Source organism: Diadema antillarum, unplaced genomic scaffold, assembly GCF_040938485.1.
Source record: "Diadema antillarum isolate AM-2024a unplaced genomic scaffold, OU_Dant_1.0 seq00000675_RagTag, whole genome shotgun sequence".
NCBI lineage: Eukaryota > Metazoa > Echinodermata > Echinoidea > Diadematoida > Diadematidae > Diadema > Diadema antillarum.
Window position 1 is genome coordinate 652,361 of NW_027271581.1, and position 114,382 is coordinate 766,742.

Sequence of the window (114,382 nt, forward strand, 5' to 3'; positions counted from 1 at the left end):
TATAGCTTTGGGATATACAGGTACATTTCGTTTTTTATTCGATTTTGGTAGTTAAATATATTTGCTATGAAAGAATGTCAAATGAAAAAAAAGAAACACCATCGGCATCATAATGCTCCGCAACGAGCCACACTGGTATGATTGCGAGCATGCTTCCCCTTCATTTCATTTCATTTCTTTTTTTTTTCCCCAATCATTATTATTACCCTTCATATTGATTAGGTAATTCCAATTTTGGGGTGAATAGTTGGCGGCCAATTGCGCAATGTGATAATGTGTTGAGATGGAATGATGATACAGTGTTAATAGCATGACTTTGTATTGGAAACACTCACACAAATTCACGTGGGATTTGACTGATGAGAAAAAAAAAACACACTAAACGTCCTTGCGTGTTTAGGAAGGTGATATGAATTAAATGTATATGGAAAGATATTAACATAACCATAGACATAGGGACACTGGATATTAAGTTGAGCACGTTCACAAACACGTGCATTTGTAATGATAAAACATTAGTTTACCATAAATGACCGCTTAGCGGAGATATGATCCCCCCCCCCAAAAAAAAAAAACAAAAAAAAAAAAAAAACAAATCAAAATAAAAAACAATACATAGTGACATATTAATTGCAATAAATCCAAAACAGAGAAGCAGAAAACTCAAAACATTGATCGATGTGCACGACAGCAAATGTCAAGATTAAAGTGATCAGCACATAATTTGAATTTGGACGCTTGACACAAAACTTATTAACGTTTTTATATAGCTTTGGGATATACAGGTACATTTCGTTTTTTATTCGATTTTGGTAGTTAAATATATTTGCTATGAAAGAATGTCAAATGAAAAAAAGAAACACCATCGGCATCATAATGCTCCGCAACGAGCCACACTGGTATGATTGCGAGCATGCTTCCCCTTCATTTCATTTCATTTCTTTTTTTTTTCCCCAATCATTATTATTACCCTTCATATTGATTAGGTAATTCCAATTTTGGGGTGAATAGTTCGCGGCCAATTGCGCAATGTGATAATGTGTTGAGATGGAATGATGATACAGTGTTAATAGCATGACTTTGTATTGGAAACACTCACACAAATTCACGTGGGATTTGACTGATGAGAAAAAAAAAACACACTAAACGTCCTTGCGTGTTTTGGAAGGTGATATGAATTAAATGTATATGGAAAGATATCAACATAATCATAGACATAGGGACACTGGATATTAAGTTGAGCACGTTCACAAACACGTGCATTTGTAATGATAAAACATTAGTTTACCATAAATGACCGCTTAGCGGAGATATGATCCCCCCCCAAAAAAAAAAAAAAAAAACAAAACAAAAAAAAAATCAAAATAAAAAACAATACATAGTGACATATTAATTGCAATAAATCCAAAACAGAGAAGCAGAAAACTCAAAACATTGATCGATGTGCACGACAGCAAATGTCAAGATTAAAGTGATCAGCACATAATTTGAGTTTGGACGCTTGACACAAAACTTATTAACGTTTTTATATAGCTTTGGGATATACAGGTACATTTCGTTTTTTATTCGATTTTGGTAGTTAAATATATTTGCTATGAAAGAATGTCAAATGAAAAAAAGAAACACCATCGGCATCATAATGCTCCGCAACGAGCCACACTGGTATGATTGCGAACATGCTTCCCCTTCATTTCATTTCATTTCATTTCATTTTTTTTTCAATCATTATCATTACCTTCATATTGATTAGGTAATTCCAATTTTGGGGTGAATAGTTCGCGGCCAATTGCGCAATGTGATAATGTGTTGAGATGGAATGATGATACAGTGTTAATAGCATGACTTTGTATTGGAAACACTCACACAAATTCACGTGGGATTTGACTGATGAGGAAAAAAAACACACTAAACGTCCTTGCGTGTTTAGGAAGGTGATATGAATTAAATGTATATGGAAAGATATTAACATAACCATAGACATAGGGACACTGGATATTAAGTTGAGCACGTTCACAAACACGTGCATTCGTAATGATAAAACATTAGTTTACCATAAATGACCGCTTAGCGGAGATATGCCCCCCCCCCCAAAAAAAAAAAAAACAAACAAACAAACAAACCCAAAAAAAACAACAATACATAGTGACATATTAATTGCAATAAATCCAAAACAGAGAAGCAGAAAACTCAAAACATTGATTGATGTGCACGACAGCAAATGTCAAGATTAAAGTCATCATCAAATAATTTGAATTTGGACACTTGACACGAAACTTATTAACGCTTTTAAGTTGCTTTTTGGTATACATTTCTTTTTTATTCGATTTTGGTAGTTAAATATGTTTGCTGTGAAAGAATGTCCACGTGGGAAATGGTTCCATTCTGTGAATTAAGTGTAGGCAGAAATACGAAATCTTTCGAAAATATTTAACATTTTATATAAGAAGTTTGATAAGGTGGGATCTATTGATATCACCGCTCAGTGCTAAAAGATGGAAATTTAACTGAAAATAAAACATATTTAGGAGTATACCAGGCATTGACGGTAAAGAAATCATGCCTTTGTGCTACAAAGTCATATCCTTTGACCAACCTTGTTTTACTGACCGGCTGACTTTTTTTTTTTTTTACGATTTCGCACATCTCCGAATTTGGATCTGATCATATGCACTCTGTGTACAGAAAATATGAGACGACCACATTCAAATGGTATTAAACCCTTTTCAACTTGATTAGTCAGAGCGTGACCAGAGTAATCCACAGTATTTCGACGCTGCGATTATCCACATAGTATCCACACGGCGACCAGAATTGGGAGTTTGTGAACGCAATTTAAAAATCATAACGCAGCTTATTTCCATGCTGTTGTCAAAGAACACTCCCCCTCCCCCCCCCCCCCACTTTTCATCAATGATTATCGGGGGGGGGGGGGGGGTTGGGGGTTGCGCGATGTACAATTGCCATAATGATGATTATGTCTCATCCAGGCTTTCGTTTGTCAAATTACGTAAAAAAGTGCGGATTATTTTCAGAGCCTGTGAACACAATATTTTCATTGAATCGTCCACATTTCTCTCATGCTGATAATAATATTGGGGGACGCATTGGTGAAAGGGGTAACATAGATTAAAGAAATTAGTCGAGAGGCTAGCACACACACACACACACACGATTCGAGCGAGCTCTGTGAGGAAAAAAAGAAGAAGAAATGAAGAGGTTTAATTCTGACAACGGTTGCACTCGGAATTGACCAACAAGAGTCGGTGCATTGGAGGATTGACCAATCTGGCGTAAACTTTCATGCAAAAGGCCCAACTGGTCACTACGACTACACGATCAAAAAACTAGAACGTGAGCTATTGATTCTTTGTCACTGATCGATGGACAAGATTCTTTTCATGATATTATATATTCCATATGAATGGATCTGAGTTTGGGAGAGAGGGCTCTTGTCGCTTTCGATGGGCAGATATATTTGAAAAAAAAAAAAAAATCCCTCATGAAAGGTGAGTCGAGGAACAAGGAAGGGTGAGTTAAAGGGATGGTGCAGTTTCGGTTGAGATGGGCCTGCAGGTTTCCAACTTATTTTTGATTTTGATGATGATGATGATAGTTTGAGATAATGAGAAACCTCGTATGACATGTGAAAGAACAATTATTAATTCAAAGTTTATTTGATGAAAATTGGTTTGGAAATGGCCGAGATATCCAAAACAAAGCGATCCCAATTAAAGGTGGGACTCTCCTTCTATTAGGAGCGCTTTGTTTTACTGTGTTTTTTGGATATCTCAGTCATTTCAAAACGATTTCAATCAAATCCCCCTAGAATATTGTATGCTCTTTAACATTTCTTGACGTGGTCTCTAAGTATTTCGCAAAAAGTTATAAAAAGCTGAATCCTCACCTCAACCAATAATAAACCATCCCTTTTAAAATAATAGGAGAACATCCAAAGCTACAGTGGGGGAGGGGAAAAGAGAGGAGGGGGAGGAGAATACAGAGAGAGCTGGCCAGCAACAAGTTCGTGTGTGATGAACGTGATAAATATTCATACGTTCTCGATGGATGCAATCGTCCATCGCAGGTGATAATCAATGGAATCGTAATCGAGCCTGAAGAGCTGTCGTCTGTAAGAAAACCGCGCGAATCGTGCCGGGGATAAAGGCCCGGGGGATTACACAGCGATGGGTACCGCATTTTACGTGGCTGCACAGAATTGCCCATTATTCTTCATTATTTTCCCGGTTGTCAAGTTTAGTGGAGTGAATGTTTTGGTCTTCTATGTAGAAGCCAGACTCTTTTCGCCTCGTTAAATTTTCATTCGCCTCTCATACGCTGCGCAATTTCATGTGCCAGCTCCGTGGTCGATGTGCATTTGACTGTGAGGTTATGGGAGCTGAATAAACCAATAGTCAGGTCCTCTCTAGGCCATAAGTTATTCTTAGGAGAGCATCTAGTTATTAGTCTGAGCTCTTAAAATCGACATTAAACAAGAAAACAAAATAATTGCAGAGAATCTGCCAATGTGTGAAGCGATGTGGATCGGAACAGGCACCAAAATTTTCTTCGCTTGACCTACCACCGCTCTCTTGACAAGTCTGCCCGTATAAATTACATTTTCTCTTATATTGTCCTAGTCTTGTGGATGTAACAGAGAAGTCGACATTTTACCCGCTGACAAAGACCTTACACGCTTAATTCCCAATGAGGGGCACGAAAATGCCTGACCACGTTTAAGCATTGACCGTGAACTTGTTTAGCTGGCGCTAGAAAGCGACTTGGCGAAAACACGGCTGAAATTTCTTCTACATGTATATCAGAATGGTAAATAGTCACTTCTCCATAACCTATGTAAGCCTTAATCGCTCCAAATTTGTGAATTTTTATGCGATGCTGGACAACTTCTGTTGAAAAATTTGCCCCTGGTATTGATTGATTAAAAAAGACATCCATAAAACAGATAAGACAAACAAAAGGCATGACAAGCCATAACACATTTTGTTCATAACATCGTGAGAATTACAACAACATTCATGAAGTGTTGATGGGCGTAGATATACACGCGAGGCCTCATGCTTAAGTCTGACTCCAAATAAAGCATACAATCACTTACATCAATGTCATCATTAAACCTCTCTACACCCTCCTTGTACGTGTACAGTTCCTACCTGTTTCAAGGGCTCTCTTCAGATCAGCATGTCATTAAAGTATAAATGTACATTATGATGTCATTACTTACAGAGATGTCATCACTTACAGAGAAGTTTGAATGAAGAATGAACCATTAGAATTTTGTCTAAACGAAATTCATTGTTATTGTACAAAAACAAGCTTTGGGTTTCGCTATGGATTTTGGCAATAAACCTAAACTAGTTAATGATAATGCAATATTATGGCTCCCGCTGCAAGCTCAGAAAGTATTTTTAACAGCAGAAGAGATCTCTATACGAGAGGTAAGACCGCATTAGAAAAGGACACGAAATACACTCAGCATAAAAGAAAAGAAAAGAAAGTAAACACTTTTTCGAGGTCATATTTGACATAGAAGATTGTGATGAAAATCAATGTATTATGTACCATATTAAAGGTAATTTAATTGGCTATTAAGCTCATAGGTTGATTGAAAAGAAGACTTTACGCATGAGTGAGCACATTCGTTTTTGTCCTTCAAAGCACAAAATTAAAAATGGCAAAAATTGACATGTTCTCTTTAATTGGCAAATGTCCTTCAAAACAACATTGACAACAAAAGACCAGTTTAACACAATGAGAGACATGAGTGAAATAGCAAAAACAAGTTTTCATTCTCTTTATCTCTTTATTACCTCTAGGAAAAAAGCAAAATGGGAAATTAAAGGGGAAAATAAGAATTTTCTGTCAAGTCAAACTTCAAAGGACATAGGGAATAATAAGCAGACTGATGATAAAATGAGTAGAATTTCTTTATTCATTTCTTTTAATCTAGTGGTTGAAGAATTCATGAGACAAACTCAAGAACCAAACTTTATTTACAATTTCCTAATTTGAAAAAAAGCTCAAATTTTTACCATTTTTATAATTATTACATCTTTTTTATTTCATTTGAATTTAGATTTGACATAAGATTCTTTATTTTCATCCTGTATTTTTAGCCTTCATTGATCATTTGGGCTTAAAGATATCATAGAGATCAAAGATTTATTTTTGCAACCTAATTCATGTTCCCTTTTGTGTGAAATTTGCTGTTTCTTCTTATTGTTCTATAGGGAGAGCACATACGCATGAATGACAACTTGTTCAGTTTTGCAATTTTTACTTTTGTGCCTTGGAAGAGGAAAAACAATGATGTTCACTCATGCGTATAGTTCCTCTTTTTGTTGACCTACCAAGTTGATAGCCAATTAAATTACCTTTAATAATATGGCATATAATACATATACCTTTCAGCCAAATATTCTGTGAGAAATACAAACTTGAAAAAGCGTTTACTTTCTCTTTTTTTTTTGCTGAGTGTATATTTGTTTCCGTCATTTAATTTTAGTGGAATTCGTTCCAAAATAAATGGCTCACACATTTAGATTCATATGATCTACAGGAGTCTTTGTCTTCCCTTTCTTGGAAACAGACGATCAAGCAAATGATTAGTATCATGCATGACCATTCTCAAGGACTTAGCTACTAGGCGAGAAACTGCATGGCCGTACAGTCATGACAATGTATAGAAAGTGACGTCGTTTTGTATACGACTCAGCCTCAGAGTTTAACACTCCTTTTTTTTTCTACCTCTCGCTCTTTCTTTCTCTGTGAATATAGCTGTAGTAACTCTCACATGAACTTTGCATGATACTCCTAATTCATTGGAAATACCCTGAAGCAGAACGTTATTTATTCTTGTATAAGTACCATAAGTGTGTTACAGAATGTTCAGATATTTAGACAAGCTGTATTTTCTTCTATCCCTACCCATCTTCCATTGTCAATTATCTTTTTCTTTTTTTTTTGGCTCCTGTGAATTATTGGTGCGTTTAGGCGTTTAACTTTGCTAAAAGCATTACTCAGAATTGTACAGCTCTTTAGTCTGCCCTCCACTGTCGTTTGCTAGTTGGAGAGCGTTAATATTTTAGTGTCGTGAACGGTCCTCATCTCCTTACCATTAATTGGAAAGTAAACCTTTCCTCTGTCGCCCCAGCCCCCCCCCCCTCGCTCCTCCCATCCAATCTATAAGAATCACAAAAATATTAAACGTCAGGTGCAGCAACTCAAGGCCATTATTTCACTAATATTGCATCCTTTGCAGTATCATAGCATCAAACGTTACAAATTAATTCGTATACAGGGTCAAAGTTCGCCAGCTCGCGCAGCTTCGTTGCTGAACACTCTTGATGTCCATGCACTCCGTGAATAGATCTGTTCGAGTTGAACCGGGGGCGGGAGTTGAAGACTGTGGTTCGCCCTCAACGTCCGGAAATTTTCGTCACGAAACTGTCTAAACCTTAATTAAAGGGAGGCACATTTTCATCCATCCGAAAAAAAAAAAAATGACAGTGTTGTCCATATGTTTCGTATAAATAGTGGCGCTAACTTAATACTGTTCAGTCTCGATATCTTTGCAACTGTTGCTACTTCCCTACTTTATTACTTTATGTAGGGATAGATTGATATGCAAATCAAAATTAGCATTTGCTAAAATGTTCACGTCTCTTGAGAACGCATTAATGTACAAAACTCAAAAAGAAAATAAAACAGTCGATTGGTTGTTTGCCCCGTCAGCTGATATCAGCCAACACCTATCCATGCTGTTTGAGCCTTAGTTTTGACAAGAGAATTCGATTCAAAGCATTCTATACGGTCGCTTCTTTTTACTTCAAGATGGAATCATTTTTACCACGAAATGCAGTCATCATCACAATCAAATCAGACTGATAAAGGATGACTCAGCTTAATTTCCCTGACTAGACCTCTTTACACTGGAAGTCAAAACTTTGATGAATAGTTCACCAGTTCGTAACTTCGGCATTGTTTCTTAGTGTGTCCAAATAAAAGTGTTTGCTGAATGTTTCCCAAAGTGAAAATTCTGTGAATGATTGCATTCCATGACACACATCCCCGACAGTATACATAGTATAGTTGTTTTGTACCTATACACTTACGACACTTCGGAACCGGTTTTTCACAATGGTGATGCTAAGTCCTAGATTTCTCAAACGTGACAACATAGTTCAAAGAGCGATGATTTGGCTCATAAAGGGCGGTGACTTGGCTCAGTCGGTAGCGCGTCTGCCACCAGATCTAAAGGACCCAGGTTCGATTCCCGAGTATATTTTATCAATGTTCCATCTAATAAGAGGCAATACACGCTGTTCATCGGATAGGACATCGCCAGTAAATGGAGGTCCCGCTTGTGAGAGAGTCACATCTCATGTACGTAAAAGATTCCGCTTCATTCATCGAAAAAAGCAGGATGTATAACCCGGTGAAATGGACTCGCCTCACATCAAACTGGATTTCATGGAAGTGCAGCTGAATATTGGCTATCCAGCCATCTTTTCAGGTGGAAAAATGAAACAAAGAAACAAACAGAACAAATTTTTCCAAGCCATGATAAGCATGGAAGATCTTTCATCCTCTTACACCTCACCACCAAATAAGCTTCGAGAGCAAAAGGCGACACTTTCTTGGCATTGCGCCTCCACAATGTTAGATATAATCTACGCTTTACTGACGGGGATTCTACGTCACTCTATTGTTTATTTTGACGATTACATTCGTGGCTGAAGACAGAAATTGGTTGAATAATGTTCCATGCTTATACTTGCTATTTTTTTTTGTTCTTTATGTCCTTGGTTCGGCGTTCCTCTTTAGCCGACGGAGTGATTACCACTCATGTAATTAGCTTTTAGTAATCACGGAAAGACGTCCAAAGATTCTCGTCACGTCCCTAAGGGGGGGGGGGGTGGGGGCGGACGAGAAAGAAATCAACTGATTTTCTGGCTAAGGCAACGGCGTAGCCAGGATTTCATCTTAGGGGGGGCGGTTAGTCTGCGAGGGAGCGAAGCGACCGAGCCCGAGCGAGCGGAGCGAGCGAGGGGGGGGGGGGGAGGGTGTGGGAGGGGGGTGTCCCCCCCCCCACGGTAAGAACTTTTTGCATTTTGATGTTGTAAATGGTGCAATTTGATGCATGTTTTTGCGCGTTATATCGACGTGAAACAGTCCCACTTGTTTAAGGTAGCAGTTTATTTTGATGTAGATTATCATTGAACAATTTGCCTATAGAATGCTATCAGTTAAATACACTTCTTGTATTAACTCTTTTCACTGAATATCATGAACGCGACTGAACCCGAGAGAGCGGAGCGAGTGAAGGGGGAGGGGAGGGTGTGGGAGGGGGGTGTCCCCCCTCCCACGGTGAGAACCTTTTGCATTTTGATGTTGCAAATGGTGCAATTTGATGCATGTTTTTGCGTGTTTTAACGAGTTGAAACAGTCCCACTTGTTTAAGGTTGCAGTATATTTTGATGTAGATTATCATTGAATAATTTGCCTATAATATGGTATAATTTAAATACACTTCTTGTATTATTTCTTTTCACTGAATATCATGAACGCGACTGAAGCCGAGCGAGCGGAGCGAGCGAGGGGGGAGGGGAAGGTGTGGGAGGGGGTGTCCCCCTCCCACGGTGAGAACTTTTTGCATTTTGATGTTGCAAATGGTGCAATTAGATGCATGTTTTTGCGCGTTTTATCGACGTGAAACAGTCCCACTTGTTTAAGGTAGCATTATATTTTAGTGTAGATTATTATTGAACAATTTGCCTATAAAATGGTATACGTTAAATACACTTCTTGTATTAATTCTTTTCACTGAATATCATGAACGCGACTGAACCCGAGCGAGCGGAGCGAGTGAAGGGGGAGGGGAGGGTGTGGGAGGGGGGTGTCCCCCCTCCCACGGTGAGAACCTTTTGCATTTTGATGTTGCAAATGGTGCAATTTGATGCATGTTTTTGCGTGTTTTAACGAGTTGAAACAGTCCCACTTGTTTAAGGTTGCAGTATATTTTGATGTAGATTATCATTGAACAATTTGCCTATAATATGGTATAATTTAAATACACTTCTTGTATTACTTCCTTTCACTGAATATCATGAACGCGACTGAACCCGAGCGAGCGTAGCGAGCGAGGGGGGAGGGGAGGGTGTGGGAGGGGGTGTCCCCCTCCCACGGTAAGAACTTTTTGCATTTTGATGTTGCAAATGGTGCAATTAGATGCATGTTTTTGCGCGTTTTATCGACGTGAAACAGTCCCACTTGTTTAAGGTAGCATTATATTTTAGTGTAGATTATTATTGAACAATTTGCCTATAAAATGGTATACGTTAAATACACTTCTTGTATTAATTCTTTTCACTGAATATCATGAACGCGACTGAACCCGAGCGAGTGGAGCGAGTGAAGGGGGAGGGGAGGGTGTGGGAGGGGTGTACCCCCTCCCACGGTGAGAACTTTTTGCATTTTGATGTTGCAAATGGTGCAATTTGATGCATGTTTTTGCGTGTTTTAACGTGATGAAACAGTCCCACTTGTTGAAAGTTGCAGTATAATTTAGTGTATATTATTATTGAACAATTTGCCTATAAAATGGTATCATTTAGATAATCTTCTTGTATTAATATTCTTACACTGAATATCATGAATACCGTCTGTTCAGCAGTCAAACAGAAAAAGCATGCACACGAGGGTGTAGATAGGGGCATATCCCCTCCCACACGAAGGTGATTTTGCGTTTTCAGACCTGAAATTCAGCGATCTGTTGCAAATTTTTGGTGCAATACTTTTTCATCGAAGTGATAAAATCACGGAATTTAGCTCTTATTCCGAATGTGCACCATCTGTGTGTATGTATAAAGTCTAGTGAGGTATATAGAGGAAGGGGGATTCCTCCTCCCGCTCGCGGAGCTTTTGCGTTTTTAGAATTGAAATAAAGCGATCAGGGTATAGCCACAGTCTATACTTCTATGCATGGTGGAAGGGGGGGGGGGGGGGCGGGGGAGCAGGGAGAAGGCGTGGGCGAGTGTTAAAACTGATTGGGGGAGGGGGCTGAGGGAGGAAAGGGTCGATTAAAAGGGGAAATTCCCCTTATACATGACAGGAACCTTGAGTTTTCGGAATGTAAGTGATAAGTCTTGTGCACTCAGAATTATTCATAATTTTTTGTAAATCTAAAAAGTGTACTAAGCTAGGGAAAGGGGCAAAGAGGGGAGGGTTTGGGAGGGGGTATCCCCCTCCCAAGCACGAGAGATTTTGCATATTTTGAATTGAAATTCAACGATCTGGTGCACACTTTGAGTGAAATATTCAAAAAATATCTTATTTGATGAAAGGTTGCAAAGGAGACCCGCTTCATGTGCATGCATATACAGTATACACGCATTTTTTGTTTTTTCCGCCTCCCAAATCCCCGGTCCAAATCTTAGGGGGGGCGATCGCCCCCATCGCCCCCCCCCCTGGCTACGCCAGTGGGCTAAGGGTGGAGGGAAGAGGGGGATTGTGTCCTTCGTCTAATGAACCATGCGTTGTGATTGTGTGCAGATTACTACGTAGCTGCTTTTTCATCTCCTATAGATGATGAAGCCTGATTTAGTGGTGCCCGAAAATAAACCCTATATAGCAATTATCACTGCTGTTGCTTTTTACGCAAGGTTCAATGAAAGCCAACTGATTAGGAAAGATTATGTCTGTTATAATTGTGATGGTCATAATGATTTTCGCAGCAGTATATAGATTCTTTTTTCCCCAGTAAAAATATGTTTTCTCTTTTTACAACTTGAAATGAGGAATGTTTTTTTTTTTTAAACATAGAAGAGATATGTGTCTGTGTAAGTGTAGTATGGGGCATTACTTTGTCTCACGTTTTAAAGAAACGATTAGCAACAGCAGGTATCTTAAATGTAGATGCAGCCTACATTCACGTTGTCGTTTATGACCTGAGATATATTAACATTGTGCCATACTGGAATGTAAAGGCCGTGTCACACCTTTCCGGGCAAGCTACTCGGGCTTGTTGCGTGGAGGGATTTTCCAGCACGCAGGAGAATTTCCCCGGGCGGGCAAGAATGTCTGCGAGTTTCGCACTTGTTTCTTACCTACTAGACGCGTGCTACTTATCTTCTACTTGCGTGTACTCCGTGTGACCTGCCTGAGAGCTTTGAAAGCGATTCGTTTTCTATTACCAGCGACTTACAGGTATTGAGAAGTACCTGCGTTAGAGTTGCCTGCGAGGTGCTGCCGATAAGGATCTCCTACTGGTGTTCTGCGTGTATCTCTGCGAGCGAACCCCCACGACTCACTCGGAACAAGTTTTTAGCATGCTCAAGGCCTTGTCATACCGTATCTTGGGAAGTTTTGCGGCTTGACTTGCGGGGAAACAAATTTGCTTTACCCGGAGCTCTCCGCAGTTAGTCCGCACCTGACAGTTATCCTATATAGCGTGTATCTAGCCTGTAGTTGCCCGGAGGTGCGCACGCAAGTCCGATTTAACCGCAGCCAAGTTTTGAGCATGATCAAAACTTTTTTCCGGGTGAGTCGCGGGGATGCCCGTAGAGGTCCACGCAGAACGCCAGTAGGAGGCCCTTAGCGGCAGCACCTCGCAGGCAACTTCCACGCAGGTACTTCGCAGTCCCCGTATATGCAGCCAAGATAATCATTCTGTGGGACTTCTGCCATTCCTTTAGAGGAATTCCTTCACTGAGTTGTCACCACCCACGCGACTGGTACAAAGGCCACATAGTATACCCGTAAGTAGAATTTTTAAAAGTAGAACGCGTCCAGCAAGTAAGACACATGCTCTGACTCGCTCAAATCCTTGTCCACCCTCAGAAATTGTCCGGTATGCAGCCACTGGAAAATCCCCACACACAACAAGCCCGCGTAGCATGCCCGGAAAGGTGTGACAGGGCCTCAACAGGGTTGCGGGTAAAAAGATTTCGTGCGCACCTCTGGACGACTCGGGTGAGATACGTGCTAGGTACTGTCATGTGCGGGTCATCTGCGGGGACCTCCGGGTAGTAAAATTGTTCTTCACAAGTCGCACGCAAGGCTTGCCCGAAAAGATGTGACACGGCCTGAAACGAGCATAGTGTAGTTCAAGTTTCTCTTTGTATATATGATTTCATGTATATATAGACACGCGTAACTACTAGCCAGACAGTATGTATAGACACAGTGACTGCTATGTGACACAAATCTCAAACAAAGGTCAGCGATATGACTTTTTTTTTTCATAGGAGTAACACTGGCAGTCGACTTCGTAATCAGTGAATCATTGTCTTGAAGAAAGCTTGAAGTGCTTTTTGAGTTCTATCAATCTTCGCGAAGCAACCGTTTGTCCCCCTCCGCGGCCTGTATTCGTGGCGTCTTGCACTGGATACTTTAACCGCTTGACGTCTCGCATCTACCGCTGTTGAGAGTTCTCTCTCTCTCTCTCTTTCTTTTTTTTTTTAATTTAGTATAGTTGTCATAGAGAACAGTCGTATGCAAAAATAACGCACAAGTGAAAGCCCCTTGTACATTCGCGTCAGCACCGGAAGTGGCCTCACTATCTTTTTTTTTTTGGTGTAGCGCCACCAAAGTTGATGCTTTTACAGCTATTTCCAACTTGTCGAATTCATCCAAGATTTGCTGACACCTGTCCAACCGCCCCTCCCCCTCCCATTATGCATTTCACTTTCCAGACCCTTTGGTATAGCCACTTATATTCTCGGCATTGTTGAGCGGCGAAGCGGCGAAAAGGCAAATTGATATTTGGTTATTAGTAGAAATTCTTCTTATACCAAAAATCGTACTACCTCCTGTCCGACGTTCCTATAAATAGCGTCTGGAGGTCTAGCTATCTGATGTATGTTCCAACTGTGTATTGAATTGACCTGCTTTGGTTAAATCTTAAAACACCTTCACGACTAACCCCGTCCGTCAATCAAGGCCAATTTTCTCAGGATTTCGCTAACTTGGTGGCCAGTTTCATTGCCGTTTTCTTATTTCTGTGTACAGTTAGTGTTCAGAAGGAAAATCAAAGGGCAATTCAATTCTTTATTCATCATTTTATAAAAAGGTTTGCAGAGTCTTGAAAATGTAAAAAAAAAAGCACCAAGGTTGGGAAATCGATGTGAAGCGATGACGTGTGACTTTTGGTGATGACGGGTCGCTTTATCACACCCCGAGTGTGTCTACAGCATTCACTGATTGTCCTAGTGTGACGAGGTAAAACGAGGCTCCTTGATAAAGAAATATGAGAGAGAAAGTGAGGAAAATGTAAATACAACCAGCGGTTGATGTTGACTGTTGCTATGGCAACGATTCGGTCAACGGGCGAAAACTTTATTACACATTTATCTCGAATGATATCGCGGCAGTGAAAATTACGTCTGATTGTGTAACCGTGAATGTGCCATCAGGTGTATTAATGCGCTCTTTCATATTATGATGTAGTGTAGTCAATCAAATTTGTGAATTTAGCAGGAGACGAAACGGTATATTCTTTCTCCCATCTTTTTGCCCTTTTTATATTTACACGGTTACCTGCTTTAGTGACTATGCATCAATCCACCGCGATGATGAAAATAGTGGACGGCTAGAAGTGTGATACGACGAGAAAACATTGGACAAAAACAAATGCATGCGCAAACAAAAGTTTGATTTAGCTAAGTAGCTGGAAAGTCTCCTGCCAAATACTTATGTTGACTGTCGCTCAGACGTTCTAATAAATCATGGACATGGTTTGGCGTTATGAAATCCTATGAGACCTAAATGGCGAGAGCATGGAAGAAGGGAGTTGGTAAAGAGGGGGGGGGGGGGGGGAGGGGCGGAGAACTGGATGTATTTGCGAAACACAAAGGCAAACACATTATCCATTTCCCCGTCAATATATCATCCCTGTCCGCTAACCAGCGCAAGGAGAATAATTTATTATGACTAATCTCACTTCATATTCCGCAAATGGTTGCACGAGTCTGCAGCACAGATTTATTGCCTTGAATCGCTCGTGCATACACACACACATGCACACACAAACGCACACGCGCACACATTCCCCCCGCCACACACACACACACAAACTTACATACTAGCAATAATTATTCACTTTACATTTACACTTCATCTTGCACTATACACACCTCATAACACTCGACTGAACATCGATGACAATTTTTCAACCAAACATGGTGGTACACACAGCCTCACATCCATGTAGTGCTTTATGATAATTATTTCAAACAACCATGGCTTTTACCAGAAATTGACCTCAACGGGGAGCGGATCTCACGATTTCTATGACAGAATTCTTATGACTCAAAACGGCCTTCCTCTTTGACTAAAACAGTTCCAACTTAGCATCACTTTCTCTCTCGCTGTATCGCTTTATTGTTTATTTCATTGTATCAATGCGATGTGAGGTTACCACTACGTGTACCTCCTCTGTTTGAATATAATTATTATACTTCTGACGTGTATTTGATGAAATGACTACTAGATGTCTTATCGTTGAGACTATTCCCTCTCTCTCCCCACCCCACCCCCTCCTTTTCTCACTTAATGATGTGGGAACATATTTCATTAGCTCATCACGTCACGTACATCGAAGAGTTGAGTTGTCTGTAGGGGCACAATCCCTTTGTGAGTATACATGGTATAGGAAATCTTCCATCATCCCGCTGTGTATAGCACAACGCTCACGTTATTCCCCCACCTTGTCGTATCCATCACCGGTAATAGTACCACGAGACAATACATTCGCTTTCATTAGACGTGTAATAACTCGTTTACACCGTTGCCATGGGAACAGCGTCCGTAACGCCGCATTGTCATAGTCTTCCCGAGCAGACGTATAATATGAAAGCTCTCACGCGGTTTACTTCCACATAGCCTTTGATGTTGAGTCTTGTTTTTCCTTTCCCGTTTTTGTTTTTCTTCTTTGTAAAAGGGCAATGCAATCGTCTGCATTGACATCAGCACGTTGATGATCCATAGAAATCTTCTCAAAGTCCAAAACTGAGTGTTTTGTCTCACAGTTTTGTTTCTGAAAAGTCCAGAAACAATGATTTTATTCGTTTGTTTGTGTCAATGCGTTTGTGTGTGTTACAACACTGACATGATTTATAACCGCGACAACTATAAATTCAGTCGACCCTTCTTGGGGTCCCAATGCGGAAGAAAAGGAGGATAAAATGTTAGTTCTTGAAATATATTGTAATAATACATTGGATAATTATGGCATTCCTGTCACGTAGTTCTGTATCTTATTCTCTGCCTCTGCACGTTTATTGTGTGTAAGTTCCTAAAAAAGCATGACTATGTTATATGACACTCGATTATTATTGCAATGCGTGACGGGGAGCAGAAGCTTGCGTTTTGTAAAGGACTTCTCTATCTACTACTCCTCCTCCTCCTCCTCCTCCTCCTCCTTCTTCTTCCTTCATCCCCTTCTTCTTCTTTAAGCCTTCTTCTTCTCTTCCTATCCCTTCCTTTTCTTCTTCTTCTTCTTCTTCTTCTTCTTCTTCATCTTCACCTTCTTCTTCTTCTTCTGCTTATTCTTTATCTTCCTCTTTTTCTATCGTATCATTCGAAAAGTCATGGAAGGATTTTGTTGAAAGTTTCCGCGTACGTCATTTGAGGAAAAAGAAACATCTCCTTCTGTCACCATGGATATCATCCGAAGAGTTTTGAATAGATTTTGATGAAAGTTTCTGCGTATCTAGGTCCGTTGTGGGAAAAGGAACAGGTTGTTGTTGTTGTTGTTGTTGTTGTTGTTGTTGTTGTTGTTGTTGTTGGTGTTGTTGTTGCTGCTGCTGTTGTCGTCGTCGTAATCCTTCCCACTATTTGTTTGTTGTTCATTTCCATCTGTGAAGATGGCTGGATTGCCCATATTCAGCTACGTTAAGCTGGTCTTCCACGGGGTCCAGTTGGGTGTGAGGTGGGACCACTTCACCGGGTTAGACACCCTGCTCTTTGCGATGAATGAATGAAGCGGAATCTTTTACGTGCATGAGTTGTTACTCTCTCATACACGGGACCTCCATTTTATGTCCTATCCAAGGGACAGAGTGTTTTGCCTTTTGCTAGAGGGGACGATATGCTTACACACAACATTGCTCAGTCCAGACTCGGGTTCGAGCCCGGGCCACGTGATCGTGAGACAGATGCGCTACAGACTGAGCCAACTCACCGCCCTGTTGTATCAATGGCTCAGAGAGATTCTGTGTCCTTGGTGGAGGTTTGTCCTCGTTGAGTGCTTTGAGCTGACACTGCCGTTTTTCAATCGGAGGCTTCATTTTCAAGGTACAGATGATGAGATCATTCTATGGTTTAACTCGAAAATAGAATACATCCGAAAGCATGCATGGTTACCTGCAGCGAGCGGATCAAACAAGAGAGCTTGTACGTGTCTTTCCACGTTATAGTCAATCGGACCTTGCAGGCAGTTTGAAATTTTAATTTCAATTTCAATTTATTTTCATATTTCTCAATGAAAAATCCATCAAATGCAACAAAATAATATCCGGCAAGGATGCACAATAGATTATTGTAAACATATAGAACATCGTGGTCAGTCTATGAAAGTTTGAATCTGAGTACAAAAATGCTAAAGAAATATGATGGAACCTACGTAAGCTTGTTACGTGTAGGTTCCAACAATGAACTGAGTGTGTAAAGATCGAGATAAGGAGATCGAAATAAGATCATTGACACTGGAGGAACATTGTAATAAAGGGAAAGCTAATGGACTCTTCCAGTGTTCGAATCCTTAAAGGGGATTAGGATGCACCCTTTGACAAGTTGTTGTACCCACCCTGTCCATCTTAGCCCTGGAGGAAATCTTGACCTTGATACCTTTTGACCTTCTTTGACCTTTTTGAGCTTGTTTGATACCTTGTTGCGAGGATAACAGTGCATATAGTATTATCAAAGAAGTTATCCTTTGTAAAGACCTATGTCATTTCGTTTCAATTAATGTATAATACCATAATTATCGTTATAATTGTTATTGTTGTTATCATTGTCAATATATTTATCATTGTTTTTTATCATTATCATTTACATTATTAGTTATTTTTGCATTATTATTATCATTATTTTAAATACTATTATTATTATCATTATCATCATCATCATCATCATAATTTTTGTTAACATTATCCTCATCATTATCATAGTCATTACTGTTTGCAATTTCCGTTGTGAGTTAAGAGTTTTATTACCCGCTTTCTGGAAGACGCCATTGATACGTTACTTTAAATAGTTGTAAGTGATCAGACTGGGTTCAAAGAGACAGAATCCGTCATATCAATGAATAGATGTTGCCACAGTTTTTTTTTTTCCGAGGGAGGATTGAAGAATTAACGAGGGTCTTGAGAATTGATCAGCTTCGACATGTCTCCTTCCAGAAGATTTCTTCTTTGCGTTCCCTTTGTCTTTCCACCACTGATCGACTCACGACTCGAAATGCTCCCCGCGTCTTATCCAGCAGGTATTAAAATTCATGTCCGTCAATCGAAAGCAGCGACTTCTCGCTGTAGAAGCTGTTTGCCTTAATTAGAACGTCGTTGTGGCTCGTTTTCGGCGTAATTTTGCGCAATTTATGGCGTGCCACCGGAAATTGATGTCATCTGCCCAACTCAGCAGCAGCGCGTGTATCATGCTGGTGAGTCGATTCTGATGTGACATGCGATGTGTAAGATGGTGATGCGGTCCTTCTCGCGCTATGTTATCTTCGCTGCTCTTTCCCCTCTTTCCCTCCTCGTCTGCTAGCTATTTCGTGGTCTGATTCAGGCCTTATACATTTTCCTGTTTCTTTATATTATTGCTATTTTGTTGGTGTTTCCTGGTATGGGGGGGGGGGGGATCATGATGGGGAAATGTAATGTGGTAGTCTTTTGTTATGAGACCATGTACACTAGACTACCTTGAATCATAAATAATCTACCACTTGCTGAGATATTTTTATATTCGCCAGGTGTTATGCTTTTGAAAGGCGAATGATCTGTAAGCGGATTTCAGCAACTAAATGTTATTATTGTTATTTTGTTGTTGTTTCCTGGTATATGGGAGGGGGTGGGGGAGGAGGAGGAGGAGGAGGAGATGTTTGGGGATGTAACGTGGTGGTCTTTTGTCACGAGACGTGTACAATGAATTACGTTGAGTCATGCCTTATGATCTACGACTTGCTGGGTATTGAGATTCGCAGGTACACGTATTACGCTTTTGAAAGGAGCATAAATCTATAAGCGGATTTCAACTACTGATTGACTTGTACGTACCATGCTCCATTGTGGCTGTCAGCATACGATCATGATATTCTAGTGTTGAGCAGAGTATGGAAATCCATTATTGCCATTATACTGTGGCTAGGTATATACTTGTATGCATAAAATGTATAACTATTATTTATGTGATGTATGTGATACATAATTTTGTGAAATGGTACAACTGCACGCTTCCGTCCTTGCAAAAGATTTATGTGTGTGTGTGTGTGTGTGTGTGTGTGTGTGTGTGTGTGTGTGTGTGTGTGCGTTTGTGCATGTGTGTTTTACCCACGATATCCATCTCGACCCGGGTGTCTGTATGGTGTCAGTTATGCAGTGCCTTGTTATTAGTAATAGCAAGACCCTCTGGTAAAACAGTGACAACACTTGAACTGTAATAGCTACCCTGGATAGATGAGGCTGTATATACGATGCTGCATGCCCTTAAAGTATAACTTTGAGGGATTATCGGCATCGGCAAAGTGTCCGCTATTTATTACCAAGAAGAAAGAGAGGCAAAGACATTATATTGCTGCAGGCATAATTGCACAATGATTCGCGATGTTCACATCTATTTCATTTTATATTTCATTTATTTTCATCATAATGTATTCGTGAGAGCCCTATGCATGCGCCGGAGATTATTGTTAGTTTTGCGTGGTTTATTATGTGTGCATATAGCAACAGCACTAACGGAATGGATCTTCTTGCATAATAAGCATTTTTTATGTTCTTACACGCGCTGAAACTGTGTATATGGATCTCCCATGCCCGGGGACTTTTTAAAAACCAATCTTATCAAGAAGCGATGAATATTCATAGCATTGTCATTAGTCGGTGGGCGAGGGGGAAAAATGGAATTCTTCAATAAGTGATGAGTTTGAATGCACCAAATCGTATAAAATGCATTGAAAACATCACCGTATAGAGATATATATATCATAAATGCACTCACGGTAATACTGATTTATATCATTTATCTATAATTCAGTTTATTATATCATCATATACCTAGTTTTGACCTAGCGTCGAACTCATGGACTGTATGACTCGTGGGATGTATGACTCATGGACCCCTTTTCAATGTCGAACTCATGGGCTGTATGACTCGTGGAAGTTGGTCTCTTGGGGTTACCCTTAATTTTTAGATCTGTCAGTAATAACCATATAAAGCACTAAGATACTAGTACTCCTAAAACACAAACAAACACATGAATAAAAACGTACAAACCAAAAACTTCATGTATGATCTTTGTTTCCAGGCATTTTGTCCACATCATTTTTTTTTTTTTTTTTTTTTGCCACGGATTGCTATTGCGGGTTAAATGACATGGCGTGCCACTTCTCTAACTTTACGAGACACTATATATCAGTAAACTAAGCATTCTCATATCAAAACATGGCTGTGATTACTCTTACCTGGAAACCCCCCCCCCCCTCCTCCCGCCTTCTTCATCTGCGGACCTCCTTTCAAAGACAGTTTTCTTGCTCTTATTATAAATTTCCTTTTTTTTTAACAGTGAATAAAATTGGATGAAATCGACTCTTCCCCCTTTTCCCAACCCTTCTACTTCTCCTCGTATAGTTATTATCCTTATCATCATATATTATTATAAGTATTGTCATTACCATAACACTATCTACCACTATTATTGTCAATATCACTATTATTATCATTATCATAATCTTGTTCTTCAGTAGTAATAGTAGTAGTAGTATCATCATCATCATCATCATGATAATGATTATTACTTGGTTTTGCTATCAACTTTCTCTCTATGTAGTCTTCCAAAATGATAAGTGTTGACTGATGAATATTGAATTTAGATTTGGAGCATAATGTGTGCTGAGATCTGAACTTAGGAGAGGAGGGACATGCGATGGAGATGAGAAGAGATTTTAGTGTTTTTTGTTTTTTGTTTTTGCTGAAAAATGTGTGTGTGTGCGTGCGTGTGTGTGTGTGTATACCTGGCATTCATATATCCTAGATGGAAACGCTTGTAACATTTTACAAGGAGCTCACGCAGTGTTTGTACAGCGACTGCCTGCTAGCTTACGAGGTGGATAGACCTAAAAGCTTCCAGCGTCATGGTGATGAATATTTCTGTTAACCCTTTTACTAATTCTTCGTCGTCGTGTTTGGTTATATTTGCCCACTTTTTTTTTTGTTTGTTTTTATTTCATCATGTGGGAGATCAGACACGTCAACTGTCACTTGTGTCTGTGTAATCGGCCATTCCTTTCATCCTGCTTCAGCCCTTCGGGACTAGTAGCACATCGGTTCTCGCGACATATTGCAACATTTTTAGTGTCAGCAGTTTAATATCTACGCAAGACAGTTAGGCCATTCTCTTTCATATTTTGTTTTTTAAGTTTTTGTAGAGCGAAATTTTTTTCTCGATATTGTTTTTGTCACTTCGAATTTGGAATTCTTAGAAGGGCGAAAATAATTTTCATATGTACATTTGCGCACATAATCGTTGTGTATGTACGTTTGTATGTATCCGCTGCTTGTTGTTTGTATGATTATACTGCTTCGTACATCCATACCATCTGAATGATACAGGATGATGTATTTCTCATTTTCGATATTCTGATATCGTTTTTTTTTCTTTCTTTTTTTTTTTTTGGGGGGGGGGGAGGGGAATAGGGAGGATGGTGAAAGGAAGGGAGAAATATGATGACAGATCTCTACTTATCCCCACAACCTATGGACTCTTCCATCAGTGTAGCCTCTGTTGTTATTGTTGTTGTCGTATTTCTTCTGCTAGGAAAGAGAGGAGTTGCTAATGCAATCAGTGGGGACGAGATTATCCGAGATTGGCCGGTAATGAAAGCTTCTCCGGGGAGCGCGCGTAACACGATCTCGCACTCGGCAGCAAATTGGCAACGTATGTGTGTGTTGATGCCACCAATGTCGACGAATCAGAGTGGGATTTTACTCATGTGTAACTAGAAACTGCTAGCTCTTTCGCTGTGCACGATAGACACGGAGCATGCAGACGACATAGCTTCGTGAGAACATACAGGTTCGTTGCTGTCGTCGCTGTCAAGATAGTCTTGTGGTCTGTTTCAATCACATTCTGGAGAAGCGGTGAACGAACGATAACAATCAGTGTTACATGTCTCCAAAGACTGAAAGAAGAGAAGACTAATTCTACTTCTCTCTCAAGAAGAAATATTCATCTTCCTGTCTCTCCAAATCAGACTACACCTAGCGAAAAAATAAAAAAATACCTCGTGACAATTTATGCTCATCATGAATATGACACGATATTCGGGAAGTTCAGCCCCACTCTATCTCTGTCTGTCTGTCTGTCTGTCTGTCTGTCTGTCTCTCCCCACCTCATTCAGATCATTTCCATATTTAAAAATTTTGAGGTGAATGCTGTATTTCATTTCACGCTGATAACGGTTTCGTGTGTGCTTTCATTTATTCTATTTCCAGCCAAATTCGAAATAGGGATCAACAAAATGACAACTCTGTCTACGCGTTTATGAAATAATTATATACCATTCGTGCTACTCCGTCGGATGAGGGTCTATCTGTGCAAGGGAATAATTTCAGCAGTGCAAAATTTGCAGCATAGTGGTAGTCTGACCTATGAGATCTGTTTGTTTCTTTTTTTTTTCCTGGAGGTCAATCAATTCAATTCATTTATCTTCATTCCTTTTTTTCCAGCAAAATATAACACAAAATAAATCAGGAATTAAAACATAGGCATACATTCAACTTTACAGGATAGATAATGGTTAACAAATGGAATTATACATGCATACCGGCAAAACACAAAGTTGTGTTTAGAAAAAAAAAGGAATTGAGAGGTCCACTTAAAAGCATAACCACTCAATGAGGTCGATGCCTTCTCTTTCATTCTTCTTCCGTCTTTCCGTTTCCAATTATAGAGTCACATGGGGAGTAGGTAGATGCTTGTGTGGCTAATACTTTCGTTCTCTTTCCAGGTGCATAAAGTGGTAGGCTTATACCAGATGGAATAAAATGAGAAGGCTACACTTGCGGTTTGTAGTTGCATGTGCATATCAAGCTAGCATACAAATAATGCTTTGAGAGTTTCTGGTTAAAACTGTGGGCGGAGGAGACCCCAGAATAGTACTTTTCACTGAGGGGTGCAGCCCCGAAGTGAATTGTACTTTTGGAGGCACAGAGACCTATACTGATATAGTTTTAACCAGAAACTGGAAATTAAGCAGCAGAGTATATTTGTTTTGTATTTTGGATCAGAAATTTAAACAAAAGGAGGGAAAAATGCGAGGCGAAATGTCATGTGATGGATGCGTGTTGTGGAGGGATCATACACTGTACGAAGCAGCGCACGATGTCAAAATTGCTTAAGTGATGTTTGAGTACCTGAATGTAAAAACGACCCAAGTCCAAATTTGGTTATCGTCTTTGGAGACCCTTTATGAAGCTGTGTAAAAATAGATACCAATCAGTCAAATGAATGTTTTACATTGAAATTTATATAAATATACATTCCACTCACTGACAAAACACTGAAAATATCAGGAAATTATTGAATGATTTCTGTTTTTTCTAAATTTTCTGTAATGGACTTAGGTCGTTTTCATATTCAGGTAATCGATTGTTTTGTTAGAAACTGTTATATTTCACAGAGTGACGGTACCATGAGTACGAAGCAATGCGTGATGTCAGAACTGTTTTGTGACATCATTTTGCAAATAGTAAATACTGTTTGCAAAATGTCGTCTTAAAAGTTACGTTATTTTTGCAAATACTATCCGCCATGGAGTATCGAACATGCCAACATTCTAACCTATCTTAAAATACCTACAATCACGTGAAGCTCGTTCAACCAATCACTAGAGGATACATTTTTGATCCGAAATATAATGTAATATATTGAGATGAAAGCGTTTGCACAGTTTAAGGTTCAGTTTGTGTTATTTATCCACTTGTACAAAATAATGACATCATTACGACATTGACAAAAATGTTCAAGTAAAAATAAAGACAAGGGTAGGCCTACTTTAAAGAAAAAAAATATAATTACGTGCATAACATACGTACATATACCGTGTATTTAAAAAAACAGTATTGGCATTACAGCTCAAAATTGCCGCTTGTGTCTAACGACTCAGAAATAAAAGGGTAGGGTTGTGTAATGAAAATCAGAAGAGATCAATGTCAGTCTAGTCACATCTTCCAAGCATTTCCTTTACAGAGAAAGGAAATCTGCTTGGAGTTATATGTTCCATCAATCCTATAGGATTTCACCAATTTAAACCTTGAAACAAAAGGCAGGATACATGGGAGAACATTAGTTAGAATTGACAAACGTGAATCGTGGTGAAGGCAGAGAATGGCCGAACAACTGAAAATGGTGCGGAGAGATCTTAAAAATAAAGACGGACTTGCAAGACAAAGAGACGAACAGACAGACGGGACGAAAAGACTGGCAGCTATATTTGGATATGTAGAAAGTGTGAGAGGTAAATAGATAGATAGATAGATAGATAGATATGAAGAAAGTGTGATAGGTAAAATAAGTAGATAGATAGATAGATAGATAGATAGATAGATAGACAGATAGATAGAAAGATATGAAGAAAGTGTGATATGTAAAGTAAGTAGATAGATATATGGATATGAAGAAAGGATGATAGGTAAAATAAGTAGATAGATAGATAAATATAGATAGATATGAAGAAAGTGTGGTGTGTAAAAAAGTAGATAGATAGATAGATAGATAGATAGATAGATAGATGGCTATGAAGATAGGGTGATAAGTAAAATAAGTAGATAGATATATGAAGAAAGTATGATATCTAAAATTTATAAGTAGATAGATAGATAGATAAATAGATAGATATGAAGAAAGTGTTATAGGTAAAATAAGTAGATAGATAGATAGATAGACAGATAGATTGATTGATTGATAGATAGACAGATAGATAGATATGTAGATAGACAGATAGATAAAGAGATAGAGAGATTGAGAAAAAGATGATGGAGGGTGACTTTCATTAATTGGAAACATGCAACAAAGAGAGAAATAGAAACATAGAAATAAATTGGGTATGAAGTGAATAAAGAACAAACAAATGAAAAGGGGTAGTATTTTCCAACGACAACAGCAACAACAAAAACACAATCAGGAAAAAGAGACAGACGAATTGATGGATCAAAGTACAAATACTTTACATGCCTATGCAGTCAACCTGGACACAGCGTATGTATTACGTTTTGTATTTTGTATTTTGTCGTATTCTGTTGCTTATACTTATTTATGTAATCTGTACTTGTGATTTTACTTAATGCCATTGAATTTTCATATGGACCCCTTTGAATTATCATTTTTCTACTGACGGGGCTTCCCACCCTTTTAATGGAAATATAAATTAATAGGTAAGTAGTGAGAATAGATACATAAATAGTGAAATTAGTAGTGAAATGAAGAAAGAGGGGGGGGGAGAGAGAGAGAGAGAGAACAGGAAAGAAATATTGGAGAGGAAGCATGCAAGACCAGTGGCAGGGGCAATATTGTTTTATAGATCACCCCCTTTTCAATCGCCCACAACATTCTCGATCTTCCCTCAATCGCAGCTTCGCTTACTCCTCAACAACTCGTCAATCATTCATGTCCCCTTGGCGATGCATTCTTTTTCATTGCCTTCGTCGATCGGCTTTCAGCTCTTTCTCTCTCTCTCTCTCTCTCCCTCTCATCTTTCGCCTGCTGACACCAGTATTTGCCAATGCATCATTTAATTCTATTTCCCATTTGTGTTCGAGTCATATACCCGCCAGCCCAACCCACACTCGCCACTGCTTCCTTCATCATACAGGGTAAGGAAGAGGAGGGGGTTAAGGAAAAATCTGAGACCGCAAAAAAAAAAAAGGATGCTCGATCAATTCTTCTCAGTATACACCACATGCTTTTTTTTTTTCTATTTCGTGCATTTCGCGCTTGAATCCTGCAGTCTGCTTGGAGCTCAAAGCAAGCCCGTTTGATGAAGTCTTTCAAAAGCCAAAGATTCAAAATGTTATCGTGTGCCATAGGGCAGCCAGCGGTAATGACACGGTTAACTGCTGTTGCGTTATCATTTATCGAGGCTGCATAGTCAAGATTGATGAGGATAAGAAATTGCTTTGGCATTTTCCTCGTGTATTCATTTCGTTTTCATTTCATTTTATTTCATTTCGGACAAAAATGTAGAGTTCATTTATGATATTTGCCTTTATCAAATTTTAGAGTACAATATGACTCTTGCATGTCCAAGCGAAATCAATGCAGCTCATTCTTTTCTTAGATCTATTATAACAAAACATAGTTTAAGGAAATGCATATAGGCAAACTGTAATTGAATCGTATTAAGGACTTTTCCTCTTGAAGAGGAAAAGAAGCTCAGGACTAGTTCATTTATCTGTGAACATGTGATTGCAATCAGCTCTAATGTCTCTTCCTCGATGTTTGTTTTTGTTGAAGGAAATGTCAATCGACAGCCCTCATCAATTCTTTCTATCTCTTTCATTTGCCTCATTCAAACCTGATTTTCAGGGGGACAATGACATTATAATCATATTCACATTAATTCTCATTTTCGCCTGCTATTGGATGTGAAATAATAACCCGTCCGGACTACATCGCGAAGTTAATATTTGGTGAGAATATGGAACTAGTAGAGAGAAAACACCAATGACGAAATGAGGGATATAGAGTAGTAACTTAAAAATCTGGAGTATTTCGGTCATTTGCTTTGCTTTGCCCTCCTTTTTCACTGTCAATCTCTGAATTCATTTGTATCATATGCAAGAATTCGCTTGGCTGACATCGAATTCTATGAGGAAATGGAGTTTGATGAAACTGGCCGTTGCAATCAACAGATAGCTCTGACCTTTCAGGTACGGCAAATGTTGATTCGCATGTCGGCACGTAACTGACACAATTCAATCGTAACGGAGAAGCGACGATCATGATGGAAAGAGGAAGATGAACGATCGCAGCGCGTGAATGATCGCCCGCACAATTACCGATTATCAGCCGATTTCCCGTGGCCATGGCAACGCGCCTTCCTATTTCTTACTGGAGTAGGCGCGCGGAGGCCGTATGCTGTGTGCTAACATCAAAATGGCTAAAAACACGCCGAGCTGCTATTATTTTCTCTCCTATTAGCTTCCATCCCTCACATTCACTTATTCAAACCAATTTCTCATTCTGTAGTTGTTGTTGTTTTTATTTACCTATCTTAACGGGTTTTCATAAAAGTACAAATCAACTATTCACAAGTCCACAACTATTTTCATAGTGATGTGAGCTGTTTCAGTGATTGATAACAAGAGGAGAATGACAATGAAAAGGCGAATGGCCGTTCCTGAGACCCGGGAAGCATTTTTTTCATGAAGCAGTTTTGTCGGATATTTTTCTGACAAACTGTTACAAGCTGCTGAAATCCTTGCATCTTATTGGCTGAGAGCAAATTTGTCCGACAACTTTGTCAGACAAAATGCTTCATGAAATGCCCCCCCCCCCCCCCCCTCCCCGGAGATATTTCTACATGCAGGAAACAGGCGAAACAGGCAAGCGCCTCACGTAGGAGATTCGTGTAAGTACATCTGTGGTGGCATCAGTATATTACAACCTGTTGAATCCCGATCATAATACTGTGTATGCTACTGTGAGGATTAAGCAGGTTGTTCTCTGGTTACGATCAATATCATGCGCTGTCTAGCACGATTCTTGTTTTAATTTGCCATCCAGAGAATTCTCGTTTTCATTTAATACTGTCTAGCATAATATATATATATATATATATATATTTTTTTTTGCTGCAGACGAAACTTGCACTGGATTTTCACCCTCCCACGCCCTTACCGAACCACTGAAAGTTTACAATATAAAGTCATATTTTTTTCCTCACGTAATCTCTACCTTCATGACATTCAAAAGTCAAACATGTTCCATTCTTGTCTGGAATTAGATTTCATTAGATTTCATTTTTCAGGACGGAAGTCTAATGTGCCTCTGCTTGCATCTTTACAGGGAACATACCTTTGAGGCAACTATGCTTTCAACACAAACAAACAAGTGATATAACTCGGCGTGATCTTGAATTTTTAATCTCTCATGAAACTCGCCTATCCAAGGAGTTCGGTTTGCAGCTAATTTCATTGCCTTGTCCATCTTTTTCTCGATTTCCCCTCCCTCTCCCTCTTCCACTATCCTCTCTCCTTCGCTGTCTCTGTTTGTGTGTGTGCCTCTGTCTCCCAAATCAGGTTTGATCGATGATATTAATCCCTTTTAGTCAATATCCTCGTACGTCTTGCACCCCTGTTTTCCCACCAGTGAAAGATGGGGGCCAATCGATGCCCGTCCGCCGGTATCAAAAAGGGGGTTGATAATGAGCCCGCTAAGTACCCCTCATTCTTCGCCCCACCACCTGCAATAATGGGCGTGTAATGGGCCTCTTTTAAAGTGGGTGCATCCCTTGGCCCCCTCATTCCACCAGGGACCACTCCTTGGCATTGTCACCTCGTTGCCCCTAGCAACCCCTTGACAAGCCCGAATGGTTTCCTTTCAAAGTCACTGCGGTTTGAGAACAAGAGCTGACGGCTCTTCTGATATCTATTAAAATGCGAAGTAACCGAGGAGGAATTGAATCTTGAACAGTTATTAATAGGACTTTAACCTATACAGTCTGCTCGTCAAGCTGATGACTAACCATTAATTTGGGTAAATTGATTATGACGGGCACATTCCGTCAATGTTGACACTTCCTTCTCTTCGGCAGACATCGCTGGAGCGCCATAACAACGCTCTTGGCTCCTCGAAACCGCCGACGAGTTGTTGCATTATGATCTCAGTCCTCTGTTGCCATTTGTGTAGTCCTGTGTCGGCGCGGTGGGCGGAACAAAAAGTAACGATGAGTACATACCTCCTTTATTGTTGTGTGTGTACCTTTTGCTCCACTTGAGATGGGGTGTATTGTCCTCGTATTGTTTACTCGGAGATTGATGCCATTCGTCTGGTCAACGTTGATCCCCCCTGGCCAAACTGTGACCACTCAGAATGGGAGAGGGCAAGAGAAAGTGAGGTGTTTTCGAGTGTTCTCCTCTCCATGAAAAAGCCTATGGGTTATTGTACACATGTGTGTATTCGCCACGTCCTTGCGTATGGGTGCGTATGTGTGTGTGGAAAAGGTTAGTCGGTCGCACCTCGCTCGGAATACGCTGATCGGAGAAAAACCACCTTATCAAAATGTTCCACGAGTGACATCGGATGTGAGAGAACCCATTTTACTCGTTAGTCTTATAACTGCTAACCAAGTCTTGACAGGCAACAAAATCAAATCAGAGCTAACGTGTCTAGACTTCATTCAGATGGATACGCCTTTCGCAAGATCCGATTGGTAAGTCTTCTGTACCAACTTGAGGAAGCCGCTGTGAAAATCTCTCTCTTTCTGTCTGTTCTATGTCCTTCGAGTGAAGGGCACATTGCATGAATGGTGATGAAGGGTTGTGTCTGGCGTGGAAAAAGGTCATCATGGAACAACAATCACATTGTGCACAATGTGTGATGCTGTGACAGCATATCTCGAATCCGTTACAACAATCTAATTCGTGTTCTCATAAATGCATTCACTACATATTACAATGACTTCATGCTCACAACTCTTTGACAGCTTTGTTGTTTTTTGTTGTTGTTCTTTTGGCGCTGCCGTAGAAGCAGCAATTATTGCAGGTAATAGCACGTAGAGAGCATACTAGGCACAAGGACCCGTATGTCCTTGATGAATCAATTAATTGCCGGATAATAGCGGCTATTCCTTTGATCAAGAATTTAATCTGGTTTCGTCACCCGCCTCTCAGTTAAGGTAGTCGGTGTGAGAATGTAGGTGACGTATAAAAATAGTTGCTCTGCGAGAAAAAAAAAATTGCATTATTGTTGATTTGTTACGAGTGAAAGCCGTACTTCAGGAGAGCTTTATGGGCGGTATCAAAGAAATCTCCCATCTTAGTGCAGATGTAGATCTAAGCCTTGCGGTCATCAAGTATACCCACAACGTTTATATTCATGGTCATTAAGTCAGTAGGTCCTTCCCACCTTTTGAGAGCAGGCGACTGACGTAAGTATTTAACTAGAATGGAGATGAATGCTAGAAAGGTGATTGTTTCTTCCCGTACTATTCTCTACCTTGAAGGGACGGGGGTTTGGGGAAGGGGCAGTTGCACCCCCAAAAGAACATGTCAAACCCCTCTTTTCCTTTACAGCCAGAAATGGGATTTTCAACTGATTTTATCGGTGAATGAAGAACGAAGGAATTAAAACTTTGCTTATTTTCTCTTATGTTTAGTCACTAATCAAAATATTATTTCTGGTTATCCATCCAAGCTCAACAACAGGTGACAGATACCATGACTTAGACATTTTCATTTTCGCTGCATGTTTGATATTCTTACTAGATTACTGATCAATGATTACTTATGTGATTTCTTACCTTTTTGATTAAAAAAAATTGTACAAATATTTCAACAAAAGTGTGCACGTGATCGTTGAATTCCAATTCTAAAAATGCAACAGCTTCATCGTATCACCCTCACCCCGCTCGGTTCCTTTCCATAAATTTGACGATAACATTCTTACTTTTGTTTTACTTTGCTCTTTGCCCAAAGTCAACTTAAGATATGAAACTGAAATCTTCATTAATATTTCCGCGGATTCAGAGGGGAAAAATAATGGAGATAATTATGATGGCATTGAAAAGAATTGTCCACCGTTAAGTTAAATTTTGCAGGTTACAACACAGCAGACTACGTTACTATAGATGAAACTCAACATTCATCGCAGGATAGTCACAGGTTACCAATATGACGGGTAAAACAGTCCATAGTAGTTATCTTAGGGATTAAACTGTGACATTATAAATAAAGTCCATTGTTTTAAAAGCATTTCCGGGGTTAGGGGATAGTCAATATTATCACCCGGGCGTATGTCAATCCAGTGAGAGTTGTCTTAAAAAAATAAAAATAATAATAATAAATTATTGTCAATGTGTGCTTGTGTATGTGTGTGTGTGTGTGTGTGTGTGTTATATGTGTGTATGTATCTGTGTGTGAGTACATATGTGTGTGCGTCTGTCTCTCTGTCTGTCATTCTGTTTACTTCTCGCTTTGCCAAAATGGTTCTGTAATTAGTCGCGAAGGCGGGAACCTGCCGGCACGTTGGCACACAATTATTGTTTGCCTGTCACTTCTTCATACTGATGGATTATAGGAGCTGCGGAAACGGGCACTCCGACTGAATGAGAAAATCACGGTTTCGGCAATGCCACCCTGTTGGAGATAATAACAAAACCATTTTGGTATAGTCCATTAAGTAAATTGAATCTGCTAGTAAGAGTGAATCTCCAATAGACAACTGAGGGCGGGCACATGCCATACTAGTACTTGCCAGTATAATTATGTCAACGTTTGTTCAATCATTCACTACCGTGCAAGGCCGGGGAGCCATTTTATACACAGAGTCATATGTTACATTTTCATTGAGTTTTGAGTAGTATGGCAGAAAAGTTATATCTATCTATCTATCTATCTATCTATCTATCTATCTATCTATCTATCTATCAATCTATCTGTCTATCTATCTGTCTATCTATCTATCTATCTATATGTCTATCTATTTATCTATCTATCTGTCTGTCTATCTATCTATCTATCTGTCTGTCTATCTATCTGTCTATCTATCTGTCTATCTATCTATCTATCTATCTATCTATATAAATATCTATCTGTCTATCTATCTATCTATCTATCTATATAAATATCTATCTGTCTATCTGTCTATCTCTCTGTCTATCTGTCTGTCTATCCAACTATCTATCTATCTATCCCCTCCTCTTCCTCCTCCCATCCTCCCTACATTTTCACCATTGTCGATGAATCAATTTATCCCTTTTTTTCCTCCTCCAGACACTAGCTCGTTCGTTGCCTTTCCTTTACATGTATCTCTCTCTCCTTTATTCTCCCTTTTCTTTTTCCTCCATCCACCCCTTACAGTTTACACATTCTTCTCGTTTTTGCTTTCCTTCTCGTTTTTGTCGTTTCTGTTCATATTTTTTCATATCTCTCCTTTTCTTGATATCTTATATACTTTCTTTTTTGAAATCATGCCTCATTATAATATAATTCACGTTTTCTCTTCCTGCGCAATTTATTATTAATCAACACGCTCGATTGTCAAATACTATGAACACGTGTATTTTTCCCGGAAATTGTGTGATAAACGAGAATGAATTTGACCTTCATTTCTTTGGATTATGGGGAAAATATATTGATTATCAAAATATTTGTCCGTTTGTTCATAAAAACTGCTGCTTGTTTCCTTACGGTTTTTTTCCCATACCGTATGTATTCAATTTATCAAGTATATTTTTGTATATATATTTCCCCATGGATTGGTAGATTGCTGCTTTCTCAATTATGTTAATCTACGTCCTAAAGCCAGTAAATGTGAGTCATTTCTCGGCATATTTTTCTTTTCATTTTTAAGAGAGAGAGGGAGAGAGTGTGTGTGTGTATAGCGAAATATTATTTCGAAAGTTGTTATGTCATGATTTGTTTTGTTTTGTTTTTGTTTTTGTTTTGTTTTGTTTGTTTGTTTTTAGCAGTGACGCGTTCCATAAATTATGATGAATCTTTTTGAATGCAATCAGCAGTATATCCCGTGCATTGCTTGGGCAATAAAGTTTTTGACCACACTTATTTAAGCAGATTTAAGCCATGTGAGGAGCAGAATTATAAGGAGCAGAATTAAAAAAAAAATTAAATGTCCATGCATATTGTTTTGTGTTTATTATATACGTATATTATATTTCACGTAATAGAAACATTTTCTCATGGTGTATACGCCTCCCTCCGGTGTGTGTGTGTGTGTATGTGTGTGTGTGTGTGTGTGTGTGTGTGTGTGTGTGTGTGGGTGTGTGTTTTGGTTATCATTATTTCCTCAATTATTGGTCTATACGTAGACATCCATACTCCACCAGTGTATTTCCCTTTGCCTGACTATCATTCATTCATTTGTGTGTATTTTGTTGTTGGGGGAAGGGGGAGGGGCGGAGCCTATGACTGAAAAGGCTTGCTTACAATATTGTGTAGTTCCCTTCATATTCTTTTACTTTGTAAGACTATAGTCACCAAAATTACAGTGAACAGACCATTATATTTATTTCATTTTAAGACAGGCGTACATTTAGGTGAAAGTTTCACCTAGTTTGCACTTTGCATTTTTTTGTATTGTATTGTTACAGTTTTGTATGATAATGTTCTTAAGAAATGTCAAAAAATAAATTTGAATTGAATGTGTACATACATATTTATGTATGTATACATATCTAATTATATACACTCGTGTATATATAAATAATATATATATATATATATATATATATATATATATATATACATACATACATATACAGGGAGATTAATGACATGAGAAAAGATATTGATATAATTAAATCGGAACAAAAGGATGTCATTGACAGGGAGTGCGGAATACAGGTCGTTCACACTTCGATTAGACGATTAGACAGAAAGATGGCGAAAAGTCAAGAAAAACAGAAACTAAATGACATTAAAATACAAGTCACGCTGACATATTAATAAGCGCCAAGCCTGCCGAAGTGAATCGGTGTATCATTATGCCAGTAATGCATTTAATGTATTTGTGGCGCCGTGCGTGTTGAATGGCGTGTAGAATCTCGTGGCGCTCGTCTTCTGATGATAGCACGTCCGTATTTCGCTTCTGTGTGCGTGCGTGTATTTAAACTATGCGTGTATCACTGTAATGTGTGTGTGTGTGTGGGTGTATATCCGTGTGTGTCTGTGGGTCTGTGTGCCGCGTCTGTGTGCATTTCCCGTTTACGCCATTTGCTTGTATTGGATACAGTACTACTTTGGCTGTCGTCACGGCGCGAGCCCGGGGGCTACGGCACGGGTACTCTGTGGATCAGATGCGTGGAAACCACTGGCAGACGACCGATCACTTTTCCCCTTCTCCCTCCAAACTGAGCAGCTGAAATATGCCCCTGCTTCGTTCCTCGTCGTGTTCTGTGCCTAATCCACACGTCCTGTGACTAAATCGAGGGCGAATATTCCCAACGGTGCGGAACGAGTCTTGGCCTTAAAAAGGGAGCCTGTCACTGTCGATTCAAGGATACATTTTTTGTTTCCCTCGGAGACCTTTCGTGTCGCATCATGACTCCAAAAGGATGCCGGTGGGTCTAGGTGAGTCCGCCTCCCGTGTCGGCTGGCGTTCTGCGTTGATGGGGGTCACCTTTCTACGTTTCCTCTCTAAAATGTGATTGTACGTTCATTTGTGTCCTCGCTATTGCCCTCAATACACATACGCCATTCCTACAGATGCGTGTACCTGGTTGTTACTATTCTTCTTCATCGGTATTTACTTATTTTATTCTTCAGGATCGCTGTCATAGAAGTTAACTCGTCTGTGCCTCTGTTGGAGCCAAGACAAGCAGGTCAGCTGAGGCCTTTTTTTCTCTCTCTCTCTATCTCGGATGTAATTGAATTAATCCATCTTGTACGGGCGCCGGCTAGAAGCCTGCCACAGACTGTACGAAGTATAGAACCTGTGCTTGCTGCCTCCGATACTGAGAGGTCGGTAAACAAACCTGTAGCAATGGATACAATGCTCTTGCCGTGAAAATCTAATTTAATGAAGACGCAATGATGCGCGTGGCTAGTTTCAGGCGATCGCCGTCATTCAAGATTCGGGTGACAACATCCAAAGGCAGTCAATCCAATAGAGAAAAAAAAACACCACTTGTAGTAACTGGGACTGAACTACTGATTTCTGCCTTGCAAACCATCTTTGAAACCTTTTCCTTCCTATAGGTGCGACATTCAATTATGAAGGCAACTGAAACATGGCGACATTCAGGGAAAAAACAACAACAGTTTTGCACATATAGGTATTATATAGATTGTCTTGAAAATTGAGGTTTTTATATTGCATAAAATAATGTTGTGTAGTTACTTATGGATAGATTCTGATAGTTGGTCAAGACAAGTGGTATAATATGTTGGGGTAGAGTGCAAACCAGAAAAGTAGCTACAGTTATGAGAAGCTCTGCTAGCTCGATGGTGATCGCCATATAGAACCATCTATCATCACATGATCATGGCAAGTAATATTGAATAATAAAGAAACGACAATCAAACCTTAAATTGAAATTGTATCAATGGATTTGACGAAGCAGATAAAAACAGATGATATAGCATGGATCAATTTGTCACGCAACACAAAATGATGTAGTAGGCCTTATGCTTGACAAAATGTGTGTACACATACACACGCGAAAAAAAAAGTCAGGCAGACATAATTGTGGATTGTGATGTCTTCTTTCTCACTGTTTCAGAAAAAAACCGCACAATGATAAAATGAAAAGGTTTTTATTTAAAATGCCACCGATGGGCTGCGGCAGCGGCTGCATAATATGCGTGATATCATCTTTCCCATCTTACAGCGTGATCAACATGCACGTTGCACATTAATTCACCAGTGCGGAATGGGTTCAACACCTGCTGTTGTACACTTTAACCGAGCCGCTAAACATGCTGTCAAAATACCGTCATTTGTAGATTTGCTTTTTTTTATTTATTTATCTTTTGTCACAAAATAAGTGGAAAAATAAAGAAAGAGAGCGAGAGAACATAATCACCGATCATGCCGATAATATAATAAATATTGATATGGAGGACTCATAGAACGGAGAAAGAATTTCTAAACTGCTAGTCTTCTTCTTTCTTCTTCGTTTTTTTTTTTTTTTTGCTTTCATGCCCTTATTCCAACTTTCACGTCCAAGAATGATACCTCAGTATGTTGTTGTTGTTTTTTGTTGAAATTATCGTTTGTCTTGGAAATGTTAACTTAAGCATGTCAACCGTTCTAGACGAAGCAGAGTGTACAAAATGCGTCTGAAATAATCATACTCATGGCGCATATTTTTGAGAAAGACTGGATGGAAATCCCCCAAATTATCTTATTTCTCACGATACATTGTGTTTTTCTTCCATCCTCAGCCCCGTGACGGTTGCCTTTATTTGGCAAATTTATTGTATATTCAGTCCCTTAGGTTTTAGCCTGCTCCTCACAAAATTAGTTTCCCGTGGTATATTAGCCCCTCAGTATTTCCAAATTATCATATTATGGCGTTTGGAAGCCTTTATTTCAACTTTATGCGTATTCGCTTTTTAAATGGTAACATATCCGCCAAATTTCGAAAGGACTTTTTTATTTTTTGAAGTGGCTATGTCTTGTGCGGCCTCCGCCATGAAATGTCACCGGAGGCATGGTATTTTGGGGTCGTCCGTCAGTCCGTTCGTTCATCCGTAATCGATTTTTCTGACAGCTTAACATAACGATTATTTTAGCTGTCTAAACGCAATTTGGCATACGTATAATGAGTAGAAGAGGTCAAAGGTTAGGTTCAAATTCTTAAAATGTCACTATTTCCCCGTATCTCTGCAGTGTCTGAAGGTATTTAATACCAGATAAGAATTCTCAAAAAAAAATGGGTCGTGAGGTCATGAAGTTCTCATATCCGACCATTTCAGTAACATCCTTTGTGGATTGGCTGAGAAGCTCTGGTCACCGACTGTTACTATGGTGATTACTATTGTCACTAACAACTTGTCAGGGCTGACAACTTTTATTAAACGGTGCCCTGGTGAACACTGTTGTTATTTTCAATGACCATGCCACAGAAGGTAGCAGGAGGCACAAGTCAGCTTCATCTCTCCATGCTTGTCCTCAGCTGTCTTCATCCTTGTGAAGCTTGGACGTATTTTTATTTCCCACTTTTTTTTTCCTGTTGGAATTTCACCCTTGCAGCCTCCTCACGGCATGCACGTGTAGCCACACACACTTATTCCAGATAAATAAATGATAGGTTGTTCGGTTAAATTGCCCGGTGGGTAGAAGCAGCAGGTTGCTGAGCTTTCCTTGCGCCCATATCTCGGATCAGACCGCATTATTTTAATGAAAGCGTGTTAAACGTTATTGCAACTTCCGTGCATATAGTGATCAAGCACTTATAAATCCAATTAAATCCATGTCCTTGTTCGTAACCAAAGCAGAACTATCGTGACACCGTTTGTTATGAAGTGATGACGTATCGTGTCGTCCGTGATGTGATGATGATCTGTTGAACAGATACCTGCTGGCTGTTCAACCCGGCCATTACTGCCACTGCGCACTTGTCTTAACACAAATTTCACATTAATGCTTTGGTGGGGGGGGGGGGGGGGGCAGTCTTTTGGAGCGACAAGAGCAAATATTAATTTGTTGCCTAGAAACACTTAACATCATCCTGTACTTGGTATGACAGCAAGCTTTGTTGTCTGCAAAATTCGTATAACCGCCCACATAGTCAAAGTATAATGACGTCTGACTACCTGTGGCTATATCATAGTTCAACGGTCATTATGGCGTGTTTTTTTCGAACGATTCGGTAAAGCGCTGCGTTACTGTTTTGTTGAGTTCAAATTCGAATCTCAGGAATGTAATCGCGCATCATTAGTGAATCACGTGTTATCATTAGACATGAGACTATACCAGGATTCAATCGTGTATTAGGATGCAGTTATGAAGAAGCACAAATGTGTATAAGCTATTTGATATACAGGAACTTGTACGCAGTATTGCCAGTGATTGTCATGATCCAGTTGCCACCTGGAGACCAGTGTGTCTCAGCCACAATATATACAACGATACACCATGTCTCAATCCCTTTTTACCAAAATGCATATCCATCTATAATCATTATCTGTTTCTACACACAAACAAACACGTATTTATACGTAGGTTTACAATATAGAGAAAGAATTCATATACTAACATTATAGCTAAAGATAAGCGAGGATGATTATATGCTTATAATATATGCATATATATATATATATATATATATACATATATATACATACATACATATGTATTTATGCATATAAAGGAAGAATGAATGTGTATATACTTACATGTAAACTCTTCAATATTTACATTTATAGAAAAAGATAAACTAGGACAAAAGAGAAAGCAACGTCACACAGATGTGAATGAGTGCATATTAATCCCAGGTTCTTATGTTTGAAATAATGGACCCTTAAGCGTTGGCTTTGCTCCCCCTGTGTCATATCAGATATGCAGCTTTGACTGCGGCTACTACTGGTAGATTATTTTTGAGATGTTCCCTGGTAGTAGTGAACATTATTTTGCGCTTGTTTCAGTAGCTGGGGGCCCTCCACCGTATTGATCTCATGTGACAGGCCTCCTCATGCTGTAGGCCTCAACAGTGGGCGGCGCGGCCGCGGAACGAGAAACCAAGCTGACCAACTCCCGCTCTTTCCCACTGATTCCCGATCGTCTACGGTTATCCTTGAAGGCGAGAGAGGAAAAAAGCTCGTGGATGAAATTTGTCCGAGTACAATATATGATAATGTTGATTTTGTCAGAATATGCAAAATTTTCTATCATTAATTTCACGAACAACTTCTAGGATTTAAAGGTACAGTTTACCTTTGGGAGAAGTGATTTCAAAAATTTTCGAGTTGTCACATTTGATGCATATGTGTAGGTCAGTTGTATCACAAAACATCCTATCATATAAAAATTTTGCAATAAGACCTAAAATATAGGGGTATTATTACTGTATTTTTCAATAAACCATAACTGTAGACGGTTTAGTCTAGAAACAATGTTATTATAGCTATTGTTCACATTTTGTATATTTAAGAATACTTAACATTGATCATCTTGATTAAAATGTTTACAATGGTTGTTTATATGCCTACCTCACATCTTAGAACTATTTTGAAGCACTAAAGCTGGGTTTTTGTTTCATCTGCAAATGGTGAAGTATGCCTTTGATTGATCGCTTTAAATAGTAATCCGACTGTGACACTACACACATTATGTGAAGTTACTCGCAGATAATGTCATAAACACAATCATGCCAAAATGTATGACACATTATATCACCATATCATTATTGGACGGGGAAGCTAATCTAGATAACATAATTATGCACATATATACATGTAAATGTGTATCACGTTCGTTTTAAATCTTACCTGCGTGTTTGGGTTTGTCTTTTGTGAGTGTGTGTAAATACGAGTCCGAATGTATTGCATGCTATCGTGGGTATAGGTTCACACATCTTATTACCAGCAACAACGCCGCCAACCAGAATGCAAACAGCAGAAGTAACGTATAGCTGCGATAAAAGAGTATCTTATCCGCGTTCAGCTACTTTCTCCATGCACCCTCCTATTGCAAAGCGAACAATTTGAGCATTATCAGCAACCAGCGTGTGATGTTATTCTTGTGAGAATAAATAAATACCTAATTTAACAAAGTAAGAATAACAAACTGTCAAATAACAGGGTGCTCGGTAGCACCTTTACACTTTTCTTTCTATTACGATGCTCTTAGACCGCCACTGTAAAAACGATAAGGGACTAGAACAAAATGCAGAGAATTGTTATGTGGTAAAATTTTGAATTCCCTTATCGCTATATGTATTTGGCGTGTACCTGCTTCAATTTTGTCAAGAACTTGATTATACGTATTCTTCATTTTCTGATTAAAGTAGAATATTGCAGCATCGGCGCAACACATCTGCACGCTAGTTAATGAGGCTTTAGTCGTGCATGTGATTTGGTATTGTACTCCGGATGTCCTGCAGTACTGTATCTATGGTAATGGTGGAAAACCGTGTACGTTATGAACACTCGTGTGTTCTGTGACGAATATCATTTACTCGATAGTAAAGGTTTTATGTGTGTGTGTGTGTGTGTGTGTGTGTGTGTGTGTGTGTGTGTGTCTTTCTGTCTGTATGTGTGATTGGAACCGCGACATAACTATCATCCGTCTGCGTGTGTTCAGTATTGTCCACACAAGGAGGTATCACACATTGTGATTACGGACTGCGCTATTATAACCGATAATACTGATAATTAGTTACATGTTTCACATGTGCATGTTTGGCTAAAAAAGAGCGAGAGAAATATCTAACATGGATGGATAAGATGATCTTTGAAGGACAAGTATGGTTAAGTATATGAATCTTTGTGAATAAGAAATGAATCTGTGTAATGCGCGTTATACTGTCTACCTACATATGTGTATTTTCCCTCTTCATTCCATTCCCCCACCCCTCTCCCCATCTCTCTTGCCCCTTTGATAAAAATATAGCAGTATTTTTCTTGATTTTTACAATATGTAATTCCATATATCATTATTCTTGCAGACGATGCAGAAAGCAACGTTCAACGTGGCGTTCTTAAACGAAATTCTGTAGCAACGAACGGCTAAGAGTTGGCATCGATCGGTCCTATCCATTATCGTCACTCGGCTTGGGCATACACACTCGAGGTACCTACATCAACCCGAGTCGAAGCCAACCGTCAAAACAACAACACTGCGTGAGGATAATATCTTGCGTTTGATGTTTTTTGCTCGCAAAGGAGTGAACCGTAATATGATAGCACTTTTCTCGCTGGGGAACGCATCAGGAATTAATATTTTCTTCCCGGGCTCCCAATATCTTTCCTCCTTTTATAACACGAGGGAGTTTTCCTTGCCGTGATGTCTGAGATAAGACGCCAGCTAGCTGATAGCTCCTCCAGACCCGGGGGAAAAGAAAAACTCGGATAAAATTGAGCCGAAGTGGCGTAATTGGATCTGCAGAAGAAATGACTTTGGGGTTTTGAAACGAGAAGCCGTATATTTTAACGAAAACGTCTCATCACAATGCCGTCCACGTGTTCTTGACGGCCGCTAGGCCAGTGGATTTCTTTTTTTCTCCATTGAGACACAGCTTCAACGACTTCTTTGTCGACGTCGCTGTCAACAAGGCTTTGCGATCACAATGGGTATCTTAGGGTCGCGCTCGAGAAGCGCGTCGACGCAGCCGATGGTCCGAAGTGTGTCGCCGGACATCGAGCTCAGCACCGTCATGGACACGGAACTCGTCGACAAGGCTTATGGCAAGCGCGATAAGAACAAAGGACGGCCGCGGTCACGCCGGTACAATCCGCTGCACCGGCGCTTTGAGTCCCACGACATGGAAAAGTCGTATCAGAAGTTCTTCGTGCGACGTCGCATCGAAACGCTGCCGGTGATGATCGGTTTCGCGTTCCTCTTTGACGCGGTCGTACTCATCTTGTACTACCTGGACGAGAATAACCCTAACCGCGTCAAGGCAATCTCCATCATGGCGATCTGCGCCATTACGAACATTGTTCTCTTCGCCTTAGCTCGTTACCGCCTCGTCACCGACTCGGCCCTTTCTCGGGTCATGCCTTACGTCATTTGGAGCCTGGTGTGCGTCCAGACCTTCGCGGACCTAGGCTTGTACTTCCAGCCCCTTATACCGAGTGACGGTGTCGGTTGGCAAGTGTTCTTCATCTTCGCCTCGTTCACCATGCTGCCCGTACCCTTGGTAGCGATGATATTGCTCAGTGCCATTGCCATCACGATCCACTGCACCGTGGTAGGAGTCCTCTCTACGGTAAACAGGGAACACATGGCCGAACAGGTGGGTTAAAGAAGTTCTCATTCTTTCTGATTTATCTTCTCCAGTAAAGTGAATATACCTTGCATAATGTCATGCAGTTTGCCTTTTACGATGTGTAACATAACACTGAACATTCCCCGGGAATTATATATTCTTCAAGAGCTCATATTTTCCCGAAGTTCGCAGCGCTGAGGGAAAATATTGTCTCGAGGAGAATACGTAACACCCAAGAGAGTGTCAAGTATTATTTTTAATTGACATGATTATAATGCATTATTTGTTTTATTATTTCTAGAGAAGTACACATCTTTTCATTTTATGGCCCGGTTGGCGGCTAGTCAATTTCTGGACTTATGTTACCTGATGTGATATCACTGCGCGTAATATATCAATTCTGATCTTCTCTGCATTAATCACGTGGTTGTATTTTGACAAATCAACGACCAATACTTAAGTAAACCAAATATAAGGAATGTATGATGCTGTTGATCTTTTTTAAATCTCTGTCGTCTGCATCTCAAGATTATTCCCTCGCGTTGTTATCAGTTTTCTCGTTCTCTTCCTTTTCTGTGTCCTCTTCTCTTTCTTCCCCAACTTCTGCTTACATATATATTTTTTCGCATTCGTCAATATCATATTCGTCTTCCCTGTTGACTTTAGGAGTCTACCTATCACAACAGACCCCTCCTACCGGGGGGCAGCCTTACGTTTCGATCAGTCTTCCTCAGTCCAAACACTCCAATGTTGACTAACGGAAAAAGGACGTCAAAATCAGAAAAGTCCTGTTTTCGAATCATGTCCTGATGCGTGCATTCATCGTCCACAAGTGCTGACATAATGTTTCCCTTGACCTGGCTCCTTAATATGGCTGGGGTAATGATAATGATAGGGCCCTTACTTTAGGAGAAAGCGTGCTGCTACACTGAAAAGAAAAGGTGTGTAGGCCTAATATACTTTCCCCACTGGGTTTGTTATTTCAAAAATTATAACTATTACTGTTAAAATCAATATAAAGATTCCTCTTCTTCTTCTTTTTCTTCTTCTTCTTCTTATCCTTCTATGTTACCATTATTGTCATCATTAGTAGTAAATTGTATATAGCAGTAGTACTATAGTAGTAGTAGTAGTAGTAGTAGTAGTAATAATAATGATGATAAAAATAAAAATAGTTTCAATAATAGAAATGGCAGTGGTAGTGGTATAATCTTTATTTATATTATTGTCAGCATTGATTACATTACTTATCGTTATCATCGTCACCATCTACTTGTAATTATATGCATATGTGATATCATTAGGTCATTGCCATACAATATTACTATCATCGCTGACATATTTGGACGATAATGCCTCCTTTTGAGAACCTTTAGAGCAATTCCACGATAAAGTGGACATGACAGATGGGTCAAGCTATATCCACAAAGATTATCAATTGTACTTGTTGCCAGCATCATGCAATTTTAACCCTTTCTGTGCCAAAAATCTAGAACTGTGTTTACAATGCAGTGGGGTTTGATATGCCAATCAACACTCAAAGCACATGGTGGGTTAAAATGGAAGCAGTCCACTTACCGTGTGCCACCTACAGATTCATAACCAGAGCAAACATTTCTGAAGGTTTTGAACTTTTAATTACGGTAAAGGCAACAGTTTCAGTTGAGTTAACACCCTTTGTTGATATTTTTATCATAATTGACAATTTTTTTTAATCACATGGTTTGACTCTTCTTTTGTAGACTCAAATGCGTTCTAACATGATAAACAGTCTGAAGTCTTGCTGCAGCTTTCCTGTGGGTATCCTAAAGAATTACCTAGGGCATACTGAAGCTAGATCGATGTGTCCACCAAAAGTTAATCTCACTGGAATAGTATACTTTCCTGTGCATGGTACTATGCGCAATCTTACAATTTCACCATTAAAAGAGCCACACTCATTAGGATTAATGTGTATGAATGAGAATTTGCATTGTAATCATTTTTAGGTACATGTTCATTTTCCAGTACATCTTTGAAAACGAATAATAATTATGGTACATTTTGTACCACACAGATTGCTTGAATAATTCTTTTTATTGCTACTGAAATTGCTAAGTGGGTTCACCTGGCTTTGTGACCAAAGGAATTAAATCAAAGTTTCACATTTGTATGTCATCTTTAAATATACAAATTGGACTTTTAAAGAGTAGTTGTAAACCCTAAAAGTTCACTCAGAAATATTTAACAAGCTTTCAATGATGACAGAGTGAATTATGTCTCAAAACATAAAGTATATTTTACTGAAAGAGCAGTGTTCCTGACTGTAACGTGTACAAACGTATGGCATGTCACGGCGTTACAGTGCAAAGTTTTCCTTTACTTTGTTGATTTTGTTAATATGTTATGATTTCAATGATTTTTTGTTTTATCTGGAAGTGTTATACTGTGATGTCAAACATTCATCATTAATCATTATTTCATTCTACCTAATGGAGAAACACTATGAGCTGAAAGTAAGACAACAGGATTCTCCACAGGTTTTCTACACACATTTCAGAGGTCACGGTGTTACAGTCACGGTGTTACGGTGCACTTATTTAAAATCTATGTCCCAGTTTTCCTGTCACTTGATTCTTTAATCAAATTTTACTCTATTATCATTATTGAGTCTCTAGTACATTCGTGAACAGATCCACTTATCAAAATGTTCATTAACTTCACAGAGTTCGGTCAGTAAACAAAGTGCAAAAAAACCCGTCCATTTTGCGTCACGGTGTTACAGTGGTAATTAATCATGCATATCTCATTTACCAGAGCAATTTTTCTTCCTTTCTTTTGTTTTCAAAATTGCTTATGACGATATGCATAGATATACAACAAAAATTTTTTCTCATGTGTTACATTTTGATTATTATTTACAATTGATGAGTGAAATTATACTCAAAAGTGTCACGGTGTTATCGTGGAATTGCCCTTTGGTCACATCTACCAAACTCATTTTTAATTCTTTCAAGTCTCGCCTTGTAATATTCTATCATGTTTCCTCGTCTCTTCATGATATCTCAGATATCAGCTCCTCTGTCCTTTAACAAACAAATTCCATCATCCGTCAATATTTTGTCTCAGGTGCACAGGCGTGATGCGACAAATTAGTTTGGACACTGTGAAAGAAGCGACAATGCAGGCGTGTCCGCCCTCGCGTCTTTTAATTGGGTCCTTTACCTCGCTCGAATCCCACCCCCCCCCCTCCTTGATCGCATGTAATAAATCCTGAAGTAAACCACTATCTCCGTCGTGCTGGCAAAATACCACTTCATTCTGAAAAGCCCTGGCAGGATTTGTGGCAAGTTCTCTTCTCTTAGCGTGGATTTTCTTTCATCTGGCGTACGACGAAGTGAAATCTTGCCCGCCAGCGTATCGTTCAAAAAAAAAAAAAAAAAAAAAGAGAAAAAGAATACAATGCTAGGTCGTTTACATTTTAATCGTCGTCCACGGTAAAACACACTCAGGAAAGAGAGAGAGAGAGAGAGAGAGAGAGAGAGAGAGAGAGAGAGAGAGACAGGGGGGCAGGGAAAAAGTGGGGCGCGTAATATTGGAAATGGCAAGGAGCATTATGCATAGTTAAAGTTATAATCCATTAGTGGATTTGTTTTTCTGGTGGCGATTTTAAGTATGGAAGGGTTCCACTGATGGAGTAGGACAATGTTTCCAGCAATTTAGGTCTGTGGAGGTGTTTGTCTGTCCATTTGTTTGTCTTTATTCTTTAAAGGGATAGTACAGTATTGGTGGAGATGGGAATTGGGCTTTTAACTTTTTGCGAGATATCAAGAAAACACTTATGATATAGTACAGGGCATACCATTTTAAGAGGAATTCAAAGTTTATTTGATGAAAATCGGGTTTAAAATGACTGAAACATCCAAAAACAAAGTAAAACAAAGTGATCGTGATAAAGTGTGGGTCCCACACTTTATTAGAAACGCTCTTTTTTGATATCTCAGCCATTTCAAAACCAATTTTCATCAAATAAACGTTGAATTCCTCATAAAATTACATGCTCTTTCATATTTCATAAGAGGTTTCTCATTATTTCACTAAAAAATGTTAGAAACCCGAAATTAGGTCTCAACCAAAACTGTACAATCCCTTTAATGTTTGTCCGCATATATGACGGATGTATGAGTTCGTGTGTTCGTATCTTTATTCTTTTCAAGGTGGATTTGCACTTGTTGCTTTTTCTGTTTGTTTTGTTTTGTTTTTTGTTTTTTATTTTGTTTTTGTTTTTCGCTGAGCACGGCTTGCTTCAGGCGGCGTTATAAGATAACTGTTGCTGCATGAAAGTGCAGTACTGCATGAACAGGGTTAAGCTATTGTTGCTATCGTTGTGTTTTTGAGCGCCGCTTTTTGAATACACAGTTTACGAATGCATAATTCAACTCAGTGAAGGTCATTGAAGAATATATTAATTAGTAAATGAATAGATTTGTACCGAATGGGTTAATTTACCATCTAAACAGACTCAGGTATGTACGTGGCCTCAGAGCTGATTACATATTTTTCGATCTTTCTCCGAGTGCAGGAAAAAGTGAAAAATAAACCGCCAAGCAAAACTAGCAACTAGCTATAAAAATGAAAAAGTTTAATCCGCATTGAGTCAATGTCGGTGCAGACGCCTAACCCTTACCAGAAGGCCTTCCGGATATTCATGTTATCATCTGGTTTCGATGAAATCATATACCTGTGCTGATGTCTCTATCACACATTTTGTCTACCAGTCTTCCAAAATGTCAAAATTTTCACTGTGGCAATTAAACTGTCCTCATTCATTCTCCATGCATATTTAGTGATCTGCAATACTAAGATACTGCAAGCTCCAATGAAATGCTCTACTACGTTTACCTACATCTGAATCCTGATTGTGTCTTTTCGTGGTAACATGCCACCGGTTCCATTACATTTGCTCTTGCAACTATTGCTCCCATGAAATATCTGCACGCTATGCCAAACATAAATTCTACTCATATACATAACCCAAATCCTAATCCTAATCCTAATCCTAATCCTAATCCCCACATCAAGCTAAACCTAAAGCCCTATCTCAACCCTTACCCTAATTCGAAGTCCGTGGAGAAGATAAGACCGGAGCAATTGTGGCGCGGAGCAAATGTAATTGTCACCCATGTCACTTACTACCTTTTGAATTGCCAGCAGGTTTATCCTGGTCTTGAAACATACAAGTGAAAAAAAAAAAAAAACCATCCTGGATAAGTTGGCATCCGAACTCTCATATGAAATACGATCTTTTCTTGTCGTATTCAGTGATGGAATTCTACTCATAGACAAAGACGTAGGCTGCTTATCCCTCAAAGATAGGATCTTTTATAGAACGAGTATTTTTATGCTTAAATATGTACATTTGGTATTGCCGTGTATTTTTGATGATTATTTTAAAACGCATTCTATGAGTCATAATTTCAATACACGTTATAAACAAAACCTTGTCTTGCCATTATGCCGATCTAAGATGAAATATAGGAACTCAGTGCAATATGAAGGTGAAAAAGTATGGAATAACGTTATTCACTGGAATATAATCTTAAGGGCATTATCAGTTTAAATAATTTTAAGTTGAAATTGAAACAATATCTCTTTGAATCGTATGATTAATTACGTTTTATCAAGGTATTGGAACATTACACGTTCATGGCGTTCTGTTTTGTGTTGTATTTATGTACTGTTTGTTTTTATGTGTATTTTTTTCTATTATTGAGTATCTAGTATCTAGTGTTATTATGTAACATTTTGCATTTTGTATTTTCATGCCAATCTGTTTTTTAATGTACTTCTGCATAGGGAATCACAATCTTCAAGCCACTGGCTTTTTCGTGGTTTTCCTCGACGTTTGATTATTGTACAAATATTGGCTGTATTGCTTTTATGAAATCAATAAATTGAATTGAATTGAAATTAAAATTGAATGCAACGAGAAAGTAAAAAAAAAAAATCAAAAAGAATTGCAAGCTGACAGCTACTCTTTGGGTGGCTGCCTGTCGTGTTACGAACACATCTTTCCCCCATAGAATCATGCATGTCTGCGTTGCAGACGATGCGTAGGCCACGGCGACGTACGGACATGACGTTCAGTGGCATCGGTACCAGCGTTGCCATAGACACGGCACGCCATGTCGCCATGTTTGCGCGATGGCGCTGAAACGAGCGGCATAATTTGCTTCGCGCACACCTTACCCCGATATCAATATGGTGCTTCTCGCACGCGGCGTACACCTCAATATCGCAGTCGACATGTGAGTGGGAGTTTGATGCTAGCCTACATCAAGGCAACATGAATTAATCATCATATCCGCAATTTACGGTGCTTTTTTAATTTCTTTTTTTTTGCTGTTGTTCTATCCTGCTTTCACTCTCTTTCTCTCTCTCTTCCCCTCTCTCTTTACGCATTAAATATTTATGCGTAGTGTATGTACTGTGTGATAGCTTTAGGAATCCTAGAGCTACACACATAATGTCATAGATTTCCACATCTCCCTATATCTGTTTATCTATCTATCTATCTATCTATCTTCTATCTATCTATCTATCTATTCATTTATCTATCTATCTACCTATCTATCTATATATCTATATCTATCTATCCATCTGTCTATCTATCTATCTATCTATCTATCTATCTATGTATCTATCTGTGTATCTATCTATTTATTTATTTATCTCTATCTATCTATCTATCTATCTGTTTATCTATCTATCTATCTATCTATCTATCTATCTATCTGTCTATCTATCTATCAAGATCTATCTATCTATCTATCTATCAAGATCTATCTATCTATCTGTCTATCTTCCTATCTATCTATCTATCTGTGTTTCTATCTATCTATCTATCTATCTATCTATCTATCTATCTACCTATCTATCTATCAAGGTCCCTACTGGTACCAATTATATTGTATTATACACTGCTCCCTAATCTCGAATTGTATCTCTTCATCATCTTTCACAACACTGTTTAGTGTCCATTTCTGGGCGAGTATAATGCCCTCTGCCCCTTTTTCCCTATTTACTAATTTGTGCCATTGTTCTCCATCTTGCTAATTGGACCTCACCGACGTAACCCACTAAATCGTAAAGACAATCCATCCACCTTCTGCTTTTTTTTCTATAACCCTCATCAGAATTAAAGCTTTCAACGTTGGTTTGGGTGCGAGTGTGTTTACCTTTATAGATCACGCTCTTTATCCTAATTTCTCCCCGTCGATGCTAGTAAAGAAAATGGAATCCCGCTTGAATCATTCCCGTCAAGGATATTTGGAACCAATTTTCGCGATGACTCCATTTCCTGTGTATTATCCATTGTTATCCATTACGAATATTCTTGCCATCGCATTAAAAAGAAAACAAGCATCCCCAGGTAAATTATTCGCCAGGAGTCGGGTCTGGCAATTAACAAATAATGTATACTGGGCAAATTTTGTGCCCAAGTCATCGAGCCTTCCCTTGAGGCAAAATGCTGCATTCTGATGCATTCAGTTTTCGTCTAGTTAGTATTAGTATACGACCATTCTGGTGGGAAAATATTTTGTGAATATAGTGTTTGGAGAAAATACAAAAATAACGCTTATTGACATAAACAGACACTCCAAATTCCAAATCTTTGGGTATGCTTTTATGTAATAATGATATGATTGAATTTTTCCTTGTATCTCACCCTCTCTCTATCTCCATATCATACCATGTTTATGCATATACTAGAAACGGGTTTATGATATATATGAGAGATCAATACAAATAGTATCAAAACGAATTTTTACATTACTTTTCTCCCCACTGACATTTCCGTGATTCACCCAAATACGACAAAGAAAAAATGCACACACAATAAACACTTCCCGAAAATGTTTGAGTAAAGTGAGTTAGTATAGTTATTCTGAAATAGCACTATTGATATATTGAATTTGGAAGCTACAACTAATTGAATTATATTATAGAAACATTCTATGCTCCCGCCAAAAGCACGAAAAAAAAAATGCAGCAACTTGAAAACAAAACCCAACGAAGCTGGCCATATAGTATGCATTAATTCGCTAAGATTAAGTTTAGTGCACCTTACCAAATTGGATTAGTGAGACATAATATGTATACCGTGTGCATTCAGCAGTGATGGGAAATTTTTCTGACGAATATATTCAGACAGCGATGAGTCACGAAACGCACGAGAACAAATTATTTTGCGGTGATCAAATCAGAGTATTACTTCTGTTACGACTAAAAATAATAGCTATGAGATGACATTGCATCTTTCATTGAAATCGCCCAGTCCTTTCTCGTTTGTCTTTTTTTTTTTTGGAGGGGGGGGGGGAGGGAAATCCACATTCAACATTAAAGGGATCGTATAGTTTTGGTTGAGACCTAATTCCGGGTTTCTAACGTTTTTTTGGTGAGATAATGAGAAACCTTATGAAATATGAAAGAGCATGTAAATCCATGAGGAATTCAATGTTTATTTGATGAACATCGGTTTTGAAATGGCTGAGATATCCAAAATAGAGCTATTCTAAAAAAGTGTGGGACCCACACTTTTTTTACGATTGCTTTGTTTTACTTTGTTTTTGGATGTTTCAGTCATCCCAAACCCAATTTTCATCAGATAAACTTTGAATTCCTCTTTGAATGGTATGCTCTGTACTATTTCATAAGTGTTTTCTCGGTATCTCGCAAAAAGTTAACAGCCCAATTCTTATCTCCACCAATACTGTACTATCATCCCTTGAAGGGCAGAGTCAGTAATTAAACAATATTTTATTGCTTATTGTTTGTTTTCCAAGTAGATTACGCATAGTAATGCTCCAGACGCACTATACTCTTTAATAATGGCAAGTCACCCTCCGATGGATCCACAATATACATGAAACATAATATAGATGTGGTTATTCCTCGTAGAATATGTTTTTAAGCTTGTTTGTTTCCGCGAGAGGTTACGTATAGTGGTGTTCCAAACGTTAAATTATTATCTTGATGTCAACAAGTTCCATCAATGCACTCAAAAACTCCATTTGAAATTTCTATTTGTCTTACACAGAGCTACAGTTTGTACGTCTTGTCATACACAAAGGCCCGAATTCACGAAGGTGGTACAAATGAAACCATGGTTTCAACCATGGTCAAAAAACATGGAGCGCCAAGTGTCGCACAGAATATTTCGTTACGAAATTGGTCATTTCGTCGACAAAATGACCGTTTCGTTAACGAAATTATTATTTCGTGGACGAAATGTTCATTTAGTTACAAAATGTTGTCATTTCGTTACAAAATAATCATTTCATCGACGAAATGACTGATTTCATATAACGAAATGTTAAAGGCGACACTTGGCGCTCCATGGTTTTTGTCCATGGTTTAAACCATGGTTTCATTTGTACCACCTTCGTGAATTCGGGCCAAACAGTTTCCTCAGTAGGGTGTTGTTGCTAAGCAACGCCGAATACAGGCTCATGTGAATTGTTATCAGAATTTCTCGCTTATGTTATTTCCTCTTTGACTTATCAACTTACGGTATTTTCACGTAAACAAGTATTATTGTTTCAAATTTATTGTCCCCGCTGAACGAGTTCGAGCAGGGGACTATGAAACGGGCTCCGTACGTGTGTGTGTCCGTGTGTCCGTCCGTCCGTCCGTGTGTCCGTCCGTGTGTCCGTCCGTGTGTGCGTCCGTGTGTGATCAAAATCTTCAATTTGCTACTTCTCTGTCATTTATGAGCCAATTTTGATTCTGTTTGCTTTATATGATAGCACTACATGGGAGCTTTGAAACTTCTACACAGAATTTCAGTCGTGACCTTTGACCTTGACCTTTGACCTATATTGTACATTTTGCTACAAAATGCTACTCCTTCGCCATTTCTTACCCGATTTCGATTCCGTTTGCTTTATGTGATGGCACTAGGTGAGGGCTTCAAAAGTTCTACACAGAATATTGACCTTTGACTCTTTGACCTTTGACCTTGATTTTTGACCCATATTGTACATTGGCTACAAAATGCTACTCCTTCGCCATTTCTGACCCGATTTCGATTCTGTTTGCTTTATGTGATGGCACTAGGTGAGGGCTTTAAAACTTGCACACAGAATTTTGACCTTTGACTTCTTTGACCTTTGACCTTGATTTTTGACCTGTTTTGTACATTTTGCTACAAAATGCTACTCTTTCGCCATTTCTTACCTGATTTTGATTCTGTTTGCTTTATGTGATGGCACTAGGTGAGGGCTTCAAAACTTCTACACAGAATTTTGACCTTTGACTTCTTTGACCTTTTACCTTAATTTTTTACCTACATTTTTTGTACATTTTGCCACAAAATGCTACTCCTTCGCCATTTCTAACCCGATTTCGATTCCGTTTGCTTTATGTGATGGCACTAGGTGAGCGCTTCAAAACTTCTACACAGAATTTTGACCTTTGACTTCTTTGACCTTTGACCTTGATTTTTGACCTATATTGTACATTTTGCTACAAAATGCTACTTCCGGCGGGGACATATATTACGCACCGCGTAATTTCTACTTTTCCTTGTTTTAAAAGCCTCACCTACAAGGCACACACGCACACACATCATCATCATCATCATCATCATCATCGTCATCATCATCATCGTCATCACCATCATCATCATTATCATCATCATCATCACCACCACCATCATCATTATCATTTGCGTACACCTTGAAAAGCAAACACCTCCACTTGCTCCATGTTTTATACTATGCATTGCCAGATTTTTTTTTCATTTTTGTATTGTGTTACTGTAGACGAGCTATCCAATGTGAAGAGTCTACTAATTTAAACTTAAAAGAACCCGAAAAACAATTGAAAATATGTTTCTTATTCAGCAATGTCCTTGGCTATTTTTGTTAAGATACAAACAACACTAGTCACACGACAGCAATGAAATTCAAAGATACACGAAGAGTGTGCTATTTTTCTATACTCCCTCAGCCCGACATAATTAAATTGGGTCCTTCTCATTTGGATGTAATTGCTGAGCCATCATACGTTTATATCCTTCTTCCAATTACGACAAGCGTGTGCAGAACAGGGCTCGCATGTAATATTAATGTACGCGGCGATGCGGGAGTAATGGGATATGGACGTGTGGTATCTCTACAATGTACATAATACACTGCATGTCTGTCTTTATAGATGAGAGCATACATAATTATGTTGCATGAATATTAACCGACTCGGGGCACCATTATGCAATAGCCATTGACAGTTTGCACAGTGTAGTGCCCGATGGTACCGACTGAGTTAAGTCAGTGTCTATCATGAAACCTTGTATCCACACTATGTACTTTCAGAGCGAGTCATCGCGGATGGCTGGGAACGAAAAATGATATCAATGAATAATGCTTTCAATTCTATCTCGCAGCTCAAAACGGCCCGGACGATGTATGAATTTTGCAAAACAAAATCACCGGTAATGGCAGCGGCGGAATACGCGCCTTATAAAGCTGAATAAATATTAAAACACACACACACACAACAGGTAAAGCTTACTCCAGAAAATGGTGACATGGTTTATCCGCACTTGCTCTATATGCATGTCGTCTCCCAATACACGCACAAAGTGTTTGATGTACTCTTGTGCCTTCGCTATGCCCCAATGGAAAAGGGATTTAAATTTTCTCTGTTAGTTTCGGCGGTTGATTAAAATTGTAAATATTTCATTACGATGCAGTGCTCAAAAAGACTTCTACCTTAAAAAGATAAAATATACTTTTCTATCAGATACCGTGTCAATTACGACATTAAGGGCATATTTTGGTGGCCTTTGAAAAAGGTATTAATAATACACCAAAATCTCATGAAAAGTTGTCTGCATATACTTCTGCAGCGTTATCACTAATTCCTATCGAGTTCTTTTAACATTTTCTATTTCCTATTGATTTCACCTACAAATGAGTCCTAAGGATCTGCACTGTTACCGTGGTTACTACATGTACTATGAAAGAAAAGTAAAATATTGTAATTTTACCCTTTTTTTTTGCATGAGTGAATACAGTATAGTATGCAAGCAACATTTGCCTATAATACAGGAATTAAATGGGCAATTTTCCTCAGCGGAACAAAAAGAAAACCAACAAACCAACAAACAAAAAACCACATGCTAATGAAATGAAAGGACAGAAAGTGGAATATTGTGGGGGTTCATAGAATTAATCATAAAGTAATTAAGGTCAACCAGTCTGTGCGGTCTGTTTGTTACTGTAAATTATATCTATATGCGTAATTGAACACACCCACACATAGTATACTTATACTTTTTCTTTTCTCACGAAAATGAATACTTCTGTGAGAGCTCATGTAGACAAGGACAACGCTTCTTCTGCTTCTAAGCAATGGGCTATGAGCAACTTACGTAAATCTTTATGTTTTACAGGCTCTTGCCTTTTCCTCTTTTTTTTTTACTTCTGAATCGTCTGTTTAACCAGGCTTACAAATGAAAATGAAATAAATTGTCTTCGTGATTGCCATCTTTAGTGGTAATCCTCATGGTGAAACATTTTCTCATGTTCGTCGACCTTGCATGTTAACATCAGCGGTAGATATGGGGGTGGGGTACATGTACACTGTTACACCTACCTCTCTTTTTTTTCTCCTTAAATGTTCTGCTTGTTACATTGTATCATGTTACTTTTTGACGTTGGCATTATCATTACCCCATCATAGCTTTGTTGTTCCTAGTTTCTTACTCGAATGAAGAGGGAACAGTGGGTAAAACTACTAGCATGGGGGGGGGGTGTTTGACAAAGGATGTAAGTCGATCATAACACTGAAGATCAATGAAAATGGTTGATACTTTGTCATGTAGCAATTTATGTACAAAATTAGATAAGTGACAAGGTTATACGTCTGTAAATTTGGATTACAACCTGAAGTGGATTTGGAAAAACATGGAATAAAACTGAACAGGGAAACCAGTGCCATACAGTACCGTGATTTTAGTTCATCTTAAGTTCATCTTAACTTGTCTGATCGACTTGAACACTTTGTGAAACATCCCCAGGAATGGAAGCTGGCCCGAACTTGATGTGAACCCACACCCTTCTGCGGCCGCAAAGTTTCAAGTTCTGTGCCTCTATACCAATAAAATAAATCAAGACTGAAATGTACTACCGGGACGATTTACGAGTGCCTTGTCATGGAAAGCTGTATAGATATGCTACTCGTTAAAGGGATGGATAGTATTGGTTGAGATGAAGATTCAACTTTTAAGATTTTGCAAGATACTTAAAACCCCTGAAGAAATGTTGCAGAGCATTCTATAAGGAGTTCGAAGTTTATTTGACTGTTCGATGAAAATCGGTTTTGAAATGGCTGAGATATCCAAAAATAAACTGAAACAGCGCGATCCTAATAAAAGGTGTGTGCCATCTTTTATTAGGATCACTTTGTTGTTGATATCTCAGCCATTACAAAACCAAATTTCATCAAATAAACGTTGAATTCCTCTTAGAATTATAATTATGCTCTTTCATATTTCATAAGAGCTTCTCATTATCTCACAAAAAATAGTTTGAAACCTTAAACCCCATCTCAACCAAAACTACATATACCATCCCTTTAAGTTCCTGTCTGTTCAATCTGAAATGTATATGTGTCACACCAAAATGTGAAAAAAAACCTTCTTGCCCCTTGAACCTAATAAAATATCGTTTTTGTTTTGTTTTGAAAATTGTTCTGTTGTTCTCTAGATTGGAGCGAACATTCTTCTCTACCTGTGTTCCATTGTGCTCGGCTGCGTGTGCTACCTCGTGTCGGACAAACAGCACCGGATGGCGTTCCTTGAGACGAACGAGTCGATGAAGACACAGCTTACTATACAGGAACAGGCCACCCAGCAGGTAATGTCCGGTCAGAGGAGGACAAACCTCCCTGTTTACTCATGCATTACTGTAGTATTTCATTTCAGTTAGTTCCACAATTTCAGTATTAAAAAGCAGGCCACCCTGCAAGTAATGCCCGGACAGGGGAGTACAAACCTCCCTGTTTACTCATGTATACTATTCATTTTAGTTAGTCTCACAAATTTGAGTAAGCAGGTAATGTCCGGGCAGAGAAGAACAAACCTCCCTGTTTACTCGTGTATTACTAGTCATTTCAGTTAGTCTCACGAATTTGAGTAAGCAGGCCACCCAGCAGGTAATGTCCGGGCAGAGGTGGACAAACCTCCCTGTTTACTCATTATATTACTAGTATTTCATTTCAGTTAGTTCCACAATTTGAGTAAGCAGGCCACCCAGCAGGGTACGTCCAGACAGATAAGGGCAAAACTATACCTGTAGTTCACTCATGTATCACTTCATTTCAGTTAATACTACAAGCCCAGCTTTTTAGCATTCCTCCCCATTTCAACATTTTCGTATACTTACAATTTTTCTGTAAACTTATCCTTTATTTTGTATTATGATGAAATCTATGTACTTGTATTCAATTTCTGTAATATATTTATATGTTTCTGTTGGAAATGAAAAATAAATGAATGAATGAATGAATGAAAAAGAAAATCCCAAAAAAATTTGAGTAAGCGTCAACAAAACAGCACGCGAAAAACAGATCATACACGAGACAATTATACACACCTATGCTACGTACAAATCATGACATTTTACTACGCTAGTTAAGGGCAAATTTCTGTATTCATTTCAACAGACAATAATAAAAGTACCTTCCATCCTTGTATAAAAGATTCAAATTGCGGAGGAAGAAGAAAACATCATTGGCATTTCAGAGCTGCTCCCGGATAATAAAAAGAAAAGAAAAAAGAGCGCAAAACTTCATGTTTATTCACAGCTTTGAAGTGGAAACTTACCCTGGGTATTACTGGGTTGCAGAGCTAGATTTAAAGTTGAATTTTTGTCCTCTTGGTTGGAAAATCAGCAGCTAACAATTCTTATTAACCCGCGTCTTCTTTTTTTTTCTTTTTGCGTTCTATTGCCCTCCTCTCTTGGGTTTTATAACCCACTTCTCTAGGAAGGGTTATTACTGTCCGTCCTCCCCAAGCACGTAGCGGACGAAATGGTCATGGACATGGGGAAAAAGAATACTGGACAGTTCAACCGGATTTACATCAGACGGCACGAAAACGTTAGGTAAGACCAGTATGTTTATACCTTCTCCGATGGCGTGTTTGTGTCTGTGACGACCGTTTGGGTTGTTATTCTCATGTCGTGTTATGTTCGAGGCACGAATTTACGTCTATTTGGCCTTAAAATAGAAAGTAATGGCCCCCAAATAATGACCTGTTGCAATAGCGACCCCATGGTCACAGCGTCGTCGATTACCGGATTCTATGTCCATCGGGAAGAGAGATAGGTGCCTGGCATCGCTTGGGGTAGTGATAATGGGTGGGCCCCCTAGGAGAGGAGTGCCAACGTTTGGGAGGGTGCCCTGGGTTAATCAGACCCGATCACTGACATTATTGAACCTCCTCGGGATCATTTGCAACCAGAAGGTTGTGTAATCATGATTTGAAGAGTATAAAAAAATAATGGGAAAGATACGGGTTTATACATTCGACACCGCGTAACTAGCAGGTGCTTTTGAAACTCGGCAACAGCATTTCTGAAGATGTCATCGACTGACTCGCAATTCGATGACTATGATAGAACATGCTTTTAGATGGGGTAGTACCGTAAAAAATGCGGAGCCTTCGAAAGAAATAATCTATCACAGATATAAAGGAAGACGGACAGACAGGCATATAGATAGATAGATAGATAGATACATACATACATACATACATACATACATACATACATACATACATACATACATACATGGATAGATAGATAGATAGACGTATGGATAGATAGATAGATAGATGGATGGATAGATAGATAGATAGATAGATAAATGGATAGATAGATAGAGAATGGGAAAGAGAAATAGTAGAGAGAGAGAGAGAGGGGGGGGGGGAGAAGGAGTGCATCTCAAGTGTGCTTCTTTTATAATCAGTTAGTCATTCCTGTCCAACGACAGAAATGTCGTCTGTTCCTTCCTCGCTTCTTCCACAGAAATCGAGCTTGTGTATTCCCATCGTTCGTCTTTAAGATTCGAGAGTAGAAGCGGCCTTCTCTTCAGTATCCTCGGGTCAATTTAGGCCACTCGCACGTTAATCATCAGCTCGCAGAGTGTATCCAGCCGGGAAAGAAAAAAATAGAGAAAGAAAACTGAAAATCTGTGCGTTGTCATAATACACAGAATATTCTGCCTCGTCAATGAAAGCCAGAGCACTTTGCGATTAATCTCTGAACTCGGCTCGATTTCAAGATGATGAATGACCCACGTTCTTGTTTGTGTGCTTATTTGATTGTTTGTTGGTTTGTTGGTTTTCTCGCACTGCATACGAGTGTTCGCTACACCAATTAAAACTCGTGTTGTGACAACTGTCCTTTCAATTCAATATCATGAATGATTCGTTGCCGCGTTTTCGTGGTATGTCAGAGGCGTGCAGATAGCTCATCGAGGTCAAATTATTGAAGTTACATATATTTTTAGATGCAAATTATGTGGAGTCGTTTGTATACTGATGTATCTGGGAAATCATCTCTTCCTTGATCCCTTTGTTGGTGGAGTATTGGAATCCGAAGTATAGCGGCTGTAACTATGGTGACTGCGTGCTCCAGCGAGATGTTTTGCAATTTGAAAATTGATTTTTTTTTTGTCCTCGTCCCCCCAGCTTGATACATGAATGTAATTGCATCCATGGGCGCTGAACAGTGCTGTCAGGATTGGACTGACAATAATTCATATAGCTGTGAACACGGTCTGAACGGATGAGGCGTATGAGAATGTCCGCTATTTCTGCTTTGTTTGCTATTATTCGCTCACAGGTAGCAGTAGATGTCCTTTTTTTTTTGGGGGGGGGGTGCCATTGTTCTTACATGATAGCATAAACCTCTCTATACAAACAAGCCCTTCTTCCCTCTCCAGCTTTCCCTCTCTCGTCCTTTCTTTTTAACCCTTTCCTTCCGCAAGAGCCTTCGATGTCCCCAAAACGAGACTCTTTTTGCAGGTCGACAGGTTGGTAATCAACCTGTGCGAAAGAAGTCAAGAGGTACATGTACACCTGTACGTTACCCCCTTTCGACAGTTAACTACATGTGCCATCGAACAATGAAAATATCGTTCAAGCGTGAGGTATGAATAGAACGTGCGCTGATGGGCTCACAAATTCTTTGTTACACATAGAAGGCACCTGAATGGGGTCAGCGAAATTCAGAATCTACTGAGCTCAGCATTGAGCGCTGTGTACATCTTCATACGAGTTTTGTATATAGCAAAACAAGCCCACACTTCATCAGAAAAGGTAAATTAGGCAATGATACACGCATGAGTTTTCAAACATAAAGAGAACAGATATTGATAGAAGAAAATTTAATATTTTTACCGAAGCCATTTTCTCTGTGCAACATAACACAAGTTTACATGAATTTAGGCAACGAATGCAGACAGTCCTGTCTACATTTTGGAAACCTGGTATACCAGCTTCCCGTATATCAGTTGACGCCACGGGAACCTGGTATACGAGGAACAGATTAACGGATGACCCTCCATCCGCCTATCATTCTCTCATAATTAGGGGGCGCTGTGGCTTTTTAGTGGATAAGACTCCTGACTCCCGATTGGAGGACCTGAGTTCGAATCCCGCCCAGTGCTTATATCTTTTTACAAGATGTTTTACCCACCACGTCCCTCTCGACCCAGGTGTATAAATGGGTACCTGGCAACGCTAGGGCAATGATAATGGCAGGGCCCTCTCGTAGAGCAGTGGCAACACTGAAGAGGCTACCCTGGGTAAATAACTCATTATTATTGTTATTGTTATATATTATTATTATCATTATTTTTATAGTAGTGGTAGAAGTAGTAGTAGTAGTAGTAGTAGAAGTAGTAGTAGTAGTACTTGTCAAGTGAAAGATCTACTTCACAATTACTAAGATTTTTACCTTCAAGAAGACAAACGAAGATTTAAGTCCTTCAGAGCGGCTAAAGAAGGGTAAACTGTGCAGTTGCAATAACTCCTGCTCAACTCTCATGTAAACTGCAATCATTCCGTGCCAGAGAAGCAATCAGGGGCACCTTATTTCCTCCTTAAAAACCACTTTCATCCTCCAGTAAGGCATGTCGAGCTCATCTTCTCTCTGTCTCGATCGTTTTCTTTTCTCCCCTCCCAACCCCCCAACCCCCCACCCCCACCCAACCCATCCACTCTCCATTTCTCATTCTTCTCCACACATGCTTCTGCACAAGTACTGTGTTTATTGATCGAAGAGAGGGGTTGAGAAATCGGAGCCGCTTCGAAATTAGATTTCTCAATCCGGGTACCTCCGAAGCTGCTCGTTTGAATTCCCAGTGCACGTATCTATCACAACGCCGCTGGTCGGTAGCGCGCATTAGCACTAGTCTCTTTGGTTACGTCAGTCTTGATTTGTCGCTGTTTATTATTCCGTCGTCTTCCAACCCCTTTGTTCTTTCTTTATTTTTTTTCTCTCTTCAGGCGGCAAACTAAATATTTTGACATCGTGTCTCCTTACCGTGCAGTGCGTTACGGCTCTCATTCGAATGTCATGGTTCGTTGTTTGATGTTCGTTCGCGGCGGAAGAAAATACCACTGGCCTCATCCAAATCGAAATCCACTTTAGATCGAAACCGTCGCACCATGTTGCTTCAGTCCTATAATAATATATCAATCGCAGTGAGGCGTGGAAGCTTCACACAAAAAAAAAACGCGCATGAGTTACGAGCCAGGACGGATATAATCACTTTGGTTCCTCTTTGTCGTTTCCGAATGAGTCTGAACTTTGTCAGATGCTGCAACAGTCATAAAATCGATCTTCGTTAATTTTTCTCGGACTATCTTACTCTCTCGCGGCAGCCGCAACTGTGAGTTGGCGCCAAAACTCCTTCTATCGAAAGTAATATAGATGCGCACATTGCCTCTCATAACATTACTCCCTCTCTCTTGCTCAAATGCAGCTCGATAAAGTTTCTCCTGAAGGGCAGAAACAACGCGAGACACTTCTTATCTGTCTGTCAATGCACAGGTGTTCTTGCAAGCTCAGGTCTTCCCCATGGCGGTGCGAACTCGCTGAAGGTCAATGACCGGCGACTTTTAGTGTCATCAGCTGCAAGTTGTTGTTGTTTTTTTTTTTCAAATATGCCAATGACAGAGAAACACACTTCGAATGATTATCATCCTCATAGAAAGAAGAAGGAATTAAGGGTAAATTGTGTCTTGAGATGTACAGGCTTATCGAAATGAGTGTAGAATAGTGTGTCTAGGCTCTATTTTGTTGCATGTAATGTACACAGTCATCTCAATTACATGTTGCTTCTAGGTGATGAATATTCACACACACACACAATCACACACAATCACACACACACACACATACACACACAGGCACATATATTACATTTGAGGACATTGTACTAAATAAGAAGGGCTGTTTCATTATGGTAATAAGTAGACTTGTACGGTTATTTCTTTCGGCAATAGGATTCAAGTGGAACACAGTGATATACATCCCTTACTTGCGTACTGCTGCACAACGCATTATGTGCTTTTTGATCGTGGAGATTATAGCGTTTACTTTAGCTTGGGGGCTATATCACTATTATTATTTATTCACTTTGCGTATGATGTAATGAACGGCAAAATGCATGTATTTTAGCGGGCAATTTCCGCGACTTTGATGCAAGCGAGTTATGACGTCAGACCTTTGCTGGATGATAAAAGGAGTGATTGATCTGTTATGAGTGGTGTGTCTGTGTGTGCTTGTGTGCGTTTGTGTGTGTGTATTTGTGTGTCTTCCTTTAATATCATGGGAGCAATCATCCGTCGAAGCACTTAGGTAAAAACGACTTGGTATTAAAGCATTTTAGGTGTTTGTCACTTTCTTCGATCTTAATATCGCGGGGCTTTTTTCACTCTCTTTACCCGAAACATTGCCACCTCTACGTAAATGCCCTTGTTTTTCTTTATATACCTCCATTATTTCCATTTGACTTTTTATTGCCTTATGCACAGAAGGGATAAGAAAAAAAAAAACAAACCCCGGTGTTTCCACATCTGGGGAAGATTACCTGTCAGTCGTCTGGAAGACGAGGTGCTGACACAGATGGCTCGGCGATTTTTGTGAATCAATTATCAAGTGTGATTGTTTTCCAGGGAGCATTCATCACCTGTCTCTTACCCTGCTGAATCTATGTACCCTACAAAACACTCGTTGGATGGGATGGGGCTGGAGGGGGGGGGGGGGAGGAAAGGGGGGTGTATTTTTACCCCTCGGTGTCGGTCGATGTGGTTTTGTTGATCACTGGTTTGAGGCAGACTTTGTCACTAACTGGGCAGCCACGTCGATAATGAATTTTATGTTTCTCTGTCTGTCTGTCTGTCTGTCTATCTATCTATCTATCTTTACCTCTCTCTCTATCTTAATCTTTATCTCACTCTCTTTATATATCTGTTTGTCTCACCATTCCCGTATTTTATTTTCCGTTCTGGCTGCTTCACTTCCTTTTCTCTCCAGAAATGCATATCCGTATAGTTTGCGTAGTGTCAACGATAGGCACAACTGATTTTAATCCCTCTTTCTTGATGAATTGATATAGAGTATGATATTGTTTTCTCTTTATATCTCTTAATTGTGTGTATTTGTCTGTTTGTTTCTCTGTCCCACACTCTTGCTATCCCTGTTTCCCACTCCTATTTGTTTTTTCTACCATGTTTTCAAGCCGTCTTCACCAGATTCTCTTTATTTCTGAACATTATTATTGGACCTTTGTCACTTGAATTCTAGGAGCAATCTCCACGCGAAATTACATTTCGAACTATGGAGTGTCATCGAGATCGTAATGACTTTCATCAATTCATTTCTTTCTTCGATCGTTCGTGTCTCTCTCTCTCTCTCCCTCTCTCTCTTTCTTTGTATTGCATATTTCTCTCGTGTATATTTATCTCTTCCTCTCCTCCCCTCTCTCTGTATTTCATATCTCTCTCTCTCGCTTTATATATTCATCTCTCTCTCTCTCCTTCCGTAGTATATTACTGTTTACTAATAGGAACGGTACAAATTGACACTTCCATCGCACTTGACAGGTAATGTCCTTAGTCACAAGTGGAATATGATCGCTGCATTAACAGTCTTTGAAGACTGGTGACCATTTCTTATACAAACAGAACGTTATTTCAGTGCAATGATAATATATCGTCATCCATTGAAACGGATGTAATATCGATATTTTCTCTTCATCTGTATTCCATACATTGCGCCTCTTGGATGCCATTAATGCAAGGACATTTGAAAATTTTAGCGCATTATTCTCGTAACGATCTTTTCAGTGTATTTCGGTGATTAGACATTTTCATTTCGTTCCGCCGTTCCAGTTTCAGAGATATTGATGTTGTAAAAATTAAAGCACTTTTAGTGAAGCATATCATCAAAGGAGAAATGCCCTCCTATCAAGGATTCTGTACAAGTACTTGTATTTTTTTTTCTTCAAATGCTATTTCGGGCTGATCTCCAGCATATTTTCACAAGAAAGGTAAAGTCAATGTTTATTTTTTGATACGAAATGCTTCTGATTTCAACAGTAATAAAACTTATACTTCTTGACACGTGGACAGGAAGATAGGTTGGTTGCATCTGGCATTTTATACATCTTTTCAGCTCATCTGAATTTACACGGACTTTTCATCTTCTCTGATTAATGTTATTAATGTTAATGGTCATATGAATAAGCTTCTTCACTTTCTGTCTTTGTTTTTGTTTGTTGTTAATTGTAATCATGTATTTTAAGAGGGTGTGGTAAAATTTTTCCTAAGGTTAGGGTTAGGTTTAGGGTCATGCTAGGGTTTTAGGTTTAGTTTCATTTGAGGGTTAGGATTATTGTTAGGGTTATGTTTGTGGGTAGAATTTACGTTTGGCTTAGCTTGCAGATATTTCATGGGAGCAATCGTCGCAGGAGCAAATGTCATGGAACCCTTTAGTTTCAAATCTTTAATTTATTCATCTTATGTCTTTCTGTCCCTTTCGTTTTCTATCTGTCTACCCTGAAGTCTTCTATATATCCATGTATGTCTGTCGCAGTATATTTACTCATCTCCCTTCTGTCACCTCATCCTCTCTGTCTCTCGGTTAATATATTTCTTTCGTCTTTATTTCCCTCTCGCTCCATGCATGTCATAACTACGGTTACTGCAAAGCGGGATGTGTCACGCATTGGTGGTAATGGAGCCCTACTGCGGAATCTGTTTGTTAATATGTGCATTTTTAAAAATATTTACGTCGTGTGCCAATATCCTTCTTGCGTGCGACTTTTATAGGTGTCAACGTCTTTCGAGATACGTGTGCGTGTTTATGTATTTTTGTATCTGTAAATAAGCCTGTGAATGTGTGTGTATGTGTGTGCGTGTGTGTGTGTGTGTATGTGTGTGTTTTGGAGATATTCCTTGGGGAATCCTTTTCCCAGCCAAGCTCATTTGAGTCAGACAATTTGGGGAATTGCTGCTGCAGCACGGCGAAAGGCGAACAGAAAGGCGTTAATGTCACCCTGTTTTTCTTTTTGTTTTTTTCTGTGCAAAGGTTCACACTGTTTTGACCCACAGGAAATAAATAACTATAAACAACACCGGTAACACACACACACATATACAGTATATCTCAGCCATTTCAAAACCAATTGTCATCAAATAAACGTTGAATTCCTCATGGAATTACATGCTCTTTCATATTTCATAAGATGTTTCTCATTATCTCACCAAAAAATGAAACTTGAAATTAGGTCTCAACCAAAACTATACAATCCCTTTAAATTATAGCTGTCTATGCATGTAAGGGCATCCGAAAGAGTATACTGCCGGCTGTATAGCATGTATGCCCCATTAGTTTTCTAGGTAGACATGCACTGTTTTGTTTCTCTACCTACAAGATTTGTGATTTATCATTAATTAAAATTTTTGTCCAGCACATTTTCGTAATTCCAAAGAGAACCAAGGGCATATATTTTGGTGTGTTTTTCTGTTTTGCTTTGTTTTATTTTTCGTTCTTGCGTTATTCTTCTGAGTGTTCTCAAATGAAGCTCAAACGTATTGTCTGTATAGACTCAACACCAGTCGCTTTCAGTGACTGCTTTGAAAATAAAATTGGTTGTGATGCAATGTGCCGGGACGCTTTAGCAGCGATCCCGGCAACTGCTGAAATTACTTAGACTTTTAGTGACGAATATTTGCACAAGTTTCTGAAATCTTCGAAGAGGTGACTGGTATTTTTTTTTCTCTCCATCTCTGCGAATTGACATTTCAAAAGGCAGCCATCTGTAAATGATAGTCCCATCTGGCATTTCGGAATCACGTATCAGTCTGACATCTTTCAGAATTCCCGGTGCGAGCAGACACGCGATCTTTTTGCCGAACAACCCTCTTTTATTTTATCTGTTTGCCTTTTGGGTTGTATCGCTGTTATCTTCTCCCCTCACCCCCCCCCCCCCCGTCCCTTTCTTTGCTGTCACTCTCAAGCCTACATGTATCATTAAAATTATCGTGTTTATTGCACATTATTCATCATGCATCAGGGCCTGTAGCCTGGTGCGACGCGTCTCTCATGTCGCATTTGAATTTCCAAAAGTCCGACTGCTGTTAGAAAATCAGACAGCGTGTATTCTCGCTTTGAACAATCATGTCACAACACAGTAACATCACCATCGTTGTACCCAGGAACAACAGCAACGATAGTCAATTCTTTTAAAGCATAGTGATTCTTGGGACATGAAATATTGCACATATATATATATATATATATATATATATATATATATATATATATTTAATATATATTGTATATATACATATATATATATATATATATATATATATATATATATATATATATATATTTACACCAAGGTAAATAAACATTATGCTTTCTATTCTTGACTATGCATCATCTATCTCTTTATGTATCTATAATGTATTACTTGTTAAGTTCCGCTGGTCGGTTTCACTTTTGGTTTGAAAAAAAGAAGAGAGAAAAAGTAATGGTTCCAGACGAAACCCAGACACGAAATCAGTGTTTCATTGATTGGTATGTTGAATCATGCCTCTTTTTCTTCTTCTTTAATTTGTTTTTTGATAATTATCTTTTCGTGACGTGCATACCGATAAGTAGATCGAATATTTTTGACGTCGAGCACACGTGTGCGTATCTTCCAGAAACAGAAGTCTAAATTTGCAGCTCTGTAAAACATAATTGACTTAAATGACAAAGAACAGTGGGATTTTTAGGTCTACCATCTCTTCTTTTCTCCAGACACACTGTTTAAATTTTATGTTTGATTCTGTTGTTTTTTTTTAGCACACAATTTCTACCCCGCCCCCTATCCCCCCCCCCCCCCCCCGAAAAAAAGAATACAGGGAATGTAAGTAAGGAGGTGATTAGGGACAATTTATTCAGGAGTTACAAGAAAACGGTAATATAAATGCAAAGAGGCACTAAATACTTAACAATTCTTCCTTGCCCACTCTTTTTTAGACGGAAAGGAAATAAGACCGCGTCAAATTTGTCATTTATCATCAACACCGTCTGAAGTTTATATACGGCCAAATTTATAGGTTGCAGAAGGAGAGCGTTTTATTAAACCATCAGCTCTAAACTAGTTACGGTAGTTACACGTTGCCAAATTATAGTTAAAAATTTAACACGCACTCTTACACGTGTTCACACACACAACGCACACACTCACACGCACACACACACGCACACACACACACACACACACACACACACACACACACACACATAGACCAAGGAGGTATTGGGCGAGCTCGCCTAGTTTACTATCTTGCGTAGACGTAGATGTTCACACACAAAATTTGTCACTCACGGAGATCATTGGAGATAGTCAGGCACGAAAATCTTTACGGACTGAAAACAAGACATTATAGGGGAAATAATTAAAGGCAAAACCATGAAAACAAAAGAACAGAAAAATTATACGTGAGCTTTGATAGCTTGTTAGCCTCTCTTCACTATTTTGATAATGAATTATAAATTCGTATGTCTATTACTAGTAGTCGCCGCAATGACAGACACAAGAAAATTAAAAACGTTGAAATGAAGACAACAGTGTATGTTGGTCGCATCATCATCTTATTGAGGATGGGGGGAGATTTATCTGCCTGTCTGATTTGAGAACTGATTTCAATTTTGATGATTATTCTCTCGATATACCAGTTTCCCAAGGAAACTCTCGAATGAAATGACGTCAAAATGATCTCTTATCTTTGTAACACACGACATGCACACAGACACACGCACGCGGACACAAGCGGATATATGCGCACTCGCGGACACATGCAAACACACTACTATACCCACCCTCACAATACACACGAACGGTGTTCTTAATGGCGGTAATGAAAACCATGATGGGTTTCTGTGCTGCTCTTTTCCGACGCGGTATAGACATTATCTCGTCAAATAACTGCGCTGTTGAAAAAAATTTCCTACCCCACTGTAGAGTAAACTCGCGTCATCAGTAAATTGTTCATGCCGTTGTGTGGCAAATATGGGTGTCGACCTTTAAAGCTTTTAATGCATCAGCGACATGTATGGTCACGTGCCATCCGTGCATGGAGAAAAGGCGTTGGATGCAACCCATCAAATGGACGGTGAGAACAAATATGAGAAAGAAAGAAAAAAATGGGCATAATAGAAATGATGGGTTCATCAGTTGCAAGCGACGCCAACTTTTGTTAGAGTTTGAAGCTCGTGTGGCTGAATTCCGTGCGGTGATAATATCACGGATGCGTCTGATAGACAGCAATTTCTCTCCCAATTTTGAAAAACATTGGGGTTTTTCCCCCTCTGTCTCATCGACAAAGATGAAGCCAAGAAGGAAAAATAGAAACAAAAGCAAAACAAGTGATCCACAATAAAGAGAATGACTACGCGTGTATTCCTTTTTCGGCGAAAAGACGAGCGCTCATTTAGTGTATAATGAAACACAAGCTGTAGAATTAATCATCTAATCAGAGGATGCTCCGATCCGATCAATTCTATAGCCATCGTTTCTATTGATAATGAATGAATGCCTCTCCAGCAAAACGATTCTGTGAAAGTTATGTTTACAGTTGTCGTTTCCATGGATGCAGAGTTCTATGCAACAAGCGGTTTCCCTTATTTTGCGGAATTTTAGCGCGATCATGCAGACGATCGATAAAGTCTTCGTCGATTGCAATTTCTCTGTATTCATTTCCGCGATTATTGTATTGCTTTGAAAATATACCTGTTATCTTGATTGCTATGCCCGCCTTCCACATTATTCTCTGTGTATACACGGTATAGGCGGAGGCAAAAAGTTTGCATTTAGCCTTGTCACTATGATATAGTCAGTCAGATAGCAATTACCTAAACCTCCGACTAAAAACATCATGAACATGGTGGACAAGTTATTATCAGCCGTAACGATTTTCTGAGATTCACGCTTCAAGCGTAGAAACGAACCATGTAATGAGCCACGCAGTTCTCACTGGGGAGTTCCCTCAATTTTCAGCTTAGAGTTGTTTTTGTTTTCATTGTTTTTCTTGCAAACTACGCAGTGCAGTCTTATAAGTATCGATCCCCTGTCACCATGAAAACCAGATCACTAAATTGTAATTTACGCGAATACCATAATTCCGAATCTGAATCATTAACCCCCTGTCATCGACAAATCGCTTCTCTGCGTGTCATCGATTGATCCATGCCCTCATTTATCCCGAGGACATCACGACGTAAATCACGCTCAGTCACCATCTCAATCACTGTAGCAACGCCTTGAGGTACTAGTATACCACCCTTCATTTTATTGAAATAATTAGGTCTCCAGTGTCATATCGGCATTGCGAGATGTGAATGGGGTCATTTTGTTCACGTCACGCCACTTTACACATACCACGCGTTTTCCGGTTTTTAGACATTTCAAAAGACTCGAGGTTCAAGGTGGAAAGAATACACGTCCTACTTTATAGCTAATCTACTGTTTCTGCTGCCAATGGCTACTGAAGATTCAAACTTGCTGTGGATGATTCCTCGATTGATCACCTAATGGTTGATACTTCATTCATGACATTATTAAATTCTTTTAAACTTCATAAGCTCCCTTTGCCTTCATTTAGAATTCCTGTCGTCTTGAAAGAAATGAGTACTCAGTAAATAGGTGTATTATACACATCTTTATAAAGTTCGGGGGCAGCGAAAAATAAAAGGTTTGAAAATGAAAAAGAAGCACAAGAACCCCCGTGACTTTCGTAGGTTCTGCCCCGACACTGCCCGAGATTCTTTCCATTGGATTGGGGGTGGGGATGGGGGTGGGGTGGAGGTGGGGGTGGGGGAGGACATGCAAAGGTGCATTGACCCTTGACCATACCAACCACGACCAGTTTCCCCGTCCTCCCCACCACCCCCTCCCCCGACACACCCAAACACACCCATACACACGCACACACGCTTGCTATCATCGTTCCGCCCCCCCCCCCTTTGTTTACTGTATGCTCGCTCAAACCCACACTCGGACATTATTCTATTCAATTCAATTCAATTCAGTTCAATTCAATTCAATTCAATTCAATTCAATTCAATTCAATTCAATTCATTTATTTATCATTCTCATTTTCCTCCAACAAAACATAACACAGAGTAAATCATAAGCATACATTACACATGCTACTTAATACACGTACATTCTTATGCAATTCGTTCGAGCATATAAGAAAAAATTGCATATTAGTTATAATGCTCAAGTGATTGTGGTGCGGTAAACTGCGGCAAACTCCCAGTGACGTTGCTGCGTTATCAATGGAAGTCGGTACCCGCAGCTCGATAACAACAAGAAAAAGTAAAAGTAATAGAAAATAAACAGTGGAGATTGGAGACGACGTAACGAATGAAAATAGCAATCTTGCACTCCTCGTGTACCGCAGGGGATGCGAATTACGTCGATATCTGTCAATGTCCACGCTGGTTGAATTAAAACATATATCAACCCTACCTCATGTGCTCTGGATCCCCACCTCTGATTTAAAAAAAAAACAACAACAACAAGAAAAATAAAAAAGGAAGAATGAATAAAAATCGATTGTAATTTGAATCTTAATTATCATTTAAAGAAAAAGCTTTCACCAGTAAAAAAAACTGTGAATTAAATCAGTGCGATTGTCTTGCCTTCCAATTAACAATCATGGGACTGCTACTGACGTTATAGGTGTGTTGGTTTACGCAGCAAAAACGCGAGAACTTCACAATATATACGAATGTCTATTGAATTACCATGCTTGTATTTTATGCTCGGCAATCCAATGTGGTAGTTAGAGGCGAGGTTATTACATTAGATATTTTTCCCTCAAACAGCTTGCTGGATGCTCATTTATTGGATTACTTCATGATCGTGCATCGAAGTTTTTTGAGGAGGGTGGTTTCTTTACGAATAAGAGTACAATAAGAGATCGATGCTGGAATTGAATAAGAACGGGAGTCACATATTTCTTCCGTAAATGTGATTTTGTATTATTCATTTTCTCACGCATTGTAATACATACATACATACATTATATATATATATATATATATATATATATATATATATATATATATATATATATATATATATTGTTGTTGCTCCGCGTATTGGCAGTACTAGAAATAACAATAATAATGTCACAATAGAGGAATGCATTAAATGCCAATCTTGATTTTAATGAAAAATCCGAATTTTCGGAGGTCCTCCCCCTTCGTCAGGGATGACAGTGCGAATAATTAAAATCAAGATTGGCAATTAATGCATTCCTCTGTTGTGACATTATATATATATATATATATATATATATATATATGTATATATATATGTATATATATTTATATATGTATATATATATTCATATATATATATATATATTCATATATATATATATATATATATATATATATATATATATATATATCCCCACACTGAAAGGAAACGAGTTGTACTTTGAAATTGCCAAACGTATGATCAAACAAAGTGGCAAATCTATATCCTATGTGCAGGGAAAAGAGAACTAAAGGTTTGAGAGAAATGTCTTATTTCACTGCTTTTGTTTTGTAATACTCAGTGTCTCAAAGTGGTATTGCGTAAATTGGGGAAGTCACCACGAAAGATTTGCCCCGAACCTTCCCCGTGTCAACGGGCTGCTGTGCCGTTACAGGTTGCCCACTCAAGCCCCTGCACAGAGTGCACGCTGACGTTTATAAATTCAACGCTACAATGCTGTTTTTCTAACATTAACGAAAATGACAGTCATGATCACTATCATCATTGTCTACGTCATCATCATCCATTGTCTGCGTCATCATAATCATAGTCTACGTCATAATCACCATGATTATGGTAATGATGGTCATTATGGAAAGAAGATGATGGCGATAGGAAAGAAGGTTACGGTTGAGAAGCAGAATATGTTCTGCCAGAAACAACGAGCAATCCAATTCATACATTTTGGAGAAAATGAAAATATAGGGACTTAGTTTTAGTGCCTTAGTTGGTAACGCTCACGAAATCACCGCATGCCATTAATTGTTTTTGTCGCATGAACCTTTATCGTTGTTTGTGGAACTGTGAAGAGTATAATCGGGCGAAGCTGGTTGAAATCTATGGTAGATATGAGATGAGTTAATAGTCCTTCCTAGCAGCGGTTGATTGCAAATTGGACAGGACATTTTATTTTCGAACTTTCATGTTTTGCATTATGATTGTAACATTGTGGTGATCTAGACAGACTCGCTGATGAGTATCTCTTCATTAATATCTACGGTACGGACCATGCAGGGAAATTAACATTGGTTATGCAGCAACTGCGTCACAAAATAATATTTTGTTTGTTCCTATCGTTCGTAATATCAGGCCATCGAGGTCTATGTTTTTTTCTTGTGATTCAAGTGTGTTACGAAAGCCGAAAATATAAAGACTAAAGGTCAGAGGATTCTGTTTGAAAACAGTTCTACATTATTTTGCTCTTACTAGGCGATGATGTGCTTTTTTGTAGTTTTGATACTTGCCCTTGTTTGTGAACGTGATACCATTCTCTTTTTCTTTCTGTTAGCGTAGAACGTGTAGATATGTAAATTTTTGACCCGTTATCGATGCTCCCACAAAAGTATAATTTTGTTCCTGTGTTTGTCAGTTATGGTTAATACAAAATCTGCCACAGCACAGTAAATTTCAACTAACTTTATGCCGACCAAAAGATACAGTGCATGATTAATGGGTGCACTGATAGTGCCCCCCCCCCCACCCTTAGTCGCTATGTGTTATTAAACCAAGATGTTTTTCAAGCGGCCTACTTATGGCTTCCATTCTACTACATTGATATAAAAGTTTACATGGTACATGTAGTAGGAGCTTTTCGCTCCTTATATAATTCAGAGCATGTAATAATTCTTTTAATTAGCGGATTTTCACGACCCATAAAGTTCGATGACCACCATAACGACCCTCATTCGACCGTCGCGACGCGTCGTCCTTCTGCCTAAGTATGCGGGGCTCAGAAAGTCCCAAGAGCCCTTCCAATTGACCTTTCACCAAAAGTTTAGCGAGAGTGAGAGTGAGAGAGAAACAGACAGACAGACAAATAGTGAAAGGTAGATATACGCACTGCCGCGGTCGCCATGCCAACTGGCGGTATATCATGTTCCTCCAGAAAGACTCTTCGGCAGCTAGAAGTGCTCCCCTGGCTGTTTGCTTTCCTGTTTGTTGATGCTATTTAGCACGGCCCATAACTCATTACGATCCATACATGTCCGCCTCTCCCTCTCTTTATATTCTATCTCTCTCCCTCTCTATATATTCTATCTCTCTTCCTCTCTCTATATCCTATCTCTCTTCCTCTCTTTCTATATATATTCATATATTCCATCTCTCTCGATCTCCTTCTCTTCTCTCTGTTTCTCGCACAAGCAAACACACATACACATGCACATGTACGCGCGCACACACTCACGCACACTCTCGGATCATTGTTCTTTCTATGTCTGTGAATACCACTAAATGTATATTCTCTCAAGCAGTATATCTCTTTCTCTTCTTAATATAATCTTTCTCTCTTTCGAACCAACCATTTCCCCCCTCCCTTGGACCCAATTCCCCTCTCTCCCTCCCCCTCATCCTGTTTTGCTCCCTCTGTCTTTCTCTCAATTTATCTGATTTATGACTGCATCATAATTATCTCTGAAGAAATTTGACCCGCTAAAGGTCTCCGCATCCTTTGATTTTAACAAGCCGAAGAGATGATTCCTCTTCTCCCTTCATTTCGTCCTATCATATACTTCAAGCGGAATGCGAAGTCCGTGTTTGCATAATAAACTTCCAAGATGCAGAGTCCTCGGCTCTGGAGACCTAATTTGCATCGATTTCGCCTCTCGATTTCGCCTCCTGCGATAATAAGCGTGTCTGCCTCGCTGCGACGTTCCGTCTCAAGCCGTCTTGTTTTTATTGTCTGTCGGTGCGAAGCAGCGAAATAATTCAGACGGTGTCCTGCTACAGAAATATATATATATATAAAGATATCAGAGAAACTTCGAAAGATTACTCTGTTCTCTGAGGAGAAAAACTTGCTAAAGTGGACCAAAATGAATCATTTTTGTGTGTGTGTTTTGTTTTTAATGAATTCGCATTACGTCGAAATTGGATAAGGCCCTCTACGGGCCAGTCTTTGTTTTCGAGTCTTCATTAGATAGGGCTCGACGAAGCCAAATTTAGTATCAACAGGAAGCTAACGCTCTTGATGATGTACTGATACAACCTCTATCAGTTTATTATTGAAAATCAATAGCAATCTCATCATGAGTATGATATACTTAAACAAAGCCCAACTTCTCGCAAGCACCTAAATAACTAAAAGCATGCCTGCCCCCTCTCTCTGTCTCTATATGCATTTATGCCAATATGATGTATACCCAGACAGACAGACAGACAGACAGACAGATAGATAGATAGATAGATAGATAGATAGATAAGTGGATAAGGATTATGATAGACAGACAAACAGATAGATAGATAATTAGATATACAGATAGATGGTTAGATAGATAGATATATAGATAGAAAGACAGACAGACAGGCAGACGGATAGATAGATAGATAGACAGATAGATAGATAGATAGATAGATAGACAGACAAACAGATAGATAGACAGACAGACAGACAGACAGATAGATAGATAGATAGATAGATAGATAGACTGATAAATAGAAAGATAGATAATTAGAAGAATTGATTGATTGATTGATAGAGACAGACAGACATGCAGATAGACAGACAGAGAATCGGGCGGAATGAATATCTCAGATTGGAATAGGTTTATAGCCACGTGTTGCGGACTTACTATGGCGTTTCTGTCAGGCAGTCATCATGAACCAAGCCATGATATAGTGGTATCATCATGATTATCCCATTATGTCCCCTTCCCCTCTTCCCTCCCCTCCCTCTTTTCCGACCCCCTTCTTCCCCCTCTCCCTCTCTTCCTTCGATATTTCCTTTGGCGTGTCTGTTGTTTTCCGCACAGAATTGAATTCCTCCCGACTACTCCTTCTTAATGTTCGTTATCCTCGCTTGTTGACACTCCTGACAATGGCCTTCCGAAGAAGTCATCTTCATTAGCGGTGTACCTTCTCTTCGAGCCGGTGATAAATTTCATTTCCTCCCGAGTCCACCGTATCATCTTCCAGGGAGGAGATGCAATTATATATCCCCCTGTCCTCTGGAAGGCATCAGTTTATGTTTGGCGCGCCTCGATAAAGGATGGTGGGAGAAAGACTCGGGAGAGAGAGGAGGATTTGAAGATGGGGGGGGGGGGGAGTGAGGGAAAGAGACGGTGTCTATCCCAATGGTATCTTAATGACATCCGTTTGGAGGTCTCATTCCAATATCCGCCCAGATGTTGGTTTGATTTTTTTGAGGGACCTATATTAATACAAATTAGTTGCCAAGAGCGCTCTGTTTATCTGGAGAATGCTGTTCCAATTATGTCCTCTTTCCTCTTGATATCCTTTAATTTAGTAAAACAACGCTAGTCCTCCTTACGGTCCCAAAGGCAAGAAGGGATGTGAATGCCTTATCTTTATTTTCATTATCATTATCTTTTTTTCTAGTCGCTGAAGAGATTTCAATTTAGTGTCATCTCTAAAAGAGTTGGAAGAACTCCAGACAAAATTGATAGAAGCTTCGTACTTGAGGTCAATGATGCACAATCAGGAAACACGCATTGCCTCTCGTTGATTTTGTCAACTCCGAGGTTTGTTTGCCAGAGATGTTCCCATAAATTATAGATAATTATGACCAGCTCGTGTGCGTGCCAGCCCGCAACTTTCAATTTTGACGTTGCATTTTGCTCACGAGTAGCTCATTAGCTTTCGCCCACTTCATAAACTCGTTTGGTACACTTCATTCTCTTCTTTAAGTCGCATGATGACTTTTGTTCAGGTACATTTTTTTCTTTTTCACCTTTGTCAAGAGAAACCAGTCAAATTAATATAATTATTGTCGCAGTTCCATATTGGAAAACTATACAAGGCCCCTTTGTTGTTGCTTCTGCTGTTGTTATTCTGTTATTATCATTATGCTCTTCAAGTTTGTCACGACCTTGTCTTTAATATCCATTGCCTTTCTACTTCACTACGTCCTGTTGTATTCAACCCAGCAGTGAAAATGCAGTATCTTTTGAAAAACAAAATATCTTTGTAAACCCTTGATGTTTTATTCCAATCATCAGCACGTGAGAACGTATTTCGCTTGGTCAACGAAATGAACAAAAGAAAAGAAAAGAAAAGAAAAGAAAACTAAAGAAAACGAAGAAGCGTGGATGAGTAGGATGTGGAACCAACGCAAAATAAAGCGAATTAAGAGTGAGAGAGAATCTATATTCTCGCACTTCGTTGCGTTCTAAAGACTTGGAGACGTGTTGCCTACAACAGTTTAAACCCGTTGGGGACGATCTGATTGTGCTATTATGAGTGCATTTATAGTTATTTGGCTTCTTTTCTGCCCCACCCTATATTGTCGTCATTCCTAATGATGTGTATCACTAAGATATTTTTCCCAAAGGAAAAAAAGAAAACAAACAAAAACCCTACAACATATGGCTTCCATTTTAGATTCATGTAGCCTACATGTATGAAGTTTTGCATAATAATTATGTATGAGCCTTTAGCTCCGTATGTGAATCAGAGAATGCAATAACACTCTTAATTGACGAATTTCCATGACCCATGAAGTTCGATGACCTCCCTGTATAGTGACGCTCATTGACCTTCTGCCAAAGTATGCTGGACGCAGAAAGTCCTAAGAGCCCTTCCACCCGACCTTTTACCATATACACCTGCACACAAGTTAGTTTGGTCCGGACTATAGTCTTGGAACAATGTGTTAAAGGAATTGTTTTATACCGTTTGCAGATGAAACAAAAACCCAGCTTTACGGCTTCAAAATAGTTCGAAAATGTGAGTTAGGGATAGAAACAGTCAGTTTAAAAAAGTTAATCAGTATAATCAACAGATCAATATTAACTTGTATTGTTAACATACAAATTGTGAACAGTAGTTAAAATGAACTTGCTTCTAGACTAAACCATCTACAGTTGTGGTTTAGTGAGAAAAGTAGTGATATCTCCGCGTACTTTATATATTTTTTATATTTCTTTTATATGATGTAGGAGGTTTTCCGATACAACTGACCTACACATAATACATCAAATGTGATAACTCGAACATTTTTTTTTAATCACTGCACCCAATGGTAAACAGTACCTTTAACCTTGTGATCTTCTTTTTCTTTCCCCCTCACAGTATTCTCTTCGCCGACATCGTCGGCTTCACGGCGATGTCGTCCAAGCTGACCGCCCAGGAACTCGTCAAGACACTCAACGCCCTCTTCGCCAACTTTGATAAACTCGCCGAGGTAAACATGCATCATTTTCCGTCGTTCGCACAACTTGTATTATACGATTACTACGCTACTGCTGTTACTATGATTGTAGTAGTAGCTGCAATAGCTGTGCTAATAATGATAATGATAATGACATTAGTGTAGTAATAATATATACTAACAACAATGACACAAATAACAGTGATAATGATTTATAATAAGAATTATGATAATGTAATGATAAATGTTTAAAGGGGAAGGCTAGTAACTGATCAGTGGGAATCAGTGGAAATGCTGGGAGATGATTGTTCCAATCCTTATGGGATTCATTCAAGAGTACATTGTATATATATTGTTGTGTGAAAATGATTTGCTTCAAAATGGTCTCATATTCAAGTAATGTGCAGTTTAATGCTTCCAGGTTAGCGTCCCTGGTCAGTGACGGAGCATTAATCTGCACATTACTTGAATATGAGACCGTTCTGAAGCAAATCATTTTCACACAACAATAGATATACAATGAACTCTTGAATGAATCCCATAAGGATTGGAACAATCATTTCCCAGCATTTCCACTGATTCCCACTGATCAGTTGCTAGCCTTCCCCTTTAAGAATTGCATGAACTGTATTATTACTATTATTATTATTATTATTATTATTATTATTATTATTATTATTATTATCATTATTATTATTATTATTATTATTATTATTATTATTATTATTATTATTATTATCATTATTATTATTATTATGGTTACACGTTGTATTAATGTTTTGTGCATAATGATTGAACTGACGACTGTTTTAGTGAGTCATTGTGTTTTTCTCATAATTCCCATGTTAATGCTACGATTATTGTTTAGTATCGTCTGCTGTTGTTGGATTTTATTCATTTTGTTTGCAGAGAGGTTCAGATTTCCTAAATATTGATGTAACTAATGTACTACGCCCATGTTGCTATCTTCTTCCACTATAAACGGAGTTTATGGAGTATACTTATTATCTTTTTCTATCTATCTCTCTCTCAGCGCAACAACCAGCTACGCATCAAAATCCTTGGGGACTGCTACTACTGCATATGCGGTGTGCCCGAACAGCGGGCCGACCACGCCGTGTGCAGCGTCCAGATGGGGCTCGATATGGTCGTCGCAATCGCGTAAGTTGATCTGTTTACAGGTCTAGGGCAGTTACCCCCTGGGCAATTACCCCAGTCCGGCCTTCCCCTGGCCCTAACCCTATTCCTAATCCTGAAAATGATCCTTAACCCAAACTCTAACCCTAAACCTAACCCTGATCCTAATCTTTACTATAACCTTATCACTAACCAGTATTTAGCCGGGAAAGGGTGGGGGTGGGGGTGGGGGAGGGATTTTGTCCTGATACAGTTTACCCCTCGCCACCCACACATACATACATACATACATACATACATGCATACATACACACATACATACATACACACATACATACATACACACATACATACATACACACATACATACATACATACATACATGCATACATACATACATACACACATACACACATACATACATACATACATACATACATACATACATACATACTAATACTAACACACAATCATTATGGAGCCCATGTCAAATCTGTATACATCACATCCATACAAGTGTTCCCCTTGTAGGTGATATTTACTCATCCTGAATTAATGGAAGTGTTTTGCCTTCTTTGCAACCATGAAAGTAAAAAACATAGTTCTCGTGTGCAAATTCCAACTGATGAAAGACGAATTTTGAGTGCTGTCGAGTACTATGCTCTAGCTTTAAACAGAGTAGACCAAACATACTTGATAATGCGGTAGTCATAACTATATGGGTCTCTAGTAGAGGCTGAATTGAAGAGACTACTCTGTGCGTTTAACGTAATACTCCTGTTATTGTCACTATCTTAGTTCTTTATGATTTCATATCGATCTGTATCTATGCTGGTATTTAATTCTTTTCTTGTATAGCGCTGACCCCTGTAGTAACAATACACTTTTGCTTTACAAAGTGCTTGTCGCTTAGAAACGTGGAAAATCGCTTACTGCCACTTTCTGACATTATAATTTTAGTGCTTCAAAAAAATCACAAACGAATGGCTACCGTTCTGGAAAGAGAGTGGTCAAATGTATGGATACGAGTTCGATTGCAAAAACGAGCTAACTCAATTCTTGTTGATTTTAGATATTTCAGATTAAAGCTTTGCTAAAAAGAAAGAAAAACATGTACGATAGAATGTACAAATGATGAAAATGTAGGCCTTTAAACATATTCAATATAAAATCAAGAATACGCCTTGTTACATAACATGTGAGGTATCGCTGGAAAAGGTTTTATTTTGCTTTATCTGATTATGGGCCTACCTAAAAATGCCAATGTGTGGCGCTTTATTCGTTTTTGCGATCAAACTTTATTAATTGTGTATCTTTTTTTTTATATTTCTGTTTCTAAGTGTGATAAAAGGGGATAAAGTGCTTGTAGTGACTGGAGTCAAATTTCCAGGTGCCATCGACCGTGCATGAAATAATTGGTACCACCCTCATTCTTTAATATTCTCCATCAATTTTGTCGGTAGGGCGGTGAGGAAAAGCACGCAGTCGGGCGTCGACATGAGGGTGGGCATACACACAGGGGCCGTGCTGGCAGGCGTCATGGGTCAAAAGCGTTGGCAGTTCGACGTATGGAGTACCGACGTCGTGTTGGCCAACAACATGGAGTCCGGCGGAATACCAGGGTAGGTTACATGCGTGTATGTATGTATGTATGTATGTGTGTTCGTATGCATGTATAAATGAATGTATCTGTATGAGTGTGTGTGTGTGTACGTTTGTCTGTATGTATGTATGTATGTTTGCGTGTATGTTTGTATTTTTGTATGTTTGTATGTATGTTCGTCATGATGTATGTACATATCTAATGTATAGAGAAAGAATTCTACATACCCGGTCAACCGGTCTCTCCTGTACTTTAAAATCCCCTACTCCCCTGTCTCCTAATAGCCATGGTCTCTTCATCAACTTCTTTTCGATAGGCGCGGTCAGACTGGGAAAAGATCGAGAAGTTTAAGATCGCGATCTTTAAGATCTCGAAGTTTTGCCAGTGTGACCGCAAACTTTCCGCGAAACTTCTCGCGAAACGTCTCGATCTGTTTGCGGGCGTTGTCTCCGAAGCGCGAGACCATTGTCATGTACAGGTGTGCATTGTTACGTCACAATCACTAGCCATCGGACGGCGCACTCTTTCTTGCGCGCGTACGAATGGCCCAAAACTTCGCGATCTTAAACTTCTCGATCTTAAACTTCTCGATCTTTTGCCAGTCTGACCGCGCCTAATATCTGGCCACATTCTCCTTGAAAGGAGCATCGTTCTCTTCTGGTTATCTCGATGTCTTTTTTTTTTTTTTTGTATCCTCTTCATGTTCTTGATTCTTCGCTCTGCCGATAGGGTCCTTATATATCTCGTACAACAACAAATATACAGTATAAATTTAATACAAATCATGTATGGGCGAAGGAAATTTGACGTAATATATGTTTCATATCAGCTTTAAATTTATGTAATCTGTGCGTTTGTATTGTTTTTTATTCACGGTTTCCAATGATTTATCTCTTCCTCTTTCTACATACCTATTTATCTGCCCGGCTATGGCTTTGGATGTGATATACATAATAATTATATCTGTCTAGCTAGCTGTGTAGTCTATGTATCTATGTATCTATGCATCTTTGTATTTCTTTATTCATCTATCTATCTATCTATCTATCTACCTATCTACCTATCTATCTATGAAATGGTGTGCCTGTCTGTCTATTTGCTTATCTTTTAGTACTGTACTCCCTCCTGTTTCTCCATCTAACGACAATAGCTGTCGACCTGAAACGCCAAACCCATCTATCCAGGTTATCCATTTCTTAAACAAACACACGTTTTCTGCATACCTAGTCATATATTCGTCTACTAGAGCTGTTCATAAAGCTATATGTTTATCTATTTAGCAAACTCGTTACAGTTGTCTGTCTGTATGAGTGAGTGTGTGTGTGTTTGTTTATGTGTGAGTGTGATATCAGATTTTGCTCTTGGTTTTCCAATTCATTGCGATATTGTCTTGGAGCCTTTAATTCAACAAATTCTCCCGGCTGTTTATTACCCAAGACCTAATTGCGCTTGCTCAAACAGAGAGTTAAGTAGACAGTCGTTAATGCTCTACGCTTTCCGATCTCTCATATCAAATTCTCTCCGCAGAGCATATAGCGAGGGCACTGTTTATCGGGGATTCAATCTCCCGTAACCATAGCTACAGCTCCAGAAAGTACTTTGCGCTCATCGCCGTGTACAAAATCACGGCTTTCGTCGAATCTCTTCGCAGATCTAATTCTTTCTCTCCCTCCCTAAATTTCGGATCAATCTATCACTATCTATCACGGTGACTCTCCCGCCATTTTTATATCCCTCTCCCCTTCTTTCTTTTTCCCCCTCCCTTTCCTTTTTTTTTTCTCTCTCTCTTTATCCATTATCCTATTTTCCATATCTCAGTCGCATCAACAGGAAAAGAAAAGTTCTTTGACAGTGTGCAGATGGTGTACAAAAAGACAACCAGATTGAGTGCCAAGTCGAAGTCAAGCTGATGTGCATTGTAACGCGTGCACGCGAAGCAATCGTCAATCTTAATGGACGCGATTCTCACCTAAACAACCTACAACGTCAAAACGCTAATGGCCTTTTATGTTTCCCTCGATAAAAACACATTAAGCCACACATGATTATGCGAAATCATAGGGAGCACAATCAAATAACCACCTTTGAAAAGGAACGGTGTAGGAGAAAATCTTACGAACGTTAACTGTCTTTGTAACCTTTGTAGGAAGTCGTGGAAGAACACTTAACAACAGAGGTGTTGTGTACCATGGGTGAATCGATTCCATTGGTGCTTGTACTTCAATCTGCCCAAACACCTCAGAGTGTGAACTTCACGCCTGTGACTGTTCGTTTACATCTAACAAACCTTGTCCTATCCTAATGGGCACCTGCCCTCGGCTACCTGTTAATTGTTTGATGTTTCAAAACGCTACAATACTCTGCAAAGACCTTGCAGGGCGCTTTTGGTGCGACTCAAATATGCCAACTGGTCAAAGTGATCATGTCATGCGTAAATCTCATAAATTATATGCTACCAAGGAAGTCTTCAAGTCGATCATAATCTGTCAGATGTGTTGAACAACACGCGATAAGAATGCAGAAACTCTCGTGAGAAAAGAAAAGTTCATGTGTAGGAGTCCACCTCCCCCCCCCCCCCCCCCCCTAAAAAAGAAAAAAAAATGGAGCTCTTTTACACATCATTCTTCTTGAGAGCACATAGCTTGAGCCAGGCGACATATCCGATTGATAAGTATCATAGCGGAAACCAGGATCCCAGTCCACGTGGGGATGGAATGAATGATATCTGGGCTAATTATTTAATCATTAACCCAGAAAATAATGAGTGGCTTCATCCTTCCCTTTCTCCTGTGTCTTGTTCCGCCACCCACTTTCCCCTCCCGGCTCCAAAAAACAAGGAAAAACGAGGCGCGCTTGCGTCTCCTAATGTGCTCCAGTATGACAGGGAGAACATCACAAGCAAAATTAATATCCTCATTTATGAGAAGTCTCCACTGTACCAGTTGTACATTGGCATTACATTTTCTGTAGTCTGCTGTCGACTTGACGTACTGTGTTCACATTTCTCTGACCACGTACAGTTGCAACTTGACCGGGGTGATTTACTGAGTAGTCGGAAATAATTCTGTATCAAAGTTTAGTCAGAGCTTATAAATATAGGCCTCTTGTTATTCTTGTTCGATCGGGGGGCCGTTTCATGTAAAAAACTTGTCATCAGTGACAAGTTGTCATAGATGTGACAAGCTACTGAAATCCTTGCATCTGATTGGCCGAGAGCAAATTTGTCATAGAAATCTAGCAGTTGTCACTGATGACAAGTTTTATGAAACGGGCCCCCGGTCAGCATTTTTTACGGACAAATTGCGTGCACACCTGTTACTTAAAAAAACCCTGAAAATTACTGAAAATTACTGTGTTTCAATCTTCATTTTGATACAGTATGAATGACCCTTTGTTTCTTCATTTTCTTCCCCGTTAAAAATACAGTCGTGTTCACATTTCTCAGAGTACATTTGATTGCTTGAATGGTGAGTTCGACGTGGAGCCTGGAGAAGGGGAGACGAGAAGTGATCACATCAAACACGCCGGCATCAAGACGTATCTGATCAAAGTCAACAAGAATCAAAACCAGGTGAGAACCTAGCCTTTTGTCAAGGCCCTCTCCCTGTAAGATGGCTATACCGGGCGAGCGAAGCGAGCCGAGCGCGACAGTGTACTCGGCTGGGCTCTCTTCACTATACAGTGAGAGGGCCTTGACAAAAGGCTAGGTGAGAACGTGCAAGCGAACTCGTCCACTCGATGTTTAGCCTCCTGATGTCTCATTCTGTACTCATGATCACGAGGATGCAGTACTCGTAAAAGTCATGCTTAAAGTCTTTTCAATCTTAAAGGGCCCCTGAAATCCAAATGCATGTTGATATGTGTTGATTTATGATACCCTCAACATCACTTTGCGGTGAAACGAATATCTAGTAACATTCCATATATTTTTAACGATTTCTTCTTCTATTTTTCTTCAGATTATTTGGGAACGCCCTCAAAAAAATCCTTCCAAACCAATATTCCTCAGATGACCTCATCTGTCAAACATTGCTAAAGTACTGAAATGTTTAACAAAAGACATTGGAATGCACCTTCCCCTCGACTCAGCATAACTTGCATGTTCCCTCGCCATGTCTTTTGTTAGTCACATTAATATCACAAAAACATGCAAGTTATGCTGAGTCGAGGGAAAGGTGCATTCCAATGTCTTTTGTTGAACATTTCAGTACTTCAGCAATGATTGACAGATGAGAAAAATAGAAGAAAAAAAATCGTTAAAAATGTATGGAATGTTTCCAGATATTCATTTCACCGTAAAGTATCATAAATCAACACAAATTAACATGCATTTGGATTTCAGGGGCCCTTTAACCCTTTCTGTGCCCAGAGACGTGTACGATGCTGTGGCGTTTTCTGTTCCAATCGGGACCCAAAGCACTAAAGGGGTTATGGGTCAAAGCTACATGATACGTTTAACGGTGGATATCAATTGTGAATTTATATTGCGCAGTTTCTACGAAGCATATAATTATACTCAACTGCGCATAACAATATGATATAATTCTAAATATAAATTCATTTTGATCTAGGCGTGTAAAGGGCAGTTATGGTGTAACGATTAGGATGTAATCCAACGTGTAAGAAGATCCCTGGCTAAGGTAAGACATTGTTATAAGCAACTGGTACCACGGAAGTGAATGAAAATGATGGTAATAATAATGATGAAAATAATAGACTAAAGAAACAGAGGGAGAGAGAGAGGGGGGGGGGGAATACAACAAGGAAGGTGCTGGGAAAAGAATGATGTTCTCCTTCTTGGCTCAGTGTCACTAGTAGGAGAGACAACGAAATAACACAACTTTAGTCTCTTGCGGCTCGAAGGCATGATGTATGCTGCAAATTTGCGAAGTCACTGCTAAAGTCACAACAATTCAGGCACTGGTTACCAGCACCTCGACATACCAGGGTACTCTGCATCTTTATCTTTAAGAAGGTCAACACAATATCCCACTGTGAGGTGTAGAACAGAAAGGTACAAGAGAAGCCCAATTCCATAATTATCTTATTGAGTTATTGAATACTGCACAATAATTTGGAAAGGTTTAACGAAAATATTTACCATCATCGCCATCATCATTATCCTAACGTCTAGTCATTCTATTTTTTTTTCCAGTGTGTGTGATTAATCAATTGATTTTCTGTCTCATCTGGTCCGTGCAGCCTGCCTCTGGGCTTAGTCTGTCAATGAACAACCACAACGAGGCGACGGAGACGTCGGACGAGCCAGCATCCGAAAGCATACCAGAAGGCGTGGACAAGATCAAGAAAGATGAGGTATAATAAGCCGACTACTGCAGCTGCTGCGTGGATACGCAGCTAACTACCGTCTTGATGTAGTTTATTGACAGTGGTGTGTGGTGGCGCTATACATAAGTAGCCATCATAAGTATGAGCTTTGCAAACAGGCAAAGGGGACTATGTTTTCTTACATCATGTATGCTGGTGTTGCTCTAACTTTAAGACATTTTGAAAATGAATCGTCTTGGAAGAAGTCAGTCAGCTTATTTTTTCTTCTGATACAGGTGTCGTATCAATCTGATAGGGCGAAATTCCTTGACTTGCCTTAATATTCAACTGCGATTTTTTTTTTCAACTTCAGCAAATTGTTTTATGCTGGCAGAATGCTACCTTACTGTTGACAGATTAAATGAGCATGTTCCTTCCTGATATACAAAAAAAAAATGATTAAAATCTTATTTTGAGGCGTATGTGTTGTCAATTTGAGTGATTAAATCGATTTCCATTATTCTCAACTTCTACATACGAATCTTTATCAAGACTATAGAATGTGTCATGATTGGGTATCATTGAATTTGTTAGGTACATAACATTGCTATTTTCCATCACCAAAATTTAAAATGAAATGAAAAGTTATTTGCCACGTTGTCAGAGAAATAAGATTCGTATTTCTATAAAATATGTTGCCAAAATTAGTTACAAATTGGAGCAATTAAGATGAGAATCCTGCAATTGAAAGAAAGAACTGTTATGCATGAGCAGCTATTGACTGAAATAATAGCCCCATTATTTTTACTCTGCCTCATGGAGATTTAGATAATTAATGAATGGTTTAAATGTACAATTTGTAGATGTACGATCGTAAGATTGATGATAAGAGATGAAGCACCAAACCACGGAAATTTGTTTTCTGAGACCGGATGGTATAACCGACCTCCTCTGCCTATGGTTTCCCCCCCCCCCCAAAAAAAAAAAAAAAATCCAAACGTAGATGGAGACTGAGATCAAATTCAAGGACAAGGCCAAGACGGTGTCCTTTGAACCGGAAGTGGAAGCTCGAGAGGATCAGAAGGACGAGAATCAGAGGCTAGACGAAGCCATTGCAGACAGAGAGAGTAACACGTGAGTAATGACGTCACCCAGTTGGTCAGGCTGGTGAATATGAAGAATTTTCCCTCACTGAACAGCTCGAAAATCTCTGGGAAAAAAAAATGTCTGGTGGTTGTGCAAACATGAATATGTAAGATTTTTGTATGATGATGTTACGTTAAACTCTAATGCTGCTCCGATGCAATGACTGAGAGATTAAGTATAATTTTTGCCCGGAGTCACTGCCAAAAACAAATAAACAATTGGCAAGGGGATTTGAAATAATGAATTAAAATATGTAGCAATGAAAGCAGAATGTGATCACATTATCCCACACCCCAATCTACTTCCAAGATAAATGAAATTTTGTCACATTTATATCCTTTTTGTTCCCGCCAATGAAGTTTATGAAGTAGCCTTGACTTTTCTTACTAGTTTCGTGATGTTTTCCTGTGCAGAAAGCTGAGAGAAAAGACGAAATTCCTCACTCTGCGCTTCAAGGAGAAATCAATGGAGTCCCGCTTCCAGCAGGGAAAAGACAGAATGAGCGCAGCTGGTATATCGAGCGCCCTCACCGTCGTCTTCTTTGTCTTCTTCGTCCAGCTTCTAATGTTGCCAAGGTGAGTTTTGTTTTGTTTTGTTTTGTTTTGTTTTGTTTTGTTTGCATCATTCTTTTGCGGTGTCTGCAGCAGTTTACGCAGATATCAGTCTGATTGGCGTCTTTTATTATGTACGGTTTACCTGAATCATTGATTAGGGCATAATTCTGACAGTGCTTTTCGTGTTCAAGCAGGAATCAGAGTTGCAATTGGCAAAATAGTGGTAACCTCTGAGCAACAAAAGGTTATAAATTGATAGTCAACTCCCTGTTCTCATGCGTTTAGCAGATAGAAATTTATCTGAAAATTGATATAGTGGGTTATTGTGTATTGACAGTTTTGTTGGTGTGTATGTATGTATCATGTAAGTGCGTGTGTTTTGTGTGTGTGTGTTATACAAGTAAGTAATATTTCTGTTGGGCAATACTAGCAGTAACATTTGAACACAAGATTCATGTGCATTCATGTATAATACATGTAATATTGCTTTAATGGTACATTTGGGTTCAGTAATAATTTATATAAACTGCCATCCTTGAAGCGAATCGAGAAAAAAAAACAATGACTCTAACATTTCCACAGTGAATAAAAATCAATCACTAATTCTGATTCAAATCTCTCCTTTATTTCTTTGTTCACTCCGACTTCTCTCTTATGATTGTTTCCTCCCGTTTCTTGTCTATACTTCATTTCGTGCATTCCCACCCACAACTGACACAGGGCTGTGTTTTAGGTATAATACACTCGTCTATTTTGTCTAACTTTTCCTGTGCCCACCACAGAACAAGCCTGACATATGCCACGTTCTCCGTCTGTGCTGCCGTCCTAGCTATCATCACTTACGTGTCGCTCGCGCCCAGCTTCAAGGCGCACTATCCTTCCATCCTCATCAAATTGGCAACGTTCGTCGAGCGAACGCCCTGGGCGAGAATCACGTGCGCCACGTTCGTGATCACCCTCGTCTCCGCCACCGACATCGTCGATGTGGTATGTGCATTATGTTATAGTTTCTTCTTCTTCTTTTTTTCAGGCAGTACTCGATTACCGGCTGCCGACAACAGACAGTATGCCCAAAGAGGCTCCGTCCGTCATCCTGATAAATTATCAAAATTATTAGATATAAATATAATTAAAATTAGCAATGGCCAATGATAAATACAGCCGACACATGATTATTTGTCGCTTTTCTTCCTTGTTTAGACCAGTATAGTAGTAATAACAATAGAAATTTCGTTTCATACAGTTTACAGTAGTATTGAAAAAAAGGACAATAATAACATTGATAACTGACATATAATTTGTTTAACTTTTTATCTTAAGCGACTGCCATCACCAATGATGAATTGTGTTCAGGACAAACACGAGAAATCTTTCAAAGCCTAAATGATATTGCGGTAATTCCATTTAAGTGCAAGTAGTTCCCACATTATTTGCGAATAAATAATCCTACCGCCTGAACGATTTTTTATCCTCAAATTTATATTGATTTTTTTTTTCAAATGTGTCATGATGAATGTTCATCACTGGAGTTATTTAAAAATCTGAAAGGAAGTGAGGCTGTAGTTTGGACCTTCTTTTACTTCTACAGCCCACAAAGCAGTTTTCGATGTTTGTGCCACTATTAGATTCTTTTTTTACATCTCGGCATCTCTTTACTTCTTTCGTTTAACGCAGCTCACCTGTAAAGATACCCCATACGGCAACGTCACCTCGCTCGATCCGCAAGATGCACGCTGCCTCAACCCACAGTACTTCAACTACATGCTGCTCCTTGTCATGGTGAGATATTGAGTGTATATACGCACAAAGCCTGGTTACCATAGTAACCACATCTTTTCTTTAGAGAGGCAGAAAGTCATTATTGACGGGAGCAAAAGGCATGGAGTTGTGAGGGAATGATTGCAATGATAGGTCAAAACTCGTCTGACTTGATTAAAATGATATCTCCCCACTCTCCCTCTCTCTTTTCTATCTATCTATCTATCTATCTATCTATCTATCTATCTATCTATCTCTTTTGTCTTTCTGTCGACATTGAATTTATCCGTCTATCTCCATAATAATGTCCCCTTTCCCTCTTTATTCTTCTCTTTTTTCCTTTTTTTTTCATAATCATCATTATAATCATTATCTATACCGTTGCATTTAAGCGGAAACATTACCACGTTACCTCGTCGTATCCGGTTTGAATATTTTTGCCCATATGATTATGTCACTACATACTGTTATTGCAATTTTGTTGTTACTTGTGTACACTACACTGTACACTATATTTATTATGGTTTTGACTATTTACTTAAACAAACAAATAACAACACAAATCACGTGACGTCCGAAGCGCCGCGTGCAATGCTAAGCATCTTTTTCTTCGTTTCTGTTTTTGTTCTTGTGGCAGGCTGTGATCACCACCATGTTTCAGATCACGCACCTCGTCAAGCTCACACTCACCATCCTCCTCACGGTCTTCTACTGTGTCCTCATGAACGTCATCAAACCCGTGCTCTACAACCGACACGACGATTACCTCGAAGCCATGGTCACCGATGACCAGTAAGGAGGAACATTCGTCACTCTTTTGTGACGTCATGGGTTGACGTAAATTTCTGGCCTGGACTGTGTTCTCGCAAACTGAAAAAAAATAACAGAAAACAGAAAGAAAAAAGTGCCGTGCTCACCCCCACATTCCGCTTGGTTGTCGTGTGCAACTAAGAACAAAATGTTTTGCGTCATGTGTTTCGACTTTGCTCCGATGCATTAGCAATAAGTGCGTCCAAATTGAATCATATGATATGAATTGACATGCACATAATCAGGGATACGGAAACTGCATAGCTCATTACCACATAGTAGCGGGTTCTTGATGAAAATGAAAATACATAAATAAAAAGCAAATAAGTTAGAGCCAAATCAGTAGTTGCCATTGCTGTTGCATAGCTTTTTGATATTTCGTTTTATCATTGGTGCAAATACTCTGCCAAACAGGTCCCCTAGAACAATAAAAGTAAAGGTGACTGCTCTGACATGATAATAATGTTGTTGTTGTTTTTTCCCACTTTCTCATACAGACCATGTAACAGTGTTGAGACTCGGATAGCCAACACCGTTCAGCTGGTCGTGGTGGCAGCCGCTCTCATCTACTTCAACTCTCACGTGAGTATTCTTAACTCTCATTGCACGTGACAACTTTTAAAATCCTCTCAAAGTGTATTGATTTACATACCCAGCAATAAAAGTAACAAAAAACAAGCAAACAAACAAACAAACAAAAACAAAATAAACAAAAATGAAAACAAAAACGAAAAAAAAAATCAAAAAAAAAAATCCCGACACTCACTTTAATTGTATGTCATTTTCCATGAAGCGGCAAAAATGCTCCAGCCAATTACGTCATCTTAGATTTCATGAGTATTTTGTCCCCCGCCTCTGAATCTATAACTGCACACTACCTTGAGTTGTCGAGTGATCGACGCCATTATTAGCAGATGCTTGAACGTGATGGCAGCCTTTGAGAGAAGATACATTTTAGTGGATAGACTTGCCATGAACGAATTTGAAAACTAGAATACTAGCGAGAGAAAGAATGAACGAAAGGGACGTTACACAAAACAGCAGGTGTGAACCGAATCATTGTTTACACTAAAGGCAAAAGCATTTCCGCATTTGTTGCGTGAACTACGTCATGGAATGCAAACAAAAAAGAATGAAAAAAAAATAATCATAATGAGACATAAAATCAAAACGTTGTAGAATACCGAAGATTTCCCCCTTTAAAGACAGAATGTAGAAACGGCACTACGCTATTTAGATGAGTTGAAGATATAATGGCTTTTAATGCAAGTCTGCCATCGATAAAGACGAGAATATCAAAGTAACATAATATCTATTTTCATGTAAAGTGTTACATTGAAGTGCTGTATATAGTGTGGTGAAAAACCACGCAGTAGAGAGTATAGCATTATATAATTGAAGCGTATAGTTTTTGTCTTCTCGTTTCGTTTTGCTTTCTTCACTTTCGGCTAATCATACTCCACATACTTCGGATAATTGTGCTTCAGATAATATAACTGCGCATTTTTGCTTTCTTCACTTTCGGATGACTCATACTCCGCATACTTCAGATAATTGTACTTCGAATAATCATACTCCGCACTTTTGCTTTCTTCACTTTCGGATAATGATTATACTCCACACAGCTGGAGGTCACGTCCAGACTTCTCTTCTACTGGAAGACGGAGGCCAAGGAGCAGAAGGAGGAGGTGGGTCGGATGCGGGTGAAGAATGAGAACCTCGTGCTCAACATCATGCCCGAACACGTGGCCAAGCACTTCCTGGGAAGCAGAAAGAGTGATGAGGTATACACTTTGCTTTACTTTCTTACTTGAAGGGATGGTAAAGTGTCGGTAGAGATCGGGCCTCATGGTTTTGAATGTGTTTTTTTTTTATGATGATTTTTTTTTAGATAATGAGAAACCTTTTATGAAATATGAAATAGCATTATAATCTTTAGAGAAATTTAAACTTTATTTGATGAAAATTGTATTTGAAATGGCTGAGATATCCAAAACAAAGTGATCATAATAAAAGGTGGGACTCACCTTTTATTAGGATTGCTTTGTTTTACTTTTTTGGGGACATCTCAGACATTTCAAAACCGATTTTCATCAAATAAACTTTGAATTTCTCATAGAATTGTATGCTCTTTAACATTTCATAAAGTGGTTTCTAAGTATCTCGCAGAAAGCAGGGAGGTCATCTCACCTCCCTGCAAAACTTAACAACTGACTCCTCACCTCAACCAATACTATACCATCCCTTTAACCCTTCCTGTGCCGGGGATTTCGGTCAGTGTGTACAACGCTATGGAGTTTTCCGTGTCCATCGGCTCTCAATGCACACAATGTGTTAATTTGATATCGGCTGCCTACTTTGCCTCACCCTCTTTAACTCAGTCCACTCTTGAATTTGACGTCATGTTATTGCGTCGTTTCTGTGCAAATTGATGTTCATCGAATACAGTCTATATCAATTCTTTACAACGCCATGATCCTCAAAAGTAGATAGAATCACCACTTTATTATTGTATATTTGCCATGCCTTGTATGATAATAGTGATGATTAAATTGTTGTAATCATTGTGTTAAGACAACACAAATTAGATATGGCACGTTCTACAAACAGAGCATTGTGTGTTTTTTTTGTTCCTGTTTTTTAGTTTTTGTTTGTTTCTGTCCTTGTAATGATGCAAAGCAAAGAAAGTGTCTTCACTCGTTATTTTTCAAATATTTCAAATTAAGAGCAGTTCGTAATAGCAGTTTGTTAGAACTTTGTCGATGAATTACAATTTATCAAAAACTGTAATTCTATCGACGAAAGTTTTGTGAATATGTCGAGAAGTTAACGTGATGACTTTTATTATTCACACAATGTTCAATTTGAACTTTGACCCGTCTAGGAGTTGTACGCCCAGAGTTACACGGAGGCCGGTGTCATGTTCGCCTCCATGCCGAACTTCTCCGATTTCTACTCGGAGGATGCCATTAACAATCAGGGTACCGAATGCCTCCGATTTCTCAACGAAATCATCAGCGATTTTGACGATGTGAGTGCTCCTCCATTTTTTTCATGGTTTTTGTTACAATAACGTATTGTCCTCAGTTTGAGGGTTCCTTGCAACCAATTCATGCACTGGGGGAAGGGAAGGGAACATATTTCCATGGAGAGGTCTGCCTTGTTTGTTACTTACAGCTTTGCAGTTTCTGTAGGGACAACGCGTCCATAAATGTGATTTAAGTTGTATTGTGAACTCGAATTAATAGTTTAAAAGTCCGTTGTGAAATAGTCCCATCATTATACAAACATTAGCCTGTTGGTGAGGGATAACCCCCCCCCCCCCCGAACCGAAACACAACACGTAAATAAATAAGATAATAAAATACGTTTGTGGGCTCTTTGGTGGAAGATATTTCCATTAAACCTTCCCGTGGTCAATAACACAAACAATTGCAGCAATAGAGGCCTATGGATTTTAAAATCATAAGAATCCTCACGTAATTCCAGGCTAATGCGCCTCATAAAACCTTTTGGGAGCATCAATCGAATAGACAGCCAGCCCATTTGCTTCTTTCCCAACAACTTGCCACAATTAAAACGGACACAAGCCTGTATGTAGCAGGAATCCCAGCTACCAACACATCTGTGTGGTTATCTTTTATTTTACGTGGCAAAATATTACACAATTGTATCTTATATAAATGAAAGAGCACAATATTTACTATATCCTATATCTTATGTCTTTTCACCGTCATTGTTGCTATATCTTCAGCTCCTGAACGAACCGCGCTTCAAGAACATTAGCAAAATCAAGACCATCAACAGCACGTACATGGCAGCATCCGGGATGTTTCCCAACCCGGAAGAGATCCACTACCGCGATGACATGGAGCGGTGGCAGCACCTTGCCGATCTGGTGGACCTCGCCTTCGCGCTGCGGAGCACGCTCGAAACCATCAACGCGCAAAGCTTCAACAACTTCATGCTGAAAATCGGTACGACATCCATCGAACTTTTCTTGTTGTTGTTGTTGTTGTTGCTGTTGTTACTGCTGCTGCTGTTGCCGTTGTTGTTGAGTACACAAAATCAACTGGCAAAATCAGAAACTTCATTCCTGTTCTACAAGAATGGAATTCATTGCCAAGTAACATTGTAGCCAGTACATCTTTTTCTCGCTTTAAATATTTATTTTATGTATGTGAATTCATTCTACAATGTATCATGTATATCATATAAGTCTCATTTGATGAATTTTAACCTTACTCTGTCCGGTGCAATATTAATGTGCATATACTATGATATAGACTTTTTTTTAATGTATTCGTCCATGTTTTAATATTCCGCTAGTATACCCTGCAATATGGTTTGTTGTCTTAGATGATTATTCCTCTCTTGCGATATCACTTATTTACATTTTATCCTGGTTACCCATTTTTTGTGCAATATATTGCTGTTCCGAAGGCCAGAGTTTGATTTCATTGTCATTTTACAATAACTGTATTATATTTGTACCTATATGTATTTAGATTTTTGTATTTCAATGTTCCAATCATAATTTTTAATTTGTTTAATTTTGTGATGATGTACTCCAGGGGTGCAGACATGCATGGGTATTCGTACCTTTTTTTGCACCCCTAGACATGTTGTTTTTGATTTGTCTGAATAAATACAATACAATACAATACAATACATTCAACTTCTTTTCTCCAATACTGTGATGGATAGTTTATATGCGTCCACAACCTTGACTGTGTAATACACATAGGCCATAAATTACGCATTAAAATGACTGTGGTTAAAATCAAAATATATATTATATTTCATTAATACAGTCATGTATGTCTCTAACTTCAGGTATCAATCACGGTCCAATTTTGGCCGGTGTGATTGGCGCAAAGAAGCCGCATTACGACATTTGGGGAAACACCGTCAACGTAGCCAGTCGAATGGAAAGCACGGGACAAGCTGGACATATACAGGTAAAAATGCATACAAAGTAGGTCTGTATCTGTAGTCTGTAATTTTTCTATCCCATATGTTATGTTTCTATATATCCCTCTATCTAGGATCTCTAACATAATAAAACTACATAATATTGTTATAAAGTTATATATATATATATATATATATATATATATATATATATATAATTATATTTGTGAAGATTATTGTATGTGTATATGGGTGTTTAAGTATTTACAACCTTCTGCCATATATATGTCGATACTTCGTTCATTGTTGATTTCTATGGTCCTTCTAGCTAGGTATACACCTTACACAACGCATGCCTGTTTAACATGATTATAGTATTTACTCGCTCGCTAGAACTTGAGTCTAATTGTGTTTGATGTATATTTCGTGAAAAGAAAGGAAAAGTTCATGAAGGTTAAGGTGCTGCGCAGCTGTATTTCGCACGATTGAATTAAGCGCGGAAGAATTTTGATGGTTTTACGCTTGACAAAGCTGAGAGAATGACATTGTGAACACTCTGAAGAAACAATTTGAGCATAAAACAAATCCTTCGAAAGACTGCTCGCCCAGTGTCGCCTAAAACTTTTAAACAGCTACTGTGACGTCGCAGTTTTTTTTTTTCAATTTCGAGGATAACCATTGCCATCATGAATTACCATTTTTCTAGATATTGTAACCAATTGTGTTTACTGTGACTCCAGTCGAATAACCTGTGCCTGTTCATGACCTTTTTGATTTTTCTAGGCACCAAGTGAACTTTAACATTTTTGTTGTTACTGTTGAGAATCCAGCGCTGATACATCAACAAAGTGGAATGAAGGTTTGGTGGTTAAAGGACAAAGACGTTGTATAGTGGCGATGTCATATAGCGTATTAAATAACCCAGGTTGAAAAATTCCCGTTTGAATCTCGTTGCAGGTTGTGGAGGCATGTATGCTAATACTCAAGAAGTACGGCTTCAAGTTCCAAAAGCGCGGCCTGGTCAAGGTCAAAGGTAAAGGGGAGCTGATGACGTACTACCTGACGGGCAAAGACGAAGTTACCACCACCAGCGATCTGGAGAATTCGATGCCCAACATGGTCGTCGCGACATAACACGACTCCAGAAGGCTTACTTGTTTTATAACTCCCTGGTCACGTGTGTTTGGTTTGTGTGTGCGTGTGTGTGTGGGTGCGCGAGCCTATGTGTGCGCTCCTTTTGTGATAGCTGGTCTGGATATTTTTAATGAGGGTATTTTACACCAGAAGTTTGATTTTACGCTATAACTTGTAATCAGCAAGAGTGTTTTATTGTATACTTGCAAACCTTACGACACCAATACACTGGTTTGCAGATATTCGATGTTACTATACAGTACATGTGAGGTGGATGGACGAAGACATATACACATAAGCATGATACGAACAAGAGCGAATCACAGAAATTTTGCGATATTCAAAATCATATCAAAGCTTATCTCGACTGATACTGAAGCTGAACCTTGTGTGTGTAATACAGCAATTCTGCTTTTAATATCATAATACGTTGACCTTTAATTTTGCTGAGGACAAGTTCGCAATCTGTTACCGATATGGAAGTACGAGGGCGCTTTGCCGATGGTCGATTTTGGCCCCACGAATCGTGTTTAATAAAAAACAAACAAACAAACAACAAAGCCAGTGATAAGAAATGTAGACCAGGCACGGTCAGTGTAATGTTGTAAGTCGGACTCGTTTTATCGTTACGCTTTTACAACAACAACAGCAAAAAAAAAAAAAGAAAAAAAAAAGATATTTCTTCTTCTCTTTTGTTGTTGTTGAAGAAAAGAGAACTTACCTACATAATTGATATGAGTCAGTGGTGTTGAGATCACACCTCTGGAGAGATGTCAGGATAATGTTGACCTTGACCTTTAAATCATCAATCCTATTTGTTGTCATGTTGTTGACACTTCATTTTTTTCCAAGATTGTTTATTGTTCACCGTTGGATTGGAGACATTATTTTTTTCAAACTTCAGCTTAGCTAATAGTACTCTCATCTGATCAGCTTACTCTTCTTCTTCTTCTTCTTCTTCTTCTTCTTCTTCTTCTTCTTCTTCTTCTTCTTCTTCTTGTCAGTAATCTGTTTCTTTCAACCTTGAAGATTCTTACTCCTTTTTCCTTTCAATATCAAAATCTATCATGCATGCTTGAACAAGATAGCGGCGTGCTTTGTTTTATGAGACGTTCTGCTGAAGAGTGTTTTAGTAAAGTGAGCGCGACTGGACTGCAGCTAAAGTTATTCGTCATATTTATACCTTGATTGAGCTTTCTCATCGTTATGCAAATGAAGCACCGTGCATGTAGATATTCGATTTTAATTCTATGCATATAACATAGGAGATTATGGAGGAAACATTACAAATTTCGTGTATGATACGACAGAATATTATGTAAATATATTTTATTCTTGATAGATAGAGCTTAGGAATAAAAAGATGTATATAATATACAAAAAAAAGGTGTATATATACCTCTCCCTATGCATTCCTAATGAGAACATGTTTATTTGTGATAGTGTATATGACTTACATATCTCTTTAATTTTAAGCAGAAGATTGTCAAAATCTTACCTAATCATTGTATTTGTGTGACTTTCCGTACGGGCCTTTTATTTTGATGAGGGCTTATTTGCCTTAATTTGGTGTTCTATTCCAAGTGATGTAACACGCTCCAGTACGTCCAAAACTTGACGTCTTTTGTTGTTGTTTTTGTTCGATTGTTATTTTGTTTTGATTACCTTGGGTGTTCTTTTTCCCCCACCACGCAGTTAGAGCATCGCAGCATATGCTGGTATATCCGTTGTCCTAATTCATTGTTGACGTTTGGATTACTAGAATTGTAATATCTCGTCGAGAACATGATTACATTCCGCCAAAGTGTTGTTATTTCTTATCCTTTCGTGTCCAATCCCATTATCGCAATGAAGTTTTGGACAAATTTAGTCCAATCAGTTTTGTCCTTCCTGTCGACCGTTGAATGATCACCTGATAGTCGACTTTATATTAAAGCTAGGCTGCAAAATTCAGGAATTATCGTGTCCCATTATTTTCTCTATTTTGCGGTAGCCAATGGAACAAGTGACTAATCAACTCGAACAAAACAAACGAAATATACAAATATTGCCTCGAAATTATTGTACAAAAAGTTATTCATGGGGAAAAAAAAAGAAAATATGCGTAACGCCCTCTATTGAGTGCCTATTATATCCCTGTAATACCAGACAGTGGATATCTGCGGTTTGGTTTGATTCTTTTTCTCTATGATTGTGTTTACTGTGTGATTCTGTAATTCTTCTGTCGTGATTAGAAGTGCCTTAACTGAGAGTTTACTTTACGAGTGAATGGAATGCGTGCTCTTTCCCATTCATCACATTCCTACCTTGCTTTGTCACGTGACATATAGTACTGTCTTTTATGATTATTTATTCCTGTATGCCTTTTGTTGATGTTTTTTTTTTTGAACCGATGTCGTATTTGTCTTCTTCTTCTTCCTCCTATTAGCATTAGCGAGTTTTGGATCTGCAACGCGAACGCTAAGACAACGCAGCATCCCGAGTTGGACAATGGAAACAGCTGCTTCGCGCGTGTGCCGAACACCATTTTTTGCCTAATTAGCGTCGTCTTAGCCTTCCGGTCGCAGATCTAGGATCTAATGACTAGCATTGTTGGACAGCACAATATATAATAGACACGAATAATGGATATGGTGTATATACTTGTGTCTTAGCTCCTGTTTTGTCCTTTGCCCGTCCTTTTTTTTTTTCAACACATAGCACGAGCCGACATAATACAATGTAATAAACAAAACCTTTTAACACTGTGTGTGTGCCAAACGGAGTTGAATTATGCTAGACATAGATATTGGTCACGCAGTTTTTTAAGATTCTCGTGTTGATAAACACTTGGAAATGAACGTTGAGTGTAACCATGTGTAAAAGAAGGGGGGGGGGGGCACAATTATGTGATGATTCTGTATGCCGTAATTATGTTAACGGAAATGTAGCACTGCGGGTTTTACGAAAAATATATATATCATGTGCATTCTCCGTTGTTGAAAGTCACAAAGCACAACTATATTGCTGGCAAGAATCTGTACTTTTGGATTGATGATGACGATGTTAATGATAATGATAAAGTAAGTATATCGTGTAATGATCTTGGATATGATAATGATAGTGATGATCATGGTTATAGTAGTGAAAATGATAATGATAGTGATAACGATAAAAAGCTTAAAAAGTAATGATATGAATAATTAGTGAAGATCACCACCACTGCCATAATCGTTTCATTACCTGCTACAAGATATCGAGAAAATGAAATTCAGGAAATAACAAGGGAAAGAAACTCCTTGCATCTTGATGAATTGTCTTTTATTAAACCGTGTGACGGTGTGAACTTCTTTTTTTTTATATAAGCCTTTAACTTTGAATGTTGATGTAAGTTACTTCCTTTTATGATTTTTACCTGATATCATTGAAATATCTCTGAGATTGATGGGACACTATGATATGATGTGGCACTATGATATGATGTGGATGAGAATGCAGGGAGTGCACTTGCGGGAAAGTTCCTGGCTTCGATTCCCGCTAAAGTGACTAGACTTACATTCCCGCTCAAGTGACTAGGCGTACATCCCTGGATGAGGGGTGCACCATGTACCACTACAAGCATCTTTCATCCAGGTATTTGCTGACATTGACTTGACATGGGCGTAACGATGGTAATTAATAGCAGGTCCCTCGACAGAAAATACGTCATAGAAATTAATAGGGTCATCTTAAAGGTCAATAAAAGAGAAAACTGTTACGTGTGTACTTCAATTCATTATGGTCTAGTTCGTATTAACAGATTTTACTGTCACACCATTTGATTATTGCTGATATCATGAAATGAAATTGTGGTGAGGTATTGTTAAGGTTTTGATTTTTTAGTGCACTTCTGACAATCTGATACCTTTTCAAGTTGAATCATTCCAGGCTCCCGCGTAAAGGAAAAAAAAAATAAGTTCATTCTTCTAAGAAAATTATGAACACGTATATCAGAATATCAGCTGAATCGGAAATGAACTGCTTAGATACATTTTCGATGATTTTTAGAGTGTAACATTCTTTTGTCGTATCCTTAGTGTTAAAGCTGTGATTATACTGTAGGCGTGCAATGATATCTTGATGTGTATACCCTCTTACCATCGACTATGTGCAATATCCTTGTACTTATAAGAGAGTATCTTTCTTTACTTTCGATAATAAAAACGAGACACTTATGAAAAAAAAAATGGTTATCAAAACGTTTGTTGTTTTTAGATGTATTCGGCTTTTAAATATTCATCAAAGCTTATACAGCAATGCGTAATATAACGGAATAATACAATATTATGATTGGTAATACGATATATATATATTATATATATATATTTATATATAATATAATATAATATAACATGATATATGTATATATATATGATATAATATTATGATATAATATATTATATATGTATATATATATATATATATATATATATATATTTATATATATATGTGTGTGTGTGTGTGTGTGTGTGTGTGTGTGTGTGTAAAAAGAAAGAAAAAATATTATGCAGAGTGATCTATTGTCTTTAAATAGAGGAGTTATTTTATACTAGACATAACCGCTGGAGTTTTATTTTTCTCAAGAGATTTTATTTTCAAGAAAGGAAAATATGACTCCCAAGGGAGTATAGAGTGTAATATCATAACGACACACAGGACAATATTGTTACATCATAAAGGCTTAATCTAATGAATGCACATTGTTCCATTCCTCTAGCCCCATCGGAGGCCAGTCAAATTCTGTGCTAATCATAATTTTACCTATCACGACGTCTCTACTCGCAATATAACGAATTTATACTCAATGTATTAGTCACGTGATTGCATTATGACCAATTACCGACCAGTTTATATCGAGAGCATCAGATTTGATCAATCACAAATCTTGTTATAAGTAGGCTACACGATTTAACTATTCCAGATCCACATCCCCGCAGAGGCTTACACAATGCAGAGACGCACACGTAGGAGAATAATTGAGAAATTCCACGTTTGGAAAATTTATTTTTCGCACTTTTTTTTCAAATTTTTCAGAAATCAAATTCCACGTACCCGAAGTTTGTGTGTCTTCATTATATAGGTGAATGCACTTTGACAAATAATTTTGTCGGCGACTCTAATGCATTTACCATGACAAAATTCCTTACAAAACTTTGAGGTTGCGTAATCATCCCCTTTTTAGTGTAAGAACCTGGTTTTTGAATTTTTTGTTTTTTTGTTTGTTTTTTTGATCCCTAGTCACTCCAAAATGAGTGAAAATGAGCATTTTCACTCAAAATTCACTCCAATTTCACTCGAAATTCACTCACACACTCGATTTTTTTTAGAGAGTAATTTAGTGCTTGAAGTCATTTGCCAGAAACTGATATTAATACGTGGTTATGTACGCGTGAATGACGGTACGGCGTACAACTTCGTGTCATCGGGAGGTGTGTGATAATGAAAAAAAAATCAAAATATATGTGTGAATGTGATATGTACGCATGGATGAGTGCTTATACATGTATGTAATAATGATCACGCTCGCTGCTATCCATGTAACAGGAACATTGTGATTATACAATGGAAGAAGAATATATTTGCTGCGGGGGAAAAATAAGAAATTCATTGTAAAGTGATATGCCATACAGAGAATAAATCAATAAAACAAAATCAATTCAAGCTTTAAAAAGATAGGTAATTTGTTCAAGAGAGTTATATCGCTTTGGCCCCGTATGCATTTGGCTGCATCGTAAAACAGAATTGCGATTGCAGGAAGCGCCATCTGGACGCTGTGGATATGGTTACTCTTGACTTTTCCCTGTCAAGTCTTTGAATGAACATTTTACCGGCTTCTCTTTGCCACTACGCGCAGTCGATCTCCGAAGTCCTTTCTAGGACGTAATATTTGACAGTGCTGGATGTATATATACAGCCTACTTGCTGATACGTTAAGAGGTTTACCCTGATCCTTGCGCCTGTAAAATAGTCCTTAAAGTTAATAGTCAGATAGACACATGTTCTGTTCAGCTTGGACGGAGGCAGGTCTTTTGAACTCAAATATTAGAGGAAACAACAACGACAACAGCAACAATAAACTGTGGATCTTTCACCGTTCATGACTTGAAGTTCTTCCTGGTTTTAACCGAACAAACACCTTGATTGCCTGTATTTCTCCTTAGGGTGCTTATACTGTTTTAATGCCATTTTTTTTTTCATTATACCCTAATGGCGGATGAATATTTCTTGAATCAACTGTGAAGATCAAGAAGGAATGATGGGCGTAGCTACAGTAACAAGCAACGTCACATAACGAGGGTAAAGTGGCAGGGCAGCTGGGTTGCATGAGCTGGGACATTTTTATCCTGACGAACCTCTCCGCTTCACGTTACAAAGTCGAATTGCAAGATTGAATCGAGAATATTTTCATTGTCAAGAAACGCAGAGACGGCTTCAGAAAATGCAGGTAAGATCTTTGGCTTTTTGGGACGGGGTGTATAGTTATTTTCTGATGTCAGAAATCATAAGCAGCTGCACATAAAAGCTACCTTTTGCCCCGTCCTGAAGGTAACTGTTTATCATTGCTAGTGAGATGTACCAGCAATTTCGATATAAATTATGGTATTCATATTTCAGTTTCGTTCCTCATGCAGGTTTTAACAAGTTTCGATATTTTAAAGGAGCTTATCCCTTTGTTCTTATTCATTTGTCTTAATATTTTCATTATCATTATGTCATTAAATCATCCCCTCTGATAGAGACTATCATTTGGTCTGTAAACTCTGATGATGTGGTTGGATCCTTGTCAGATTTCAATGTTGGGTTTCCTGGAGTGAGGACCATTCTTCGTTGAAGCGAAAATTTAGAATAGAAAGGTGGTCCATATACGTCTTGTTTTATAGTTTGCTGCTATTCTGTTATAGACAGGGGCGTCACCAGCTTTTTTTCAAGGGGGGTGCGTTTTGACACTTATGTTTACGAGATTTTTTGGACAGACATTTGGAATATAGGAAGCTCTAAATCCCTAGACTTTTACTGTTTTTTGAGGGAAACCAAGCGGGGAAGGGCACCGGCGTAGCTAGGAATTCATCTTGGCGGGGGGGGGGGGGGGGGGGGGTAGTATGCGAGGGAGCGAGCAAGGGTGGGGGAGGGTGTGGAAGTGCCGGAGGGGGTAGAATTGTACCCCCTATAAATGGATCATGGAATGACGGTGTGAAACGACAAATTACTGGCAGCGATATCAGGAGAATGGCATAACGACTACATGCGAGCGAGCGGAGCGAGCGAGCTTGAAAATTTTGACATTTTACAGTCCAAAAACTGCCGTTTGTAGCCATATATTTTTGCTTTGTAAATTAAGGGGAGGGGGGCGCACCGGGCGCATCTGCTGGCAATTACTGGCAGCAATATCAGGTGAATGGCATTTACACTGATTAAATGCGAGCGAGCAAAGAGAGCGAGATTGGAAATTTTGACATTTTACAGTCCAAAAACTGCCATTTGGAGCCATATTTTTTCGCTTTGGAAATAAAGGAGGGGTGGGGGTGCAACGGGCGCAACTGCTGGCAATTACTGGCAGCAACATCAGGTGGAATGGCATAAAATGCAAGCGAGCAAAGAGAGCGAGCTTGAAAATTTTGACATTTTTTACAGTCCAAAAACTGCCATTTGGAGCCATATTTTTTCGCTTCGGAAATAAAGGAGTGGTGGGGGGCGCAATGGGCGGAACTGCTGGCAATTACTGGCAGCAACATCAGGGGAATTGCATAACAATAAAATGCGAGCGAGCGAGCGAGCGAGCTTGAAAATTTTGACATTTTACAGTCCAAAAACTGCCGTTTGTAGCCATATTTTTTTTTTTTTGCTTTGTAAATTAAGGGGTGGGGGCGCACCGGGCGCAACTGCTGGCAATTACTGGCAGCAACATCAGGTGAATGGCATAAAATGCAAGCGAGCGAAGAGAGCGAGCTTGAAAATTTTGACATTTTACAGTCCAAAAACTGCCATTTAGAGCCATATTTTTTCGCTTTGGAAACAAAGGAGGGGTGGGGGTGCAACGGGCGCAATTGCCGGTAATTGCTGGCAGCAACATCAGGAGAATTGCATAACAATTAAATGCGAGCGAGCGAACTTGAAAATTTTGACATTTTACAGTCCCAAACTGCCGTTTGTAGCCATATTTTTTTCGCTTCAGAAATTAAGGGGGGGGGGCGCATCGGGCGCAACTGATGGCAATTACTGGCAGCAACATCAGGTGAATTGCATAACAATTATTATGCGAGCGAGCGAGCGAGCGAGCTTGAAAATTTTGACATTTTACAGTAAAAAAAACTGCCGTTTGTAGCCATATTTTTTTTTTTTTTTTTGCTTTGTAAATTAAGGGGGTGGGGGCGCACCGGGCGCAACTGCTGGCAATTACTGGCAGCAACATCAGGTGAATGGAATAAAATGGAAGCGAGCGAAGAGAGCGAGCTTGAAAATTTTGACATTTTACAGTCCAAAAACTGCCATTTGGCGCCATATTTTTTCGCTTTGGAAACAAAGGAGGGGTGGGGGTGCAACGGGCGCAACTGCTGGCAATTACTAGCAGCGACATCAGGTGGAATGGCATAAAATGCAAGCGAGCAAAGAGAGCGAGCTTGAGAATTTTGACATTTTTTACAGTCCAAAAACTGCCATTTGGAGCCATATTTTTTCGCTTCGGAAATAAAGGAGTGGTGGGGGGCGCAACGGGCGGAACTGCTGGCAATTACTGGCAGCAACATCAGGAGAATTGCATAACAATTAAATGCGAGCGAGCGAACTTGAAAATTTTGACATTTTACAGTCCCAAACTGCCGTTTGTAGCCATATTTTTTTCGCTTTGGAAATTAAGGGGGGCGCATCGGGCGCAACTGATGGCAATTACTGGCAGCAACATCAGGTGAATGGCATTACAACTTATAAATGCGAGCGAGCGAAGAGAGCGAGCTTGAAAATTTTGACATTTTACAGTCCAAAAACTGCCATTTGGAGCCATATTTTTTCGCTTTGGAAATAAAGGAGGGGGGGGGGCGCATCGGGCGCAACTGCCGGCAATTACTGTCAGCAACATCAGTAGAATTGCGTAACAATTAAATGCGAGCGAGCGAGCGAGCGAGCTTTAAAATTTTGACATTTTACAGTAAAAAAAAAACAAAAAAAAAACTGCCGTTTGTAGCTATATTTCTTCGCTTTAGAATTTAAGGGGGCGCATCGGGCGCAACTGCTGGCAAATACTGGCAGCAATATCAGGAGAGCATAATGATTACATTCGAGCGAGCGGAACGAGCGAGCTTGAAAATTTTACATTTTACAGTCCAAAAACTGCCGTTTTTATCCATATTTTTTCGCTTTGGAAATAAAGGAGGGGGGGGGGCGCATCGGGCGCAACTGCCGGCAATTACTGTCAGCAACATCAGTAGAATTGCGTAACAATTAAATGCGAGCGAGCGAGCGAGCGAGCTTTAAAATTTTGACATTTTACAGTAAAAAAAAAAACAAAAAAAAACTGCCGTTTGTAGCTATATTTCTTCGCTTTAGAATTTAAGGGGGCGCATCGGGCGCAACTGCTGGCAAATACTGGCAGCAATATCAGGAGAGCATAATGATTACATTCGAGCGAGCGGAACGAGCGAGCTTGAAAATTTTACATTTTACAGTCCAAAAACTGCCGTTTTTATCCATATCTTTTCGCTTTGGAAATTAAGGGAGAGGGGCACCGGGCGGAACTGCTGGCAATTACTTTCAGCAACATCATGTCAATTGCATAACGATTAAATGCGAGCGAGCAAAGAGAGCGAGCTTGAAAATTTTACATTTTACAGTCCAAAAACTGCCGTTCTTATCCACATCTTTTCGCTTTGGAAATTAAGGGGGGGGGGGGAGGGGCACCGGGCGGAACTGCAGGCAATTACTAGTACTTTCAGCAACATCAGGTGAATTGCATAACGATTAAATGCGAGCGAGCGAAGAGAGCGAGCTTGAAATTTTTACATTTTACAGTCCAAAAACTGCCGTTCTTAGCCATATTTTTTCGCTTTGGAGATTAAGGGGGGGGGGGGGGGCGCACCGGGCGCAACTGCAGGCAATTACTGGCAGCAACATCAGAAGAATGGCATAACGATTACATGCGAGCGAACGGAGCGAGCGAGCTTGAAATTTTTGACATTTCACTGTCCAAAAACTGCCGTTTGGAGCTATATATATATTTTTTTTTTTTCGCTTAGGAAATTAAAGGGAGGGGGACGCCCGGTGCGCCCCTCCCCCTGGATCCGCCACTGGTAGTCAAGGGTGTGAGTTTATGTTCATGACTGGGGGAGGTATGACCAGCGAGGTGGCGTCGAAGTGACCAAGCGGGGAAAGGATGTCCAAAATCTGCACTTTAGAGCATCCCCTAAACTAATAAGCCAGTTCGTGATTATAGCTCATGGGCACGTTTCTTTTTTATCAATTGGTTAGGCACTAAATAATCGTTTTCAAAGAGACATTCGTACCGGGAAGCTTACCAGACGTAACAATATTCATGGAATTCGTGTTCAAATAATAAATGAACTTGCATAGACCAGGTGACCAGAATGGTCCGTCAATCAACCATCGGGCAAGCATCCATTTTATTGTCTTGCTTTGAATGCATTAAAAAAAACTGTTGTATTCATATTGCCAAATACCAAGTTTGCTGTCAGGTGGATGTACTGGCAAACAACATTAAACAAGGATGACATGAATAATCATTATATGACAGATGCTCATCTCAGTGAATTTAAAAACCAACGTGCCTCTTGGTACAAATGACCTTTTTCTGCTCATGCGCAAAGTGGAACTATACGAACTGGCTTATTGTGCGTGTTTGTTTGTGTGTGTGTGTTATATACATGGAAAAGTGAGGAATTAGCCCAGGTCAAGTTTTTTTATTGGCAATGCAAGAAATTTTTATATAGACTAGTATGTAAAGCAACACTGCAAAATCAATGATCTAGCTTTGATATAACGAAGCGTAAGGTACAAAGGTGTACATTCTACATCACATTGCGCAACATTGTAGCGACTCTTCGTTCGGATGTACTGAGTACACTGCGCACATCCTGCTTATATGCAGAATGCCAACCAGGAATCTCATGCTGAATCACAATCTTTTGTCGGGTTCGGGCTTTTTGAACAATGTGTCACACTATATACCTATTTAATTATGGTTAAAAGAAATCATAGAAAAATATCTTATTTCTTGATCACCCTTTCATTCAAAAGCAGTTTACTAACACTTGAACTACTATTTCGGTAAGTCTTTTTTTTTTCTTTTTTTTTTACCAGCGGATGGGGGGGGGGGGGGGGGCGCACCCCCCCCCACCCCTGTAGTTACGCCACTGTTTTTGGGTGAAATAATTGGACAGATTTCTTGAATTCTAACAAAAAAGCAAGAAAATCTTTTCATCGCGGGAATTGTGATTATGTGGGGTGGGGCAAATGGTGCGCTTGCCTTCCAATATTTTTATGGGGGCAACATTTTTGTTTTCTTTCAAAAGCAAGAAAATCTTCTCATTTTGGGAATTATCAATTATGGGGGGGGGGCAAAATTAAGATATGCTTGCTCCTCCAATATTTTTATGGGGGTAACTTTTTGTTTTTCAGTCACAAAAAAGATAAGAAAATCTTCTCGTCTCTGGAATTATGGAGGGGGGGGGGGGTGGGCAAAATGATATGCTTGCCCCAACCCATTTAAGGCTCGCTCTTGGGCTGGCAATATGGATTGGTCAGAAGTAACGTACTGTGTACATAGACCCTACATACTTGTACGTATAGCACACGTAAATGCAAACGTGTATTGAAGTGCTCCGTATCGTACGGATGTACAGTACGGTCGATATAAAACTAATAGTAAACACTGTAGAATACTAATAGATATGTATAAAATCAGTGCTGCCAAAACCAGGGGTGCGAATTGTTTTTGCCGACAATTTGTGTGTGTGTGTGTGTGTGTGTGTGTGTGTGTGTGTCCCTGGTGCAAAATATAAAAAAAAATAGAAAAGAATAATTATTTAGCGTCCGGCGTTGAGGTCGCTCGCAGACTGATTTTTTTTTTTTTTTCTGAAGGGGGGTGCGTTCGCACCCAACGCACCCCCCCTGGTGACGCCCATGTATAGAACGTACATATATCACAAAGTTCCGAACATTTTCGCTATTGCACACTTTTAATCATCTAGGGTTATTCGAAATTAGATCTCGTAAAGAATAAAATAATTGGAAAGTATGTGATCTCTGTAATATGTTGAAAAGGATATCTTGTTATGTAACAAGTGCGGCATAATTGAAATGATTTCCTTTCTTTATTTGATGCATGATTACCTTCTTAACCCATTCAAACTTTCAAAGATTATGCATTACTTTTTTCCCTTTCAGATTCTTAAGATTAATGTTGCTGACAAACAAAGAAAACAATTAGAATATAACTTGTGATGATTTTAATGATATCTTCTGAGATACTCGTTGTAGTGAATAACTAGAGCAGTGTCATTAAAAGTGGCATGTTCTCTTTTTAATGATGGTATCACTTTAAAAACTTTGAAACTGGCGTTCATCTATATTGGCGCTTAGTTCTCTATTTGTTAATTTAATATATACATAATGAAATAGGACCTACCTACATGATTACGTGAGCAATAAACGCATACATTAAAAAAATACAGATATTATGAAGAGCTTTATCGCAAAATAAGCTAAATCCATTTTTGTTAAGTTGAGATATTTGTGAGTAAAGCTGCTTAAAAAGCAAAAAAAAAATCATAAGAAAATACAGGATAATTTTAATCATGACTTCTAGAATATTCCTTGTTATGTTTTACCACTGGGGTATTAGGGAAAGGTTTAATTTGCTCTATCTGATGATGGACTTACTTTGAAATGTTTGAAAATGGGGCTTAAACCATTTTGCAATAAAGCTCTTCATATTTAGTAAAGACTAAGCAATTTCCGTATTTTTTCTTTTTTTCGGGGGGGGGGGGGGGTCTAGTTTAGGACTTGTTAGTTTGGGTGCCAGAGGCTGAACCTTGTTTGCCGTCTGCCCTATGTTTGGATGGTTTTACGGGGAGGTTGAATCCGAATCTGGATGATGAAACTCCTGTATCCTGCAGGGTTTTGAGATATCTAAAATGGCCTCCAAAATGGCCATCAAAAAACGGACATTCAAATGTATTTTCTTCTAAATGGTAAACGATTTTTAACATTTGGCGTTCTTACTCCAATTCGTGGGAGCTAATGCGGAATCTGACAGATACAACATTTGCATTCCTGGAGGTTTTGAATTATTCAAGATGACTGCCAAAATGGCTACCAAAAACGGAAAATGCAATATGAACATTTCTCTCATAAATGATAATAAGATTGGAAGTAATTAATGGCCTTTTCCCTATTTCGAGGGTACTAAAGCCGTATCTGGTCGATGCAAATCTTGCAGTTTTGAAAGTGTTGAGATATTCAAAATTGTCCTGAATAAATGAAAATTCCTATACGGATTATATACTTTATATAAATGGTGAAATATTGTGCGCTAAAGCGAAGCAGGGGATTGAACCCAGGGTGAAAAGCAATAGTTCATATTTTCAAATACAAGTCAGTTGAGCGAATGAAATATGAAATCAGCCAGAAATCAATGGTATTCAAAATGGCCGCATGTAGTGTTTATACGCGGGTGGAAAAGATTAATATTCACATCATACCGAAGCTTATGAAAACAAGATACCACTTACAATTTTATTTTGCCGAATAGGAATACAAAATGGCTTCATGGCCGTCAAATATGGCTCGAAAGATGTGAACTTACTAAATTTCGGCTGGAGTAAGTAGTGTGGCCTACTGGTTTAAGCGCCGAAACTTGTTTAATATTCTTCATCTCTTCTCGTATTCTTATCAAACTTGTTGCATATTCTATATAATTACAATGTACTTCATTACAAAATCATATGGCTGCATCGATGACCACTATATAGATGTCAATATGATTCTTTAAGCATTATGCGTATTCATGATATTCGTATTAATTTTGTTAATGCTCGATTCTTATAGAGACGAGCACCTGAAATCCTTAGACATGAAAATATTCTTAACATTTTAATGGTGCAAGAGAGGCATAATTGCCGTACTTCTTTTTCTGACTTACAGGATGATTGTGAACAAATTGAAATGGTGCACAAGGAGAAATCTCACGTGTTAAAAAAAATAGAGAAATCTGATTTTGTGGCAGAGACCAATGCGCGACAAAACCCTGAAATGCACCTTTCTTTTCTATGCTCATGAGGATCATGAATAACATGAATATCATCTGTATAAGACTTTGATTTCAAGGACTAGGAGCACGGGAGATGGTGGAGCTTTATCGGGAAAAAAAAAAGTCAACCAGAGAAGACTGATTTTGGTTCTTCGCCAATTCAGTGAAATCCACTTGCTTAAAGATCTCGGCGTGAGAATAGACTTTGTCAAGTACTGAGTATGAACAAGAGTAGATCGTTCTCATTTTTAGATGGGTTCTATATGGAGCACAAAATCTCGTTAAAAGCAGCTCCAATCCCCGGAACATTCCACATCTAACATGCCTAAAGAATGGCGGTCATGATAACAATCACTTAAAAAAAAAAGAAACAAAATGGAATCAGAACGTAAGAAAGGTTTTATGAAAACTAAAGGTGGTAAAGAGTACATCGTTCCTTTTCTTTTTTGCTATACAATTCGTGCGTATATTTTGTATTGTTTTCAGTGATTTGTCCTTCCCAACTGAAGTCGAATTGACACGTCCTGCTGGAAAGAACACAGAAAGAACAACCGTGAGTTATCAATTCACAGCGTGAAACAAAGCATTACTATGTCAAAACTCTGTGAAAAACACACCACAGTGTGAAATCATCTTCACACTGTTAAATTCGAGCGTTTTAACAGTGTGAACACAGTGTGAGTCATCAATTCACAGTGTGAAACGAAACATTTCTATGTGAACACTGTGAAACCACACCACAGTGTGAAATCATCTCCACACTGTTATATTCGAGCGTTTTCACATAGTCGACTATGTGAACACACTGTGGGACACTGTGTTCATTCCAGTAGGGCATGACTGCACCACTTTGTATCATGGGTACCATTGTTGATGGGAATAGTAAAACAATTGAATCGACCTGAATTGAATTGAACTGAATTGAATTGAAATGATTTGAATAGAATTGAATTGAACTGAATTGAACGGTCTATTGCTCAGTCGTCAGTCAGTGATTACTTTCTGAAAATTTCGAATAGAAAATTCATGAGTCAAAACAATTTAACTAGGTGATAATGGGGTAAGTCAAAGTTCATCTATCTTCAGAGTCATATTGGTTTTCTTACTTTTTGCAAGTCGTCTTGTTGTCTTTTTAGCGTGATATGTCACTAAGTGCCGTGAGACTTTTACCTTCTTCTAGTAGCCATAGTATAATTTCGCTCAATGAAATGCTACGATAGCAATTCCTTACAACAGCATAAAGGGCAGGATATAAAAGCTGCTTGCACGTTGCCGCATAACGCGAAGAATCTTAGAGAAGGAAAATGACAAGGTATACTGGAGAAGATGGTTTCAGGGCGAATAATGTGTAAGGGCATAGTCAGTGCAAGGCCAAGACTCTCTGAACCTATCAGTCCAGTCAAAATATGACAAAAAGTGGGTTAGCCCCTAACTAATTGCAACAGAAACGATTCCACTTGCATTTGACCCGGAAGAGCCATTAAGATAACATATTAAAAGTTTCCTAAAATTCGAGTGGTTGATCAGTGTCTAATTTGCATAAATTCAAAATGGCCGCCATACAACCTATTTATGCCTATATCTCAGGACATATAACCCGCAGAAAATAAATTCCGGTATCTAAACCTATGTTTGTCTGTTTTTTAAGGTCAAGGAATACAATTATGATATCTGTTTTAACCTTCACGCATCCCTAGATATAGTTTTTGCATATATTTGCATAAAATTACATGTAAAATGGCCGTCATATTGCCTGTGTAATCTCCGTACATTTCATCTGTAAATGGCCCCTTGTTGTCTGTGGTCTTAATTCTACTTCTAAGAATCGTTAATGTCGTATACTCAGGAATAAGTCGCTGAAGATCTGCATAAATTTACATTTTATAGATCTATTCAATTTACTACCGTGTACACTGAAATTTATACTTTCAGATATACACGTATACAATCTGCAGAACGTTACATGTCATGCCTGCAACCATGAGTTCAAGGAAAAAAAAAATGTTGGCATAATACCATTCACAACCTTAATGATTATCCTTTCACCTACAACAGTTGCATAAATCTGCATTGATTAAAAGTGCTGTACTACTTACATTATATTTTCTTCAGATTAAGCCTCTGAATATGTTCATTGGGCAGGAATTGTTTAAAATATCTCTTAACTGCATAATTATAATCTAATAATTTTCCTTCATGTTAAATACTTATGACCAGTGTCTATATTGCAATAATCTTTTCATCTATCATTTATTTTCCTTTATCTGAAATCCCTTATAACTTCCAAAGTGTGCTTATACGGTACACAAAATTGTTCTTAAATTATTCAGCAGATTTTCTTTCAAACATCTTTTTCTTACCTGTGATGATTTGCCTCCATGATTAGTCGGTACTTGTGTCTTTTGTTGCAAAAACTTTTCTTAAACATTATGTGTTTGTTAAATGTTTATCAATGAGCGAAGGAACGTAAATCATATCAATGACCGTGATAATTTTGTATAGAAGTGGATTTTGCAATATTTTTTGCACGGTTTCACCCAGTGACTTTCTGAAAAATGTAAAACATTGTGATTCATAGCCAGATACCAAAAAAAAAAAAAAAAAGAAATGCCTTATATAACATTTCTATTAACACTGGATTCGTCAGTCGATCAATACAAACAACATCCTTCTCGTCGGCTTGAAGCTCATACGACACGTATACATAACTTCTGATAAGTCTTACTCTTACCATTTTTTCATGTTAATGTATCTGCATCTTTATTAAAAGAAATGTTTCCTTTTGCCTTGAGGCTTCGCACTGTTAAAAACTTACAGCAACACACATTTTTTTTTCGGAAATGCGAGCAACATGAAGGCTGGATTCAATTTTGCTGGCGAAAAAGCAGTATGAAGCCAGATAAGAAACAAAATACGTAACATCATTCTCCGTCCCCAACGCTTCCAAAAGGTCCCTTCCCTCCACTTCAGCAGCAGCTTTTCTTCAAGTTGAATAGTGGAAGGGAAATGACATACAATCATTGGAATTGGGACGATTTGAGGAGGATGTTTGATTAAAACTATATGCTTTGATTACTACAGACAAAGCTGCGGCTATTAAGGAACTCCTGGAGGAAGTCCGATGCAACTGCAAGACAAGCTGTTAGCAACATTATGGCAGTGTAATTCCAGGGCAAACAGACTTGACTGCACACATTCCAGTGGCAGAAGTGAGCTATTATAGATCAGGCGCTTGTAATCTTATATGTCTGAAATATGTGAGGAGTCAGATGATGCTGCGATGCTCTAATTGGTGACTGGGAATAAGGAGCATTTCTTGAAAGACATCGACACAGTTTACAACAAACGTGAGACTTATTATTACCACGCTTCTTTACGTCTGTATGAAATCAAGCCGAGATCGTGTTTGCTTTTAATCAATCAACCGAAATATCACATTACCCTAGTCCAGAATTTATGGTAAAAGCATGGAATACTTTGTGTGTAAGCGAGTTTACCTGTTTTACACTTTAACCATTGATCGATATGTTCAGAGATCACATTGCATGCCTTAAGCATCTGTATTAATTCAAGCCAGAAAATGAAAATGATGTACTGGAAATGGAGGAAAGTTTTCTTGGAATCAAGTAACTTTGAATCATTATATTTTAAACTCATCTTTAATAGCCAAAGGTTCAAGACAGCGAGCTAATATTGCAAATAGCCATCATTTATCGTCTGGCGTCCGTCATCAGTCATGCAAAAATCATTTTCAGATTCTCTTTAAAAACCCAATGTAATGACAAATTTTCAACGAACTAGGCTAGCAGCATCCCAAGGATGACAGACTATCACGTTTTTTTTTTTTAATAGGCACCATGTCGAAAAGGTCACGGAACCCCGAAATTAAAGAATCTATCATAAAAAAAAACTCACCAAAAAAATAATAAATAAAAATCTGTAGAACCATGTGTAAAAGTTAAATATCTTGGAGACCGTGTATAGTTTTAAGTTTGCTACGCATTTTCATCTCCTTTTTAAAATATTGCATATATATTTTTATACGTGAGGGCACTATGCACCCCTCTGAATGTGAATGGTAATATTAAAATTTTGTCCTTAAAATCTTGGATGTAGACATTACAGTACAAATAACGTTCTGCAGCGTGTATTCGTATATAATCTGAAAGTATATTCATAGTAGTAAATTTGAATAGATTTATGTATAAGTATATGCAAAATTTTAGTGACTTATTGGTAATTATTTCTGAGTGGAACATATTTTTCATCAGTGATTCTCAGCAGTAACATTACGACCACAGACACCATCACTGGGTACCATTACAGATTTGATATATGGAGAAATAAGCCTGCGTAGGCAATATGGCGGCCATTTTGTATTAACTTATATGCAAATATATGCAGAAAATGTATAAAGGGAAGCCTAAAAGTTACTGCTCATATCATAATTGTATTCCTTGACCTACAAAACTTAGGTTTAAACACCATAATCTATTTTCTGCGGGTTTTATGTCCAGATATGTAGGCATAAATAGGTTATATGGCGGCCATTTTGAATTTATACAAATTAGACAGTGATCCACCATTCGAATTTTAGGAAACTTTTAATATGTTATTTTAGTAGCTCTTCCAGGTCAAATGCAAGTAGAATCGTTTCTGTTGCAATTAGTTGGGGGTCATTTCATATTTTGACTGGACTATATTATTATGACGAGGAAATACATAGCAGAGACTCTCATTCAATGGAAGTGGACGCTTAGGTTAGATTGCTTTGTGATGAGGTAGTGCAGTCGAAGGTATTTTCCAATGTAGTGAAACATGCACAAGATTGTGAATACCCTAAAGTGAGCTGTATCTCCACTAACCTCACGAACGTATACCTGTGCATCATTCGTTTTTATAAAGTGGATCTATGAACTTTATTTCATTTACCTTCACGGTCAGCTA

The 114,382-nt window shown here is 38.9% G+C and overlaps 1 protein-coding gene across 1 annotated transcript; it reads left to right on the forward strand.

Annotated features, from left to right (window-relative positions):
* Positions 1 to 41,168: 41,168 nt before the first annotated feature.
* LOC139737015 (adenylate cyclase type 3-like) lies at positions 41,169 to 95,453 on the forward strand. The gene is made up of 20 exons (XM_071647690.1): positions 41,169 to 41,867; positions 55,592 to 55,741; positions 56,871 to 56,989; positions 76,758 to 76,869; positions 77,870 to 77,997; positions 79,437 to 79,595; positions 83,003 to 83,147; positions 84,779 to 84,892; positions 85,848 to 85,978; positions 86,404 to 86,565; positions 87,327 to 87,531; positions 88,219 to 88,323; positions 88,940 to 89,094; positions 89,303 to 89,308; positions 89,622 to 89,694; positions 90,738 to 90,896; positions 91,997 to 92,143; positions 92,867 to 93,089; positions 93,949 to 94,073; positions 94,984 to 95,453. The coding sequence occupies exons 1-20, from the start codon at positions 41,199 to 41,201 to the stop codon at positions 95,158 to 95,160; spliced, it is 3,264 nt and encodes a 1,087-aa protein (XP_071503791.1). The 5' UTR covers positions 41,169 to 41,198; the 3' UTR covers positions 95,161 to 95,453.
* The last annotated feature ends 18,929 nt before the right edge of the window (positions 95,454 to 114,382 follow it).

What these genes read in the sequence shown, in the direction of transcription:
- LOC139737015 (XM_071647690.1), top strand. Translation starts at nt 41,199, where the DNA reads ATGGGTATCTTAGGGTCGCGCTCGAGAAGCGCGTCGACGCAGCCGATG. An exon ending in AGACGGCACGAAAACGTTAG is followed by an intron (nt 56,990 to 76,757) that starts GTAAGACCAGTA and finishes TCCCCCTCACAG; the next exon opens with TATTCTCTTCGCCGACATCG. An exon ending in GAAGCAGAAAGAGTGATGAG is followed by an intron (nt 90,897 to 91,996) that starts GTATACACTTTG and finishes TGACCCGTCTAG; the next exon opens with GAGTTGTACGCCCAGAGTTA.